The following is a 144,179-nucleotide window of genomic DNA, read 5'->3' as shown; positions in this document are numbered from 1 at the left end:
TAAAGATCCCTTATATAAAACTCATCATCAGATAATAATTCACTCAGATCGTAACATTCAAATTCTTATCACAATAATGGTCCATTAGACCGAAATTTCTATCTGAACAGTCCATGGAAATTTTCAATTATACAGATTTTTAATTTGACATCCCTTAACTTGATCCACTGGGTCAAGTGTTAACAGTAGCAATCTGCCAGCACAATCCACTAATCTCATAGTGATTTGCTGAAGTCATTAACGTCATTCTAGCTAGGGCATCATCACACAGGGACTCGTCCCATTGATCCTCATTGTGGTTTTGCTTAGTTTATTACATTTCAACCAAAATTCAGGAATCTTTATTTTTTAATCAGAATCCAAATCAACTCATCACTTCTTAACCAGAATTTAAAATCATATCAACCACATTCGAATTCATGATCTAGATAATATTAATGCTTATAATTTCAAGTCTTAGATTTACTCGTATATACTGCCAGTAAAGAGCTGCAGTTATACTCCCGGTATATATGGGTAGTCATGGTCCTTGGAACTATAAGGTAAATACCATCATGTCTAGGCCTTAAGCAAGTCAGGGATTCCATACAACTGCGGTACTTCCATCTGAAGACCTAATTACTAATTTATGAATTTCAGTTTGAATATCAATTTGTATGAGTTTCATCACACAATTCCAACCTTTTACTGCTACTTCATAAATTTATGACATTCTTGGCTTCTCGGTTGATCCACTTTAGCCAAATGGCTCTAATACCAGTCGTAAGATCCCTGACCCCACTGCGCAACGAATTTGGGGGTGCTAGCAGAGCGGAAGTAGCACTTCTTGCACGGGATAGGGTCGCACACTCGGGGCCTCACCCACGGATATCCAGACAAGAGACTAATCCATCAGTTCTTCCAAAACCGAACTTGGAAAAACTTCCCTTGCCCGGAAAGCACGAGTGATTCCTCTAGGATAACTTTTCTCTAACGTAGTCAAAAGCCTTAACTAGCTGAATTGATCTGACCAAACCCGTAGGTCCCATAGTCAGATCAAGGGAAAGATTGCACTTGGATCATAGAGACCAACGCTTTTTTCCTCATTGAGAGGCACAGTCGTTGATTCTTTTCCATAAAACAATTTTTATCTAGGATTTACTTCATCTATCGTACCAACAGAAATTTAGTCTCATTTTAGGGATCCATCAGTCCTGCCTAACCCCATCCACTCCCATGGGTTAGCCAACCGCCCAACCACTGTAGTGATGGGATCCAATTAGGAATTTGGTTAGGTTTTGTCTCGGGTACCAAGGAAAAGAGTTCCGAGGCCCCCTAGCTAGAAATTCATGCAAATTTAAAACTAGTCACACCACTTACACACCCCCAATATGAAATTGCCTTTTTCACAGAATCAGCATCTTCTAAAAACAATCTTTTAATGAAACCATTGTGTCACTGATCATAATTGTCAAAATCTCTGGTTGAATCCTTATTTCCAATCATTTCTTCATCGGTGTACCTATGGCATCATTGGCAACCAGAACGCTCACCACCTGTCCACTCAAGGGCCTTTTCGATAGTTCCTAGCTCATAGTAAGCGGCAATATATTCACATATCAAAATGGAATCTCCATTGAAGATCAGCAAGATCAACCAACGGATCCATATAAAAGAGCCATGGACTCATCCCCCGTTGAGGACCAGCAAGGTCAATCAACCAGATCTATGCCCGAATTCAGAAAACAACTCTTACTCCTTGTTCCAATATCTTCCCCGACGTACTTGTGGGTATCTTTGGTGACCCAGGGCCTGAGCACCGTATGGTTAGCACCCTCTAGGATCCTTCGCAGGTCACCTAGCGCTTCACTCATACGCCGCTTCCTTGGTCCCTCATCCACCGTACTCGAAGCTCACCATTTAAATCGAACCGAGGCTGGTCCTCGGCGGCCAACAACCTTGCTACACAAGACGTCCTCCGTTGACTCTCCGTCCAGCAGTTGCAACTTTAACAGATAGGTCTCCACGACCTCATTCACAAGACGGTCAAAATGCTTCCCCAGCATTCTTGACATAAAACAATCATTTAAAAAAACAGATTTCACATACAAATACAGTTCCAACAATCTTTCCATCTTTTCTCATCACTCCACATCCTTTCACATAAGTCCCCATCTTTTCTCATCTTTCCACAAATTTTTTTTTCAACGATACCTATCACATCACATCATTCCCACATCAAATCACATCCAATCGCATCATCCACACATCAATCCACATCATCCATCCACATTATCCATACATCAATCCACATCATCCATACATCCATTTACGTCAATCCACATTATCCACACATCAACCCACATCATCCATACATCCATTCACGTCAATCCACATTACCCGCACATCAATCCACATCATCCATACATCCATCCACATCCATCCACATTATCCACACATCAATCCACATCATCCATACATCCATCCAAATCCATCCACATTATCCACACATCAATCCACATCATCCATACATCCATTCACGTCAATCCACATTACCCACACATCAATCCACATCATCCATACATCCATCCACACACTCATCAATCCACATCATCCATACATCTATTCACATCAATCCACATCATCCATACATCCATCCAGATCATCCACATCAATCCACATTATCCACTCATCAATCCACATCACCCATACATCCATTCACGTCAATCCACATTACCCACACATCAATCCACATCATCCATACATCCATCCACATCAATCCACATTATCCACTCATCAATCCACATCATCCATACATCCATTCACGTCAATCCACACTACCCACACATCAATCCACATCTTTTCATAAGTATTCCGGTTCTCATCTAATCACATCTTTTTCTATATTATCACTTATTTCCTCATTTATCCTCATCAAATCTCATCCACTTGCATCTACCCATACATCTCATCACTTCACATACATTAATATCTATCCAGTTTACATTGCATCTTATGACATCCATTTCACATCATATCTTATTCATTCACATCTCGATTCTCATGCTAACACATTCATTCACGTCCCTTATCGTTCATTCACATCCAATCACATCCATTCACATCCCTTATCATTCATTCACATCCCGATTCACATGCTATCACATTCATTCACATCCTATATCATTCACATCCTATATCATTCATTCACATCCCGATTCACATGCTGACATATTCATTCACATCCTATATCATTCATTCACATCCTGATTCACATGACATCACATCTCATCTATTCATTCACATTTATCTAATTTACATTACATCTCATCACATCTATTTACCTCTCATTCTCATCACATCTATCCATCCATTCTTTCCCATCTATCTGATTCACATCCCATCTCATCACTTCTATTTACCTCTCATTCTCATCACTTCTATTCTCATCACATCCATTCTCTATTCATTCTCATCTATCTGATTCATATCACACCTTATCACATCTATTTATAGAATTTAAGAGAATTCTGATTTTTGATATAAAGATTCTTTACGCATCTATTTATGCATAAGAATAACTTCAATGAGAAATAACACTTTTATAAAAATTAGTTTATGCATCTAATTATGCATAAATTCAATTTTAAGGAGAATAACACTTTTCAAATAAAAATAAATCTTTTATGCATCTTTCTATGCATAAATTCAATTTTAATGAGAATAACTCTTTGAAATAAAAATAAATTTCTTTATGCATCTTTCTATGCATAAAATCAAAATTAATGAGAATAACTCTTTTGAATTAAAAATAAATTTCTTTATGCATCTTTCTATGCATAAAATCAAAATTGATGAGAATAACTCTTTTGAAATAAGAATAAATTTCTTTATGCATCTTTCTATTTATAAAATCAAAATTGATGAGAATAACTCTTTTGAAATAAAAATAAATTTCTTTATGCATCTTTCTATGCATAAAATCAAAATTTGATGAAAATAACACTTTTGAAATAAAAATAAATTTCTTTATGCATCTTTCTATGCATAAAATCAAAATTGATGAGAATAACTCTTTTGAAATAAAAAATAAATTTCTTTATGCATCTTTCTATGCATAAAATCAAAATTTGATGAAAGTAACGCTTTTATAATTTAAAAAAATCTTTTATGCATAAATTCAATTTTGATGAAAGTAACACTTTTATAATAAAAAAATTCTTTTATGCATCTATTTATGCATAAAAATTAATTTTGATGAAAGTAACACTTTATAATCAAAATGTTTCCAATATGCATCTTTCTATGTATAGAAATTAATTCTAATGAAAATAACACTTTTATAATAAAAATATTTTTGATAAGCATTTTTCTATGCATAGAATAAAAATAACACTTTTAGAATACACAAATGGTGGGGATTACTCTTTTTAAATAATAAAAGATAAAACTTATTTCACAAAACTTAAGAAAATTTTGCCATAACCTCCTTTGTATGGCTAACCATTTTTTAATTTTTTCTATCCTTAAGTTACTTAAAAAATATCCCAAATTGTTTAAAGCATTCTAAACTAATCAAATTTCACTTTTAAAAGAGAAACAATATGAAAAGTTTAATTCTAACAATTTGATTACTTCTCTAGGATAAAGAAAGGCTGAATTTAAGAATGACGAGAGGGGGAATGCCTTTCCAACAAGGCATAACATCATTTTTAAAGAAAACAAAAATTAGAAAACCATTAAAAGGAATAAAGAAAAAGTAGGATTTCTAGCTTACATGAATTTCTGTGAGCTTTCCTTTGGCTTGATGGTTTGAGGGATCTACTCTTATTTGCAACAAGAGTGGCCACCAATTCTTTTGAAGAGGAAAAGGTCAAAAACTAATGAATCAATAAATTCACTGTTTTTGGCTCTTGGGTGGTGGAGTAGAGTAACAGTGCATAAAACACTATTAACCATTTACAAAGGGGGAGGCTTCATCTATAGGAAAAAGTGAGCCTCTAACCAAGCAAACTGATTCTAGAATTTTCCAGATCAGTTTGGTCAAATTTTGACCATTTTTAGGTCAGTTTAGCTTACTTTTTGGATCTAGTTGAAGCAAGAGAGAGGAGAGATGAAAATATCCCATTATTTGTGAGTTTAAAACTCAACCACACATGTGAAATAGGCGCCTCCTTCATGAGGGGAATTCCCCCACACTGAGGTGTCAAAAATGCATCATTTCCTCTAAATATCTCTTCTTTTTTAACTAATAACCTTGTCCTTAGTCAACTCTTCATCTTATATGAGTATTTACTCATTTTTGGGAGGATTTTCTTTATGTCTTCAATTTATCTCCTTCCTACATTTGGATTAATCTAATTGGTTCCTCAGAACCTTAATCTTAAATTTTCAGAAAATTTGGACCCTTAGGCTAAGGCCTTTTGAACAGATGATAATTTATTTCTAATGCACCTTCTGAATTTCTTTTTGAACTTCTGTTTCGGGGGAATTTATTTTAATAAGAAGAGATATTTTTCCATCCAAAAATATCTAAAAATTGAATAACCTCTCTTTAGAACATTTTCTCTCTCTAGGCCAAAATAGGGTAAAACAGGATCTTTCTTTTATTTCAGAGAGGGGAATAATTATAAGATCAGAAGGGGAGGTTCTTACACTTGCACACCTCAAAAGCCGGAGGGAGGAATCTTACATGCAAGATCACATACACATCAAACTGTTGAGATATCGAGCTCAACTAGTGCTACAAGCAAACATTAATGACCCGCCTGGGTGATAGTTTCCGCACTTATACCACTGTTATGGTTGGTATGGTTATGGTTGATATGCCGCCAGTGGATGACAGGTTGTGTGACAGCCACTTTGGAGTACTAGAGTTATGGCATAGCTATAGCGCCACTATAATGGCATCCAGAATATATCGTCCCTTGATGAAACCTTTTTGCTCAGGTCTTATCCAGTCCTACAGGTGCCCAGAGAGTAAATCTTTAGCATAGATTTTGTAAGTTGCGAAAAGCATAGTTATTGGATGCTAGTTAGATATTTCATCTTTGGAGCCTCTCTTATGGATGAGTTTAATGACCCCTTCATTTATGGAGAAAGGGAGGGCACCAAACCTTCTGGACTCTTTCCATACCTCCAGAAGGGGATTAAGCAGGAAGTTCTTAAAGGATTTGAAGAACTTTCCACGAAGGCCATCAAGGCTAGGGTTTTTGCCATTTTTCATTGCCATGATTGCTTCCTCAATCTCTCCACAAGTGAGATCATCATCTAGAATACCTGCTAGACTTTGAGAAACCATTTTTTTCCTGCATTTTGTAATAGCTTGGTTTATTCTCTATCCTAGAGGCTGAAGCTCTCAGAATTTTTGAAGCCTTCTCTCGGCTTTAATTTTTCTAACTTCTTTTTTAATGTTTATCATCATTTTTTGGGAGTCTCTCATTGCATGGCTCCATGCCTTGGAAGGGGATGACAATGCATTGAAGTGATTAGTCCATATTAATTCAAGATTATTACGTATTATTGGAAGTTGGAATAGTTTGGGGTCCATATGGAACCATCCTGACGTGACTTTTTGAGTTCCTTTTTGGGAGAAAGAACACGTAATTGGATAGTGATTTGAGAGAGCTATGCTATGTTGCACTTTCTCTTTGGTCTTTAAGAGACTATTACATATGGTTGATGAAAAGTAGTAGCGATCTAGTCCGGCCTTTATCAGCTGATTACCTTGTCTACTGTTGCCCCAAGTGAAGTCGTGGTCACAAGCCATATCATGCAAGGTATGAACCCCCTTCAGGACCAACCGACTTGTCCTTTCTGTACCTCTAACAGTTTGACCCAAATTTGAGAGTCTATCCTATGGGGATTGTCTTCTTTTCAAGACTAGCGGATCTATTAGGATGGCCAGCATTCCTAATATTCTGTTTTACCATAGACAAAGAAGTGGACTTTTATTTCCTAGTGGAAGGGATTCTTCTTTAGCTTGGGAGGGTCTTGGATCAAGATTGATTCTAGACACATCTTGAAAGTCCATTTCTTCAACTTCGTTTTCCAAATCACTATCCTAGATTTGGGTGTTGGGGACTTCCTCGTCCTTTTCCTCGCTTCTTGGGGAGTCCTTACCGGTTTGCGTGGGGTCGCTGATGTCAACAAGTAGAGGAGAAAACCTATTAGGGTTGTTTCTTCTTGGTTGGTTCCAGAAGGGTTGAGGGTGACCCTGTCCTTTACCTCCTACCCACGGGATGAAACCCTTGGCTATCCTTTTTTTGGAATGCATGCTGGGCTGAAGCTTGAGACAGTGGTGGAAATTTGATCAGGAAATTTCTAATGAAATGGTCTTTCGAGCCACAATCAAAACAAGCATTAGGCACATTCTTGAAACAAGAGGTTGGTCTAAGACTACATCTAAGCCAATGTTAATGGCAATAGAGTCTGGGAGCTTCTTACTCAGATAAATCTCTACCAGGGCTTGAGGGTGCCATCTGGGGTTTAGCTCAGCCATTAGGAACTCAATGGAGTCTTTTTGGGCCCTTTAATTTGCCATTGCCTAATGGAGGTGATTAAGAAATAGACAAATAGGGAGATTACAAGTGGATTGAAACCAATGGTTTGTAAGAGCCTAGAAGGTAGTGGTCAAACTTAGAATAATAGGCTAAATAGGCTCTTTTTAAATTTTCAAAATCAACTAAAACTTAAAAAATTTAAAACGTATATGAATTTTTTCCCTATTTTTTATAGAAAAGGATAGCTGCAGCCTGCAGCCATCATTAAGTAAGGTCTCTAAAGTGATAGAGGCCCAAAAACGAGTTCCCATGCATTCAATGCACATTCCCCTTCACTTTCCACTATCCCTCTCTCCCACGTTCCCTCCAAAACGCTCTCTCTTCCCCATTTCTCATAGCAGGGCATTTTTCACTCTCTAGACTACTTCTTTTAGCTATCTACCTCTCTCTTCACTCACAAACCTAGATCTATAGCTATGGAAGCTTGATCTGCAACCTCCTCTTAGAAGCTATGGAAGTTTGATCCTCACTTACATTTCCTTCCTTCATCCTTCTTCCTTGTCCAACCTCCTTTTACAGAGTGTAACAACAGAGCTTAGCTATGGAAGCTTGATCTGCAACCTCCTCTCAGAAGCTATGGAAGTTTGATCCTCACTTACATTTCCTTACTTCATCCTTCTTCCTTGTCCAACCTCCTTTTACAGAGTGTAACAGCAGAGCTTAGCTATGGAAGCTTGATCTGCAACCTCCTCTCAGAAGCTATGGAAGTTTGATCATCACTTACATTTCCTTACTTCATCCTTCTACCTTGTCCAACCTCCTTTTACAGAGTGTAACAGTGGAGCCAAGCTATGGAAGCTTGAGTTGCAAATGCTTTGGCTCTCATAATCTTACTCATTGTCTCCTCTCACCCCCTCCAATATCCTCTTTCAAAGTGCGGTAATAGCACAGCCAAGCCCTTGGAACTTGCTCTACAACTCCTTCTCTTTTGTACATCTCCCTAGTCTAAGCTTTTTTCTCACCATTCTATTTTCCTTTGCCATCAAGGTTTATAATCTCTCTAATATATACATCTGATGTCTTCTTCTAGAGCTCGAAGGCCTCCGATCAGTATTCAATCTCTCTCTTGTAGCAGTGATCAAGATGAGGATGGGCACTGGAACATCAAACAGGTACGAGAAGTGGAATTGGATTACGATGCAGCCTAGTACAAGAGGAAACCACAAGGTGTCAAAGCGATACGTTGATATACAAAGTCACCATTAGAAAGGGCGGATATTGGAGCTCAAACAAGATTGTGATGGAAAAAAGCTAGCCAAGGTCCAACATGTTTACAAGGCAACAGAGCTGAAACTAGCAGACCATGACCAACGTCAACGATTTCCTGCAAATTGTAAGTTATTTCACCACTTTATATTCTTGTTTTTAAATCAATTGTGTGCTAATAATGGTATATTGAGCACTGCTTTGATTGTTCTTGGGTTCCTGTGCGTAGATATTTTTCCCTCAAACTATAGTGAGTGGGATCCTATGGAGGCAATTTCAGGAACCTTTGAAGCATACCATGTGGAGCTTGGTAGTTTAATCTTTGGAGGGTGTCCAGCTACACAACTTCTTGCACGAAACATCTTCTTCTATGAGGATACATATGTGGTTCCCACGACAGCAAATGGTACTGGAAAATTAGTTCCAAAACCTACGCCAACTCTCACATCTATTGAATGGCCAATTCCAGACAATGCTTCAGTGGCCATGGCTTGTTTGCAGATCGAAAGCAAGGTGCAAAATGCTATGAAGTGCACATATGGATCTCACAAAGCAACCATAACCTGCTTCATACCTCTACACCTCTTTGTGTACCTTTTTCGTACAAGTGACACACATCGTACCCCAACTTTATGGATTGCAAAGGGGGAGAGAGCTCTGACTTGTTTCTTATCACCTGCATGGGATAAAAAAGTTGTTCAACACAATGGAGACACCATCAGCAGATGCAGAGTAATAGTTGAGAAGGGAGAATGGGAGGCATTAGACTCCGACACAACCTCTACAGAACAGGGTGTGCTACATATATCCATGCAAGGTGGGGATGTAGAAGATGTTACTGTGAATGATGACTGGTCCCTTGCCAACTTACGTGACTACTTAGTTCTTCGATTCTCACTGAGTGGTGATTTTGCTTTGATAATCAATGGTAGAGTAGTGCGCAAAAGGCAGGAACGATCTTTTCTTTGTAGAGAAATTACTTTCCCTGGCTGTGTAGCTATCAGATAACCACTGGATATGTAATCTTGAATTGAAGTAAATACAATTTCAATTTTTTTGCCTCATTGTCTTATTAAGGTTTTTCAATTGTCTTGTGCAAGTTTTATTTTTTTGTGATAGTGCAAGGTTGGTCACACAAGCATCTGTGGCTTGAGCCACTAGTAAATTGGAAATGACCTTGCGATGGAAGGATACGTTCTTGCTTTCGCATACCATTTTTTTAAAATTTTTTGGTACTTAAAAATTTTAAAAGTTTTTAAAAATTTTATAACAAGGTCGCCCATTTATAAACGATACTTTACTCATTTTCATCAATTGACAATTATCGTTCTCTCCTAACACTTGCTCTCAATTTCGCACACCTTTCTGTATCACACACTCTCTATTTCTTGCAATCACTTATAGTCATGACACCTCTACTTGACGCACTTATTGCACAGCTAGGAAAGCTTGAGTTACTTCATAGGGTTGATGAGATCATCCCTATATTTGAGGGAGCAATTGATGTGCGTGCAACAATGCATCTACACGCGGATGCTTTTACAGATGTCATTCAGTATATGGATGAACACATCAGCATGTACTCCATCATGTTTGAGGGTGATGAGGGCCTATGGGTTCCAGTTGACCTCATCAGGGAAGACAAGAATTTTAGATTTCGCCTATCCAGGTTTTTAAAATCCCTCACAAAAAAGGACTACAGAAATGAGGAGGAAGACTCTCTTGGATCTACAAATGGGCAACATCGGCACTTCTTTCCTGAGCTGGGACATGGTTTTGGTCCTTCTGTTACAAGAGGGTGTGGCGAAAGAAAGTGGCAAGGAAAAAGAAAAGGGCAAAGTAAAGCTAATGGAGCAGGTCCAAGAGGCCCATGCTGAGGAAGAGAATGTTACAGAACAATGGGAGGCCTCAATGGCATTGGTGGCTCTACAAGAGAATGTCCCCGAGGAGGTTCCGGACCTAGTTCTAGAGGGCGATGAAGTACTTGAGGAGGTCCCAGACCTTGTTATCATGTCTTTGCATCCAATCATTATTGATGGGAAAGAGTTTTTGTTTTTGGATGACATTGCCAAGACACTCGGGTTTCGCGAGGATGAGGCACTTTCTATTATTGCCGTGAATGCTGGGGGTCAAGACAAAGGAAAAGTGAAAATCTCTTTTGAAGATGACAACCTCACAAAAGCGCTTGCATACGATATTGGTAGCAGTACCTTGGAAGTTGTAGTGGCCAAAGCGCTCGTTGAAATAAAGCAAGATGTGCAATTCTATGAGAGCGTAGCTGCCTTTGAACCACACATGCCCTTGGTTGCTGGCGATGCTCAAGACCAAGGAAGCATAAACTTGACAAATGAGCAACTAGTTGCAAGTGACGATGCAACTGAGGTATGTCCTAACTTCTTAGTTGTAAAGCAAATTATTTTTAGTTGTATCATTTCACGCTTCCTAACTTCTATATTGACATGTTGACAGACTGCTTTTGAAGTGGACAAGTTTGCTAGGAACGCGGCCAAAGTCAGAGGGTCGAGATGCATCTCTTTGGCACTACATACCTGCCCTCAGAGCCGACATAGTGCGGGTTTTTCATTTAGACTATGCAGAGATCGCCTATGCCGAGCTCCTAAAATGTAAAGCACTTAGTGCAGTCTTATCGAAGAACCTCTTAGCCTCGAACATAAATAAATGTATTTTGGTAGCTAGGGAAGCTGCCTTGTATTGCTTTACGGGCAACCATCCCGGCTCAGTTTTAGGCCATTGTGCCCTTTCTCAGGCTCAAGGAATCAATGAGTCGAGTGATATATTCCAAAGCTTAGGCCAGAAACCAGCCTCTAGAACTCTCTCTCCTGAGCTCTTCCAAGAGCTTATTAAAAAGATGTAATGCAAACTTCTCTTCCAAGTTTAATAAAAAAATTTTGTTGTGCATTGTAAGTTGTGATTTTTCCTGGCGTACTTGTGATATACCATTTCAAGCCTCGCAATTTTAAGATTTTGTTCATGTGTTCATAGAAAATATTTTTTAGGATTCATTTTAAATGAGATTGTGATTAAAAAAAGTAATCGAGATTGGGTTAGAGCGGTATGAAAAAATATTGTATTTATAGATGTATACACACTCACATATATGTGTATATATATGTACATATATGTATATATATACATATATATGTGTGTGTGTGTGTGTGTGTGTGTACCTATATATATATATAAGATTCTGGGGCTATTGAAAGATATATATATATATAAGATATATAGGATATATATATATATATAAGACATAAGATATTATAAGATTTTAAGGCTATTATAAGATATATATAAATATATATAATATCTTATATAAATATATAAGATTTTGGGGCTGTTAGGGCACCTAAAGGGTCTTATGAGCCTCACGAGACCAAAGATATCAAAAAAAATAAAAAAAATGCCATGTGCGCTACGACGCGTAAATCGACATTTTGACCTGGTCAAACTAGCGATTAACGCGCCGTAGCGCACATGGCATGTTTTTTTATTTTTTTTTATTTTTTTGGCCTTGAGGCTCATAAGGCACTCTATAAGGGTCTCTAGGTGACTTTATAGGATCTACCTTTTTTGTATATATATATATATATATATATATATATATATATATATGTGTGTGTGTGTGTGTGTGTGTGTATACATACATATATATATATATATATATATATGTATATGTATATATATTTGTATATGTATATATATGTGTGTATATATGTTTGTGTGTGTTTTTTCCTGTGTGTATAGTGCTTTTATATTTTTTAAATGAAATGTTCATTGGCACTGAGCATACAAAAAAAAATGGACTCAACAAAGAATGTAACACAACTCAAAAAGCTTTCATTAATGTGTGAAAATGCTACAAAGGAATTTGGGAACATTACAAAATTTTGTAGGGAGAATTACAAAGTGGGTTCGCCTATTGAGGTAGAAGGCTACGCTCTAAACGTAGACGTAGGGCTAGGGACATATCTACAGGCTTCAAAGTAACTCTCTTGGCATGTACCATAGCCAGCACTGAGTCTTCAAAAACAGAAACTACAATATCTTCAGCAGCTTCTTGAAGAGCTTCAAGAGCTGTGCTCTGTATGCGGTCAACCCTGTCAGAATATTTTTCCATTGTTTCTCTCACTAGTCGAGAGAATGGTGCCTTGGGGATGAGAAGATCTGTGCTTTTCTGATATTTCCTAATCTCTCGTAGTGCAACTGTCCCTGGCCTCCATTTTCTCTTCTTCTTTGTAACTGGTGGAGGCGGTGGTGGTCTTTGATTCTCCCACGGTGGTCGTTCAGACCTGAACTTCTTTTTCTTTTGTGCATGCTCTTCCTCTTCTTGTTGGTCCCGAAACTTGCCCTCCATTCTTTTACCACACTTCTTGATTGGACGTCTAGATGTTGTGGTTGCTTGTGGTTGTGCTTGGCTTGCCCTCCTTGCGTCCTCTTTGGGCTGCTATCTCTTTTGCATTTCTGTCTCCCAAGCTGCCCTCACAAGAGCAAACTCTTTGTCAATGGTATCTTTAGTGATGCCATATGACAAGAGCTCGACCTCCCTGTTCTGTAAGATAACCTCTAGCTGTTCTAGGGTGTCGGCCTCAATAACAATCTCCGGTGGTTGCCCTTGACCTTCCTCGGCTTCTTTTCGACGCCGCTCTTCTTCTGCTTCTCTACTAGGCTCTGCTTCTTCAGCTTCCTTCCTGCGTTGCGCTTCTTCGGCCTCCTTCCTGCGCTCTTCTTCTCTCATCTCCTTTGCCTCTTGCTCTATTACGATAGGTAGACTTGTCCTTTTTGCTGTAGTAGGTAGTGGGCCGAGTTGATCGAAAAACCGCAAGTCTTGCTCCTGTTCTTCTGGCATGGCCTAGGTATGTACGAGTGCAAGAGATAGTGGGAGGGCAAGACAGAGTAGAGCACAAAGAAGAAATTGAAATGTGGTGTCTATAAATGAAAAATGACTTAAATATGTCTATAAATATAATTTTTTAAAACTTTTAGAAAATTTAAAAGCACAAAAAGATTATAATCAGAGAGTTTAAGCCCATGAGGAACCACACCGACGCTTGCTTGCTACCCACTGCCGTAGTCTCTCCCTAGCATTTGATCTGTTGTATCCTTCAGTTCTTGCTCCATTAATAGTTTTCATTATTTGATGCCTAAGAGACAAATTACGGCGAGTTTTCTGCCTTTTTTTGCCAGCCAGAATGCGATAGAACCAGTTGAACATTTCATGGAGTGCATTACTCTTGACTTTGCCACCATCATGGCGAGTGTCCTTAAAATACACGGCCTTTGCTTGGTAATGTGATTTCTCCATGCCTTGATTGCTCCAAAGTGCTAAAGAGCCATATCTATCGAGAAAGTATGGCCCATGTGCATACAATATATGCTGCATAGAAAATTACAAAAAGTCAACAAACAGTATGAAGAATGTATACTACAAGGACACAAGAAATACAACATTGCCATGTAGTGAGTAATGTGTGTTTCTCCCCATGCCTCGACCATTTCTTCTGTAAATCTACAAGTGGCTTGTTTAAGTGCCTCAATACCATGGTCATCCAGCTGAGGTCGCTCTAGAAGATTGACCATTTTATTACACACCTCCCATACATGTGCACGTTTTAGGCCAAGCCTGGCATCATTTCCTCGATATGTTGTGACATCGCATATCTTCTTCCAAATTTCAAAGTCAATGTAGCTATGAGAACCCAAGTGGTTTGATAGCAAGTGTCTTGCCTTTGATCCACCCATGCAAATTTTATTAGGGTTGTCTTGTGTAGGGTTTGATTTTCTGTCCTTTGTCAAGACCACTGCTCCAGCATGTAATCCCATAGAGGAAAGTACACCCTCTAGTGCACATATTGACTCTTCTCGTCGATCTTCAGGCTCCATGTTCCAGACATAGTTTATGTGGAGCATCAATAGCTTATCCAAAATCTTGAGTCTTGCATGTAATGTGCACACATGCACTTGACATAGTGGAATTTCCAAGATTGGGTTCCAAGCATTGTCCTCCTGGTCACGACTAGGTGGCTTGCTCTGGTCACAACTTAATATGCCATTATGCCATACCTTTGATCCTTTCCTCTGTTCAGCATAAAAAACGATTGCTTTTTTTGCACCCACCTGTTTTTGACTTTTGCCTTTGCTAGGTTGTTTCCCTTTTACTCTTGAGTCTACTGCTGTCTTGGAATGACAACAGTAAACACATGAGAATATAGTATTCGCACCTGTTTTACAACCCAACATACACTTTAAGGTTTTTAGATCGCCACCCAAGTGCCATTCAACGTTAAAGCAGCCTATTCCGGGAACATCAAGCTTTTGACCATTGACCTGACAAGAGACGACATGTTGAATGCCAGACCGTTCAAAATACCACCTCAAGGTATCATGGTTCTCTTTTGGGAGGACCCATGCTGCTTGCCACCAGATGTTCTTCTCTGATCGAATGCCGTAGTGGTCTTGCTTATGCCCTTGACCCCTATTGTTGCTGTCTTCAGTTGCATCCAACTCTTGGGTCTCTAAAGGCTTTCCTCTAAGTGCTCGGCTCATCAAGGTTAAACTAACACGCTCCAGTCTTTGACCTTTAACCACTTGACATTCATCCAGCTTCAAGACAAACACGGCATTTCCACCTGTCTCTTCAAGTGTGAGGCCATAGTACTGAATCATTGCTTTTTGTAGCACTTCCATGTCAATGTAGACATTGTTATATGCATTGTATTCAAAGGGTTTGATTGTTGGCATTGGCATAATATCCTCCACCCACTTGTACCCACCCTCGAACATGGATGCAATATCACCATTAGCACACTTCTTTGCCATCTGTAAGCTATAAAGTGTTGGAAGCAAGGATTGTATAACTCCCTTTGCTCGCAACCCTAAAGTGATTGACCTGTACATTGCTCTGTAACCTTTCTGGCTAATACCTGCTGAGTCACATATATCAAGCATCTCTTTGGGTGTGACAATTTCTTTGATTTCCTTCAAGAAATGTTGACGAAGGGTCTCCCGCAGCTTATCATTACCAGAACCTGTTATCATTTCCATGATATCCTTCTCCTGAAGGACATGCTGAAGAAGGGAGGCATTAACATTGTCCTCAGCGTTGTTACATCCTAGTATACCTGTTGCACAAGCCCTACAATCGCAAGAGTCACCCATGAGAGATGCTTTATTCATTAATTGTTTCTCAAAGCTGCTATAATTCCTACAAAAATTTTTACCTAGTTGTTTGTTTACGCCTCTTGCATGCGCCTGCTGTCTTAGAAAGTAACCCAACAGCTTTACGTTTTCTTTGCCTTGCGTGATATCCAATGGGAAGGTGAGTGAAATGGTGAACACGACGCCGAAGATTACGAGTGGAGTGTTGAAGACGAACATAATTATCGGTAAATTGATTTATTGTGCGCAGACGATCCACTAGATTATTCTTCTGCACCTCAGGCTCCTCTGAGAGCTCTTTAATCCTCTGCATCAAACTATTGATCTGCTTAGTCGATGCCGTTTGTGAAGCTGGTCGAAGGCAAATTGTGTTTGCCTCTTTTCAGCTGCCTCATCTAGCCACAACATGTGTAATCTCCTACAATAGCCAAGAAGCCCATTGAAACCATCACCAACAAACTTAAGAAAACTTGTAATGCTTTTGAATGGTGGAGGGGCACCAGATATTGGATCTGGTGGATAAAGATTTCCATCAATCCAAAGATCAATGGCCTTTGCTCCTTGCATTCGAAGCTAATCGTATGAAATATTGGGTGCAACATGCCTACTGTGTAGGGTTGCGTATTCTGTCTCCAAATCAACCTGAAGGCGGATCTTAGAAGGCTTATTGGTGATGTCTTGTAGTGCCATCTACAAGAAAGTAGGCTTGTAAGCTTGGGTTGACTAGGAGTGGAAGGAGCAGGATATGGTATCAAAAAATAATGGGAAGAATGGAGATGAGGGTTGCTTCTCTAGAGCTGCATTGTGGATAGAGAAAGAAGCCAGAAAGGGAGCCAAAGAAACATAGAGAGGGTTGGCAATGGTGAGACGAAAATGCAAAGGAGACAATGCATCATGGGAAGCTTCTTTAGTGCAAGCTATGGCTGCTAAGCAATATAGAGAGAGAATACATCATGAAAAGGTTCTTCTGTGCAAGTCATGGCTACTACTTTGGGTTTGGAGAGAGAACCAAGTATTGTAGAAAGAATGCTCCTGGTAAGCTTCTTCCTTGCAAGCCATGGCTACTACTGTGGGTTTGGAGAGAGAACCAAGTATTGTAGAAAGAATGCTCTCATTTACGAGTACAGACCTACTAGCTATGGAGAGAGGACCAAGTACTGTAGAGAGAATGCTCATGGTAAGCTTCTTCCGTGCAAGCCATGGCTACTACTGTGGGTTTGGAGAGAGAAGGCTCATTTAGGAGTACAGATCTGCTAGCTATGGCTTCTGGAGTAGAGAAAGACGCTTTTTTCCATGGAGAAGGAGTGCAGGGCGTTTTAGAGAGAAGATTTAGAGAGAGAAAGAGATCTGGTGTACACACAAAAAAGGGGAAAAGAAAGTGACGAATTTTTGGAATGTTTGGAGTTCGAAAAGGTTGCTGCAGGCTATGATAACTGACTGACAGCCCATTACAAAGCTTTAAAGTCACCTAGGTGGCCAGATCTAAGAATATCTCATTTTTTTATTTTTTTTTGTTTTTGTGAAAAATCAAATATATGCTTTTAGGACTAGGCCTCTAGGCTTGGTCAAAGATGGATTAGCATTTTAAGCATTTCACTAAACGTCCAAATTAAAGGGCCCAAGAAGACTCCATTGAGTTCCTAATGATTCGCTCTAACCCCTAGGAGCCTAACAACCGATTCAAGAAGCAATTTGATTAGCAGATGTACGTGTAATGGCAGTTGGGAAGCTCAACCCAAATAGGGCACATAGTTGGTTTGGGGCCAATAGGTGAAAAGTCAGGGGACCACAGGAAGAGGGGAATTTCTAAGACATAACTTCTTCTCAGAACAAAAAATAGTCATTTGGCAAATACTGTGTGTGGTCAACAATGAGCTCTCGGGAGGACCTGGATTATTTCTAATCCAGGACTTTAAGACTTCAACTGGGGGTCTTGGTCCATAGCACAGACCAATAAGAGCTCTAGACTAGTAAGTTCACTGCCACTCTTAAACAAGATTTGCAGGAAGAGTGATGAGACGAGCTTACCGTTTCGGTTTGATGAAGCTTCTACTGCTCTAGAAGTCCTAGCGCCTCCGGTCTAGTAATGTTGGGGTTCACGTCAATGCGGGATCCGCCAGGCTTCTTCGTGAGGGCTCCCTTCACTTGTAGCATTTCCCTCTCCATCAGGTAAAAAAAGTGGCAAGTCTCCAAGGTTTTCTTCTTTTTGGAGCTCTTACTGGGGCCATCCTGCTGCATGCATGCGCTGGAGCTCTGACGACGGAGGAGTTGAATGGAGATAACCGATGAGAATGGAAAGGGGGAGAGAAGAGGCTATTCTCATGCAGTGAGATATGCGCGAAGTGGTTGAGCCCCGAAGAGTTACCAAAAGGGACGGGTGATTGCATGTTAACCGTGTGGTTCACATGCGGGAAGAGGAATCTCGAGGTCTGACACATGAGCCTTTCTCCCTTATGATGAGCGGGGAGTTGGCTGGTGTAGTCTAAGTGATGGGTCAGGTTGTGACCTCCCGTTGTGACTGGTGTGTTACACGACATTGCTTTGAGTTTGTGCAGCTTTCCCAAAAGCTAGTTATACGAACCAGGGTTCGTTTTCGGGGCTCCCACACTGAACTCGATTCGGGTCCCTCTGGCCGATCGGCCAAGGGAAAACCCTTCCCCGCTTTATCAGCTTGTAACAAGAGAAAAAGATCCAGATGAGCAGCAGAAAGAGTGGCTAGAGACATGTCGCACATTCACAAATTTACGAGTAACCTCTACCAAAAAAAACTAAGTCGTTACGTGTTCTTTTCAAATAAGAAGGAAGGTATGTAAATTAATTTAGGACACTGGACGAAAAAAAAAACATGTACAAGAACTATAACGCGCAAGCTTTGTGATATAAAAACCCTCTCTCCCGCCCTTCGTTATCCCTCGCCCTCACTAGGAGTTCCCATCGCTCTCAGGTATTTTGCTTGCCCTCATCATCGCCTTTCTTGCTTTTGCTTTCATCGCTCTTAGGTATTTTTCTTGCCCTCATTGCCGCCTTTCTTGCTTGTTTTCATAGCCATACCTCATCATTGCCACCTTTCTTGCTTGCTTTCATAGCCATACCTCCCTCATCGCCACGCCCTCTCTTGCAAGCGCCCATGGCAGTTGCCCTTCATCATCGCTCGCCCTCGCCAAGAGTTTCGATCGCTCTCAGGTATTTTCCATACTTCCCACTATCTCCCTCTCTGGTCACAGTGCGTCCGTCGCTCGTAACCTCGGCGCCCTCCTGTGAGATGGCACCAAACTCTTCTACTTGGGCTAAACGGATGGCACAATCAGAGTATGGGACCTTAGTGTATGGGTCATTGCTTTGCAGGCGCTTCAAAGCCACGAGGGGCCTCTCACCAAACTCCTTGCTTGGGATCAATATGTGATTTCTACCTCTCTGGATGGCATCCTTAAGGTATGGGGCCTTAACACATCCTCCTCCACCCACACACCAGTCTTGCAGCTCCAATACACCTATCCACTCCAATCTGCAAAAGAAAGATGCTCGTCTGTGCTGGCTCTCTGCGGGGTTTTCAACCAACAAGGCAAACCCATACTTTTCTATGCATACACAGACAGCACCGTCCACATCTTGGAATTTCTCTCATTCACAGAGAGGGGCGTCTTGTTCACTGCGGATCCCATCCGGGTGATGGACAGGTTCTGCGGGCTTGCTCTTCTTGGGTGTGGTAGTGATGGGGGAATCACTGTTTGGAGTTGGCAGCCAGCTCACTGAACTAACAGTACGGCACCCTTTTTCTCATGTACAGTAGCCAAGTATGGGTAGAAAGCAGCACCCAAGAGAGGAAATAAACACTGGTTGAAAGAGAAAACCTCCCCAGGAAAAAGAGAAGAAAAGAATAACTCTTTTGAATGAAAATAAAAAAACGGGAGAGCTACTCCAAAATCTTGTATAACAAAGCCAAATTGAGGCAAAAGAACTCTTTTGGATGAAAAGAAAAAAGGGGAGAGCTTCTTCAAAATCTTGTAACAAAGTCAGATTGAGGCTCATATTAATATACCAGAAACATGTTATGCATTTCTTTCATTATTGTTTTTTCCTTGCAATTTCTGTGAGTAGAAAGGACAAAGAAGTTATAATATAGGAGATTTGTTTGTATGCAGATTGTTTGTTCAAGTGTCCCAAACATGGCGTGTTCATGTCCTTTGTGAAGGGAATGTGTGTGTGTGCTCGCACACACACACACACACATGTTGAGATATCGAGCTCGTCTAGTGAGGCGGTGGCCACTGATGACCCGCCTGGGGGATAGGCCCCACACTTACACCACTGGCATGGTTGGTGAGATCTTGGGTGATATGCGGCCAGTGGGATGACAGGCTGTGTGACAGCCATTCTAGAGACTGGCATAGTTATAGCACCAGCTCATTTAGTCGGGTTCACACTATAGAGAACCCGTGTATGTATTGGTTGAGTACCTTTCATATTGTGAGTACTCTTATTCTTGTATATGGTGTGTTGAGTGTTGAGTAGAGAAGAAGAAGATTTTCAGCCTCTCACCTTGTGTGTTCTCTATTAGGGTTTTGTGAGTGTGTGTGTGTGTGTGCTTGCAAGAGCTCAAGCTCTCTTCCCCCCTGCATCTTTTCATGGTATCAGAGCTTGGTACGTGCTAAGGGCTGAGCTGCAAGCAAGAGAACCACAGGAAGCGGTACGAGGGTAAGAGCTTCAACTACTCTTCCCTATTGTGTTGGTGACTACACCCTTGTCGGAAGCTCTACGGGAGGCACCGGCAAACGGTCTCTGATTGAGGAGCTTTCTTCGCGGGAGTAAAGCTATAGGGCAACTATACAGTCCTATCGGACTGATATTTTTCGGAGTCCTATCGGACTGATATTTTCTGGTCGAAAACGCATTTCGGGCACGTCTGGACCTCCGTTTTTCAAAAAGCAGGCGATTTCGAGCACTGCAGGTAAGTCATCGATTCTCTGCAGAACTCTTTCAAGAATTGCAGGAAGACAGATTGACTGTGCAGACACTGTGGGTGCTGCAAAGAGGTCTACAGTTGCCATAGGGTCTATGTATGCACATTGAAGTCACTGGTTGTGAGATTTGAGAGTACTACAGTACTGCTGCAGAAAATACAGCATTTGTGCAGGAAAAACCAGAGTGCAGTTTCTGGTAAAATTGTGTGTTTGGCAAGATGTCTAATGATGGCATAACACAGATTGTGGCTGAGAAGCTGGATAAGAATAACTTCCATGCTTGGAGGTTCAGGTTGACGAATTTCCTGATGGGAAAAGGCTATTGGGACTACATAGAAGGTGAGCATGAAGAGGCACCGGAGATACCGGATATAAATCTGCCGACTACTGCAGATGTGAAAGAGTTTAAAGACTGGAACCAAGGAGCCAGGAAGGTTATGTATTGGCTCTCCATTAGTATACACAGGACACCATGATTGGGCACATTCAGGATGCCAAGTCCCCTAAGGAGGCGTGGGACACCTTGGTAAAGCTTTATGAAACAAATACCAAGGCACGCAAGATAAAGTTGAAGAATGAACTTCATACTGTGGAGAAAAAGAGCATGTCTGTGAATGACTATGCGTTGAAGATAAAGGGTATTGTGGAATCCCTTGCATCTATTGGTGTGTCAGTAGATGATGATGACAAGGTGGAAGTCTGTCTATGTGGTCTCGGGCCACAATACAAGGCGTTTAAGACGTCTATTCAAACTCGGAAAAACATTCCCAACTTTACAGATTTGGTGTCTATGCTGATTATCGAAGAGAAGAACTTGGGTGAAGACCAACAGTCTTCACAAAGCAAAAACAGTTCAGAGCAACAGGCCTTCTACACGAGTTCAGGAAGAGGACGAGGTAGAGGAGGCCGTGGATGCGGTCAAGGAGGTGGCCGAACACGTAATCAGAATTATGGCCAGCAGCAGCAGCAGAGCAGCAACAACAGTCCCAAAATCAACAACAACAACAACAACAACACGCAGGTGGAAGAGGCAAATTCAGAGGCAAGGGGAGTCTAAGAGGCCGTGGAAATTGGCAAAGGCAATATAATGATGCATGTGAATGCTATTATTGTGGTAAGCCTGGACATGTGCAGGCAGAATGTTACAAGAAGCAGGCTAACATGCAAAATGGGAAAGTGCAGCAAAACAACTATGCATCCTCAAGCAGAAATAATGAGGATAATGAAAGGTTGTTTGTTATGCAGCATGTCGTGAATGCCATGTCTGAAAATGTTGATACAGCACAAAAAGACAATGTATGGTATGTGGATTCAGGCGCTTCAAACCACATGACGAGGGGAGTGGTTCAAGGAGATGAAAAACCCGGAAAGACCAGGTTTTGTGGAAACAAGGGATGACACTGCTCATCCAATTGCCACATTGGAGATGTGCCATTGTCTATGCAGGATGGCAAAGTGAAGTACCTTGCAAATGTACTTCACGTTCCGAACATAACAAAGAATCTGGTTTCAGTTGGCCAGATGATTGAGCAGGGTTTCCAGGTTCGGTTTAACCCTAATGGGTGTTATGTTGAAGATTTTAAAGACATGTGCAGGTTGGTTGCAAAAGGCAACAGAGTGGGCAGAATGTTTACATTGAATGTAGACATGCCTGAGATGAGTGCTGCGATGTTTGCAAATGGTTCAGGAGTTGTTGCAGACACAGACATATGGCATAAAAGAATTGGACATGTAAATGTGCAGAGATTGAAGTCTGTGCAAACAAAAAGAATTGGACATGTAAATGTGCAGAGATTGAAGTCTATGCAAACAAAAGGAATTGTGATAGGGCTGCCAAAATTTAAAGTGAAAGGTATGCAGAAAATATGTGAAGCATGCCAATTTGGGAAGCAAACAAAGCATGTGTTTCCACGTAACAGATATGTGAGCAGAAATGCACTAGATGTTGTGCATTCAGATGTATGGGGTCCTACGAAGACCATATCTATGGGAGGCTGCAGGTATTATGTGACTTTCATTGATGACCACACAAGGAAAGTGTGGGTATATTTCATGAAAGAGAAGAGTGAGGTGTTCACTCACTTTCAGAATTTTAGAGTTTTGGTTGAAAAGCAAACAGGAAAATATGTCAAGTGCCTAAGGTCAGATGGAGGGGGAGAATACTTCTCCAATGAGTTCTCTGAATTCTTGAAGAAGAATGGTATTCGGAGACAGTTTACATGCAGATACACTCCGCAGCAAAATGGAGTTGCTGAGCGGAAAAACAGGCACATTGCTGAGATTGCACGAGCATTGATGGAAGAGAAGAATATGCCACATTCCTATTGGGCTAAGGCTGTTTCTACAGCAGTATACATAATGAACAGGACTCGAACTACAGCCATACATGATGTAACTCCAGAGGAGAGGTTTACTGGCAGAAAACCAGATTTGTCTCATCTGAAAGTCTTTGGATGCATTGCATATGTGCATGTGCCAGATGAGCTGAGAACTAAGCTGGATCCAAAAGCTGAAAAAATGTGTGTTTATTGGATACTCCCTTGAGCAAAAGGGATACAGGTGTTATAACCCTGCTACACCTGAGTTGAGGGTAAGCAGGGATGTTGTCTTTGATGAGATGAGCAACTGGTATGCTGCTGAAAAAGAAGCTGTTGGGGCTGATGTGAGTGGAAGTGTGGTTGCACAGAATGCAGGTCAGCAATCACAGTCTTTGAGTGGACCAGGAGAGTCCTCATCTAGTGGGTCTGTTGATAGACCATGGAGTGGCAGGCTCCGTCATAATACCAGTCCTGCAAACGTGATTACTACATCACGTAAAGGAAAAGAGAAAGTGGTTGAGTCCCTTGGTATGCTTGACATTTCTGCAGGGCATTCTCATGATGGAGAGTCTAGTGGCTCAGATATGAGCCTTGATGAGGAGCTTGGGATCCCAGCTATGAGAACACCTGGTGTAAAGAAGGCTATGGAAGCCATGAATGAAAAGCTGCGAAGATCTGGGAGAATGAGAAATCCTGTGCAGAGATTTACCTATGATGGTTATGTGGCACATCACTATGCATATATGGCAAAGGTTGTGCAGGTTGTTGAGCCCACATGCATTGATGAGGCTATTGGAAATATGTGTTGGGAGAAAGCTATGGATGAGGAGATGGATGCACTATATGGAAATGAGACTTGGGATTTAGTGCAATTGCCTGAAGGCAAGAAAGCCATTGGATGCAAGTGGGTGTACAAAGTTAAACATAACAGTAATGGAAGCATAAACAGGTACAAGGCTAGATTGGTAGCCAAAGGATATGCGCAGACATATGGGATTGATTATGAGGAAACTTTCAGCCCAGTTGCCAAGATGGCAACGGTGAGAGTTGTGATAGCAGTGGCTACGTCAAAGCAATGGTCTTTACATCAGATGGATGTAAAGAATGCATTCTTGCATGGGGATTTGCAAGAAGAGGTGTATATGTTGCAGCCACCTGGTTATGAGGATGTAGGTCACCCCGAGCATGTGTGCAGGTTGAAGAAAGCCTTGTATGTCTTAAAGCAAGCACCAAGAGCATGGTCTGACAAGATTTCTGAATATCTTGTCACTATTGGCTTTCATGTAGCCAATGCAGATTTCTCATTGTATGTGAGACATGGTGACAGAGGAGTTGTGCTTGTTGTCATCTATGTAGATGACTTGATCATTACGGGGGACCATGATGCAGAGATCTTTGATGTAAAGATCTTGCTTAGACAGAAGTTCGAGAGATGAAGGATCTGGGGGAGCTCAGATATTTCTTGGGCATTGAGGTGATTAGGTCACCACATGGTATTAGATTACTACAGAGACAGTATGGCTTGGACATGTTGTCCAAGTATGGTATGACAGGCTGTAAGCCTATTTCCGTGCCATTGGATCAGAATGGCAAGTTGAGTGCAGATTCAGGAGAGATCTTGGAGGATCCTACTATGTACAGACGCATAGTAGGAAGTTTGATCTACATGACGATCACCAGACCAGATTTGAGCTATGCTGTTGGGTTGGTGAGTCAGTTTATGCAGGTTCCACGGAAACCGCATTTGGATGCAGTGAGACGCATACTGAGGTATGTGAAGTCTACTTTGCATTGTGGACTATTCTATGAGACTGGGACAGAGATATGTGTACATGGGTACACAGATGCTGATTGGGCTGGTAGTATCTCAGATAGAAGATCTACCAGTGGATTCATGTTTTCTTTGGGGAGTGCTGCTGTGACTTGGAGCAGCAAGAAGCAGCCTACGGTTGCTCTATCGAGTACAGAGGCCGAGTACAGAGGAGCTGCTATGGCAGCATGTGAGGTAGCTTGGTTGAGAAAGCTACTTGCAGATTTGGGTCTATCAGTGGATAGACAAGTTGTCATTTTCTGTGACAACATTAGCAGTATACAGTTGGCCAGGAACCCAGTCTTTCATGCTCGTACGAAGCACATAGAGGTTACTACCACTTCGTCAGAGAGAAGATCTTGGCAGGAGACCTTGATCTTGTTTATGTCAGCACAGAGGATCAGGTAGCTGACATCTTCACCAAAGCATTGGGTACAGAGAAGCTCCACAGATTCAGGGCTTCGCTTGTTGTACATGAGATAGAGTTGAGCTCGAGGGGGAGTGTTGAGATATCGAGCTCGTCTAGTGAGGCGGTGGCCACTGATGACCCGCCTCGGGGATAGGCCCCACACTTACACCACTGGCATGGTTGGTGAGATCTTGGGTGATATGCGGCCAGTGGGATGACAGGCTGTGTGACAGCCATTCTAGAGACTGGCATAGTTATAGCGCCAGCTCATTTAGTCGGGTTCACACTATAGAGAACCCGTGTATGTATTGGTTGAGTACCTTTCATATTGTGAGTACTCTTATTCTTGTATATGGTGTGTTGAGTGTTGAGTAGAGAAGAAGAAGATTTTCAGCCTCTCACCTTGTGTGTTCTCTATTAGGGTTTTGTGAGTGTGTGTGTGTGCTTGCAAGAGCTCAAGCTCTCTTCCCCCCTGCATCTTTTCAACACACACATAGTGGAGAAGCTCAAGGGAGAACACAATGAGATGATAGATAGATAATGAATGTGTACCATGCAAAGATAATAAGTATACCCCAAGATGGGTGTATACTAGCATGGGGTAAAAATCCTCCTAAAGAGGAAAAAAGTGCCCCAACAGGTCCTAGTGTATTGATGTGTGTTCACACACATCACTACCAAATATGGCTACAAATCCCCCCTCAGAGTGATGATGTGAACAAGGGGTGAGCTGGCACTAGAAGTACAAAGATGTGCCAAGCTCTTTGGACTGTGATAGGGAGCCTAGACTAGTCCTCATAAAGGACTATAACTGTAAACATTGCCTTGTACTGAGCTTCACAGCTAGAAGTGGGCACGGTGGATTTCTTCTTGTTGAGCCATTATATACATGAATCACGAAGGTGAAATAAAAAACCACTCGGACACTTCTGTGTCATATTATCAAGCCCAGTCTCAGTCTATAAATGCATGTAGCTGTGGTTTACCTTCCATGGGGGATAAAATAACCCAAAGTGTTTAGTGCCCTTTAGGTCATGGAACACCCGTTTGTTGACAGACTGCCAATGCTTTGTGCCTGGGCTATGATAAATCTACTCAAAATTGAGACCACATACGGAATGTCAAGCTTGGTGTTACACACAAAGATAAGGTATCCAATAGCTTCTTAATAGGGCCAACATCAAAAGAATCACTTGCATCTTCAAGACTTAGTTGTAAATCTGGCTCCATAGGTGTACAGTCTTCAAGATTGAACCTCTTCAACAATACATCTGTGTATTTCCTCTGTAGCATAACAATGCTATCATTACGCTGCTAAAACTCAATGCCCAAATAATAGTGCAATGGTCCAAGATCTAACATCTCAAAAGACTTCTCTAGATCAGCTATATAAAAGACTTCTCTAGATCAGCTATATAAAAGCTAAAATATGATCATCATCAAGGCCTGTGAGCAGCATGTCATCAATGTATAACACGATGACTAATAAAACATCCTTAGTTCCCTTAATATAGAGGGTACTATTAGTTGGGCTATTGCAAAAACCATATGCAACCAAGTATGCATGTATGTTAATTTGGGAGCTTTCTTAAGACGATATGAAGCTTTCTTCAATCTGCATACTTTTGATTCCAGACTTTTCTGAACAAACAACGAGGATGAGATGACAGTCCGTCCGCATGGTAGTCATATGATGTGGGTGCAAAGGTTTCACAATAGTCAATGCAGTTCTCTTGTGCATAACCCTTTGCAACAAGACTAACTTTTTATCACTCAACACTGCCATCCACTCTACATTTGAGAGCCTTTTAAACCCATTTTGAGAGCCTTGTAAACCCATTTTGAGAGCCTTGTAAACCCATTTTGTACCAATGGCCTTCTTGCCAAGAGGCAAGTCTGCCATTTTTTAGTATCGAATCATACTCAGATTGCATAGCACTCATCCAATTTTCAGATTCCTTTGTTTCATCAAAGGAGACAGGTTCCTCTTCATCACATAAACTCGCAATTATAGCATAACGTGCATCAACATGAGATGCATGATGAGAGCCTGTACGTGTTCTACTAGGCAAAGGAGTGGCCAATTTGTTGTCATGTAGTGTTTGCACCACCAGGCATTGTGGCATACTTTTTGACTCCAGAGTTTTCCTTCTTTCCTGATCAAATGCATCATCCACATTTTCCTCATCAATAGGATGATCTGTGGGCTGAAAAACATGCTGATTTGTAACTTGTGTAGGATAATTTTTAGCATTCCTTGGGCTACCCAAATGCTCTATATCAATGTAACCTGCATCGAACAATGGAAGGAGAGTGTCAAATATATCCTACAAACATACATTTTGCTATTTATTACATGAAAGCAAGGGCTGAGTTGCATCTTCCACAAACACAACATCTCTACTCACAAGAAACCACTTGGTAGTAGGATGATAGAGCTGGTAACCCTTACTTTCCAGGCTGTATCCCACAAAAATATTTTAACAGCCATAAGTGATCCACAGAGGGCTTTTTGCAATTCCAAGCTTCAAAAAGCGTAGTTGTATGCAAAGGCTTTTTTGGACACCTGTTCAAAACATATGTTATAAGCCAGAAACCATAAGGTAACTTCTAACTTTTGACCATGCGTGTGTTATCTCTATGAGAGACTTGTTTTTACATTTAGCTACACCATTTTGATAAGGTGTATAGGGCATAGTACATTGGTGTTTTATCCCATGATCAGCCATGTATGCATGAAAATCCTTAGACATTTATTCACCCCCCCTCAATCAGTACATGGTACCAATCTTACATGTAGAAGCATTTGAATCAGTACATGGTACCAATCTTACATGTAGAAGCATTTGAACTATAGTAGCAAAGTACATAAAGCACATAAAAACCTCTAATTTTTGTTTCAATGGATATATCCAGGTATGTATGGAATAATCATCAATGAATGTGATAAAATAGAGGTATCCCCCAATAGATGATGTCCTCATAGGACCACCGTTGCACCCCTGTGTACAAGCTGCACTTTTTGGAGAGCTCTAACTAAACCATCTTTGGAAAATGATGCATGCTGCATTTTTCCAAGAATACAACTCTCACAAACATGTTTGATAGGGGCTTCAAGATGTGGCAGCTCAGACACCATGTCATGTGTATGTAAACACAGCAAAGTTTCAAAGTTCAAGTGACCAAAGTGTGCATGCCACAACTTAGCATCACCCATTGCCTTTGTGGAGCAAAAACTGTACATATAGCATGTCTTTGTCTTTCATATGCATCTAGCCTACACACAATGGCCATGAGACAAAGTACCAGAAGTAATAATTGTCTTGTCGTCACTGTGATCATGAACAATACATCTGTCATCCTCAAACTGAAACACTAAGCTAGCCTTAATAATGGCAGAGATAGCTAACAAGTTCTTCTTGATCCCTAGTACATATAATACATTTGAAAGTGTGATTGTTCCACCATTTGCAAGACAGTGATAACAATTTTACCAACTCCTTTTACAAGATATGAGAAGTTTTTTGCACATGTTACAGTGTTTCCATGTGGAGAAAATTCAAGTGATGAGAACAAACTACGATGAGAAGTAATGTGCAGATAGGGGGTCTTTGTGGAAGTGGGTTTGGCCATCTACAAGGAGGTGATGCTACTATAAGGACTGAAAGGAGATAAAGAGCCTAAGTTTAAGAGTTTTCACCTAGCTAGCTTCAGTTTTCACCTAGCTAGCTTGAGTTTTCACATAGCTAGCTTGAGTGTGTGGCGGTTATCATCTTTCCATCATAGTCTTTAAACCTCACTCTTCTGCAAACCTTGATTCCATCATTCTATTGAGATTGCACTGAGAGAGGAGTGTGTGAGAGAGGGTGAGAACACAACCATGAACACCAACGTGCATCAAGAAGAGAAATCAGAAGAAAATTCTGGCTAGGCATTTGAATGCCTTGCTCTCAATTAGTTCTCTTCGCACAAGGCAAGCTCCATTGTGTTGCAAGTGGCCTACCTTAAGGTTTTTTTGAGGATTTTCCAAGATGGTAATAAATGAAAGCTCAGAAGTTAAAAGAAGGTGAAGCTATCTCAAGGTTTTTATAGCTATCTATAGTTGTGTGTTGTTTTAAGATAGGAAATACTTCTTTTCTTGTCTATATTCTACCACTTTGGATAACCCATCATACTTGTGAAAGAGGAGTAATATGCTAAATCTTGTCAAAATAATGGCAAGTCAACAAGTCTGATCCGAAGCTTTGTGTCACTTTTTCTTGTGTTGTGAACATTATGTGGTGTTGTTTTGTCATAATCAGTTCTTCTTAGAGAGTTTGTGAGATTTAACATCCCCATGCCACAATCATTGTATAACGTTTTTATCACTTTGTAAGATCATTGTACCCTTGTAAGTGAGTGAGTCAAGGAAAGTGTGAGTTGGTTTTGTTGGAGAATTGGGCCTATGTTACCCCAATTTTGAGTGAGTTTAAAAATAGTTCTACTTTAATTGTATGGTTTGGGTGGGTTTGAGATCAGTTAGAAGACAACACAAACATTACATAATTCATTTTGTTCCTAATGCTGGTTTGTTTGGAGATCAAGACGACTACCACGTGTCTGAAATATTGTTTGCATTGAATTCATTGTGGAGGTGATTGGTTCCTTGAGGGGACTGAATGTGAATGGTTTGTAATGCTAAAGCTCCCCGAATGAATGGGAAACCTTCACCTATCCCCACATCTACCTAAGGAGATCTTTCATGCAAAGTTTTGTGAAGAAAAAGATCTCATTTGATCCAATTGTAATCACAAAGTGTGGCTTGGTAGACATTGTAACTTCAAAATATATACAATGTCAACTTCAAATTAAATAGTTTGCTTTCTCAGTGTTGTACAGATGCAATTCAAAACTCTCTAACTTTCTCCCACCAACACAAGGTTTCACTTGTACAGATATCATTGAATGTCAGTTTTTAGATTGAGGAGAGAAAGAATTGTGCTGGTCTTAATGGTTGTCTAGTCTTGTTCCACTTGTGATCTTGACTATGATGAATCTTGGCTAGCTATAGAGGCATTTAAGTTTAAAGGGCAAGTCTCACATGTTTTGGTGCCCCATTGAGGATAGAGAAGCTTTGTGTTAGAGGTTTGATCATCAGGTTAGAAACCACTTTGCAGGTCACCTTAAGACCTATGGTGGCTGGTGCAAGGTATGAGTTGTTCAAAGGAGAGAAGGGTCAGGATGTGGATAGATTTCTAAGAAGGATAGAGTTAGGATCTCTTAGCAAACAATAGGGATGATGACGCCTACAATTTATGAATGGTAGGGTTACTCTTGAAAGGAGCACCTGGGGAATGGTATGAGGATGAGGACAAGGGTGATTGGAGCAACTAACAAATGATTTGAGAAGGAAGTATGGGAAAGTTGATAACCTAGAAGACCTTTCGAGAGAGCTTAGTATGTTGTATTAAGGGGAAGAGGAAGAGATATTAGCCTTTGTAAGTAGATTTGAAGGGGTATATGGAGAAGATTTTAAGGGTGTTGGGAGAAAATCAAGTGCCACCAGACTTCTTGAAAAAATATAAATTTATAGGATTGTTACATGGCGTTATTAAGGAAAAGGTGGAGCTTAAGGATCCTGAAACTTATGTAGAGGTAGTCAGGTTATCCACGGAGCAGTCGAAGAAGATGGTGAGAAAACAAGAGATAGTTCAAATGGAAATAGAAACATGCATGAAGGTTAAATATGACCATGTAGAAAGGGAGCTTCGTGTAGAGGCTCCAAGGATTGTGGAGCCAAATAGAGGACAAGATGGTCTGCATCAAGAGATTCAAAGATTGGCTGAGCAAATTGGAAATCTTAATCTTGCTATGTAGATCATTCGAAACCAAGTGAGAACCCCAAAGCAGAAAGGCCACTGAGGAATTGAATGGAGCATTTCCAATGCTACAACTATGGAGAGAGGGCCCATATAGCTCCTCAATGTCCTTAATTGAGGAGAGAGCCGAGAGGTGTGTATCCTATCATTTAAAGGCCAGAAGGTAATAGGGATGTTGGCAATAGGGATGCAGGTAATTAAAATCAGGTGTCAATGCAAGGATAAGCATAGCCTCAAGGTCCTTTCGGTAATGTGAATGTACTTGAAGCCATTGAGGAAGAAGAAGATGAGGCTGATGTGTTGGCCAATACGACGAAAAGGATGTAGGGGTCCGAATATAAAGATACAGGTAAAGAAACAAGAACCAAGAAGAAGAGAGAGAAGAGTAAGACAACCATGGAGCAACCAAAAATCTAGCAAGTAGGGAAAGGCTAGAGCTAGAAGAAGAAAGATTGGCATGGATGATTTCCAGTTGGGTGAGGGGGTCCCCTTATATTCTCTTCGCTGATGTGAAGAGAATATAAGGGGGTCCCCTTATATTCTCTTCGCTGATGTGAAGTACAAAAAGGCTGATATCACCTATGTTCAGCTTTTACAATTGGACTCCAGTATAAGAAGACAATGGCACAAGCTTGCAAAAGTTAGACAAGTGAAATTTAAGGTGCCATAGGCTAATGTGGTTCAATTGAGTAGGGTTTCTGACATTTTGCCTATTTTTGATGTTTGGGTTCATGGTAGGAAGGTGAGTAGAGTTTATCGGGACGGTGGATCCCAGGTATGTGTCATGACTAAAGAAATTGTGCATGATCTTGGATTGGGAGTGATAGGCAAGTCTATCTTCAGTGTAAAGATGGCCAATAGTTCAAAGGTGACATGTCTTGGCGTGATTGAGGGAATGGAATTAAAAGTTCTTGGACATAGTGGTCATTGATATGCATGTCATGCCAATAGGGGTTGGAGCATACCCCATCATTTTGGGGAGGCCTTGGTTAATTACTATGAAGTCTAGAAAGGATTGGTATAGAGGTTGCATTTGTTTGTTGATAGGACTAAGGAGAAAAGGATAAGATATGATTTGAAGACTGGTAAGATTCTGGAAGCTAGAGAGAAGTTGGAGTCAGATGTAGGAGTTGATTCAACCTCCCTTGATAATTATGATGCTTATTCTCCAAGGTCCTCAAATGAAATTGATGATGATTCAAGATTGGATCAAAGTCTTTTGTAGCTTGAAGTAGACATGTGTGAAATGCAAATAGCTAATCATACGATTGAACAAGCTTATGCTCAAGTGAGAAGCCCAACATTCCAAAAGCTAAACTAGTGGAGATGCTTGCTAGTGGTCTAACTAGTGAGGAAAGAGAGTAGTATGGAGTATTGCTTGACAAGTATCCCAAGATTTTTCTGAAGGATTACGGTCAAACGAGAGGTACGTCTAGTGTGGTTCATGAGATTAAGTTGAAAGAGGGAGAAAATCCAGTAGCTCAGAAGTTGAGAAGATTGTGGACTATTCAAAAACAAGTTTTAGAGGTAGAATTCACTAAGTTGTTTGCAGGCTGGTTTCATATACCCTGTTGATGATGCAAAATGGGTTTCCCTTATATTCATTGTGCCTAAAAAGGGTAACAAGTGGAGAGTTTGTGTGTGTATTACAAACCTCTCAATGTAGTTACGAAGAGACATCATTATCCCCTTTATTTCTAGGGTGAGATATTGGACGACATGAGAGATACTCAGCCTGTAATGGGTTTACTGGCTATTTTCAAATTAGGATAGCCCCAGAAGATCAGAAGAAGACTAGTTTTATCACTCCATGGGGGGTATTTTTTTATAGGGTTATGCCTTTTGTGCTTCTTAATGCATATGCCAGTTTTCAAAGATGGGTAGACAAGATCCATGTGCCAGTTTACCTTGGATCTTTTGTTAGAATTTTTATGGATGACTTTTGTGTTTACAGTGACAGGTGGAAAGGCTTGACTCAGTGTTTAAACGACTTGATGAAGATGGATCCCAACTCAATCCAGCTAAATGTAAGTTAGTAAGAGATGAAGTTGTACTCTTGGGTCATGAAGTGAGTGAAAATGGCATGGCCCCAAATCATGAAAAATGGGAGAGCTTACTACAAATGGAGAGTCCAAGGTCAACCAAAAGGATCTTAAGAGTTTTGTTCAAAAACTCAAGTATTTGTCTAGATCCTTTTGTATGTTTGTAGAATATGTTTACCCCTTGCAAAAAGTCCAGTCACACAATGGGATTCATTTATGTGGAGTTAGGTGGAAGAGGATGCCTTTTAGAATCTTAGTGACCTACCCAATCTTCTTTGGGCTTCTAGGTGATCTTTAGAAGGCTTATACAAGGAGAATTGAAAGAAGAGGTGGAGCTACTATTTAACGTTTTTTTGAAGCTTTTCCAAGCTGGTAAATGAGAGCTCAGAAGTCAAAAGAAGGTGAACCTATCTCAAGGTATTATTGCTATCTATAGTTGTGTGTTGGTTTAAGAGAGGAAATACTTCTTTTCTTGTCTGTATTCTACCACTTTGGAGAACCCATCAAACTATTGAAGAGGAGTAATATTCTAACCTTGTCACGGTAATGGCAAGTCAACAAGTCTGATCCCAATCTTTGTGTCACTTTGTTGTGTGTTATGGACATTCTGTGGTGTTGTTTTGTTATCATCAGTTTTTTTTTAGAGAGTTCGTAAGATGTAACATCCCCATGCCACCATCATTATATAACTTTTTATCACTTTATAAAATCATTTTGTGTGTGAGTCAAGGTGGTTTTCTTGGAGAGTTGGCATGTGTTGCCCAAAGTTTGAGTGAGTTAAAAAATAGTTCTACTTTGATTGTATGGCTTGGGTGGGTTTGAGATTGGTCAGAAGACAACACAAACATCACATACTTCATCTTGTTCTTGGTGCTGGTTTCTTTGGAGATCAAGATGACTACCATGATTTTTTCTTTGGTTCTTGAACCACACATGTCCAAAATATTATTTGCATTGGATTCATCGTGTAGGTGCTTGGCTCCTTGAGAACTGAATATGAATGGTTTGTAATGCTAAATCTCCCCAAATGGATGGGAAACCTTCACCTATCCCCACATTTACTTGAGGAGATCCTACATGCTGAGTTTTGTGAAGAAGAAGATCTCAATTGATCCGGTTGCAATGACAAAGTGTGGCTTGGTAGACATTGTAACTTTGAAATATATATAATGTAAATTTAAAATTATATAGTTTTCTAACAAAGTTGTATGAGATGCAATTGAAAACTCTCTTTCTTTCTCCCAACATCCTAAGGTTTCACTTGTACAATTATCATTGAATGTCAAAGGAAGTTTCTTTCAAATTGAGGAGAGAGAGAATTGTGATGGTGTTGATGGTTGTCTAGTCGTGTTCCACTTGTGGTTTATGGGGTGAATCTTGGCTAGATATAGATGCATTTCATTTTAAAGGCCAAGTCTCACAATGCTTAAGTTCTATTCTAGTACATTTTCATGAAGTTCTGGTGGTATTGGGCGAGTTTTCCTCATTCAATATCCACTCTTCTCCATTTAAATTTCCCTCCATTTGAATCTCAAATCTCTTAAGGAATTTTCAACTAAATCTCCTCTTTCATCACATACAATTTATGCATGGACAACAAAGAAGAGAGATTTGACTTTCTAGTGCCTTCATGTGGAACCAAAAAGTCATATTTACCTTCATTGATTTTTTGTACTCAATTCTTTTACTACCACATGAAGTGTAATTGCACCAAGAAGGACATCAAGAAGTGTTGCTACAATGCTCAATGGAGGTATGGATATGTTTAAAGGGTATTAAGTTTTATGTTATTTGAAATGAAAGTGTTTGAAATTAATGATAATGTTTTACTGCACCGATATTTTTGCAAAGAAATGAGTTAATTACAATTTAAGTATTGTTTATGCTCTGTAGAACAGTAGAAACAATTCTAAGAAGCGATTTCTACATGAGGACCTCGATGATGAGTATGCTCCTTTCTATATGAGCACAAAGGCTTCTAAAGGCGACTCTTATGTAATGCAACATGCCAGGGAATTAGGGAGAAAGCATGTTGATATATGGGTGGAAGGATCAATTTATCCACATGATCCCTAGACCCAACAAGCACCTAAATTTTCAGGCCTAACTTCTTTGATCAAATATGTTTGTGAGGGAAATGTTGGCTTTCATGGTTACACAACAAGGCTTGCTAGTCCGATGCAAAGCATTTGGATATCGTCATCACAAAGGATGTTGATGATGAAGGAAGCTTAGATTAAGTAGTTAAATGCTCCATTATCTAACAAGGAGAATGAATACAATGAATTGGTAGAAGTTGTTCATACTCATCTTTTGTAGAACCATGAATTGGAACAAAAAGAAAAGGATCTCGAGGCCAAGAACAACAAATTAGAAGGGCTATTAGAGAAAACATTCAAACATGGGCCCACCTCTAATTTGGATGCAAGTGAACAAGTAAGAGAACAAAGGCCACTTACTGCATTATCAAAAAGTAGTGGACACAACAAACACCGTATACATGCTGAGAGTGATAATCTGAAGAACCTTAAACAAGATGACAGAGAACTCTCACAAGTCTTGTCAAGATAGATGGTGAATTCTTCACTTTCTCATTCAAAGTTCAAAACAAATAGTGATGATCTCATGCATGCACGATTGCAAGATGTGAAGAATGCATTTACTGCAACTCAAGGTATGTGTGACAAAGTTGGTTTAAGTAGAGAATCCTATGCAATGGTCTATAGACAAATGGATTAAAGTTTAAGTGCATGTTACAAAACAAAAGGGAAACTCCGCTACCATCGTGACCTTTTAGTGTCAGAAAAGCAAGGCAACAATTGAATAACAGTGTCCTTGAATTCATTGGTGAGCCTAAACACAAAGTTCACTCGTATATATTCAAACATTGTGCCAAAGAAGTGACCTTGAATCTGAATCCAAACAACAATTATGTCTTGGATGTGTGAAAATTGCAAGCTGCGACAACGACGAAGTTCTATGATATATCTGTTCAAGAATGTGGTGGCACATTGAAATTTATATAAAACTTGATGAGAGTGAAATTATGAAGAATCAAAAGATAGAAAGAGTATGTTTGACATTGATGATGAACAAGGCATTGGATCTTTCCATAAAGCCAAGTGATCCTTAGTACTTCAGTGTTAAATCTGAAAATAAAATTTGGTGGCTTGCAAACATTTGAGGTTCCAAAAGAGGACCATGAGATCCTAAAGATGTTTTTCAATCTAACAGAGATTCCTATTATGGTTCAACATCAAAAAGTAGGTGAAATTCTACGTGGATGGTTTTGGAGACTACTCAGTGGAACGACATCCTGCAGGCAGGTGATCTGAAGACACTATAGTGCATGTAGAATTGCCCTCTGTAGAATTGTGAAAAAATTAGTTTATGAAATATATTTTTTGCATATAAGATGCAACCCATTCAATGAAGAGGATGCAAATGACTTTATACCACGTTTTACAAGTACATGGTGGAAGCATGGACATCAAGTATCATAACACATTATATGGTAAGATCCCCAATTTTGTATATTCCTATGTTGTATAGTGATTCTTATTGAAAATAACCAATGTGCATATGTTGTTGTCATTTTTACTCTAGCACATTTTGGAGGCTCATGGTCCCTACTTTACAAATCATGGAAGCTTAGCTATCTAGTCTACCCAAGGTATGGAGCACTCTGGTGGTATAGGAGGATTGCAGTTAGGATAGAGAAGAAAGAAGCCAAAGCCAATAGATTACATTGAATTCACGGGGATTAATGCTTTGGATATTGAAAATTTGATTCTTCAATAAACTTCACAATTATAAATCAGTGACTTGCATAAAAATTTGATTCGTTTCAATTTAGGCTTCACTATATTCACCACCTCCTCCCATGGATACTTTCAACCTTTTAGAAATTAAAAACATGGATATAACAATAGAGCCAAATCAAAAAGCCCATACTCTAGAAGTCTCATTATGTTACATTAAAAAAACCAAATTTTTACAAGGGGTGGAAGTCTACTACTACTCCTAATCATGCCGAGTAACATCCTATGGTGCATGAAGCTTTGCCCTCTTAGAAGACGGCTCGGTATCCTGCAACTGTAAAATCAGTAGAACTCTTGGTCTTTTGAATATGAGAAGCTCCCTTTTTCCATATTCACTTAGCATCTTGGGATCCCTGATCCCACATGCTAATCCATATGTGGTAAGTACCACAATGGTTATGGCACAAAAGGGGAAATATTATGACACTCATTAACTTTGTCCTCTTGTGTATCCCCACTATCTTAACCATTAAACCACTTAATGTTATTTCATTTACTCCGTTGCCATAATTACGTGACCTTGTTTAGCACAATGGTGATCCCTTTTACTATTTGGATCTACCTCTCCTAGGCTTTTCATCGCCCCAATTCCAGTTGTCTATCCTTCTACTCATGCTTATTTTAGCAACCTTTATTCGTATACACTTCCATTTTCATTTATAAAACTCCACTTCCTTTCTTCATGTTCAAACATCATCCTTATTAAGTGTTATTTCCCTCTAAAATACACATAATGATTCTTGTTTTTCTCTCTCAAGCTGATGATGAGTAACTACATGTTCCTTATCCCTAAGTTGGCATATAAGTTACTCGCGCTCTTCTATGATCAATATTTTCTCTTCTAATGATGAAATTTCCTGCGTATGATAAACATCAAGTATACTTATTAGGTATTTACTTTGATGTACCTCCCACAAAGCTTTCTCCTTATATCTATTTCTAAACCCAAGATTACTACTCTTGCTTCCGACAAAGCTTGTGCCTTATATCTATTTCCAGACACACTAGTCTTTCTTCCCTTTTAGTGCTACTTTAGCTATTAACTTCTCTTGTTCTACCTCATTACACACCTCTGTCAATACCTCCCAATGTTCCCATTTATGATCCATCAGTAGCATTCACTATTTCTTCTATGGTTTTGAGTCTTTGATTATGTTCATTTATGTACCATGTTGTAGGGCTTTCACTACATTCTCTCTTCACTACTATGGAGTCATTTCTCTCTAGTGTTTTGATTTCCAATTTTGACTTCTATAGTTTCACTATGCCCACCACAACTATCAAATTGAATCCTAACATCCCTTGTACACATTAACACTTCCTTTTCCTATTCCTTATATTCTCTAACTAACTCTCTATCACCGAATCCTAAATCTTCTATGTCACTCTCACTATTCTCATCTATGATTTCTATCAGAATATAATTAGTCGTTCATTCTTCGAATGTGGCTAGCCAATTAGTGATATCACTATCTGAGTCATCCTTCCCAAAGAATAGTGCACTTCATATTTAGACCCCTTTGTTTTGCATAATTTGGTTGGTGTAACATCACGTTACTTCTAGTTTGTCTTCCAAATGACATACACTCCGTTGTAAGGCTATAATTAACCATGAGACATCCCCTCCATAATCTAATGATTTCCTTCAGATAAACTCCATTCATAATGCTATAATTAACCATGAGACATCCCCTCCATAATCTAATGATCTCCTTGAGCCATTCCTTAGGCGCTACCCTTATCTCAACTCGATCATCCCGGTTACAATTGGTTCCGGATCATCCTGAGAACCATTTGTAATCAACTCCTTATGCCACCTTAAGTTATGAATAGGTTTGTAAAAGCCATGGTTTCCCCAATAAAATAAGATATGACATGATATGAGAAGTAGAACGCACCACTAAAAATTTGATTTTGAAGTCTAAGCTCGCAATAATGGTATTTATGTCTCTCAACACCCCTAAGGGTTTGACTTTACCTTGATTAGATAACCAAAAAGCTAAATTAGCTAGCGCTAACCCTTTTAATTGTAATTCTTCCATGGTTTGTTCTATCATTAACTTCACAATCACTCCGCCATCCAATTGTGTCCCAAGAATCGACATACTATGTTCACATCTATCATAGAGGCCCCTAGATCTAGAAAAAGGTCAACTATACGTACATCTTTTACTTCTCTTGTCTTAGATTTTAATCTATCAACTCTCACTTTAACTCTCTGTGCCCTTTTTCTTTCACCAATTTTCCTACAACTTGGGAAATTTGTTAATAGTTGTCTAAAGTCTACATTCAATAAAACCTTCTCTAATTTTTTCCACAAATCAAACACTCTATTATCCATGAATCTACCAACTTTCTCTCCATCTTCCTTCTTGTTTGAACAACTAGTCATTATTAGGAAAGGGTGCCACTCCCACCTGGACTTATGGGTTAAGGGGATATGTAAGATAGGGTAATTCAAATATTGTCCTTGGGATTTACACTCTACTGGCTCAATTTCATGGCCTCCATTTTCCCCCGCACTTACTTTCTTAGGATCAAGTGTCACTTAGAGTTAAATTCTTTTCCAAGTCCCACCACCATGATCCCTTTCAATATACAAAACACATGTTATATCATATAATTATATTAAAACGCATGAAAGATTATTGACTCTCGCTTACCTCATCTGTAATCTCAGGTTGTGCTTGCAGAAGTAATATAAACTTATGCCATTGATAAAGATCTATTTCTTTACCTAGAGATAAAATCTTTTCCATGTCCAACCACCATGGTCACTGATCCCTCTAAATACTAGTAATATATTGTACATAGACTTAACAAACATAAGAATTAATAGTAGACACTGGTATAATGAGACATTGAAAAACAAATCATTCCCTAATGGAGATTTTAGGAAAAGTGTTGGCAAAGGAGGTGTGCTGATTTTTTTTAATAGACAGGGATAAGAGTTGTGGTTTGCTAGTCAAGAAATACAGGTGAAAAGCAACAATGAGGCTAAATATTTTAGCTTCTATTTGGGTCTTGAAGAATGCAAAAAATGAAAGCTTAAGAGGTTGATTATAAAAGGTGATGTCATGCTTATCATAAGATAGGTACACAAGGCACTTGGAAAGTCAATAAGGATGAAATGAAGGGCTGTTTTTCTAAATTAAGGAAGCTTCTTAACTGTTTTCATGCTTTTCAAACATGGCATGTGTCCAGGGATGACAACAAAAGGGCTCATGAATTGGCAGAGCAAGTTTCTACCAAAGATGTGCATGCAATGGTGTGATCGAGAAGCCTTTATATCAAGGTAGAGAGTCTCTTTATGAGGAAGAGAATGTTCTTCTTTTACATGTTTTGCAAGAAAAAGTTTGGATTCTTCAAAGAGGAAAGAAATTGTGAAGAAATCCATGAGGTATGTGTTAATTGGTAATCATCTTTATCACAAAGGAACTGATGGTATTATGAGGAAAGTTTTATGTCAAGATAAGATCTAGGATTGCTTAAAAGCTTGCCATGAAGAGGGATGTGGAGGGCATTATGGAACTAACACCACAAAGAGGAAAATCTTGACATCCAAGCTTATGTGGCCTAGCATGAACAAGGACATTAATTATTGGTGCAAGACTTGTCACATGAGTGCTAGACCTTTCAAAAACTAATGCTAGTTCCAGAGCCTATTCACCATATTTTGAGCTATGGAGGTTTTGAGAAGTGGGTTATAGATGTTATTGGACCTCTTTGAGGGACTCAAAACAAGCATTACATTATCACTGCAATAAATTACCTAACTAGGTGGCTAAAAGCCAGAGTGACAAGCAATGCCATAGCATAACAGGTGTGTAAATTTATTTATAAGATGATTTGTTGTCGTTTTGGTGCTCCTTTGGAGGTTGTTAGTGATCCAGGAAGAGAGTTTAGGGTGGATGTAGTAAAATATCTTGCCAAGAAATTAGATATAAAACATAGGTTTACTACTCCCTATTAACTCCAATGCAGTGGACTTGTGGAAAGTTTTAATGGTGTCCTATAGAAGTTATTGTTTGAATTCATGGAGGACTATCCAAATGATTAGGACATATATTTGGCTAGGTAAAAAATATCATTTGAAATCAAACTACATGACAAGTTACATAAAGATAATGATAACTTGATGAACATAAAGATAATTGAAATTAAATATGTACATATCAGAGTTCATGCTCCACATCAAGTTTCTCTCTAAGGTTCAACTCTTTAACTTGATCACTATGAATTGAGAGTGAATTTTTTGGTGAAGAGCAGCATACAAATGTAGTTAGGATAAGATATGTCCCCCGTGTTACACATTTTTTAAGAATTAAAATAAATTATTATTAGCATTATATGTAATAAGATAGATTACCTTTGTTGACGTTAATCCCTTTTTCCTTCCCACAAGTGGTGTACACTCCACAACTTGGTGATGCATTATTACAAAACCGTGCATTGAGGCATAATGCTCAACCTTTGTAGCATCCTCCATCTTGTATAGCCATGTAAAGAAATGAGCAACATCAAAAAGAAAAAAATTGTCCAATTTAAAGGCCGAGACATATATATTATCATTAAGTTTATTCCAATAAGGAATCTTACTTATGGAGGAACAACCCTCTATTACAATGTCCTATGTGAATTTAAAGGCCGAGACATATATATTATCATTAAGTTTATTCTAATAAGGAATCTTACTTATGGAGGAACAACCCTCTACTACAATGTCCTATGCGAAGTCACCAAAAATCAGCTCAACACAATGATCCATCATCTTCCCTTTCACCTTGCCTTTAGTATAAATTATGCTTAAAGCTTCCATAACTCCACTCATGATGGCAGACAGTTGTTTCAAAATTTGAACATCCAATGCAAGGTCTATAATTCTTACATTAAAGGAAAATATAGTTCATTTCAAATTCTAGAATGGCTACATCTTGTGCAGATATCCATTATGATTGTTATGGCTCACCCTAACCCTCCTTGAAACACATCCAAAAAGAGATTACGTGGTGAACAGCAACTATTGTGAGGATCTTTCCAATGGTCGAGCTCGTAACCCTTGAGGTCTCCAAGCTCTACAACTCCTTGAGAAGCAATTCCACCATGTCTCCCGTCATCGCGAGCATTGTCACACCACCAGTGTTGCACTACGGGTGAGTTCGTCCCTCCACTCACCTCACTTCACTCACACACACTCACTAGCATGCAATAGGGAGAGAGATTAGCAAGAGGATTAGCAAGAGCAAGACTCAATTGCACAATGGAAGAGTTTATTGTATTATGAGAGAAATTCACTTATATACGTGGCCATAAGTGTTCACACCCACTTAAACTATGGCCGACCGAGCACTTTAGGCTCATAAGAGGCCTAATGCTATTACGATGACTACTCTCATAATATATCCATGAAGTACATCACTTAAGACTTCATCCTATCTTACTACCACACGCTCTTAAAGCAAGAATCGCCATAAATACTCCATCACACCATTACGGGCGCTCCTCCAAGTTGTAGCTTTGGACACTATTGCTTTATATCTTGAATGTATGACCCCTCCTTGATGTAAGATAATGGCACTAGCTCTTGTTAATCCTAGAATTGGATTAACATTCCCTCCTTCCTGATGGCGATCGTGTCCACGTGATCGTGTTGAAGACCTTTGTGTGGGGAGAATGAACAAGCTTGTCGATGGCTTTGATGTTGAATGACGTTCAATGGTCTTTGTTCCTCTAGAGGAAATAAGAAAAGCCAGTTAATGAATGAAGAGGTTAGTTGTGTATTGGGAATTCCTAATGGGGTGGGGGGTTTTTGTGAATGATTGCATTTTTATATTTGTGTGAACCCTTTTTTTTGGCCCACTTTGTTTTTGGCAATCATCGACAAAGTTACATGTGATTTTTGTTAGTGGGACACTAAGAGATGTTAATAATGGGGGAGAAGAGAAGGATCCGGAGGAACGTAGACTTAATCATCAAAATGAGATGGTGATTCTCAGTTCCTCATTTGATTTATTGAAGCAACATTCATCATTTGAAGTAATTAGCTTGTGATGATGTCCCTTTGTGTGGTAGGATTCTTGTCAAATGTTGAGTAGGACCTGATCCTGTCTTCTTCTGCCCATGTGCTTTTTATGTTTTTATCCCTTTGTGTGGCAGGATTCTTGTCAAATGTTGTTGAGTAGGACCTGATCCTGTCTTCTTCTACCCATGTGCTTTTTATGTTTTTATGCATAATTAAGTCCTCTTAGAAGCATATTTACGTTAAGTACAAGAATTGAGTTATATAGACTCTTATTGAACAATTTTGTGTTGAAGTAGCTACTTGTTGGTGAGGATTGAAATAATTATGTTGACTTGCGAGGCTAATATAGATATCTTCACTAAGGATTGAAGATCATTGATTTGTGAAGATGGTGGCATCATTTGGAGAGGTTTGTAATTTGAAGAAAAATTCAAGGTGATGGGTTGTACCATTGACCAGGCTTTCGCCCACCATGGCCCCCCTATCCAAAGATGTACCTAGAAGTTGTTGATGGTGGTGAGGCTTTGGTGCAAATGTTCTCCAGTGCATGAGTATGGGTATTTACTCATGGAGTAGCTGCTACATTAATTTAGCCAAAAGAATAATAAGCAATAAGCTAACAGATATATAATGGCTATTGAAGATTATTGGAAAAGGTTAACGCGTGAGATGTCTTAATCCGTGAGTGATGAGGCTTAAATTGTGAAGTGAAGGTTCTTAAGTCATGAGATGGAATTCTGTGAATTGTAATTCTGTGAGATGGAATTTCGTAAATTTATAGATTTTGACCCCCTTTTTTTAAAAAAAATTATAGGTAATCTATGTCATGATTTGCAAGCAACGGCTTCTTATGCGCTCGTTTCTTACTTCCAGAGGGGTGACAAGAGCATTGTTATTCTGTTCTTGATGTGCTCCTAAGTCTCCGTATTGCTTCTTGAATTTGTTATTGAAATGATATCAAGGCAGTAGGGAAGACTACACGAAAGTGGTTGAGTGATTTGCTTGATGTTTCTTGGGTCTCCATTCTTGTCGAACTTTAGGTGAAGTTGTTGGGGTTGAAGTTGATGGTGAGGTTTTCTTCACATTGTTCAATTTTGGAAACCATATGATGGAATTACCATCATAGTATCCTTGTTGTTGAAGTACATGCACAGGCACCCATCTTTGATGAACACCATAACTTGCTGGTGGATGTGCTTGGTGTTGAGGCTTTCTTCTTTGAGCAAGCTTAGGGGACTTTGTTATGCACTTGGGGACCCAAGCTTTGTTATTTCTTTGGTAGTACCCTTGTGCTTGCAGCAGTGTTTTTGGTACCCACACTTGTTGCATTGTTGGAGTTCTTTGAGGAACTTGCATAGGCTTTTGTGGACGGTGTTGTGGAGTACTTTTCTTTTTCCTAGACTTTCGAGTGCTACGTTGAGGAAGAGGTTTTGATTGTTGAGGCACCCAAATTTGATTGGCACCTTCATAGTAGCCTTGAGCTACAAGTAGCTACTTCTCCACCCACATTTTGATACTATTAAGATACCTTGATTGTGGTTGTCGTGGTGGAGTTTTTGTTTGGGTTAATGTGGAAGGTTTGGGGCCCTCCTTGACTTTGGTTGGCGCTGAGGTTGCAAGTTTGAAACTCATGGGCATTGTTGATGATGATGAGGTTAGAGTCTCTTGTGGAGTGGCTATGGATGAGGAGGCCTTTGAACATGTGGTTGTCTCCTTTGGTGAGGTTTGTCGATGAAGATGCATAGGCTCCGGGGTCTTTCCTTTGAGTTCCTTGTTAGAGATAGATGGTTGGCTGGGGGAACTTCTTCAGGAATAGATGTGGATTACAAGGTTTTGGCATTCAACTTTGTAGGTGAGGATGGGGTTGAAGGAGTAGAGGCTTTATCGGAGTTGGTTGTTAATGCAGATGGTAGATCATTGTGTAGAGGGGCTTTTGTGGAAGAGGCTTGTATCCTTTTGCGTTCAGCATCATAGATATCCATTAAAGTTGGATCCTCTTCTTGCCAGTATGTTATTGTCAACTTTTTATCGTTGACCATCATGATGACTCTATCGCTAGCAAAGCACAGTGGTGCTTGGGCAGCAGAAGCAGTCCATTTATGCCCCAAGATTAAATCTGCTTATAACACATACTCAACCACAAAAAACTTGCAAGTGAGGGAGTTAGTTTCAATATACATTGTATGTTCAAAGTACCCTAGACATGGCATGTTCAAGTCTTGTGTAAAGGTAATCCTTTCAGGATGTGCCGTGAGTGTTGGTTGACCTTAAAAATCCCATAGCTCGAGGGCCATGAGATTGTGTTCTCGTGTTGGATAAAGCTGTGCTTGAGCTGTGGTGATTTTATTTGCAATTTCCAATCCAACCAAAATCCTAGGGATCTTTTCAATAAGATGTGTTGGAAGTTCTAGCTCCTGCAAGGTTTCTTGCTCCTGTAGCAATTGTACATTGCCTTGCAGGAGTGTTTAAGGTGACTATTTGCATGGATTCATCTAGTGAATACAATGATTCACGTATCCAAGGTCCACCAAAGTGGACATCATACTCAAGGGATTCTAGGGTAACATGGAATGTAAATTCCATATTGCCCCATCGAATTGTTTGAGTAGTGTATCTAAAAGAACCTGAAACTTCAATGTTTTGTCCATTGGCTCCTCTTGGTTGCAAGACTATTGCTTGTAGGGATGAGTTTAGGTTGTCCCAATGACACCCAAGTGTCTATTGTCACAATGTTATGACTAGCTCGAGGCTAATCAATGCGCGTTACGTTGAACATCATTGCCTGTAGGGAAATCCAACCATACCATGATAGAATCTTCCAAAGGAACCATGGGTGTTTTGGTTATTGTTTCAGATTCAGATCATGTTTCTGTTTCATATTCCCATTCACTTTCATCCTCTATTTGGGTCTCAGCTTTTTCAAGAGTACCCAATGCGTACACTTGGCCTTTGACAATTCTTAATGAAGGCTGTTTGGAAACTTGCGAATCCTCACAGTCCTATTTTATGGAGTTCATTATGTCCTTGTATAACTCAGGTTGAGCCATTAAAGGTGCAAGTGTTGATGTGATGTTGGCTTTATTATGAAAGAAGAGCATTCCTCCGAATGAGGTTTTGAGAGACTGTTTTAATCTTGTAAGGGAATTATCGAATTCCTCACGTGCTTTCTCAAGCCTATAGTTCGTACAGTCTGTTTCAAATGACTCTTCTATAGAGAGTATGTCTTCCTCTTCTTGAAAGGGAAAGCGTTACTCCTCTAGGCTTTGTATTTTGGTTGCTGTTTTAGGTTTGGCAAAAATCAGCTCAACACAATGATCCACCATCTTCCCTTTCACCTTGCCTTTAGTATAAATTATGCTTAAAGCTTCCATAACTCCACTCATGATGGTAGACAGTTGTTTCAAACTTTGAACATCCAATGTAAGGTCTATAATGCTTACATTAAAGGAATTTAATATAGTTCATATCAAATGCGAGAATGGCTACATCCTATGTAGATATCCATTATGATATTTGTGGAGATTCTACTCACCTTTTGGTTGCAAAATGTCTATTAGAGGATCTCCCAATGCTCTCAGTATCCTCTCCATCGATGCTACTATTCCTTGCTTGTATTTCTTGCCTGCAAAGCCTGTTCTCTACAAGTTGTCATTCTAGGTTCACAGGTGGCATCAGGAGTGTGGTTGCCGATACAATAAACTAGGCATGGGATGCAATGGGAGTATTCTAAACAAAAGACACATATACAAAACACATGTTACATCATATAATTATATTAAAATGTATGAAAGATTATTGACTCTCACTTACCTCATCTGTAATCTCAGATTGTGCTCACATAAGTAATATAGACTTATGTCATTGATCTATCTCTTTACCTAGATCTAAATTCTTTTCCATGTCCAACCACCATCGGCAATGATCCCTCTCAATATACACAACACATGTTACATCATATAAATATATTAAAACGCATGAAAGATTATTGACTCTCGCTTACCTCATCTGTAATCTCAGGTTGTGCTCGTAGAAGTAATATAAACTTCTGCCATTGATAAAGATCTATCTCTTTACCTAGAGCTAGATTCTTTTCCATGTCCAACCACCATGGGAAATGATCCCTCTCAATACTAGAAATTTCTTTTATATAAACTTATGTCACCCTACTCCTAAATATAAGCCATGGTGATTGGACCTTTCTTGCTTTTTATTTATTTATTTATTTATTTATTGTGTAAAGAGCAGAAGATTAAAGAGAATTATTATTTTTAGCTTGATAAAGAGGAAGGTTCCATCCCAATGAGACCCAAGCAATGGCCAAGAGACCTCCGCCAAGAGAATCTGCTCTTCAGTTAATAAGAGGAATTCCATGAGAGTTTTCCATCTCTCACAAAGATAAGTGTGTCAGATAGAAGCATAAGAGGCATTCTCCACCAATGTGAAGAGGAGGGGGCATGGAGGTCACTTATGTCCCTTTTGCAAAAAAGGGAAAAAAGATTCCCTTTTGCGAGTGGGTGCATGCAAAAAAAGGAAAAAACAAGATTCCCTTTTGGGTACATGCAAAAAACCAAGAAAAAGATTCCGTATATATTTTTTTATGAATACACTTTGGACGGGAAGTCATAGATGATAGTGAGCAAGCTCCAATGTCACAAGAGGAGGAAACCTTGCATAGAGAGGCAACCACCCCTTTGTATGAGGGATGTTTGTCCTCCACAGTGCAAGCAAACTTGGAGCTATTGAACTTGCAAACAACTTATGGATGAGTGATGCAAGTGTCACAAGTCTTCTTCGGGTAAGACCGCCTCATTCTATTGAAAATATTTCATGTTCTATATACTCTCCTTGCTAATATTTTAACATATGATTTCTTACCCTATGTTGTAGGCTTCTCAAAAATATTCTTCCCCCTCAAAATCTATTACCGACTTTGATACTATTTTAAGATTAGAATTTAGGGGCATGTAATAGGCATTGTAATTTGGGCATGTGTTGGTCATTTAACATAAAAGTGAGAAGATTTGAAGTTTTAACCCAAGCCTTCCAATTTTGAGACTGAAGTGTTCTTCCATCAATTCCCCCCATAGCTTACCCCTAGCCACTTAGCTCACGTGCCCATGCTCCAGTACCTAGTGCTCATTACCATGTGCATCTCACACAAGAAGCCTTGAGTCTTATTGTTCAATAGTCAAGTCTCTCCTCTTATTGAGCCAATCCCATTACTCAACACAACTACACTTCCTTGCTAATCTCAACAGCTGCAGCAGCTGCCTTCAACACATTGAATTTTGGAATACAGTTTTCCATCATTGTATATGCTAGTGTTGCCTTATGCTAACACATTTTCAAAGTTCAATTGAAGGCGGAGGTTTTACCGGAGGAAGAGATCAACTAGGAAAAGAGTCTCATCGAAGGAAAAAGGCTAGGTTGTCATGGAGTGAAAGTGAATTTCATTGGTTGGATTTTGATAGAGAGAAAGCACAAATGTATTGCAAGGTTTGTATAGAAGATCCAAACTACAAGAGTGAGTTTACAACAATAGGGGCTCAAAATGTTTAGCATAATCCATTGAGCACACATGCAAGATCACATACACATCGAATTGTTGAGATATCGAGCTTAACTAGTGCTACAAGCAAACATTGATGACCCACCTAGGTGATTGCTTCCACACTTATACCACTATCATGGTTGGTGTGGTTGATTGATATGCCACCAGTGGATGACAGGCTGTGTGATAGCCACTTTGGAGTACTAGAGTTATGGCATAGATATAGCGCACTATAATGGCATCCAGAATATACCTTCCCTTGATGAAACCTTTTTTCTTAGGTCTTATCCAGTCCTACAGGTGCCCAGAGAGTCGTTTGGCTAAAGCTTTAGCATAGATTTTGTAAGTTGCGGAAAGCATAATTATTGGACACTACTTAGATATTTCCTCTTTGGAGCCTCTCTTATGGATGAGTTTAATGATACCTTCATTTATGGAGAAAGGGAGGGCACCAAACCTTATGGACTCTTTCTATACCTCCAGAAGGGGATTAAGCAGGAAGTTCTTAAAGGATTTGAAGAACTTTGCAGGAAGGCCATCAAGGCTATGGATTTTACCATTTTTCATTGCCCCCATGATTGCTTCCTTAATCTCTCCACAAGATCATCATCTAGAATACCTACCAGACTCTGAGAAACCATTTTTTTCCTGCATTTTGTAATAGCTTGCATAGCTTTATGTCTATCATCTGTCAGAGTTTTTTTAACAGTGAAACTATTAGAAAAATGCTTCTTTATTATCTAGGTTCTTAGCTACTAAATTCTACACAAATTCCATTCTTATTTCTCAACATGGGGATGTGATCTACCGCTGGCTTCTTTTTCAGAATGGTGAACATCTCGTTTGAGGGCATATCTATCTTACCTGCCCACCATTCTGTAAAGAAAAGTTTAATGTGTTGGCATTGAATTTTATCTTCTTTTTTTAGCTGTTCTTTTACTAAAATCAAATTGTCTTGGAGATGGACCTGACCTTGGTTTATTCTCTGTTCTAGAGGCTGAAGCTCTCAGAATTTCTGAAGCCTTCTCTCGGCTCTAATTTTTCTAACTTCTTTTTTAATGTTTATCATCATTTTTTTAGAGTCTCTCATTGCATGGCTCCATGCCTTGGAAGGGGATGACAATGCATTGAAGTGATTAGTCCATATTAATTCAAGATTATTATGTATTGTTGGAAGTTGGAATAGTTTGGGATTCATATGGAACCATCCTGACTTGACTTTTTGAGTTCCTTGGGAGAAAGAACACGTAATTGGATAGTGGTTTGAGAGAGCTATGCTATGTTGCATTTTCTCTTTGTTGTTTAAGAAGCTATTACATATGGTTGATGAAAAGTAGTAGGGATCTAGTTTGGCCTTTATCAGCTGATTTCCTTATCTACCGTTGCCCCAAGTGAAGTCGTGGTCACAAGCCATATCATGCAAGGTATGAACCCCCTTTAGGTCCCCAACCGGCTTGTCCTTTCTGTACCTCTAACAATTTGGCCCAAATTTGAGAGTCTATCCTATGGGGATTGTCTTCTTTTCAAGACTAGCGGATCTATTTTAAGCTGGCCAACATTCCTAATATTCTGTTTTACCATAGACAAAGAAGGGGACTTTTTATTTCCTAGTGGAAGAGATTCTTCTTTAGCTTGGGAGGGTCATGGATCAAGATTGACTCTAGACGCATATTGAAAGTCCATTTCTTCAACTTCCTTTTCCAGATCACTATCCTAGATTTAAGTGTTAGGGACTTCCTCGTCCTCTTCCTCGCTTGAGGAGTCCTTACTGGCTTGCGTGGGGTCGATGATGTCGACAAGCAGAGGAGAAAACCTATTAGGGTTGTTTCTTCTTGGTTGGTTTTGGAAGGGTTGAGGATGACCCCATCATTTCTCCCTCCCACGGGATGAAACCCTTGGCTATCCTCTTTTTGGAATGCATGCTGGGTTGGAGCTTGTTGAGGCAGTGGTGGAAATTTGATCGGGCAATTTCTAATGAAATTGTCTTTCGAGCCATAATGAAAACAAGTATTAAGCACATTCTTAAAAACAAGAGGTTGGTCTAAGACTACATCTGAGCCAACATTAATGGCAATAGAGTCTGGGAGCTCCTTACTCAGATCAATCTCTACCAGGGCTTGAGGGTGCCATCTAGGGCTTAGCTCAGCATTCACTCTAACGCCTAGGAGCCTACCAATCGTTTCAAGAAGCAATTTGATTAGCAGATGTACGTGTAATGGCAGGTTGGGAAGCTCAACCCAAACAGGGCACAGAGTTGGTTTAGGGCCAATATTAGGGGACCACGAGAAGAGCAGAATTTCTGAGCCATAACTTCTTCACATAACAAAAAATAGATATAGTTATTTTGGCAAATACTGTGTGTGCTCGACAATGAGCTCTCGGGAGGACTTGGATTATTTCTAATCCAAGACTTTAAGACTTCAATTGGGGGTCTTGGATTATTTCTAATCCAAGACTTTAAGACTTCAGTTGGGGGTCTTGGTCCATAGCACATACCAATAAGGGCTCTAGACTGGTAAGTTGTTCGCTGCCACTCTTAAACAAGATTTGCAGGAAGAGTGATGAGACGAGCTTACCGTTTGGTTTAATGAAGCTTCTCCTCTAGAAGTTCTAGCACCTTCGGTTTGGTAATGTTGGGGTCCACGTCAACACGGGCTCCTCCAGGCTTCTTTGTGAGGGCTCCCTTCAGTTGTAGCATTTCCCTCTCTGTCAGGTAAAAAAAGGGGGCAAGTCTCCAAGTTTTTCTTCTTTTTGGAGCTCTTACTAGGGCCATCCTACTGCATGCATGCGCTCGAGCTCTAACGGACGAGTTGGATGGAGGTGACCGACAAACGAGAATGGCAAGGGAGAGAAGAGGCTATTCTCATGCAGTGAGATAGGGTTGGGCCAGAGAGTTACCAAAAGGGGGGCTGATTGCATGTTAACCATGTGGTTCACATGCGGGAAGAGGAATCCCGAGGTCTGCCACATGAGCCTCTCTCCCTCATGAGTGATGGGCGGGGAGTGGGTCGGCGTAGTCTGAGTGATGGGTTAGGTTGTGACCTTTCGTTGTGATGACAAGACTGCTGTGTTGCACCACATTGTTTTGAGTTTGTGCGGCTTTCCCAAAAGCTAGTTGCAAACCAGCGTTCGTTTTTGGGGCTCCCACTGAACTTGATTCGGGTCCCTCTGGCCGAGCGGCCAAGGGAAAACCCTTCCCCGCTTTATCAGCTTGTAACAAGAGCAGAAGAACCAGATGAGCAGTAGAAGGAGTGGCCAGAGACATGTCGTACATTCACAAATATGCGAGTAACCTCTACCAAAAAAACTGAGTCGTTACGTGTTCTTTTGAAATAAGAAGGAAGGTCTGTAAATTAATTTAGGACACCGGACGCGCAAAAACAAAGCGTGTATGAAAACAAAGCATGTACAAAAACTGTAACGTGCAAGCTTTGTGATATAAAACCCCTGTCTCCCACCCTTCGTCATCGCTCGCCCTCGCCAGGAGTTTCCATTGCTCTCGGGAGGACCTGGATTATTTCTAATCCAAGACTTTAAGACTTCAGCTGGGGGTCTTGGTCCATAGCACATACCAATAAGGGCTCTAGACTGGTAAGTTCACTGCCACTCTTAAACAAGATTTGCAGGAAGAGTGACGAGATGAGCTTACCGTTTCGGTTTGATAAAGCTTCTCCTCTAGAAGTTCTAGCGCCTCCGATCTGGTAATGTTGGGGTCCAAGTCAACGCGGGCTCCTCCAGGCTTCTTCGTGAGGGCTCCCTTCAGTTGTAGCATTTCCCTCTCCATCAGGTAAAAAAAGGGGCAAGTCTCCAAGGTTTTCTTCTTTTTGGAGCTCTGACCGGGGCCATCCTGCTGCATGTATGCGTGGAGCTCTGACGGAGGAGTTGGATGGAGATGACCGACAATGAGAATGGCAAGGGAGAGAAGAGGCTATTCTCATGCAATGAGATATGCGCGAAGTGTGTGGGTTGAGCCGGAGAGTTACCAAAAGGGGGGGCTGATTGCATGTTAATCGTGTGGTTCACATGCGAGAAGAGGAATCCCGAGGTCTGACGCATGAGCCTTTCTCCCTCATGATGGTCGGGGAGCGGGTCGGCGTAGGCTGAGTGATGGGTCAGGTTGTGACCTTCCGTTGTGATGACAGGACTAGTGTGTTGCACCACATTGCTTTAAGTTTGTGCGGCTTTCCCAAAAGCTGGTTGTGAACCAGCGTTCGTTTTCAGGGCTCCCACTGAACTCGATTCGGGTCCCCCTAGCCGAGCGGCCAAAGGAAAACCCTTCCCCGCTTATCAGCTTGAAATAAGAGCAGAAGAACCATATGAGCGGTAGAAGGAGTGGCTAGCGACATGTCGTACATTCACAAATTTATGAGTAACCTATACCAAAAAAACTCAGTCGTTACATGTTCTTTTCAAATAAGGAGGAAGGTAATAAATTAATTTAGGACACTGGACGCGCAATAAAAAGCGTGTACAAAAACTATAACATGCAAGCTTTGTTATATAAAACCCCTCTCTCCTGCCCTTCGTCATCCCTCGCCGTGCTCTTCATCATACCACTAAGGGCTCTAGATTGGTAAGTTCGCTGCCACTCTTAAACAAGATTTGTAGGAAGAGTGACGAGACGAGCTTACCGTTTCGGTTTGACGAAGCTTCTCCTCTAGAAGTTCTAGCGCCTCCGGTCTGGTAATGTTGGGGTCCAGGTCAGCGCGGGCTCCTCCAGGCTTCTTCGTGAGGGCTCCCTTCAGTTGTAGCATTTCCCTCTCTGTCAGGTAAAAAAAGGGGCAAGTCTCCAAGGTTTTCTTCTTTTTGGAGCTTTGACTGGGGCCATCCTACTGCATGTATGTGTTGGAGCTCTGAGACGGAGGAGTTGGATGGAGATGACCGACAACGAGAATGGCAAGGGAGAGAAGAGGCTATTCTCATGCAGTGAGATATGCACGAAGTGTGTGGGTTGAGTCGGAGAGTTACCAAAAGAGGGGGCTGATTGCATGTTAACCGTGTGGTTCACATGCGGGAAGAGGAATCCCGAGGTGTGACGCATGAGCCTTTCTCCCTCATGATGGGCGGGGACTGGGTCGGCGTAGTCTGAGTGATGGGTCAGGTTGTGACATTTTGTTGTGATGACAAGACTGGTGTGTTGCACCACATTGCTTTGAGTTTGTGCGGCTTTCCCAAAAGTTGGTCGGCGTAGTCTGAGTGATGGGTCAGGTTGTGACATTTTGTTGTGATGACAAGACTGGTGTGTTGCACCACATTGCTTTGAGTTTGTGCGGCTTTCCCAAAAGTTGGTTGTGAACTAGCGTTCGTTTTCGGGGCTCCCACTGAACTCGATTCGGGTCCCTCTGGCTGAGCCTCCAAGGGAAAACCCTTCCCCGCTTATCAGCTTGTAACAAGAGCAGAAGAACAATATGAGTAATAGAAGGAGTGGCTAGAGACATATCGTACAATCACAAATTTACGAGTAACCTCTACCCAAAAAAACTGAGTCGTTACGTGTTCTTTTCAAATAAGAAGGAAGGTATCTATACAAGATAAAGGAAGAGTCCCCACCCCTTTACATGGAGAAAGGAGAGGGAGAATTTTTTAAAAGAAGAAAGGAGAAGAGAAGACAAGTGTTTGGGGGTTTCTTTCCCACATGCCTAGATGCATTGGGGCTCATAATTAGTTGTCACCATCAAACCATTTACTCATTGAGTTTCTTATATATATATATATATATATATATATATATAATACATTAGAAAGCAAATTGGCCACCCCTCCTCCCTCCTCCACACACACACACACATACATATCTTCTAATATTGTATTATGCACGTGTAAGAGAGAGAATATACATACACACATATATATTATGTGCATATGTAAGAGAGAGAATATACATACACACACGTATATATATTATGTATGTATGTGTATCTATAGGTATATAAGCATGTATATATAAATAGATTTATATGTATGTCGACGCACACATGTATGTTCATGCACACACAGACACAAGCACATGATACGTGCACACATGTATACAAACAAACACGCATGCACACACTCGCACGCATGGACACACGTGCAACACATAGAGATATGCACATTTGCACACATACTCAAGCTTGCATATACACACATATGTATACATGCACACAAGCACATAAATACACTCACATACACAAGTACATGTGCACACACATGGACATGCACACACACACACACATATGCACCTGCACATGCACACACATAGATGTACACACGAGTAAATTCACATGCTCACACACACGTACATGTAGACACTCGCTATGGATATACATAAAAAAAACATACACACCATGTATACACACACAACAAATACACACTAACACATACACACAATCAAGACACTTGCACGACACATGCAAAAATCTAATATTAATTAAAAATATATGTGTATATGTGTTTATTTATTTTATAAATGCATATGTATATATAGGTATACGTCTCTTAATATAATAAAACATAATATTATAGATAATATATATTTACATGTGGGTGCGTGAGAGAGTGTATGTGTGTGTGTGCGTGTGCACATGTGCATGAGAAAGAAGTATGTGTGTGTGTGCACACACACACACATGCTATCTCTCTTCTCACACACACTCTCTCACATATAGAAACTCTCTCTCTCACACACGCTCTCTCTTCTCTCACACACTCTCCCACATATAAAAACTCTCTCTAACACATAGAGAGAGACGACAGAGACATGGAAGTCTATGTGTGAGAGTGTGTGGGGAGAAAGAGTGTGTGTTTGCATTAGCACATGTACATGTGTGTGTGTGTGTGTAAGAGAGAGAGAGAGAGAGAGTTTCAACATTTGAGAGTGTGTGCATGTGTATGTGAGAGAAAGAGGGTGTGCATGTGTATGTGTGTGTGTGTGTGTGTGTGTGAGAGAGAGAGAGAGAGAGAGAGAATTTCAATGTAGGAGATAGTTTGTCTGGGAGGAGAGAGTGTGCGTTTGCATTAGCGTATGTACGGTGTGTACATACGCTAATGCAAACGCATTAGCGTATGTACGGTGTGTGTGAGAGAGAGAGAGAGGGAGAGGGCCATGTGCATGTGTGTGCGCGAGAGAGATGGTTCTAGTGAGGGAATAGTTCTTTTCTGGAACCTTGGTCGACGGCAGCTATGCGCGGGTACGATACTAGTGTAAATTAATTTAGGACACTGGACGCGCAAAAAAAAAGCGTGTACAACGCGCAAGCTTTGTGATATAAAAACCCTCTCTCCCGCTTTGGCTCTCTTTGTCATCCCTCGCCCTCGCTCTCGCTCATCGCCGCGCCCTTCGTCATCGCTCTCAGGTATTTTGCTTGCTTTCATAGCCATACCTCCCTCATCTCCCGCCCTTCGTCATCGCTCGCCCTTGCCAGGAGTTTCTTGCCCTCATCGCCGCCTTTCATCGCTCTCAGGTATTTTGCTTGCCCTCATCGCCGCCTTTCTTGCTTTTGCTTTCATAGCCATACCTCCCTCATCGCCGCGCCCACTCTTGCTGGGTTCCATGGCTGTCGCCGTTAGGCATCACCACCACCAGCAGCATCCTCATCCCTTTGCGCCGCGATCGGCACCAGCAGCACCGAGAAGGTACCACCCACGCGACGTTCCTGTCTGCACTTTCTGGTTGCAAGGTCGCTGCACTAGGTCACCTTGCAAGTTCGCTCACACTCTGCCCGCCGTTTCCTCTCCACCCGCAGCAGCAGCAGCAGCAGCAGCAGAGGAGGTGGCTGCTACACAGCAACAGCAACAGCTCGGCCCTCGAGTCTGGCGCAGGCCCACACCTACACCAGCAGCGGAAGAGGTCGACCTCGGGAAGATGCCCGCCGTTTCCTCTCCACCCGCAGCAGCAGCAGCAGAGGAGGTGGCTGCTACACAGCAACAGCAACAGCTCGGCCCTCGAGTCAGGCGCAGGCCCACTCCTACACCAGCAGCGGAAGAGGTCGACCTCGGGAAGAAGCAGAGGCAGAAGACGCTGGATTTCACCAGCACCACGAAAGACGCAGTTTTCCTCACCCGCCTCGCCGGCCACCAGCACTGCGTGACGGGGATCGCCCTCCCGCAGGGTTCCACAAAGCTCTACACAGCGGGGCAAGACGCCACGCTGCGTGGATGGGATTGCACCACAGGAGAATGCACAGAGGTGCTCCCCGTGAGCGGCACTGTGGGTTGCCTCTTCAACAGTGACTCTGACCCTGACTGGCTTTTCCTGGGCCTCCCCGACGAGGTGAGGGCCTGTAACCTCCGCAGAAATACCCATCAGAGCCTCGAAGCCGCCCACGCCGGCCAAGTCCTCTCCCTGGCTTCTTCCGGTGACATGCTTATGGCGGGCCTGGAGAAGGGCGCCATCTTGGTCTGGAGGTTCGATCCTGCCACGGCCTCCTTCCTTCCCACTGCCTCCCTCTCCGGTCACAGTGCGTCCGTCGTAACCTTGGAGCCCTCCTGTGACAGCACCAAACTCTTCTACTCGGGCTCTACGGATGGCACAATCAGAGTATGGGACCTCAGTACGGGTCAGTGCTTGCAGGCGCTTCAAAGCCACGAGGGTCCTGTAACCAAACTCCTCGCTTGGGATCAGTATCTGATTTCTACCTCTCTGGATGGCATCCTTAAGGTATGGGGCCTCAACACATCCTCCTCCACCCACACACCAGTCTTGCAGCTCCAGTACACCTATCCACTCCAATCTGCAAAAGAAAGATGCTCGTCTGTGCTGGCTCTCTGCGGGGTTTTCGACCAACAAGGCAAACCCATACTGTTCTGTGCCTACAGTGACAGCACTGTCCGCATCTTGGAATTGCCCTCATTCACAGAGAGGGGCGTCTTGTTCACTGCCGATCCCATCCGGGCGATGGACACAGGTTCTGCGGGCTTGCTCTTCTTGGGTGGCAGTGATGGGGGAATCACCGTCTGGAGATGGCAGCCAGCCCACTGAACTGACAGTGCGGCACCCATTTTCTCATGTACAGCAACCAAGCATGGGTAGAAAGCAGCACCCAAGAGAGGAAAGAAACACTGGTTGAAAGAGAAAACCTCCCCAGGAAAAGAGAAGAAAAAAACAACTCTTTTGAATGAAAATAAAAAACGGGAGAGCTGCTCCAAAATCTTGTATAACAAAGCCAAATTGAGGCAAAAGAACTCTTTTGGATGAAAAGAAAAAAGGGGAGAGCTTCTCCAAAATCTTGTAACAAAGCCAGATTGAGGCTGATATTAATATACCAAAAACATGTTCTGCATTTCTTTCATTATTGTTTTTTCCTTGCAATTTCTGTGATGGTAGAAAGGGCCGTGTGTGTGTGCATGTGCGCACACATGTGTGAGAGAGAGGGAGTAGAATGTTATGCACCGCAGGTCATCATCTTGCTAGGCTGTCACTCTTGCCTATGAGTCATTCAAAATGATTACTTTATTTGACCACCAACTTCTTGACACACCTTATTTTGTACTGTATTTTATTGCAACTTAAGTAACAAGACATAGGGAAATTAAAGTTTTTCCATCCAGAAACAGGCCAATGGAATATGAGAGAGATGTGTGCAATGGTAGTTGGACAATTTACTTGGTTCACTACTTCAAGCAATGGAGGACTCTGCCAGGTAAGGCTGGTTGTTTTTTCGCTTGTGATCCGATGAATGGAGAAGTGGTAATTATGGGGCTTCCATCAATTTCTCGAGGAGCTCAAGACTGTGCTACCTGGAGGTTCTGTCAAGAGGTGGCTGTCATGTGCCAAGTTTTTGGCATGGCACTTCTGTGTGGTGTGTAGTATAAAATGCATCATAACAGCCTTGTTTTACTGGTTTAATATGTTAGTCCCCCACGATGAATTCTCTTCTGTCATGATGGTCCAGTTATTCAAACAAGAACTGGCAATAGCCATACACTGAGCCAGGCCCAGTCAGGTTGCACAAGCCCTGAAGATGTTCTTTAAGGATTTCCAGCAGAATGTCAAGGGACATGACCTTGAACTGCTTGTAGTTATCTGGCGTGATAACAACAGTACTCTATATGGTGAGTGGCACATAACAGCACGTGATTAAGATAATGCCGCACATGATTGTGGGTCAAAACGAGGGCCTTTACAAACACGATGGACTTGAGTTGCAGAAAGAGATCTGGATGTTGGCACTATGCTGCTTGATATGTATGCCAAATTTGGCTCACTTGCAAAAGTAAACAGAGTGTTTGATGAGCATTGAGTTCAACATGTACTCTTATGGAATACTTTAATTGCAGGATATGACCAATACAGGCAGGTGTGGTACGGAGGCCTTGAACTGTTTTGAATCAATGTGCAAATTGAGTGTCTCATTAGATGCTGTCACCTTTGTTTGTAGCTTGAAAGCTTGTGCCACCATAGGAGCCACAGGCAAGGGCCAAGAAATACATGTGAAGATTTCTAAGAAAGGATTGGAAAGAGACCTTGTTGGCAAATGGTTGATATGTATTCCAAATTCTGCTTTCTTGCAACAGCACAAGTGTTTGACGTGTGTTCAGTCAAGATGCAGATAGATGCTTATTGCAAGATATGCTTAGCATGGGCATGGTAATGAAGCACTCATTCGTTATGCCACTGCAGGGTCTGTCCAAATGCTTTCGCTGCTTGAGCGCTTGAGGCAGCATAGGAGCCACAGAAAAGGGCCAGTAAATATAAGTTGGGTTTCCAGAAAAAAGTTGGAAATAGAGCTTGTTGGAAATGCGTTGGTAGATATTTATGCCAAATGTGCCTGACTTGGAGGTTATTAACTGGTTTAACGGGTTATTATTAACTATTGAAATGGGTGTTCTTATCATAGGTGACTTGCAATGTGGAAAGTCACAACACCCAGAGCTGTGGTCCTGCTTCCTTGCAGTTGTGGCAGCGTGGGAGTCACAAGGCTTAAGGAATGCATGATGCGATTACCAAAAAATTGTGCTGGGAAAGGATTCCTTTCAGTTGGCAACACCAAAGCTCTGAGATAGCCATATCCAAAGCTGTACCAATCTAGGTTAACACATCCATATCCATTAATACTTCATATCCATATCCACATGAACATCCATGGCCATAGCCATAGCCATAGCCATAGCCATAGCCATACTTCTAGCCATATTCATATCCATAGCCAAACATAGACAAAGCTTCCCTTGGTAGCCATGGTTAAAGCCATAGCTCGTAGCCATGGGAAACCACCCCAGCATCAAAAACAAGCCTTCACACCACAAAATCCCTATGTTGTTGAACATAACCGTTCCAAACCTCTGTTGTTGAACCCTTGCAAGCTTGAGCTGTCATCGTCTGCGGCTAGATACTTTCATCACCACATAGTCCAACCATACATCATCACATGCCCCTGCCCCGAAGCAGAATGTGGGGCCTGGGCAACATACTTAATTGGCCAATGGAAGATGTACCTACTCTCTTGGAAGTTAACATGGCTGCGGCTAGCCTGGTGTCACCACACGCCTTTGCATGAGCAACGAAACGAAGGCTACAACAAAGCTCATTGCCTGCTACGAGTGCGTGTCTTGACCCACAGAGGTGCAAATCATATATTACTCACTGGGCACCCAACGTTGTGGAGATCAAGGATGCGGTGCTTTGGCAGAATAATAACCGACACCAAATGGGTATTAGCAGGCAGGCATGTGCAAGATGCCAAGATCATTTTCTAAACTTTCCTTTCTCTTGGGGCCATACATAGATTTCAAAACCACCAATGGAATGGACTGCCTTGAAGTGATGTGCTTTCACTATGATGACATGGGAGGGCCCAGCCCCCTTCTTTTGTAGGTGCTGGAGGGCGGCTGGCAGACCTGTGAGGCTGACCAGTTATGCCTTAAATTAGCCCCTAGTCGAGCCCTCTCATGGGCACCTTTCCTTGGGCATCTGGCCAGGCACATGGATGTCTGTTTGGGTTGCCCACAGCTCCCCTCAAACCTCCCCTTGTTACTATGATTGATGAGTGGCTTTACTAGAACTGCTTCACTCACTTGAAGTAGAGAAAGCATCCAAGAAGATGATAATGCTCCTCAACCTTGATCTCACAATTACTGGGAGCACTCACTTCGTGATTGTGGATCCTTATCACCGGAAGTTTTAGGCTTAATTCTACCTCAAAAGCTTTTTAACACCTCCAATGTGTGAGAATCTTTCCTACTTTTTGTTTTTAGCTCCCATGGTTTTATTCCTTCTTGTTGGTGTGAATGTTGCAATTCTCACATTATGAGAATGAAAAATCGGTTTTGACACGTGTGAAAGTTCTTGTTGTTTTTCACACAGTAAAATCTCCAACCACTTACATTTTCACACGTTGGAAAACATTTCCTGTGTCTGACAATATACACTTTTATCCACATTGCAATCATCAAAAGTATCAATACATTAGTTGAGCACCTGCTAAACTTAATACGTGATAATGTGTCTTATCCTAAGTTCCTCCCCTTAATACTGTTGTTATAAGATGAATCATAAGTGTATTTTTCAAAATACTAAAATGTATTCTCGTGAAGAAATATAGTTTAAGTCACAACAATAATCCAAGAATTCTCGTGTTTGACTTGAAATAAGAATAACTTCTTTTGTGGATTAATATTATTTGACAACAATGTGTGTCACATGTTGTGATTCATGTCCTCATGTAGAGGAGATTTATGGAAGGAAGCTAGTCGTCTTTTGCATTGAGCATCATAGAGATCATTCAGTGTTGGATATTCATTGTTACAAAATGGTACCACTCACCGACTCTATGATGTTAATCTTCAAATTTAATGTATTACTAAAGTGAAGCATAGCTTGGGTGGCAACAATCCATTCACATCCTAGAATTAAATATCCCCCCCAACACATAGTCAAGCACAAAGAAGTTATAATATAGGGGATTTGTTTGTATGCAGATTGTTTGTTCAAGTGTCCCAAACATGGCGTGTTCATGTCCTTTGTGAAGGGAATCCTGTTGGAAATAGGGTTAATGCACGAATGTGTGCGTGCGCGCGCGCGCACGCACACACACACAGTGGAGAAGCTCAAGAGAGAACACAATGAGATGATAGATAGATAATGAATGTGTACTACTGTACAAAGATGATAAGTATACCCCAAGATAGGTGTATACTAGCATGGGGTAAAAATCCTCCTAAAGAGGGAAAAAGTGCCCCAACAAGTCCTAGTGTGTTGATGTGTGTTCACACACATCACTACCAAATATGGCTACAAATCCCCCCTCAGAGTGATGATGTGAACAAGGGGTGAGCTGGCACTAGAAGTACAGAGATGTGCCAAGCTCTTTGGACTGTGATAGGGAGCCTAGACTAGTCCCCAAAGGGAAGTAAGTTTAAAGCTTTGCGAAAAGCTTCAAACTTCTCTCAAACTATAGCTGTAAACATTGCCCTGTACTCAGCTTCACAGCTAGAACTGGGCATGGTGGATTTCTTCTTGTTGAGCCATTATATACATGAATCACGAAGGTGAAATAAAAAACCACTCGTGGACACTTCTGTGTCATAACATCAAGCCTAGTCTCAGTATGTAAATGCATGTAGCTGTGATTTACCCCCCTGTGGGATAAAATAACCCAAAGTGCTTAGTGCCCTTTAGGTAATGGAACACCCATTTGACAGACTGCCAATGCTTTGTGCCTGGGCTATGTGATAAATCTACTCAAAATTGAGACCACATACAGAATGTCAAGCTTGATGTTACACACAAAGATAAGGTATCCAATAGCTTCTTAATAGGGGCCAACATCAAAAAAATCACCTGCATCTTCAAGACTTAGTTGTAAACCTGGCTCCATAGGTGTAGCCATAGGTGTACAGTCTTTAAGATTGAACCTCTTCAACAATACATCTATGTATTTCCTCTGTAGCATAACAATGCCATCATTACGCTGCCAAAACTCAATGCCCAAATAATAGTGCAATGGTCCAAGATCTGACATCTCAAAAGACTTCTCTAGATCAGCTATAAAAGCTAAAATATGATCATGATCAGGGTATGTGAGTGGCATGTCATCAACGTATAACACGATGACTAATAAAACATCCTTAGTTCCCTTAATATAGAGGGTACTATTAGTTGGGCTATTGCAAAAACCCTATGCAACCAAGTATGCATGTATCTTAATTTGGGAGCTTTCTTAAGACGATATGAAGCTTTCTTCAATCTGCATACTTTTGATTCTAGACTTTTCTGAACAAACAATGAGGGTGAGATACATAGACCTCCTCATGCAAATATCCATTCAAGAAAGTGTTAAAATTTACATGGATACTATCACTAATGCAATGAAATGATCTATGGTGGGTCAAATATTAACCACTTCATAATGGCATAAGTGAGGATTAATACAAGATTAAAGAGCAATTAAAGATGGTGATTAGAAGCAAAATGTGGACATGAGATTGACACAATAACCAGCTAGATCTTCATTAGCACAAGCTCAATTTATACAATTTTGTCCATGATCTGCTCCTTGATTTGTGCCACCTCCCCCTACATCTGGGGGTACACCTCATCCTCCTTGATTCTCTCCACCTCTTCACTTTTTCCAAAATATCTCCACACCTCCTAAATCTCCTCATGCTACCCTTTATTCTCTCCCAGTAGATTACATTTACAGATTCTCTTTTACAGCCTCTTGCTAAGGGCTTGTTCCCGCACACACCCTATTCACTTGTATATTTCAACACCTCCCCTCAAGTGAATACTCCTAGCACACCTGGACCCTATACAAAGTTTCCCTCTTACTTGATAGTCCGCGGCCAGTGCCTAGCACACCTCCCCTCAAGTGAACAATCCTAGCACACTTGGACCCTATACCAAGTTTCCTTCTTACTTGATAGTCCGCGACTAGTGCCTCAAGTCCCTAAACTCATAGTCCTTGACACTCTCTCTCTCTATGTGTCCAAGGCTACTATAAGTGCCCGTGACCTTGACTAAAGTGCTCACACATACATCTACCACATGGCCTACATCATCGGTGGCTCAGAGGTGGTTTTACTTTGTTGGGGCAGGTTACATTGGGTTGTGGGGTCTCTCTCTCTCTCTCTCTCTCTCTCTCTCTCTCTCTCTCTCAGAGATTTTCACGTGGCTCCTCACTCTTTGGAGCCTCACATCTTCTCTTGTCTTCAGTCTTTAGTCTTCTCTTGTCTTCAGTCTTCTTGTCGTGGCAACTTCTCTTCACACGTCCATGTCTTCCTCTTCTTTCAGTCTTCTTGTTGTGGCAGCTTCTCTTCACGTGTCCATGTCTTCCTTCAATGCTTCCTCTAGCTTTTCTTCTCGGTGTTGATCCTCCTCTTGAAAAGAGATGTTCTTCTTCTTTCATAGAGCTGGGGCCATGAGCTTGACCTTCAGCTCTTGCTCCATGTGAGCAACATATTTTAATGTATTGTTGATAGATCTTTTGTGCTTTTGATGTTTATCTTGTGTAAATTGCGTCATTTTTTTAATTATGCAATGCAAACCCAAATCTATGTGGGAGGTCTTACCTCTTGCCTTATTCTAGACAAGGGTAGTGTCTGATCCCATATTTACAATGATGTAATCACCCATGTGTGCCCAATACATAATGCATATAGCATTCATTTCTTATGCACATTCCCAAATGGAACACTCGCTGGTGAAATAACTTGAATTTAAGTGTGATTTGCAGGCATTAACCAAGGGGAAAATGCAAGATGATGATTTTTAGAGTTATATCAACACCCAAATATAATTTTTAAACCCTGTATGATCTAAAATGATGAGATTTATAACCAATTAATGACCAAATTACTTGGATCAATTTTTTGCTCACAGTGCAGAAAATAGAGCAACTTGATGAAGCTCAATCGGGCTCCGAATGAGGAATCTTTTGTGATTTGATGGTACACAAGGTTGTAGCAAGTCCCCAATGGCACTAATGAACCACCAATGCTTCCAATTGATGGAGATTAGACCCAATTAATTTGTGTTTAGCAGAGGTTTATCTCTGCTCTCACTGTGTAGAAATTGGTGTGCTTGGAGCACTCAATTGATCAATTTGCACTTATCCAACTTCAAGGGGCTCTTGGGGAAAGATTTAGTAGTGAGTTAGCATTACCTTAAGCACCATAAACTCAAGATTAGAAATAATAGTTAGTGCTTAATCTCAAAATTACCACAACTGCTTTCTGTGAGTACTAAGCACTGAAATCGGTTGTGCTGGCGATGATTGTTCGTGATTCTGACCACACAGGCGTGTTCGTAGCGTTGGAAAACCCTTGGGAACTCTCTCTTGAGGTCTAATTTGGTCAGAGTAGCATGTATTTGATGTTTGAAGTGATTCTGACAAGCTTTGGGGAAAACTCAGAATGCGTCGACCTGCGTGCGATGCAGACTTTGTGAGCTGGAGATGGAGGTCGTCCTGACCTGATGATGAGCCCCCTCAAATGATTTGATGAATGGTGAAGGGGTTTAGGAGCATTGACTGCTTCTTCAAAGGGCTGTACAGAGGCAGCTATGGTGAAATGAAGGCAATAGTGATTAAATCACTAAATGATGGATTAAGAAATTAATGATAAGCTAAAGCAAGGATGGGCATGGATCTTTGGCTCTGATACCATGTTAAAATTTACATGGATACCATCACTAATGCAATGAAATGATCTATGGTGGGTCAAATATTAACCACTTCATAATGGCATAAGTGAGGATTAATACAAGATTAAAGAGCAATTAAAGATGGTGATTAGAAGCAAAATGTGGACATGAGATTGACATAATAACTAGCTAGATCTTCATTAGCACAAGCTCAATTTATACAAATTTGTCCATGATCTGCTCCTTGATTTGTGCCACCTCCCCTACCTCTTGGGGGACACCTCATCCTTGATTCTCTCTACCTCTTTTGCTTGATTCTCTCCACCTCTTCACTTTTCCCAGAATATCTCCACACCTCCTAAATCTCCTCATGCTACCCTTTATTCTCTCCCAGTAGATTCTTATCACCTTTTCATAGGTTCTCTCACATTTACAGATTCTCTTTTACAGCCTCTTGCTAAGGGCTTGTTCCCGCACACACCCTTTTCACTTGTATATTTCAACAGAAAGCAGTTTTTTTATCCAATTGATGTACATTCCAACTTTATGTGTTGTAAATGTAATGACAGTCCGTCCGCATGGTATTCATATGATGTGGGTGCAAAGGTTTCACCATAGTCAATGCATTTATCTTGTGCATAACCTTTTGCAACAAGACTAACTTTGTATCACTCAACATTTCCATCTCTACATTTGAGAGCTTTGTAAACCCATTTTGTACCAATGCCCTTCTTACCAAGAGGTAAGTCTACCATTTTTGAGTATCGAATCATACTCAGATTGCATAGCACTCATCCAATTTTCAGATTCCTTTGCTTCATCAAAGGAGACAGGTTCCCCTTCATCACATAAACTGGCAATTATAGCATAACCTGCATCAACATGAGATGCATGATGAGAGCCTGTACTTGTTCTACTAGGCAAAGGAGTGGCCAATTTGTTATCACGTAGTGTTTGCACCACCAGGCATTTTGTCATACTTTTTGACTCCACATTTTTCCTTCTTTCCTCATGAAATGCATCATCCACATTTGCCTCATCAATAGGATGATCTATGGGCTGAAAAACATGCTGATTTGTAGCTTGTGTGGGATAATTTTCAGCATTCCTTGGGTTACCCAAATGCTCTATATCAATGTGTCTTGCATTGAACAATGGAAGGAGAGTGTCGAATAAATCCTACGAACATACATTTTGCTATTTATTACATGAAAGCAAGGGCTGAGTTGCATCTTCCACAAACACAACATCTCTACTCACAAGAAACCGCTTGGTAGCAGGATGATAGAGCTGGTAACCCTTACTTTCCAGGCTGTATCCCACAAAAAATTTAACAGCCTTATCATCAAGCTTGCTGCGAAATTGCTCAGGCACAAGTGCATAAGCAAGACAACCAAAATTGCATAAGTGATCCATAGCAGAGGGCTTTCTGCCATTCCAAGCTTCAAAAGGCGTAGTTGTATGCAAAGGCTTTTTTGGACACCTATTCAAAACATATGTAAAATTATCCATGGAGTCTCCATCATCCATATGCTCTAACTCCAATTGCTTGTGTATATAGGCAACACATGCTTCATACACGTACCTAGTACAATGACACAAGTGCATCCCAAGCATGTTTAGCAATCGTGCATGACTAAATGTGAGGAATGATACTCCTCTTAACTGACAAAGCACGCAACGCATGTGCTTGCACATCTCTTCCATCCCACTTTGTTTGTTCCTATGTAGGAGGTATGCTATCTTGTGGTAATGCACCATCTGAAACTGAGTCCATGTTTGCAGATGTGCCTTTTGTATCATAGGAAATATGAAAGTTTTATCTGCAGACAAAATTTTCCTACATAGGAAATATATATAGTAAATTTTCCTAATTGACTATATAGTAGTTTATGTCGATTAGATAATAAAGTTCTATATAGTAAATTTTCCTAATTGGCATAGTAGTTTATGTAGATCACATAATAAAATACTATATAGTAAATTTTTCTAATTTTCTATATAGTAGTTTAACTACTTTACATAATAAACTACTATATAGTAATTTTGTCTATATAGAAAAGCCAAGCATTGTCTATAGAGTATTTTATCAACATTAGATCGTTTAGTATATAGCAAATCTATCTAGTGAGTTTATCTATATAGAAAAACAATAACCCTTTTCTATATAGTGATTTACATAAATATAAGAATAATAAATAAAAATTAAAAATTATCATGAAAATGTAACTCAAATAGAATATACTTAATCTAACTCAATATACTCTTAAAGAGTTAATAAGACATCTTAAACACTTTTATAACATTTATTAAACAAAAAACACAACCAGAGCTAATAATGTAAAGACGTACTTAAAGTAATAAAAATGAAAATTTTAAAAACATAATTAAAAATTTATAATTGTGATTTATCCATATTTCAAAGAGCATTGTTGAAATTGTACATGAATCATTCCAACACATGTATATCGTCAAGGATGATTGCCATTCTTCTTTACATGAACTTTTCTTTCATAGATCAACAACCTACAATAGATTTATCCATAATTAAAAATTTATAATTGTGATTTATCCATATTTCAAAGAGCATTGTTGAAATTGTACATGAATCATTCCAACACATGTATATCGTCAAGGATGATTGCCATTCTTCTTTACATGAACTTTTCTTTCATAGATCAACAACCTACAATAGATTTTATTATTGTAGATAAGTTATCTTGGTGCTCCCTCCAATAAAAGTTGGATCTCTCTTAATAATGTTGTAGTTAGACTTCAAGGATGGCAAACCGATCCATTTATATCCTACAATAGATTCATAGATCAACAAACATAATTAAAAATTTATAATTGTGATTTATCCATATTTCAAAGAGCATTGTTGAAATTGTACATGAATCATTCCAACACATGTATATCGTCAAGGATGATTGCCATTCTTCTTTACATGAACTTTTCTTTCATAGATCAACAACCTACAATAGATTTTATTATTGTAGATAAGTTATCTTGGTGCTCCCTCCAATAAAAGTTGGATCTCTCTTAATAATGTTGTAGTTAGACTTCAAGGATGGCAAACCGATCCATTTATATCCTAGAATTAAATATGCCTCCAACACATACTCAAGCACAAAGAACTTGTAATTCAGGGGGTTTGTTTGCATATGGATTTTTTTATTCAAGTGTCCTAAACATGGCATGCTCATGGTCTTTGTAAAAGGAATCCGCTAAAAGGATAATATTATACTGGAGGTTGGCCTAACAAATCAAAGGTCATGATATTGTCTTCACACCATGAGTAAAGTTGAGCTTGTATCATTTTGATTGAAATGGACACTTTAATCCCAACCTCTAAACTCTAGGAAGATTAAGGTCAAGTTCAAGTACGAGGTTTTGTATTTCTTATGACGCCTCTTCCTCCTCTTGCAAAAGTATTGCTATGAGCTTCAAAGCCCAATGCTCATTGATGCTAGGTAGAAACCAATGTTTGTGTGAACAATTAGTGGATCAATATATAGGCATTTAACTTGTAAGGGAAAAAGGTTGATTTGAATTTAAGCATGGGAGCCAATATTCAAAGAAAATCGGGGGGAAAAAGTTAAAGGCCTTTTTCACCTGGAGAATTATGGTGGTGATGGGTGTCAACTTACGATCCTTTGAGAGTTATGGCAGTTTTGCAGGCAACCCCAGCTGGGAATAGAAGCAGGATGATTGCTTGAGCTCGCAACAGGGTCATGGTGCATAATCATCACTAGAAGAATCAAGAAGTGAGGATAGAAAGGCAAGTACGAAAAAGTCAGAATCAACGCTATGTAAGGACTGAAAGGAGATAAAGAGCATGAGTTTAAGAGTTTTCACCTAGCTAGCTAGCTTGAGTCTATGGCGGTTATCATCCTTCCCATCATAGTCTTTAAACCTCACTCTTCTGCAAACCTTGATTCCATCATTCTATTGAGACTGCGTTGAGAGAGGAGCGTGTGAGAGAGGGTGAGAGCACAACCATGAACACCAACGTGCATCAAGAAGAGAAATCAGAAGAAAATTTTGGCTAGACATTTGCAGGCCTTGCTCTCAATCAGTTTTCTTCGCACAAGGCAATCTCCTTTGTTGCAAGTGGCCTACCCAATCTTCTTTGGGCTTTTAGGTGATCTTTATAAAGCTTATTTTAGGATGATTTAAAGAAGAGGTGGAGCTGCTATCTAAGGTTTTTTTGAGGATTTTCCAAGATGGTAATAAATGAAAGCTTAGAAGTTAAAAGAAGGTGAAGCTATCTCAAGGTTTTTACAGCTATCTAAAGTTGTGTGTTGTTTTAAGATAGGAAATACTTCTTTTCTTCTACCACTTTGGAGAACCCATCATACTTGTGAAAGAGGAGTAATATGCTAAACCTTGTTAAAATAATGGCAAGTCAACAAATTTGATCCGAAGCTTTGTGTCACTTTTTCTTGTGTTGTTGTGGACATTATGCGGTGTTGTTTTGTCATAATCAGTTCTTTTTAGAGAGTTTGTGAGATTTGACATCCCCATGCCACAATCATTGTATAATGTTTTTATCACTTTGTAAGATCATTGTACCCTTGTAAGTGAGTGAGTCAAGGAAAGTGTGAGTTGGTTTTGTTGGAGAGTTGGGCCTATGCTACCCCAATTTTGAGTGAGTTTAAAAATAGTTCTACTTTGATTGTATGGTTTGGGTGGGTTTGAGATCGGTTAGAAGACAACACAAACATTACATATTTAATTTTGTTCCTCATGTTGGTTTGTTTGGAGATCAAGATGACTACCATTATTTTATCTTTGGTTCTTGAACCACGTGTCTAAAATATTGTTTGCATTGAATTCATCGTGGAGGTGATTGGTTCCTTGAGGACTGAATGTGAATGGTTTGTAATGCTAAGCTCCCCGAATGGATGGGAAACCTTCACCTATCACATCTACCTGAGGAGATCTTGCATGCTGAGTTTTGTGAAGAAGAAGATCTCATTTGATCCAATTGTAATCACAAAGTGTGGCTTGGTAGACATTGTAACTTCAAAATATATATAATGTCAACTTCAAATTAGATAGTTTGCTTTTAGTATTGTGCAAGATGTAATTAAAAACTCTCTGACTTTCTCCCACCAACACAAGGTTTCACTTGTACAGATATCATTGAATGTCAAAGGTAGTTCCTTTTAGATTGAGGAGAGAAAGAATTGTGCTGGTCTGAATGGTTGTCTAGTCTTGTTCCACTTGTGACTATGAGATAAATCTTGGCTAGCTATAGAGGCATTTAAGTTTAAAGGGCAAGTCCCACATGTTTTGGTGCCTCATTGAGGATAGAGAAGGTTTGTGTTAGAGGTTTGATCATCAGGTTAGAAACCACTTTACAGGTCACCTTAAGACCAATGGTGGCTGGTGTAGGGTATGAGTTGTTCAAAGGAGAGGGGTGAGGATGTGGATAGATTTCTAAGAAGGATAGAGTTAGGATCTCTTAGCAAACAATAGGGATGATGACGCCTACAATTTATGAATGGTAGGGTTACTCTTGAAAGGAGAACCTAGGGAATGGTATGAGGATGTGCTAGCAGAAGAGGACAAGGGTGATCGGAGCAACTAACAAATGATTTGAGAAGGAAGTATGGGAAAGTTGATAACCTAGAAGACCTTTCGAGAGAGCTTAGTATGGGAAAGTTGATAACCTAGAAGACCTTTCGAGAGAGCTTAGTATGTTGTATTAAGGGGAAGAGGAAGAGATATTAGCCTTTGTAAGTAGATTTGAAGGGGTATCGAGAAGATTTTATGGGTTTTGGGAAAAAATCAAGTGCCACCAGACTTCATGAAAAAAGATAAATTTATAGGATTGTTACATGGAGCTATTAAGGAAAAGGTGGAGCGTAAGGATCCTGAAACTTATGTAGAGGTAGTCAGGTTGTCCATGGAGCAATGGAAGAAGATGGTGAGAAAAAAAGAGCTAGTTCAAAAGGAAATAGAAACATGCAAGAAGGTTCAATACGACCATGTAGAAAGAGAGCTTCGTGTAGAGGCTCCAAGGATTGTGGAGCCAAATAGAGGACAAGATGGTCTGCATCAAGAGATTCAAAGATTGACTGAGCAAATTGAGAATCTTAATCTTGCTATGTAGATCATTCAAAACCAAGTGAGAATCCCACAAGGAGAGAGGCCACTGAGGAATTGAATGGAGCACTTCCAATGCTACAACTATGGAGAGAGGGCCCATATAGCTCCTCAATGTCCTTAATTGAGGAGAGAGCCGAGAGGTGTGTATCCTATCATTTAGAAGGTAATAGGGATGTTGGCAATAGGGATGCAGGTAATTGAAATTAGGTGTCAATGCAAGGATAAGCACAGCCTCAAGTTCCTTGTTACACCGTCGCGTTGCACTACGGGTCCTCATCCCTCCTCTCACCTCACTTCACTCACAAACACTCACTATCATGAAATAGGGAGAGGGATTAGCAAGAGGATTAGTAAGAGCAAAACTCAATTGCACAATGGGAGAGTATATTGTATTATGAGAGAATTTCACTTATATACATGGCCATAAGTGTTCACACTCACTTAAACTATGGCCAACCGGGCACTTTAGGCTCATAAGAGGCCTAATGCTATTACAATGACTACTCTCATAATATATCCATGAAGTACATCACTTAGGACTTCATCCTATTTTACTATCACACGCACTTGAAGCAGGAATCACCATTAATACTCCGTCACACCATTACGGGCGCTCATCCAAGTTGTAGCTTTGGACACTATTCCTTTATATCTTGAATGTATGACGATGTAAGATAATGGCGCTAGCTCTTGTTAATCCTAGAATTGGATTAGCATTCCCCTCTTCCTGATGGCGATCATGTCCGCATGATCACGTTGAAGACCTTTGTGTGGGGAGAATGAGCAAGCTTGTTGATGGCTTTGATATTGAATGACATTCAATGGTCTTTGTTCCTCTGGAGGAAAAAAGAAAAGCTATTTAATGAATGAAGAGGTTAGTTGTGTATTTGGAATTCCTAACGGGGTGGGGGGTTTTGCGAATGATTGCATTTTTATTTTTGTGTGAGCCCTTTTTTTTGGCCCACTTTGTTTTCGGGAATCATCGGCAAAGTTACATGTGATTTTTGTTAGTGGGGACACTAAGAGATGTTAATAATGGGAGAGAAGAGAGAGAAGGATCCGGAGGAACATAGACTTAATCATCTGAGAACGAGATGGTGATTCTCAATTCCTCATTTGATTCATTGAAGCGACATTCTTCATTTGAAGTAATTGGCTTGTGAGATGATGTCCCTTTGTATGGCAAGATTCTTGTCAAATGTTGTTGAGTAGGACTTGATCCTATCTTCTTCTGCCCATGTGTTTGTTATGTTTTTATGCATAATTAAGTGCTCTTAGAAGGAGATTTACATGAAGTACAAGAATTGAGTAGCTACTTGTTGGGGTGAGGATTGAACAGCTTTGTGTTGAAGTAGCTACTTGTTGGGGTGAGGATTGAAATAATTATGTTAACTTGCGAGGCTAATATAGATATCTTCACTAAGGATTGAAGATCATTGATTTGTGAAGATGGTGGCGTCATTTAGAGAGGTTTATAATTTGAAGAAAAATTCTAGGTGATGGGTTGTATCATTGACCAGACTTTCGCCCACCATGGCCCCCCCATCCAGAGATGTACCTAGAAGTTGTTGATGGTGAGGCTTTGGTGCAAATGTTCTCCAGTGCATGAGTATGGGTATTTACTTATGGAGCAGCTGCTACATTAATTTAGCCAAAAGAATAATAAGCAATAAGCTATAATGGCTATTGAAGATTATTGAAAAAGGTTAATGTGTGAGATGTCTTAATCGAGGCTTAAATTGTGAAAGTGAAGGTTCTTAAGCCGTGAGATTATTTCGTAAATTTGTAGATTTTGACCCCTTTTATTTTTTATTTTATAGGTCATCTATGTCATGATTTGCAAGCAACAGCTTCTTATGCGCTCATTTATTACTTCCAGAGGGGTGATAAGAGCATTGTTATACTGTTCTTGATGTGCTCCTAAGTCTCCGTATTGCTTCTTAAATTTGTTGTTGAAATGATATCGAGGCAGTACGGAAGACTGAAAAGATGCAGGGGGGAAGAGAGCTTGAGCTCTTGCAAAGCACACACACACTCACAAAACCCTAATAGAGAACACACAAGGTGAGAGGCTGAAAATCTTCTTCTTCTTCACTCAACACTCAACACACCATATACAAGATAAGAGTACACACAATATGAAAGGTACTCAACCAATACATACATGGGTTCTCTATAGTGTGAACCCAACTAAATGAGCTGGTGCTATAACTATGCCAGTCTCTAGAATGGCTGTCACACAGCCTGTCATCCCACTGGCCGCATATCACCCATGATCTCACCAACCATGCCAGTGGTGTAAGTGTGGGGCCCCCCCAGGCGGGTCATCAGTGTCCACTGCCTCACTAGACGAGCTCGATATCTCAACACTCCCCCTCGAGCTCAACTCCATCTCATGTACACCAAACGAAGCCCTGAATCTGCGGAGCTTCTCTGTACCCAACGCTTTGGTGAAGATGTCAGCTACCTGATCCTCTGTGTTGACATAAACAAGGTCAAGGTCTCCTGCCAAGACCTTCTCTCTGACGAAGTGGTAGTGGACCTCTATATGCTTTGTACGAGCATGAAGGATTGGGTTCCTGGCCAACTGTATACTGCTAATGTTGTCACAGAAAATGACAACTTGTCTATCCACTGATAGACCCAAATCTGCAAGTAGCTTTCTCAACCAAGCTACCTCACATACTGCCATAGCAGCTCCTCTGTACTCGGCCTCTGTACTGGATAGAGCAACCGTAGGCTGCTTGTTGCTGCTCCAAGTCACACAGCAGCACTCCCCAAAGAAAACATGAATCCACTGGTAGATCTTCTATCTGAGATACTACCAGCCCAATCAGCATCTGTGTATCCATGTACACATATCTCTGTCCCAGTCTCATAGAATAGTCCACAATGCAAAGTAGACCTCACATACCTCAGTATGCGTCTCAATGCATCCAAATGCAATTTCCGTGGAACCTGCATAAACTGACTCACCAACCCAACAGCATAGCTCAAATCTGGCCTGGTGATCGTCATGTATATCAAGCTTCCTACTATGCATCTATACATAGTAGGATCCTCCATAATCTCTCCTGAATCTGCACTCAACTTGCCATTCTGATATCCAATGGCAATGAGATAGGCTTACAGCCTGTGTCATACCATACTTGGACAACATGTCCAAGCCATACTGTCTCTGCAGTAATCCAATACCATGTGGTGACCTAATCACCTCAATGCCCAAGAAATATCTGAGCTCCCCCAGATCCTTCATCTCAAACTTCTGTCTGAGCAAGATCTTTACGTCAAAGATCTCTGCATCATGGTCCCCCGTAATGATCAAGTCATCTACATAGATGACAATAAGCACAACCCCTCTATCACCATGTCTCACATACAGCGAGAAATCTGCATTGGCTACATGAAAGCCAATAGTGACAAGATATTCAGAAATCTTGTCAGACCATGCTCTTGTTGCTTGCTTTAAGCCATACAAGGCTTTCTTCAACCTGCAAACATGCTCGGGGTGACCCACATCCTCATAACCAGGTGGCTGTAACATATACACCTCTTCTTGCAAATCCCCATGCAAGAATGCATTCTTTACATCCATCTGATGTAAAGACCATTGCTTTGACACAGTCACTGCTATCACAACTCTCACTGTTGCCATCTTGGCAACAGTGATTGAAAGTTTCCTCATAATCAATGCCATATGTCTGCGCATATCCTTTGGCTACCAATCTAGCCTTGTACTTGTTTATGCTTCCATCACTGTTATGTTTTACTTTGTACACCCACTTGCATCCAATGGCTTTCTTTCCTTCAGGCAATTGCACTAAGTCCCAAGTTTCATTTTCATATAGTACATTCATCTCCTCATCCATAGCTTTCTCCCAACACACATTTCCAACAACCTCATCAATGCATGTGGGCTCAACAACCTGCACAACCTTTGCCATATATGCATAGTGATGTGCCACATAACCATCATAGGTAAATCTATGCACAGGATTTTTCACTCTCCCAGATCTTCGCAGCTTTTCATTCATGGCTTCCATAGCCTTCTTTACACCAGGAGTTCTCATATAGCTGGGATCCCAAGCTCCTCATCAAGGCTCATATCTGAGCCACTAGACTCTCCATTAACATGAGAATGCCCTGCAAAAATGTCAGGCATACCAAGGAGCTCAACCACTTTCTCTTTTCCTTTACGTGATGTACTAATCACATTTGCAGGACTGGTATTATGACGCAACCTGCCACTCCATGGTCTATCAACAGACCCACTAGATGAGGACTCTCCTGGTCCACTCAAAGACTGTGATTGCTAATCTGCATTCTGTGCAACCACACTTCCACTCACATCAGCCCCAAAACAGGTTCTTTTTCAGCAGCATACCAACTGCTCATCTCATCAAAGACAACATCCTTGCTTACCCTCAACTCACGTGTAACAGGGTTATAACACCTGTATCCCTTTTGCTCTCAAGGGAATATTCAATAAACACACATTTTTCAGCTTTTGGATCCAGCTTAGTTCTCAGCTCATCTGGCACATGCACATATGCAATGCATCCAAAAACTTTCAGATGAGACAAATCAGGTTTTCTGCCAGTAAACCTCTCCTCTGGAGTTACATCATGTATGGCTGCAGTTGGAGTCCTGTTCATGATGTATACTGCTGTAGAAACAGCCTCAGCCCAATAGCTATGTGGCATATTTTTCTCTTCCATCAATGCTCGCGCAATCTCAGCAATGTGCCTGTTTTTTCAATCAGCAACTCTATTTTGCTGCGGAGTGTATCTGCATGTAAACTGTCTCCGAATACCATTCTTCTTCAAAAATTCAGAGAACTCATTGGAGAAGTACTCTCCCCTCCATCTGACCTTAGGCACTTTACATATTTTCCTGTTTGCTTTTCAACCAAAACTCTAAAATTTTGAAAGTGAGTGAACACCTCACTCTTCTCCTTCATGAAATATACCAACACTTTCCTTGTGTGGTCATCAATGAATGTCACATAATACCTGCAGCCTCCCATAGACATGGTCTTCGTAGGACCCCATACATCTGAATGCACAACATCTAGTGCATTTCTGCTCACATATCTGTTACGTGGAAATACATGCTTAATTTGCTTTCCAAATTGGCATGCTTCACATATTCTCTGCATACCTTCCACTTTAAATTTTGGCAGCCTTGTCACAATTCCTTTGGTCTGCATAGACTTCATTCTCTGCACATTCACATGTCCAATTCTTTTATGCCAAATGTTTGTGTCTGCAACAATTCCTGAACCATTTGCAAACATCGCAGCACTCATTTCAGGCATGTCTACATTCAACGTAAACATTCTGCCCACTCTGTTGCCTTTTGCAACCAACCTGCACTTGTCTTTAAAGTCCAACATAACAACCATCAGGGTTAAACCGAACTTGCAAACCCTGCTCAATCATCTGGCCAACTGACACCAGATTCTTTGTTATGTTCAGAACGTGAAGTACATCTGCAAGGTACTTCACTTTGCCATCCTGCATAGACAATGGCACATCTCCAACATGGGCAATTGGATGAGCAGTGTCATCCCCTGTTTCCACAAAACCTAGTCTTTCAAGGTTTTTCATCTCCTTGAACCACTCCCCATGACTTGTCATGTGGTTCGAAGCATGTGAATCCACATACCATACATTATCTTTTTGTGCTGCTTCAACGTTTTCAGACATAGCATTCACGACATGCTGCATAACAAACAACCTTTCATTATCCTCATTGTTTCTGCTTGAGGATGCATAGTTGTTCTGCTACACTTTTCCATTTTGCATGTCAGCCTGCTTCTTATAACATTCTGCCTGCACATGTCCAGGCTTACCACAATAATAGCATTCACGTGCATCATTATACTGCCTTTGCCAATTTCCACGGCCTCTTTGACTCCCCCTGCCTCTGAATCTACCTCTTCTACCTGCGTGTTGTTGTTGTTGTTGTTGTGTATTCTGGGACTGTTGTTGTTGTTGCTGCTGGCCATAATTCTGATTACCTGTTCGGCCACCTCCTTGACTGCGTCCACGGCCTCCTCTACCTCGTCCTCTTCATGAACTTGTGTAGAAGGCCTGTTGCTCTGAACTATTTTTGCTTTGTGAAGACTGTTGGTCTTCACCCAAGCTCTTCTCTTCTATAATCAGCATAGACACCAAATTTGTAAGTAAAGTTGGGAATGTTTTCCGGAGTCTGAATAGACGTCTTGAACGCCTTGTATTGTGGCCTAAGACCACGTAGACAGACTTCCACCTTATCATCATCATCTACTGACACACCAATAGATGCAAGGGATTCCACAATACCCTTTATCTTCAATGCATAGTCATTCACAGACATGCTCTTTTTTTCCACAGTATGAAGTTCATACTTCAACTGTATCTTACGTGCCTTGGTATTTGTTTCATAGAGCTTTACCAAGGTGTCCCACGCCTCCTTGGGGGACTTGGCATCCTGAATGTGCCCAATCATGGTGTCCTGTATACTAATGGTGGAGAGCTAATACATAACTTTCCTGGCTCCTTGGTTCCAGTCTTTAAACTCTTTCATATCTGCAGCAGTCGGATTTATGTCCGGTATCTATAGTGCCTCTTTATGCTCACCTTCTATGTAGTCCCAATAGCCCTTTCCCATCAGGAAATTCGTCAACCTGAACCTCCAAGCATGGAAGTTATTCTTATCAAGCTTCTCAGCCACAATCTGGGTTATCCCATCATTTGACATCTTGCCAAACACACAATTTTACCAGAAACAGCACTCTGGTTTGTCCTGCATAAACTGCTGTATTTTCTGCAGCGGTATTGTAATACTCTCAAATGTCACAACCAGTGACTTCAATGTACCCAATGGCAACTGTTGACCTCTTTGCAGCACCCACAGTGTCTACACAGTCAATCTGTCTTCCTGCAGTTCTTAAAACAGAGTTCTGCAGAGCAGGGAATCGATGACTTACCTGTAGTGCTCGAAATCGCCTGCTTTCTGAAAAACGGAGGTCCAGACGCGCCCGAAACGCGTTTTCGTCCACGAAAAATCAAGCCTGATAGGACAGTATAGTTGCCTTATAGCTTTATTCCCGCGAAGAAAGCTCCTCAATCAGAGATCATTGCCAGCGCCTCCCGTAGAGCTCCCGACAAGGGTGTAGTCACCAACACAAATAGGGAATAGTAGTTGAAGCTCTTACCCTCGTACCGCTTCCTTGTTGAAATATACAAGTGAATAGGGTGTGTGTGGGAACAAGCTCTTGGATAGAGGCTGTAAAAGAGGAGATGTAATTGTGAAAGAACCTGTGAAAAGGTGAGAAGAATCTATTGGGAGAGAATAATGGGTAGCATGAGGGAATTTAGGAGTGTGGAGTTATTCTGGGAGATAATCAGGGAAAAGAGAAGAGGTGGAGAGAATCAGGCAAGAGGTGGAGATATTCAGGGAGTGAATCATGGAGAAATCAAGGGGATTTGATGCTTGATGTAAACTCTATAAATTGAGGCATAGCCCTAATGAGAATTTGCTGGTTTTTGAGTATCCATGCCTACATTAATCTATCTGCTAATTATTCACTAATTACGTCTTAATCATTTCTTAATCACTTTGTTAATCATGTTGATTCTAGTGTATGATCCACCCTAGCTCATCATTATGCTCAAATTTCAACATGGTATCAGAGCCATGCCTAGAATCAACCAGATTTATGAGCCCATTAGTGAATTAATTAGGATTAGTAAAATAATTAGCAAAAAATCAAATTTTTAGTAAGCTTTCACTCTTCCCCTTCACCCCCAGCCAGTGGAGGACTCTATTCTCCATGCACAGTCAACATTAGGTCACAAGCTTCTAGATTAAGCTAGCTAATACTCTTAGCTTCATGCTCAGCAAGACGGCGCATCAAACCGCGTAGAAACGAAGGAGAAATCACGAAAATCGCTGGCGCCTATTTTTTTGAGTGAATTGGACATTGCTACTTGCTCCAATCAAATTGCTTCAATTCCTCCTAGCCCAAGGGGTTTTCAAGCATGCTCTACAAGCTGGTGAAGACAGAAATCAATTTCATCAAGTCTACAGAGAGATCCAAGCTCTTCATCAAATCTGCAGGTGACTTTGGTAAAACAGAGATTAAGCTTTCATTATTTGGTCAAATCTTGTGTTTCTTGGCTTAATCCTCTACTAGACTCATTGCTATTGATGCCTTTGAAAGCATTTGAGCTCATTTGAAGTGGAAGGCATCAGATCTGGGCTCCCCGCATACTCTGTTTCCTGCACACAAACCAGAGCATTAATTTGCTAATCAGTGATTAATCAATGCTAATCACTGTACTTTGGTGCAATTGAGGGTTCAAATTAACCATTAGGTATCTGATACAGATCCCTATAACTTCAGATTTCAAATCGGAGTTGGTTTGATACTCCAACCATCCCGTACAAATTGGTTACCCTTAATTTAGTGTAATTTCTGGAAAATTGTGCTGATAAAAATTGTGAAAATCATCATTTTGCATTCAACCCTTGGTTAATGCCTGTAAATCTCACTCAAATTCAAGATTATTCACAGCCAGAATTGCATTTGGAATGTGCATGAGAATGAATGCTATACGCATTATGTATTGGGCACATTTTATCAGTGTAAAAATGGGAACAGACACTGCCCTTGTCCAGATTAAGGCAAGAGGTAAGACCTCCCGCATAAATTTGGGTTTGCATTGCATAATGATACAAAATAAACATAAAAAGCCCAAAGGAACTGTCAGCAAAACATTGAAACATGTTGCTCACATGGAGCAAAATGACCTGACGGACGAGCTCATGGCCCCAGCCATGAAAGAAGAAGAATATCTCTTCCCAAGAAGAGGATCCACACCAAGAAGATCTGAAGGAAGACATGGACACGAGAAGAGAAGCTGCCACAAGAAGAGAAGCTGCCCCGAGAAGACTGAAAGAAGAGACGGACGCGTGGAGAGAAGCTGCCACGACCAGAAGACTGAAGACAAGAGAAGATGTGAGGCTCCAAAGAGTGAGGAGCCATGTGAAAATCTCTGAGAGAGAGAGAGAGAGAGAGAGAGAGCCCACAACCCAATGTAACCTGCCCCAATAAAGTAAAACCACCTCTGAGCCACCGCCGATGATGTAGGCCACGTGGTAGATGTATGTGTGAGCACTTTAGTCAAGGTCGCGGGCACTTATAGTAGCCTTGGACACATTGAGAGAGAGAGTGTCAAGGACTATGGAGTTTAGGGACTTGAGGCACTGGTCGCGGACTGTCAAGTAAGAGAGAAACTTGATACAGGGTCCAGGTGTGCTGAGATAACTTGAGGGGAGGAGTAGACACTGGTCGCGGACTACCAAGTAAGGGGAGGCAAACTTGGTATAGGGTCTAGGTGTACTAGGAGTATTCACTTGAGGGGAGGTGTTGAAATATACAAGTGAATAGGGTGTGTGTGGGAACAAGCTCTTGGATAGAGGCTGTAAAAGAGGAGATGTAATTGTGAAAGAACCTGTGAAAAGGTGAGAAGAATCTACTGGGAGAGAATAATGGGTAGCATGAGGGAATTTAGGAGTGTGGAGTTATTCTGGGAGATAATCAGGGAAAAGAGAAGAGGTGGAGAGAATCAGGCAAGAGGTGGAGATATTCAGGGAGTGAATCATGGAGAAATCAAGGGGATTTGATGCTTGATGTAAACTCTATAAATTGAGGCATAGCCCTAATGAGAATTTGCTGGTTTTTGAGTATCCATGCCTACATTAATCTATCTGCTAATTATTCACTAATTACGTCTTAATCATTTCTTAATCACTTTGTTAATCATGTTGATTCTAGTGTATGATCCACCCTAGCTCATCATTATGCTCAAATTTCAACATTCCTGTGGTTCTCTTGCTTGCAGCTCAGCCCTTAGCACGAACCAGGCTCTGATACCATGAAAAGATGCAGGGGGGAAGAGAGCTTGAGCTCTTGCAAAGCACACACACACTCACAAAACCCTAATAGAGAACACACAAGGTGAGAGGCTGAAAATCTTCTTCTTCTTCACTCAACACTTAACACACCATATACAAGATAAGAGTACACACAATATGAAATTGTGTTGGTGCTGAATGTACGAAAGTGGTTGAGTGATTTGCTTGCTGTTTCTTGGGCGTCCAGTCTTGTCGAACTTTAGGTGAAGTTATTAGGGTTGAAGTCGGTGGTGAGGTTTTCTTCACATTGTTCGATTTTGGCAACCATATGATGGAATTACCATCATAGTATCCTTGTTATTGAAGTACATGCACAGGCACCCATCTTTGACGAACACCGTAACTTGGTGGCCGATTTTCTTGGTGTTGAGGCTTTCTTCTTTGAGCAATCTTAGGGAACTTTGTTATGCACTTGGGGACCCAAGCTTTGTTATTTCTTTGGTAGTACCCTTGTGCTTGCAGCAGTATTTTTGGTACCCACACTTGTTGCATTGGTGGAGTTCTTTGAGGAACTTGCATAGGCTTTTAGGGACGGTGTTGTGGAGTACTTTTCTTTTTCCTCGACTTTCGAGTGCTGCGATGAGGAAGAGGTTTTGACTGTCAAGGCACCCAAATTTGATTGGCACCTTCATAATAGCCTTGAGCTACAACTAGCTGCTTCTCCACCCACATGTTGATACTATTAAGATACCTTGATTGTGGTTGTCGTGGTGGAGTTTTCGTTTGGGTTGATGTGGAAGGTTTGGGGCCCTCCTTGACTTTGGTTGGCGCTGAGGCTGCGGGTTTGAGACTCATGGACATTTTTAATGATGAGGAGGTTAAAGTCTCTTGTGGAGTGGCTCTCGATGAGACGAGGCCTTTGAGCATGACACAAGTGAAGAGGACAATGATGATTATCACTTGAAATCCGATGAGATTTTCAGTTAGATATCTCTTCATTGTAAAAACTTTATGTATATATGGCCAAAGGCCTAACACTTTCTTAAATATAATAACATTTTGGGCTTAATTGCATTCTCCCCAATGTATGTGTTTCTTATATTTGTGTTTGTGTTATAAATCTAAAATTGTGACTCTGTTTTTAATATAAAACGAGTTAGGGCAGACTGGGGACTCCTATGTAGACTCCCCAGTTTGGCCCAGGTCTTATTTTTCTATACTGTAGAGCTGCGGTTTGTCGGATGAAGACTTAAATGTGGCACTTATGATGTGTGACCGGCCTCCAATGTTGATGAAGAAGAGCCTCCTTAATGTAAATGACCTCCTCCTTTGATGGTTAAGACCACCTTAGTGTTAAGCAACACTTTGGTTGATGATTAATATCACCATTAATGTGTATAAAACACAATTAGTGCTAAAAAGCACATTTTTAGTATAAAATAACACTCATTTTGGTGATTAGTTCACCATTAGTGTTTAATAACACTATTAGTGTTTAAGAACACTTTTCCTTTGCTAGATTAACAGAGTAATTAGTGTTAAACAACATAATTAGTGCTTAAAAGCACATTTTGAATCACTTTGAGAGCTTAAAAGTTGATGTTGATGTTGAAGCTTGTTGAGCATGAGGGTTATGGCTACCTCATGTGGATGGGAGCTCTTTAAAATCAAGTGAAAGATCAGCTACAAGAATTCACAAGCTCTCATGAGTGATTAAAGCAAGGGGGTGATGATATGAGCAAGAAAAATCACCAAAAATCAAGCTTTAATGGAAGCTTGAGGGGAAGAAAAAATGGCGCATGGTCTTTTGCTTCCAGCCGACGCTACAGTGGATGAAATGCTCTCATATTTGAGCTGTAGACCCTCCACTCATTGGGCTACAATAGCCCAACGCTACAGTGGATGAAATGCTCTCATATTTGAGCTGTAGACCCTCCACTCATTGGGCTACAATAGCCCTAAGAGCCCATCCCTAATGGTGGCTCATAGGCAAGGAATGGCTGTACGACCAGCTTGCGTAGCAGAAAACGGCACCGGCGGACTGCAAAGAAAATGCCGACGCGTAGAGATGAAATTTCTAGCAATTAGTCAACTAGTGTGTCTGGAAAGAGATATAAGGCACAAGCTTTGTGGGAAGCAAGAGTAGTAATCTTGGGTTTAGAAATAGATATAAGAAGCAAGCTTTGTGGGAGGTACATCAAAGTAAATACCTAATAAGTATACCTGATGTTTATCATAGTAGGCAGGAATTTTCATCATTAGAAGAGAAAATATTGATCATAGAAGAGAGCGAGTAACTTATATTCCAACTTAGGGATAAGGAACATGCAGTTACTCATCAGCTCGAGAGAGAAAAACAAGAATCATTATGCGTATTTTAGAGGGAAATAACACTTAATAAGGATGATGTTTGAACATTAAGAAAGGAAGTGTAAACAACGTTTTACAAGTTCATGGTGGAAGCATGGACATCAAGTATCATAACACAATATATGGTAAGATCCCCAATTTTCTATCATAACACTTTATATGGTAAGATCCCCAATTTTGTATATTCCTATGTTGTATAGTGATTCTTATTGAAAATAACCAATGTGCATATGTTGTTGTCATTTTTACTCCAGCACATTTTGGAGGCTCATGGTCCCTACTTTACAAATCATGGAAGCTTAGCTATCTAGTCTACCCAGGGTATGGAGCACTCACATTGGATGTTTGTGGGTTTCAGAAGGCCACCTTGCATGGTGGTGGAATCCATGAAGTTAGTGCATTGAGGCAATTACTCATGTGGTGGTATAGGAGGATTGCAGTTAGGATAGAGGAGAAAGAAGCCAAAGCCAATAGATTACATTGAATTCAAGGGGCTTAATGCTTTGGATATTGAAAATTTGATTCTTCAACAAACTTCACAACAATTATAAATCAGTGACTTGCATAAAAATTTGATTCATTTCAATTTAGGCTTCACTATATTCACCACCTCCCATGGATACTTTCGAACTTTTAGAAATTAAAAACATGGATATAACAATAGAGCCAAATCAAAAAGCCCATACTCTAGAAGTCTCATTATGTTACATTAAAAAAACTAATTTTTTACAATGGGTGAAAGTCTACTACTACTCCTAATCATGCCGAGTAACATCCTATGGTGCATGAAGCTTTTCCCTCTTGGAAGATGGCTCGGTATCTTGCAACTGTAAAATCAGCGGAACTCTCGGTCTTTTGAATTTGAGAAGCTTCCTTTTTCCATATTCACTTAGCATCTTGTGATCCCTGATCCCACATGTTAATCCATATGTGGTAAGTACCACAATGGTTATGGCACAAAAGGGAAAATAGTATGACACTCATTAACTTTGTCCTCTTGTGTATCCCCACTATCTTAACCATTAAACCACTCATTACTCCGTTGCCATAATTACGTGACCTTGTTTAGCACAATGGTGATCCCTTTTACTATTTGGATCTACCTCTCCTAGGCTTTTCATCGCCCCAGTGCCAGTTGTCCATCCTTCTACTCGTGCTTATTTTAGCAACCTTTATTCGTATACACTTCCATTTTTATTTTATAGTCATTGGCATCTTCTTCATTGAATGTCATTTTCTGTAAGTGTATCAATCTTATCAAAGGCAATCCATACATTAGCCTTTGCAATTCTAGTCTTGCCATTATTACTACGATCTAGGACAACCATGTGTAACTTCCTCCATGCCTCATACTTCCATGGTTGAAGAACTAATAAATGGTCTTCATTGTTATTTGGTGTGACTAAAATTTTCTAGCCTTGGCTCCACCAATACTAGGTTTGCATGGCACATTTCCACTTGTACCTGACCTCTTCTCATCTTTCTTGATTTTCACTTTCCCTTTGTGTAGAGCCACGAATGAAAGAACCTCCTCCACTCTCTTACACACTACTTGGGCCTTTGACATCGGTTGCATCTTATATGAAAAAAATATATATTCATAAACTAATTTTTTCACAATTCTATAGACGGCATGTAGTGTACAAGGATGGACTCATGTTAAAGGAATTTCAAGTATAGGGTCTCACTTTGGATCTACTCTAACCATTGTTCTACCATCCCATATGAATTGATCCCAAGTCAATGCACCATCCTTCCCAGTATTTATATTCCATGCCTTTTTTCCATGCTTACCCTTTTTCCTTGAGCGCATGCAGTACAAGCAAGCAAACTTTGCATTTACAACATTTGAGACACTAAACATATATATGTTTTGCATCTTATATGCAAAACATATATAGTCATAAACTAATTTTTCCACAATTCTACAGACGGCATGTAGTGTACAAGGATGGATTCATGTTAAAGGAATGTCAAGTATAGGGTCCCACTTTGAATCCACTCTAACCATTGTTCTGCCATCCCATATGAATTGATCCCGAGTCAGTACACCATCCTTCCCAATATTCATATTCCATGCCTTTTTTCCATTCTTACCCTTTTTCCTTGAGCGCATGCAATACAAGTAAGCAAACTCTGCATTTGCAGCATTTGCAGCATTTGAGATACTAAACATGCACTATGGTGTCTTTAGATCACCTGCCTGCAAGATGTCGTTCCACTGAGTAGTCTCCAAAACCATCCACATGTAGAATTTCACCTACTTTTTGATGTTGAACCACAATAGGAATCTCTGTTAGATTGAAAAACATCTTTAGGATCTCATGGTTCTCTTTTGGAACCTTAAATGTTTGCGAGCCACCAAATTTTGTTTTCAAATTTAACACTAAAGTACTAAGGATCACTTGGCTTTACGGAAGGATCCAATGCCTTGTTCATCTCATCAATGTCATACTCTTTCTATCTTTTGATTCTTCATAATTTCACTCTCATCAAGTTTTAGTACAAATTTCAGTGTGCCACCACATTCTTGAACAGATATATCATAGAACTTTGCCATCTCGCAGCTTGCAATTTTCACACATTCAAGACATAGATGTTGTTTGGATTCAGATTCAAGGTCACTTCTTTGGCACAATGTTTGAATATACATGAGTGAACTTTGTGTTTGGGCTCACCAATGAATTCAAAGACATTGTTATTCAATTGTTGCCTTGCTTTTCTGACACTAAAAGGTCACGATGGTAGCGGAGTTTCCCTTTTGTTTTGTAACATGGACTTAAGACTTTCATCCATTTGTCTGTAGACCATTGCATAGGACTCTCTACTTAAACCAGCTTTGTCACACATCCCTTGAGCTGTAGTAAATGCATTCTTCACATCTTGCCATCGTGCATGCATGAGATCATCACTATTTGTTTCGAACTTTGAATGAGAAAGTGTAGAATTTACCATCTATCTTGACAAGACTTGTGAGAGTTCTTTGTCATCTTGTTTAAGGTTCTTCATATTATCAGTCTCGGCATGTATACGACGTTTGTTGTGTCCACTATTTTTTGATAATGCAGTAAGTGGCCTTTGTTCTCTTACTCGTTCACTTGCATCCAAATTAGAGGTGGGCCCATGTTTGAATGTATGCCACCATTAGTTCCAGTAAACATGATAGGTGTTATGCACTTGACTTCTGATGGCAAGAAAGTGGCAAACTCCCTTGACACTGAAAGTAGCGAAGACTCTGACCAATGTGACTCCGAGTCTGAATCTCAAGAAGAAACTGCTCTGAGCCTGACAGGGGGTATGAATTGAATATTCACCGAAGTGTGGAAGCCATGTGCTCAAGGCCTAGGACAGTAACCTCTTGCAGTTCATCCGAGAGTGAGGGGGGCACAAGTGAAGATCGATCAAGTGAGTCTGAATCTGATATAAACAAAAATCAGAAACTAGGTAAGAAGAAGACGAGACATAAGAGACAACGCTATTGAGCTAATGTACGAGCTAGAATAAACAAAGAGAGATCCACTGCAGAATGGCTTAGTTATGTAGGAGCATATGATGCTCATCGACGAAAGTTAGTGGATAATTGGGGAGAATGCCTCCAAAGTGTCATGTGGTGTAGTCCGCAACCTCATGACATTGCCCAATTAGAAATCGAAGAGAAGCCAAAACTAAGTCATACTGCGAGAAGGCGTCAAAACCGAGAGTTAGCTCAGCAACAAAAGGAAGCAAAAATTAAAGAAAAAAGCATGGCACAACAAGAACCAATAGACTTACACCCCGCACCCGAGCATTTCAAATCTTTTACCATGGGGGAACATAAAGTCGTCTACATAAAAGCCCAGAGAATAAGGTTATGTAGAAGGGTGAGAGAAGGGTGTGAGTGTGAATGGACTTGAGGTCCACTTGTTCACCTATTTAAAGGTGAGGCTATGAGGCATTTTGTATGTGAGCAAAGCCTAGTTGTATTCATAAACAACTTAATAAGCAAGAGTTTGTTCTTGTACTTTTTGAGTCTCTCCTCTCCACACACTTGATCTATCATGAGCACCATGTTTTCTCATCATGGTATCAGAGCCAGGTTATTTGAACCACTTGTGGTGTAGATTAGGTTAAAAATATCCATTTTTTGCTTATCTTCTTTGTGTGGAGCTCAACCCCCAGCCATTGGAGGCCTTCCACAAGCTGGTAGAGGCAAAATCTCTCAAAGCTTTCAACATGGGAGATGTAGACTTACAACTTGGGAAATCCTTTAATAGTTGTCTTAAGTCTACATTGAATAAAACCTTCTCTAATGTTTTCCACAAATCAAACACTCCATTATCCATGAGTCTACCAACTTTCTCTCCATCTTCCTTCTTGTTTGAACAACTAGTCATTCAGGAAAGGGTGCCACTCCCACCTGGATTTATGGGTTAAGGGGATATGTAAGATAGGGTAATTCAAATATTGTCCTTGGGATTTACACTCTACTGGCTCAATTTCATGGCCTGCATTTTCCCCCACACTTACTTTCTTAAGGATCAAGTGTCACTTTCTTGGCTAGCTGAGATGTGTCCCTCTCTACTCCTTCTTGGTTCAATTATGAACAAATCACTACATTAATCATTGTCTCTCTTGTAAATACTACTTTGTGAGGCATGAATTTCAATTTACTAGTTTCCTTGGGATTCTCACTTACTTTTTTTTACAAGATTGGATGAAGAACTAGTCCCTTCACTCTGATCACTTGTTTACCTTTATCATCGGCCGATCACCAGCACCCAAAGACTTGGTTTGCTATGGAAAATCTTGTTACAGACGTTGACCTTGTCATTGGTAGCTAATGATTACACTTAATATATAACATTGATTTATGTATGATTGCTTCTCAGACAATAGGCACAAAACAAAGTTCAAGGTTGGTTTGGATCTATCCTAGAGGTTGTGGGTCATTCAGTTTGCCAAATTGCCATATCCATGACATTTTCCACACTAGACATTTGACCTAGGTGGGTTCTATTTATTAGCCACATTTTATGGTGCTACAGTATACACTCCTTTTCTTTGTCAACGTAGCGTGTCTAGAATTTCTTCCTTCAACTTTCCAAATGAGTTTTCCACTATTTCTGTGACCTTAGCCTCACTTACGGGTATTTGAGGAGTACCCATTTGAACTATGTATGGTGGTGTTGATACATAAGGATTATATGGAATGTAACTAGATGGGTTAGGACCCATTAGCTTGACCTTGCACGCTTTTTTGAGGCTGTGGAGGGCCTAGGATCTTGTAGCAATTCTCATCCATCTCATTATTGACTCAATTGGTCTTCCTCCCAATCTAGCCTCTTGTGACCTTGGCAAAGTAGGGTTCGAGTAAGCACTCATAAATATTCTTATCCTTCTTTAACAGTATTACATTGCTATCCATATACATTGTCACAACACCAAGTGTCCCAATCCCAAAGAACAAATCCACAATTGTATCTCTAAGCTTGCTGACTAATGAAACAATACACTTGTATAACTTTGAGCCTCCTTGGCTGGCCATTTTTTTAACAATTCTTCAAGGGGAACTCCGATGATTCAAAAAAATATCATTTGAAATCAAACTACATGACAAGTTACGTAAAGATAATGATAACTTGATGAATATAAAGATAATTGAAATTAAATACATACATATCAGAGTTCATGCTCCACCTCAAGTTTCTCTCTAAGGTTCAACTCTTTAACTTGATAACTATGAATTGAGAGTGCATTTTTTGGTAAAGACAAGCATACAAATGTAGTTAGGATAAGACATGTCCCCTGTGGTACACATTTTTTAAGAATTAAAATAAAGTATTATTACCATTATATGTAATAAGATAGATTACCTTTGTTGACGTTAATCCCTTTTTCTTCCCACAAGTGGTGTACAATCCACAACTTGGTGATGCACCATTACAAAACCGTGCATTGAGGCATAATGCTCAACCTTTGTAGCATCCTCCATCCTGTATAGGCATGTAAAGAAGTGAGCAACATCAAAGAGACAAAAGTGGTCAAATGTAAAGACCGAGACATATATATTATCATTAACTTTATTCCAATAAGGAATATTACTTATGGAAGAACCCTCTACTACAATATCTTATGCGAAGTCACCAAAAATCAGCTCAACACAATGATCCACCATCTTCCCTTTCACCTTACCTTTAGTATAAATTATGCTTAAAGCTTCCATAACACCACTTATGATGGCAAACGGTTGTTTCAAACTTTGAACATCCAATGCAAGGTCTGTAATGCTTACATTCAAGGAAAATATAGTTCATGTCAAATGCTAGAATGGCTACATCCTGTGCAGATATCCATTATGATATATGTGGAGATTCTACTCACCATTTGGTTGCAAAATGTCTATTATAGGATCTCCCAATGCTCTCAGTCTCCTCTCCATCGATGCTACTATTCCTTGTTTCTTGCCTACAAAGTCTATTCTCTACAAGTTGTCATTCTAGGTTCACAGGTGGCATGAGTAGTGTGGCTACCGCGATAACAATAGACTGGGCATGGGATGCAATGGGAGTATTCTAAACAAAAGACACATATACAAAACACATGTTACATCATATAATTATATTAAAATGTATGAAAGATTATTGCCTCTCACTTACTCATCTGTAATCTCAGGTTGTTCTCATAGAAATAATATAGACTTCTGTCATTGTTGATAAAGATCTATCTCTTTACCTAGAGCTAAATTCTTTTCCATGTCCAACCACCATGATCCCTCTCAATATACAAAACACATGTTACATCATATAATTATATTAAAATGTATGAAAGTTTATTGACTCTCACTTACCTCATCTGTAATCTCAGGTTGTGCTCGCAGAAGTAATATAAACTTATGCCATTGATAAAGATCTATTTCTTTACCTAGAGATAAAATCTTTTCCATGTCCAACCACCATGGTCAATGATCCCTCTCATCAATACTAGTAATATATTGTACATAGACTTAACAAACATAAGAATAAATAGTAGACTCTGGTATAATGAGACATTAAAAAACAAATTGTCTAATGGAGATTTTAGGAAAAGTGTTGGCAAAGGAGGTGCTGAGTTTTTTTTGTTAATAGATAGGGATAAGAGTTGTGGTTTACAGGTCAAGAAATACAGTTGTGGTTTTGTTAATAGATAGGGATAAGAGTTTTTTTTGTTAATAGATAGGGATAAGAGTTGTGGTTTACTAGTCAAGAAATACAAGTGAAAAGCAACAATGAGGCTAAATATTTTAGCTTCTATTTGGGTCTTGAAGAATGCAAAAAATGAAAGCTTAAGAGGCTGATTATAAAAGGTGATGCCACGCTTATCATAAGACAGGTACACAAGGCACTTGGAAAGTAAATAAGGATGAAATGAAGGGCTGTTTTTCTAAATTAAGGAAGCTTCTTAACTATTTTCATGCTTCTCAAACATGGTATGTGTCCAGGGATGACAGCAAAAGGGCTCATGAATTGGCAGAGCAAGTTTTTACCAAAGATGTGCATGCAATGGTGATCGAGAAGCCTTTATATCAAGGTAGAGAGTCTCTTTATGAGGAAGAGAATGTTCTTCTTTTACATGTTTTGCAAGAAAAAGTTTGGATTCTTCAAAGAGGAAAGAAATTGCCAAGAAAGCCAAGAGGTATCTGTTAATTGGTAATCATCTTTATCACAAAGGAACTGATGGTATTATGAGGAGAGTTTTATGTCAAGATAAGTTCTAGGATTGCTTAAAAGCATGCCATGAAGAGGGATGTGGAGGGAATTATGGAACTAACATCACAAAGAGGAAAATCTTGACATCCAAGCTTATGTGGCCTAGCATGAACAAGGACATTAATCATTGGTGTAGGACTTGTCACATGAGTGCTAGACCTTTCAAAAACTAATGCTAGTTCTAGAGCCTATGCACCATATTTTGAGCTATGGAGGTTTTGAGAAGTGGGGTATAGATGTTATTGGACCTCTTCGAGGGACTCAAAACAAGAAGCATTACATTATCACTACAATAAATTACCTAGCGAGGTGGCCAAAAGCCAGAGTGACAAGCAATGCCACAGCACAATAGGTGCGTAAATTTATTTATAAGATGATTTGTTGTCGTTTTGGTGCTCCTTTGGAGGTTGTTAGTGGGTGGATGTAGTAAAATATCTTGCCAAGAAATTAGATATAAAACATAGGTTTACTACTCCCTATTAACCCCAATGCAATGGACTTGTGAAAAGTTTTAATGGTGTCCTATAGAAATTATTGTTTGAATTCATGGAGGACTATCCAAATGATTGGGACATATATTTGGCCAGGTAAAAAATATCATTTGAAATCAAACTACATGACAAGTTACGTAAAGATAATGATAACTTGATGAATATAAAGATAATAGAAATTAAATACATACATATCAGAGTTCATGCTCCACATCAAGTTTCTCTCCAAGGTTCAACTCTTTAACTTGATCACTATGAATTAAGAGTGAATTTTTTGGTGAAGAGAGACGAGCATACAAATGTAGTTAGGATAAGACATGTCCCCTGTGTTACACATTTTTTAAGAATTAAAATAAAGCCTTATTACCATTATATGTAATAAGATAGATTACCTTTGTTGATGTTAATTCCTTTTTCCTTCCCACAAGTGGTGTACACTCCACAACTTGGTGATACACCATTACAAAACCGTGCATTGAGGCATAATGCTCAACCTTTGTAGCATCCTCCATCCTATATAGCCATGTAAAGAAATGAGCAACATCAAAGAGAAAAAAGTGGTCGAATTTAAAGGCCGAGACATATATATTATCATCATTAACTTTATTCCAATAAGGAATCTTACTTATGGAACAACCCTCTACTACAATGTCCTATGCGAAGTCACCAAAAATCAGCTCAACACAATGATCCACCATCTTCCCTTTCACCTTGCCTTTAGTATAAATTATGCTTAAAGCTTCCATAACTCCACTCATGATGGCAGATAGTTGTTTCAAACTTTGAACATCCAATGCACGGTCTATAATGCTTACATTAAAGGAAAATATAGTTCATTTCAAAGGCTACATCTTGTGTAGATATCCATTATGATTGTTATGGCTCACCTTAATCCTCCTTGAAACACATCCAAAAAGAGATAACCTGGTGAACCGCAACTATCATGAGGATCTTTCCAATGGCCGAGCTCGTAACCCTTGAGGTCTCCAAGCTCTACAACTCCTTGAGAAGCAATTCCACCATGTCTCCCGTCGCGTTGCACTACGGGTGAGGTCGTCCCTCCTCTCACCTCACTTCACTCACACACACTCACTAGCATGAAATAGGGAGAGAGATTAGCAAGAGGATTAGCAAGAGCAAGACTCAATTGCACAATGGGAGAGTTTATTGTATTATGAGAGAAATTCACTTATATACATGGAAATAAGTGCACACTCACTTAAACTATGTCCGCCGGTCGGGCACTTTAGGCTCATAAGAGGCCTAATGCTATTATGATGACTACTCTCATAATATATCCATAAAGTACATCACTTAGGACTTCATCCTATCTTACTACCACACGCTCTTAAAGCGAGAATCACCATAAATACTCTGTCACACCATTATGGGCGCTCATCCAAGTTGTAGCTTTGGACACTATTGCTTTATAACTTCAATGTATGACCCCTCCTTGATGTAAGATAATGGCTCTAGCTCTTGTTAATCCTAGAATTGGATTAACATTCCCCCCTTCCTGATGGCGATCATGTCCGTGTGATCACGTTGGTGAAGACCTTTGTGTGGGGAGAATGAACAAGCTTGTCGATGGCTTTAATGTTGAATGACGTTCAATGGTCTTTGTTCCTCCGGAGGAAAAAAGAAAAGCTATTTAATGAATGAAGAGGTTCTAAGTTGTGTATTTGGAATTCCTAACGGGGTGAGGGGTTTGAATGATTGCATTTTTATATTTGTGTGCGCCCTTTTTTTGGCCCACTTTGTTTTTGGGAATCATCGAGCAAAGTTACATGTGATTTTTGTTAGTGGGGACACTAAGAGATGTTAATAATGGGAGAGAAGAGAGAGAAGGATCCAGAGGAACGTAGACTTAATCATTAGAACGAGATGGTGATTCTCAATTCCTCATTTGATTCATTGAAGCGACATTCATCATTTGAAGTAATTGGCTTGTGATGATGTCCCTTTGTATGGCAGGATTCTTATCAAATGCTGTTGAGTAGGACTTGATCCTGTGTTCTTCTTCCCATGTGTGTTTTATGTTTTTATGCATAATTAAGTGCTCTTAGAAGCAGATTTACATGAAGTACAAGAATTGAGTTATATAGACTCTTATTGAATAGCTTTGTGTTGAAGTAGCTACTTGTTGGGGTGAGGATTGAAATAATTATGTTGACTTGCGATTCTAATATAGATATTCACTAAGGATTGAAGATCATTGATTTGTGAAGATGGTGGAATCATTTGGAGAGGTTTGTAATTTGAAGAAAAATTCAAGGTGATGGGTTGTACCATTGACCAGGCTTTCGCCCACCACCATGGCCCCCCCATCCACCAGAGATGTACCTAGAAGTTATTGATGGTGAGGCTTTGGTGCAAATGTTATCCAGTGCATGAGTATGGGTATTTACTTATGGAGCAGCTGCTACATTAATTTAGCCAAAAGAATAACAAGCAATAAGCTAACAGATATATAATGGCTATTAAAGATTATTGGAAAAGGTTAATCCGTGAGATGTCTTAATCCGTGATGAGGCTTGAATTATGAAAGTGAAGGTTCTTAAGCCGTGAGATGGAATTTCGTAAATTTGTAGATTTTGACCCCTTTTATTTTTAATTTTATAGGTCATATATGTCATGATTTGCAAGCAACAACTTCTTATGCGCTCATTTATTACTTCCAGAGGGGTGACAAGAGCATTGTTATTCTGTTCTTGATGTGCTCCTAAGTCTCCGTATTGCTTCTTAAATTTGTTGTTAAAATAATATCGAGGCAGTAGGGAAGACTGTTGATTGTTTGGTTGAACAGACAAGCTCTTGTGTTGGTGCTGCATTGGGGTTGAAGTCGGTGGTGAGGTTTTCTTCACATTGTTCGATTTTGGCAACCATATGATGGAATTGCCATCATAGTATCCTTGTTGTTGAAGTACATGCACAGACACCCATCTTTGACGAACACCGTAACTTGGTGGCCAATTTTCTTGGTGTTGAGGCTTTCTTCTTTGAGCAAGCTTAGGGAACTTTGTTATGCGCTTGGGGACCCAAGCGTTGTTATTTCTTTGGTAGTACCCTTGTGCTTGCAGCAGTGTTTTTGGTACCCACATTTGTTGCATTGGTGGAGTTCTGAGGAACTTGCATAGGCTTTTGTGGACGGTGTTGTGGAGTACTTTTCTTTTTCCTCGACTTTCAAGTGCTGTGGTGATGAGGAAGAGGTTTTGATTGTCAAGGCACCCAAATTCGATTGGCACCTTCATAGTAGCCTTCAGCTACAAGTAGTTTCTTAATTCATTATTAAATATTAATTATATTTTTTTAATAAAATTAGTTTAAATTTTGGTTATTTCTTTAATAATGTCTCTTTGTATTCCAGATGGTTTTTGTACAATCTACTTTACTTGGTTTTGTGGCTAATAAAAAGAAGAGAGGGCGAAAGTCAAGTAAATTAAAGAATCAATAAATTTTAGAAGAGGAAATGAATGAAACTGAGATTAATATGAGTATAGAGGAGATCTTGGAAAAGATTCTCATCGAAGGAAAAATGCTAGGTTGTCATGGAGTGAAAGTGAATTTCATTGGTTGGATTTTGATAGAGAGAAAGCACGGATGTATTGCAAGGTTTGTATGGAAGATCCAAACTACAAGAGTGAGTTTACAAACAATAGGGGCTCAAAATGTTTAGCGTAATCCATTGAGCACACATGCAATGTAAGATCCCCACTGCGCAACGAATTTGGGGGTGCTAGCAGTGCGCAAGTAGCACTTCTTGCGCGGGACACGGTCGCACACTCGGGGCCTCGCCCACGGATATCCAGACAAGAGACTAATCCATCGGTTCTTCCAAAACCAAACTCGAAAAAACTTCCCTTGCCCGGAAAGCACGGGCGATTCCTCTAGGATAACTTTTCTCTATCGTAGTCAAAAGCCCATAAGTCCCATAGTCAGATCAAGGGAAAGATTGCACTTGGATCATAGAGACCAACGCTTTTTTCCTCATTGAGAGGCACAACCGTTGATTTTTTTCCATAGAACAATTTTTATCTGGGATTTACTTCATCTATCGTACCAACAGAAATTTAGTCTCATTTTAGGGATCCATCAGTCCAGCCTAACCCCATCCAGTCCCATGGGTTAGCCAACCGCCCAACCACTGTAGTGATGGGATCCAATTAGGAATTTGGTTAGGTTTTGTCCCGAGTACCAGGGAAAAGAGTTCTGAGGCCCCCTAGCCAGAAATTCATGCAAACTTAAAACTAGTCACACCACTTACACACCCAATATGAAATTGCCTTTTTCACATAATCAGCATCTTCTAAAAACAATCTTTTAATGAAACCATTGTGTAATCGTCAAAATCTCTGGTTAAATCCTTATTTTCAATCATTCCTTCATCGGTGTACCTATGGCATCATTGGCAACCAGAACGCTCACCACCTGTCCACTGAGGGGCCTTTTCGATAGTTCCAAGCTCATAGTAACTGGCAATATATTCACATATCAAAATGGAATCTCCGTTGACGATTAGCAAGATCAACCAACGAATCCATATAAAAGAGCCATGGACTCATCCGTTGAGGACTAGCAAGGTCAATCAACCACATCCATGCCCGAATTCAGAAAACAACTCTTACTCCTTGTTCCAATAACTTCCCTAACGTACTTGTGGGTATCTTCGGTGACCCAAAGCCCGAGCACCGTATGGTCAACACCCTCTAGGATCCCTCGCAGGTCACCTAGCACTTCACTCATAGGCCGCTTCCTTAGTCCGTGATCCACCGTACCAAAAGCTCACCATTTAAATCGAACCGAGGCTGGTCAAGACCTCGGCCGACCTTGCTACGCGAGACGTCCTCCGTTGACTCTCCGTCTCAGCAGTTGCAACTTTAACAGATAGGTCTCCACGACCTCATTCACAAGACGGTCAAAATACTTCCCCAGCATTCTTGACATAAAACACTCATTTAAAAAAACAGATTTCACATACAAATACAGTTCCAACAATATTTCCATCTTTTCTCATCACTCCACATCCTTTCACATTAGTCCCCATCTTTTCTCATCTTCCCATATTTTTTTTTGAACGATCCCTATCACATCACATCATTCCCACATCAAATCACATCCAATCGCATCATCCACATCATCCATATATCCATCCATATCATCCACATTATCCACACATCAATCCACATCATCCATACATCCATTCACGTCAATCCACATTATCCACACATCAACCCACATCATCCATACATCCATTCAGGTCAATTCACATTACCCACACATCAATCCACATCATCCATACGTCCATCCACATCAATCCACATTATCCGCACATCAATCCACATCATCCATACATCCATCCACATCAATCCACATTATCCACACATGAATCCACATCATCCATACATCCATTCACGTCAATCCACATTACCCACACATCAATCCATATTATCCATACATCCATCCACATCAATCCACATTATCCACTCATCAATCCACATCATCCATACATCCATTCACGTCAATCCACATTACCCACACATCAATCCACATCATCCATACATCCATCCACATCAATCCACATTATCCACTCATCAATCCCCCATACATCCATTCACGTCAATCCACATTACCCACACATCAATCCACATCATTCTCCATACATCAATCCACATTATCCACTCATCAATCCACATCATCCATACATCCATTCACGTTAATCCACATTACCCACACATCAATCCACATCATTTTATCACATCTATTTATAGAATGTAAGAGAATTCTTATTTTTGATATAAAGATTCTTTACCCATCTATCTGATTCACATCCCATCTCATCACATCTATTTACCTCTCATTCTCATCACATCTATTCTCATCACATCCATCTCATCTATTCATTCACATTTATCTAATTCACATTACATCTCATCACATCTATTTACCTCTCATTCTCATCACATCTATTCTCATCACATCCATCCATCCATTCTTTCCCATCTATTTGATTCACATCCCATCTCATCACATCTATTTACCTCTCATTCTCATCACTTCTATTCTCATCACATCCATTCTCTATTCATTCTCATCTATCTGATTCATATCACATCTTATCACATCTATTTATAGAATGTAAGAGAATTTGTATTTTTGATATAAAGATTCTTTACGCATCTATTTATGCATAGGAACAACTTCAGTGGGAAATAACACTTTTATAAAAATCTGTCTATGCATCTATTTATGCATAAATTCAATTTTAAGGAGAATAACACTTTCGAAATAAAAATAAATCTTTTATGCATCTTTCTATGCATAAATTCAATTTTAATGAGAATAACTCTTTTGAAATAAAAATAAATTTCTTTATGTATCTTTCTATGCATAAAATCAAAATTGATGAGAATAACTCTTTTGAAATAAAAATAAATTTCATTATGCATCTTTCTATGCATAAAATCAAAATTGATGAGAATAACTCTTTTGAAATAAAAATAAATTTCTTTATGCATCTTTCTATGCATAAAATCAAAATTGATGAGAATAACTCTTTTGAAATAAAAATAAATTTCATTATGCATCTTTCTATGCATAAAATCAAAATTGATGAGAATAACTCTTTTGAAATAAAAATAAATTTCTTTATGCATCTTTCTATGCATAAAATCAAAATTTGATGAAAATAACACTTTTGGAATAAAAATAAATTTCTTTATGCATCTTTCTGAAATAAAAATAAATTTCTTTATGCATCTTCCTATGGATAAAATCAAAATTGATGAGAATAACTCTTTTGAAATAAAAATAAATTTATTTATGCATCTTTCTATGCATAAAATCAAGATTTGATGAAAGTAACGCTTTTATAATTAAAAAAATCTTTTATGCATCTATTTATGCATAAATTCAGTTTTAATGAATGTAACACTTTTAAAATAAAAAAATCTTTTATGCATCTATTTATGCATAAAAATCAATTTTGATGAAAGTAACACTTTTATAATCAAAATATTCCCAATATGCATCTTTCTATGCATAGAAATTAATTCTAATAAAAATAATACTTTTATAATAGAAATATTTCTAATATGCATTTTTCTATGCATAGAATAAAAATAACACTTTTAGAATACACAAACGGTGGGGATTACTCTTTTTTAATAATAAAAGATAAAACTTATTTCACAAAATTTAAGAAAATTTTGCCATAACCTCCTTTGTATGGCTGAACATTTTTCAATTTTTTCTATCCTCAAGTTATTTAGAAATTATCCCAAATGGTTTAAAGCATTCTAAACTAATCAAATTTCACTTTTAAAAGAGCAACAATATGAAAAGTTTAATTTTAACAATTAAACAAAAATTAGAAAACCATTAAAAGGAATAAAGAAAAAGTAAGATTTCTAGCTTACATGAATTTGTGTGAGCTTTCCTTTGGCTTGATGGTTTGAGGGATCTACTCTTGTTTGCAACAAGAGTGGCCACCAATTCTTTTGAAGAGGAAAAGGTCAAAAACTAATGAATTATCAATAAATTCACTGTTTTTGGCTCTGGGATGGTGGAGTAGAGTAACAGTGCATAAAACACTATTAACCATTTACAAAGGGGGAGGCTTCATCTATAGGAAAAAGTGAGCCTCTAACCAAGCAAACTGATTCTAGAATTTTCCAGATCAGTTTGGTCAATTTTTGACCATTTTTAGGTCAGTTTAGCTTACTTTTTGGATCTAGTTGAAGCAGGAGAGAGGAGAGATGAAAATATTCCATTATTTGTGAGTTTAAAACTCAACCACACATGTGAAATAGGTGCCTCCTTCATGAGGGGAATTCCCCCACACTGAGGTGTCAAAAATGCATCATTTCCTCTAAATATCTCTTGTTTTTTAACTAATAACCTTGTCCTTAGTCAACTCTTCATCTTATGTGAGTATTTACTCATTTTTGGGGGATTTTCTTTATTTCTTCAATTTATCTCTTCCCTACATTTAGATTAATCTAATTGGTCCCTCAGAACCTTAATCTAAAAATTTTCAGAAAATTTAGACCCTTAGGCTTAGGCCTTTTGAACAGATTATAATTTATTTCTAATGCACCTTCTGAATTTCTTTTTGAACTTCTGTTTCGGGGGAATTTATTTTAATAAGAAGAGATATTTTTCCATCCAAAAATATCTAAAAATTGAATAATCTCTCTCTAGAATATTTTCTCTCTCTAGGCCAGGGTAAAACAAGATCTTTCTTTTATTTCAGAGAGGGGAATAATTATAAGATCAGAAGGGGAGGCCTGCACACCTCAAAAGCCAGAGAGAGGAATCTTACATCCTACCCTACTTAAACGCGAGATGTCCTTATCTCACAAAGTTAAAGGAGAACTCTTTTCCTTAAGATCCAACTGATTCTAGGGTTTCCTATAGTCTGGTGAACCCAATAGAATCGTGGGATAAAGATCCCGAGAGGGGAATAATTATAAGATCAGAAGGGGAGGTTCTTACACCTGCACACCTCAAAAGCCGGAGGGAAGAATCTTACATGCAAGATCACATACACATCAAACTGTTGAGATATCGAGCTCAATTAGTGCTACAAGCAAACATTAATGACCCGCCTGGGTAATAGTTTCCGCACTTATACCGCTGTCATGGTTGGTATGGTTATGGTTGATGTGCTGCCAGTGGATGACAGGTTGTGTGACAGCCACTTTGGAGTACTAGAGTTATGGCATAGTAATAGCGCCACTATAGCGCCACTATAATGGCATCCAGAATATATCTTCCCTTGATGAAACCTTTTTACTCAGGTCTTATCAAGTCCTACAGGTGCCCAGAGAGTAAATCTTTAGCATAGATTTTGTAAGTTGCGAAAAGCATAGTTATTGGATGCTAGTTAGATATTTCATCTTTGGAGCCTCTCTTATGGATGAGTTTAATGACCCCTTCATTTATGGAGAAAGGGAGGGCACCAAACCTTATGGACTCTTTCCATACCTCCAGAAGGGGATTAAGCAGGAAGTTCTTAAAGGATTTGAAGAACTTTCCACGAAGGCTTTTGCCATTTTTCATTGCCATGATTGCTTCCTCAATCTCTCCACAAGTGAGATCATCATCTAGAATACCTGCTAGACTTTGAAAAACCATTTTTTTCCTGCATTTTGTAATAGCTTGGTTTATTCTCTGTCCTAGAGGCTGAAGCTCTCAGAATTTTTGAAGCCTTCTCTCGGCTTTAATTTTTCTAACTTCTTTTTTAATGTTTATCATCATTTTTTGGGAGTCTCTCATTGCATGGCTCCATGCCTTGGAAGGGGTTGACAATGCATTGAAGTGATTAGTCCATATTAATTCAAGATTATTACGTATTATTGGAAGTTGGAATAGTTTGGGGTCCATATGGAACCATCCTGACGTGACTTTTTGAGTTCCTTTTTGGGAGAAAGAACACGTAATTGGATAGTAATTTGAGAGAGCTATGCTATGTTGCACTTTCTCTTTGGTGTTTAAGAGGCTATTACATATGGTTGATGAAAAGTAGTAGCGATCTAGTCTGGCCTTTATCAGCTGATTGCCTTGTCTACCGTTGCCCCAAGTGAAGTCGTGGTCACAAGCCATATCATGCAAGGTATGAACCCCCTTCAGGTCCAACCGGCTTGTCCTTTCGGTACCTCTAACAGTTTGACCCAAATTTGAGAGTCTATCCTATGGGGATTGTCTTCTTTTCAAGACTAGCGGATCTATTAGGATGGCCAGCATTCCTAATATTCTGTTTTACCATAGACAAAGAAGTGGACTTTTATTTCCTAGTGGAAGGGATTCTTCTTTAGCTTGGGAGGGTCTTGGATCAAGATTGATTCTAGACACATCTTGAAAGTCCATTTCTTCGACTTCGTTTTCCAAATCACTATCCTAGATCTGGGTGTTGGGGACTTCCTCGTCCTTTTCATCGCTTCTTGGGAAGTCCTTACCGGTTTGCGTGGGGTCGCTGATGTCAACAAGTAGAGGAGACAACCTATTAGGGTTGTTTCTTCTTGGTTGGTTCCAGAAGGGTTGAGGGTGACCCTGTCCTTTACCTCCTACCCACGGGATGAAACCCTTGGCTATCCTCTTTTTGGAATGCATGCTGGGCCGAAGCTTGAGGCGGTGGTGGAAATTTGATCGGGAAATTTCTAATGAAATGGACTTTCGAGCCACAATCAAAACAAGTATTAGGCACATTCTTAAAACAAGAGGTTGGTCTAAGACTACATCTAAGCCAATGTTAATGGCAATAGAGTCTGGGAGCTCCTTACTCATATCAATCTCTACCAGGGCTTGAGGGTGCCATCTGGGGTTTAGCTCAGCATTCGCTCTAACCCCTAGGAGCCTAACAACTGATTCAAGAAGCAATTTGATTAGCAGATGTACATGTAATGGCAGTTGGGAAGCTCAACCCAAATAGGGCACATAGTTGGTTTGGGGCCAATAGGTGAAAAGTCAGGGGACCACAGGAAGAGGGGAATTTCTAAGACATAACTTCTTCTCAGAACAAAAAATAGTAATAGTTATTTGGCAAATACTGTGTGTGCTCAACAATGAGCTCTCGGGAGGACCTGGATTATTTCTAATCTAGGACTTTAAGACTTCAACTGGGGGTCTTGGTCCATAGCACAGACCAATAAGGGCTCTAGACTAGTAAGTTCACTGCCACTCTTAAACAAGATTTGCAGGAAGAGTGATGAGACGAGCTTACCGTTTCGGTTTGATGAAGCTTCTACTCCTCTAGAAGTCCTAGCGCCTCCGGTCTGGTAATGTTGGGGTCCACGTCAACGCGGGATCCGCCAGGCTTCTTCGTGAGGGCTCCCTTCACTTGTAGCATTTCCCTCTCCATCAGGTAAAAAAAGTGGCAAGTCTTCAAGGTTTTCTTCTTTTTGGAGCTCTTACTGGGGCCATCCTGCTGCATGCATGCGCTGGAGCTCTGACGACGGAGGAGTTGGATGGAGATAACCGACGAGAATGGCAAGGGGGAGAGAAGAGGCTATTCTCATGCAGTGAGATATGCGCGAAGTGTGCGGGTTGAGCCCCGAAGAGTTACCAAAAGGGAGGGGTGATTGCATGTTAACCGTGTGGTTCACATGCGGGAAGAGGAATCTCGAGGTCTGACACATGAGCCTTTCTCCCTTATGATGGGCGGGGAGTTGGTTGGTGTAGTCTGAGTGATGGGTCAGGTTGTGACCTTCCGTTGTGATGACAGGACTGGTGTGTTACACGACATTGCTTTGAGTTTGTGCAGCTTTCCCAAAAGCTAGTTACGAACCAGGGTTCGTTTTCGGGGCTCCCACACTGAACTCGATTCGCGTCCCTCTGGCCGATCGGCCAAGGGAAAACCCTTCCCCGCTTTATCAGCTTGTAACAAGAGAAAAAGAACCAGATGAGCAGCAGAAGGAGTGGCTAGAGACATGTCGTACATTCACAAATTTACGAGTAACCTCTACCAAAAAAACTAAGTCGTTGCGTGTTCTTTTCAAATAAGAAGGAAGGTATGTAAATTAATTTAGGACACTTGACGCAAAAAAAAAAAACATGTACAAGAACTATAACGCGCAAGCTTTGTGATATAAAAACCCTCTCTCCCGCCCTTCGTTATCCCTCGCCCTCACTAGGAGTTCCCATCGCTCTCAGGTATTTTGCTTGCCCTCCTTTCTTGCTTTTGCTTTCATCGCTCTTAGGTAATTTTCTTGCCCTCATTGCCGCCTTTCTTGCTTGTTTTCATAGCCATACCTCCCTCATTGCCACCTTTCTTGCTTGCTTTCATAGCCATACCTCCCTCATCGCCACGCCCTCTCTTGCAAGCGCCCATGGCAGTTGCCCTCTCATCGCTCCCTCGCCAAGAGTTTCGATCGCTCTCAGGTATTCATACTTCCCACTATCTCCCTCTCCAGTCACAGTGCGTCCGTCGCTCGTAAACTCGGCGCCCTCCTGTGATGGCACCAAACTCTTCTACTTGGGCACAATCAGAGTATGGGACCTTAGTGTATGGGTCATTGCTTTGCAGGCGCTTCAAAGCCACGAGGGGCCTCTCACCAAACTCCTTGCTTGGGATCAGTATCTGATTTCTACCTCTCTGGATGGCATCCTTAAGGTATGGGGCCTTAACACATCCTCCTCCACCCACACACCAGTCTTGCAGCTCCAATACACCTATCCACTCCAATCTGCAAAAGAAAGATGCTCGTCTGTGCTGGCTCTCTGCGGGGTTTTCAACCAACAAGGCAAACCCATACTTTTCTATGCGTACACAGTGACAGCACCGTCCACATCTTGGAATTTCTCTCATTCACAGAGAGGGGCGTCTTGTTCACTGCGGATCCCATCCGGGTGATGGACACAGGTTCTGCGGGCTTGCTCTTCTTGGGTGTGGTAGTGATGGGGGAATAGAAAGCAGCACCCAAGAGAGGAAATAAACACTGGTTGAAAGAGAAAACCTCCCCAGAAAAAAGAGAAGAAAAGAATAACTCTTTTGAATGAAAAAAAAAAAACGGGAGAGCTGCTCCAAAATCTTGTATAACAAAACCAAATTGAGGCAAAAGAACTCTTTTGGATGAAAAGAAAAAAGGGGAGAGCTTCTGCAAAATCTTGTAACAAAGTTAGATTGAGGCTGATATGAATATACCAGAAACATGTTATGCATTTCTTTCATTGTTGTTTTTTCCTTGCAATTTCTGTGATGGTAGAAAGGACAAAGAAGTTATAATATAGGGGATTTGTTTGGAGATTGTTTGTTCAAATGTCCCAAACATGGCGTGTTCATGTCCTTTGTGAAGGAAATCTGTGTGTGCACGCGCGCGCACACACACACATATAGTGGAGAAGCTCAAGGGAGAATACAATGAGATGATAGATAGATAATGAATGTGTACCGTGCAAAGATGATAAGTATACCCCAAGATGGGTGTATACTAGCATGGGGTAAAAATCCTCCTAAAGAGGAAAAAAGTGCCCCAACAGGTCCTAGTGTATTGATGTGTGTTCACGCACATCACTACCAAATATGGCTACAAATCCTCCCTCACAGTGATGATGTGAACAAGGAGTGAGCTGGTACTAGAAGTACAGAGATGTGCCAAGCTCTTTGGACTGTGATAGGGAGCCTAGACTAGTCTCCATAAAGGACTATAGCTGTAAACATTGCCTTGTACTGAGCTTCACATCTAGAAGTGGGCATGGTGGATTTCTTCTTGTTGAGCCATTATATACATGAATCACGAAGGTGAAATAAAAAACCACTCGTGGATACTTCTGTGTCATATTATCAAGCCCAGTCTCAGTCTGTAAATGCATGTAGTTGTGGTTTACCTCCCATGGGGGATAAAATAACCCAAAGTGTTTAGTGTCCTTTAGGTCATGGAACACCCGTTTGTTGACAGACTGCCAATGCTTTGTGCCTAGGCTATGATAAATCTACTCAAAATTGAGACCCCACACAGAATGTCAAGCTTGGTGTTACACACAAAGATAAGGTATCCAATAGCTTCTTAATAGGGCCAACATCAAAAGAATCACTTGCATCTTCAAGACTTAGTTGTAAATCTGGCTCCATAGGTGTACAGTCTTCAAGATTGAACCTCTTCAACAATACATCTGTGTATTTCCTCTATAGCATAACAATGCTATCATTACGCTGCCAAAACTCAATGCCCAAATAATAGTGCAATGGTCCAAGATCTAACATCTCAAAAGACTTCTCTAGATCAGCTATAAAAGCTAAAATATGATCATCATCAGGGCCTGTGAGCAGCATGTCATCAATGTATAACACGATGACTAATAAAACATCCTTAGTTCCCTTAATATAGAGGGTACTATTAGTTGGGCTATTGCAAAAACCATATGCAACCAAGTATGCATGTATCTTAATTTGAGAGCTTTCTTAAGATGATATGAAGCTTTCTTCAATCTGCATACTTTTAATTCCAGACTTTTCTGAACAAACAACGAGGATGAGATACATAGATCTCCTCATGCAAATATCCATTCAAGAAAGCAGTTTTTTTATCCAATTGATGTACATTCCAACTTTATGTGTTGCAAATGTAATGACAGTCCGTCCGCATGGTAGTCATATGATGTGGGTGCAAAGGTTTCACAATAGTCAATGCATTTCTCTTGTGCATAACCCTTTGCAACAAGACTAACTTTGTATCACTCAACACTGCCATCCACTCTACATTTGAGAGCCTTTTAAACCCATTTTGAGAGCCTTGTAAACCCATTTTGTACCAATGGCCTTCTTGCCAAGAGGCAAGTCTACCATTTTTGAGTATCGAATCATACTTAGATTGCATAGCACTCATCCAATTTTCAGATTCCTTTGCTTCATCAAAGGAGACAGGTTTCTCTTCATCACATAAACTCGCAATTATAGCATAACGTGCATCAACATGAGATGCATGATGAGAGCCTGTACGTGTTCTACTAGGCAAAGGAGTGGCCAATTTGTTGTCATGTAGTGTTTGCACCACCAAGCATTTTGGCATACTTTTTGACTCCACAGTTTTCCTTCTTTCCTGATCAAATGCATCATCCACATTTTCCTCATCAATAGGATGATCTGTGGGCTGAAAAACATACTGATTTGTAACTTGTGTAGGATAATTTTTAGCATTCCTTGGGCTACCCAAATGCTCTATATCAATGTGTCCTGCATCGAACAATGGAAGGAGAGTGTCAAATATATCCTACAAACATACATTTTGCTATTTATTACATGAAAGCAAGGGCTGAGTTGCATCTTCCACAAACACAACATCTCTACTTACAAGAAACCGCTTGGTAGCAGGATGATAGAGCTGGTAACCCTTACTTTCCAGGCTATATCCCACAAAAATATTTTAACAGCCATAAGTGATCCACAGAGGGCTTTCTGCAATTCCAAGCTTCAAAAAGCGTAGTTGTATGCAAAGGCTTTTTTGGACACCTATTCAAAACATATGTTACACAGCCAGAAACCATAAGGTAACTTCTAACTTTTGACCATGCGTGTGTTATCTCTATGAGAGACTTGTTTTTACATTCAGCTACACCATTTTGCTAAGGTGTATAGGGCATAGTACATTGGGGTTTTATCCCATGATCAACCATGTATGCATGAAAATCCTTAGACATTTATTCGCCCCCCCTCAATCAGTACATGGTACCAATCTTACATGTAGAAGCATTTGAATCAGTACATGGTACCAATCTTACATGTAGAAGCATTTGAACTATAGTAGCAAAGTACATAAAGCACATAAAAACCTCTGATTTTTGTTTCAATGGATATATCCATGTATGTATGGAATAATCATCAATGAATGTGATAAAATAGAGGTATCCCCTAATAGATGATGTCCTCATAGGACCACCGTTGCACCCCTATGTACAAGCTGCACTTTTTGGAGAGCTCTAACTAAACCATCTTTGGAAAATGATGCATGCTACATTTTTCCAAGAATACAACCCTCACAAACATGTTTGATAGGGGCTTCAAGATGTGGCAGCTCAGACACCATGTCATGTTTATGTAAACACAGCAAAGTTTCAAAGTTCAAGTGACCAAAGTGTGCATGCCACAGCTTAGCATCACCCATTGCCTTTCTGGGGCAAAAACTGTACATATAGCATGTCTTTATCTTTCATATGCATCTAGCCTACACACAATGGCCATGAGACAAAGTACCAGAAGTAATAATTGTCTTGCCGTCACTGTGATCATGAACAATACATCTGTCATCCTCAAACTGAAACACTAAGCTAGCCTTAATAATGGCAGAGATAGCTAATAAGTTCTTCTTGATCCCTAGTACATATAATACATTTGAAAGTGTGATTGTTCCACCATTTGCAAGACAGTGATAACAATTTTACCAACTCCTTTTACAAGATATGAGAAGTTTTTTGCACATGTTACAGTGTTTCCATGTGGAGCAAATTCAAGTGATGAGAACAAACTACGATGACAAGTAATGTGCTTACTAGCACCACTGTCAAAATACCATACATGTACATATGTAAAATAGCTATGCATACATCCTTATGCGAAAGGTCATAATTGCATTGCACAATGAAAGCCCAATCATCATGTGCATAGTTTCCAGATTCTTTATTTTCTACATTGGATGTTGATGTATCAACTATAGCCATACCCGAGTCTTTCTTTTTCTCCTTCTCCTACCATTTCTTACACTCATTAATGTAGACTAAGTGACCAAGTTTCCTGAAATACTTGCATTTTCCCTTTTTCTTTGGCTTGTCACCTTCCTTGTCTGTAGGCTTTCCCAATGACTCTGATTTTGGTTTGTAACTACCTTGAGGAAAGGATTTACCTTTGCCTCTTCTTTGTCGGACAGCAAAAGCCTGAGCTATTGTACACATGACACATCTATTTACTCTGAAACCAACTCCTCAAACTTCAAGGCATTTGGATTGCCTTTCATCATGAGTCTTATGGTAGAAGCAAAACCTTAATACAAGTCCGGAAACACATTCAAGACAGTACGAAAACCAATGAGCTGTCAGAATATATTTCATCAACATTGGCCAACTGCTCCTTAAAATCCTTGATTTTGGTAAGGAAATTATCCATGAAGTCTCCCTCATCCATATGCTCTAACTCTAATTGCTTGTGTATATAGGCAACATGTGCTTCATACGTACCTGGTACAATGACGCAAGTGCATCCCAAGCATGTTTAGCAGTCTTGTATGACTAAATGTGAGGAATGATACTCCTCTTAAAACTGACAAAGCAATCAATGCATGTGCTTGCACATCTCTTCCATCCCACTTTGTTTGTTCCTGTGTAGGAGGTATGCTATCTTATGGTAATTCACCATGTGAAACTGAGTCCATGTTTGCAGATGTACCTTCTGCATCATAGGAAATATGAAAGTTTTATATGCAGACAGAATTTTCCTACATAGGAATTATATATAGTAAATTTTCCTAATTATCTATATAGTAGTTTATGTCGATTACATAATAAAGTTCTATATAGTAAATTTTACTAATTGGCATAGTAGTTTATGTAGATTACATAATAAAATACTATATAGTAAATTTTTCTAATTTTCTATATAGTAGTTTAATTACTTTACATAATAAACTACTATATAGTAATTTTGTCTATATAGAAAAGCCAAGCATTGTCTATAGAGTATTTTATCAACATTAGATCATTTAGTATATAGCAAATCTATCTAGTGAGTTTATCTATATAGAAAAACAATAAACCTTTTCTATATAGTGATTTGCATAAATATAAGAATAATAAATAAAATTTAAAAATTCATGAAAATGTAACTCAAATAGAATGTACTTAATCTAACTCAATATACTCTTAAAGAGTTAATAAGACATCTTAAACACTTTTATATTTATTAAACAAAAAAATCGCAACCAGAGTTAAGAATGTAAAGACGTACTTAAAGTAATAAAAATAAAAATTTTAAAAACATAATTGAAAATTTACAATCGTGATTTATCCATATTTCAAAGAGAATTGTTGAAATTGTACATGAATCATTTTGATACATGTATATCGTCAAGGCTGAAAAGGTGATTGCCATTCTTCTTTACATGAACTTTTCTTTCATAGATCAACAATCTTCTTATTATAGATAAGTTATCTTGGTGCTCCCTCCAATAAAAGTTGGATCTCTCTTAATAATGTTGTAGTTGGACTTCAAGGACAGCAAACCGATCCATTTATATCCTAGAATTAAATATGTCTCCAACACATACTCAAGCACAAAGAACTTGTAATTCAGGGGGTTTGTTTGCATATGGATTTTTTTATTCAAGTGCCCTAAACATGTCATGCTCATGGCCTTTGTAAAAGGAATCCGCTGAAAGGATAATATTATACTGGAGGTTGGCCTAACAGATCAAAGGTCATGAGATTGTCTTCACACCATGAGTAAAGTTGAGTTTGTATCATTTTGATTGAAATGGACACTTTAATCCCAACCTCTAAACTCTAGGAAGATTAAGGTCAAGTTCAAGTACGAGGTTTTGTAGTTCTTGTGATGCCTCTTCCTCCTCTTGCAAAAGTATTGCTATGAGCTTCAAAGCCCAATGCTCATTTATGCTAGGTAGAAACCAATGTTTAAGTGAACAATTAGTGGATCAATATATAGGCATTTAACTTGTAAGGGAAAAAGGTTGATTTGAATTTAAGCATGGGAGCCAATATTCGAAGAAAATCCAGGGAAAAAAAGTTAAAGGCTTTTTCACCTAGAGAATTATGGTGGTGATGGGTGTCAACTTATGATCCTTTGAGAGTTATGGCAGTTTGCAGGCAACCCTGGTTGGGAATAGAAGCAAGATGATTGCTTGAGCTCGCAACAATAGGGTCATGGTGCATAATCATCGCTAGAAGAATCAAGAAGTGAGGATAGAAAGGCAAGTACAAAAAAGTCAGAATCAGTGCTATGTAGAAGCTAGCTTGGAAGCCTATAAAAAAAGATAGGGGGTCTTTGTGGAAGTGGGTTTGGCCATCTACAAGGAGGTGATGCTACTATAAGGACTGAAAGGAGATAAAGAGCCTGAGTTTAAGAGTTTTCACCTACCTAGCTTGAGTTTTCACATAGCTAGCTTGAGTTTTCACCTAGCTAGCTTGAGTTTTCACATAGCTAGCTTGAGTGTGTGGCGGTTATCATCTTTCCATCATAGTCTTTAAACCTCACTCTTCTGCAAACCTTGATTCCATCATTCTATTGAGACTGCACTGAGAGAGGAGTGTGTGAGAGAGGGTGAGAACACAACCATGAACACCAACGTGCATCAAGAAGAGAAATCAGAAGAAAATTCTGGCTAGGCATTTGAATGCCTTGCTCTCAATTAGTTCTCTTCGCACAAGGCAAGCTCCATTGTGTTGCAAGTGGCCTACCCAATCTTCTTTGGGCTTCTAGGTGATCTTTATAAAGCTTATAGAAGGAGGATTTAAAGAAGAGGTGGAGCTGCTATCTAAGGTTTTTTTGAGGATTTTCCAAGATGGTAATAAATGAAAGCTCAAAAGTTAAAAGAAGGTGAAGCTATCTCAAGGTTTTTATAGCTATCTATAGTTGTGTGTTGTTTTAAGATAGGAAATACTTCTTTTCTTGTCTATATTCTACCACTTTGGATAACCCATCATACTTGTGAAAGAGGAGTAATATGCTAAATCTTGTCAAAATAATGGCAAGTCAACAAGTCTGATCCGAAGCTTTGTGTCACTTTTTCTTGTGTTGTTGTGGACATTATGTGGTGTTGTTTTGTCATAATCAGTTCTTTTTAGAGACTTTGTGAGATTTAACATCCCCATGCCACAATAATTGTATAACGTTTTTATCACTTTGTAAGATCATTGTACCCTTGTAAGTGAGTGAGTCAAGGAAAGTGTGAGTTGGCTTTGTTGGAGAATTGGGCCTATGTTACCCCAATTTTGAGTGAGTTTAAAAATAGTTCTACTTTAATTGTATGGTTTGGGTGGGTTTGAGATCAGTCAGAAGACCACAAACATTACATAATTCATTTTGTTCCTAATGCTGGTTTGTTTGGAGATCAAGACGACTACCACGTGTCTGAAATATTGTTTGCATTGAATTCATTGCGGAGGTGATTGGTTCCTTGAGGGGACTGAATGTGAATGGTTTGTAATGCTAAAGCTCCCCGAATGAATGGGAAACCTTCACCTATCCCCACATCTACCTAAGGAGATCTTGCATGCAAAGTTTTGTGAAGAAAAAGATCTCATTTGATCCAATTGTAATCACAAAGTGTGGCTTGGTAGACATTGTAACTTCAAAATATATATAATGTCAACTTCAAATTAAATAGTTTGCTTTCAGTGTTGTACAGATGCAATTCAAAACTCTCTAACTTTCTCCCACCAACACAAGGTTTCACTTGTACAGATATCATTGAATGTCAAAGTTTTTAGATTGAGGAGAGAAAGAATTGTGCTAGTCTTAATGGTTGTCTAGTCTTGTTCCACTTGTGATCTTGACTATGATGAATCTTGGCTAGCTATAGAGGCATTTAAGTTTAAAGGGCAAGTCTCACATGTTTTGGTGCCCCATTGAGGATAGAGAAGCTTTGTGTTAGAGGTTTGATCATCAGGTTAGAAACCACTTTGCAGGTCACCTTAAGACCTATGGTGGCTGGTGCAAGGTATGAGTTGTTCAAAGGAGAGAAGGGTCAGGATGTGGATAGATTTCTAAGAAGGATAGAGTTAGGATCTCTTAGCAAACAATAGGGATGATGACGCCTACAATTTATGAATGGTAGGGTTACTCTTGAAAGGAGCACCTGGGGAATGGTATGAGGATGAGGACAAGGGTGATTGGAGCAACTAACAAATGATTTGAGAAGGAAGTATGGGAAAGTTGATAACCTAGAAGACCTTTCGAGAGAGCTTAGTATGTTGTATTAAGGGGAAGAGGAAGAGATATTAGCCTTTGTAAGTAGATTTGAAGGGGTATATGGAGAAGATTTTAAGGGTGTTGGGAGAAAATAAAGTGCCACCAGACTTCTTGAAAAAATATAAATTTATAGGATTGTTACATGGCGTTATTAAGGAAAAGGTGGAGCTTAAGGATCCTTAAACTTATGTAGAGGTAGTCAGGTTATCCACGGAGCAGTCGAAGAAGACGGTGAGAAAACAAGAGATAGTTCAAATGGAAATAGAAACATGCATGAAGGTTAAATATGACTATGTAGAAAGGGAGCTTCGTGTAGAGGCTCCAAGGATTATGGAGCCAAATAGAGGACAAGATGGTTTGCATCAAGAGATTCAAAGATTGGCTGAGCAAATTGGAAATATTAATCTTGCTATGTAGATCATTCGAAACCAAGTGAGAACCCCAAAGGAGAAAGGCCACTAAGGAATTGAATGGAGCACTTCCGATGCTACAACTATGGAGAGAGGGCCCGTATAGCTCCTCAATGTCCTTAATTGAGGAGAGAGCCGAGAGGTGTGTATCCTATCATTTAAAGGCCAGAAGGTAATAGGGATGTTGGCAATAGGGATGCAGGTAATTGAAATCAGGTATCAATGCAAGGATAAGCATAGCCTCAAGGTCCTTTGGGTAATGTGAATGTACTTGAAGCCATTGAGGAAGAAGAAGATGAGGCTGATGTGTTGGCCAATACGACGAAAAGGATGTAGGGGTCCGAATATAAAGATACAGGTAAAGAAACAAGAACCAAGAAGAAGAGAGAGAAGAGTAAGACAACCATGGAGCAACCAAAAATCTAGCAAGTAGGAAAAGGCTAGAGCTAGAAGAAGAAAGATTGGCATGGATGATTTCCAGTTGGGTGATGGGGAGTCCCCTTATATTCTCTTCGCTGATGTGAAGTACAAAAAGGCTGATATCACCTATGTTCAGCTTTTACAATTGGACTCCAGTATAAGAAGACAACGGCACAAGCTTGCAAAAGTTAGACAAGTGAAATTTAAGGTGCCATAGGCTAATGTGGTTCAATTGAGTAGGGTTTCTGACATTTTGCCTATTTTTGATGTTTGGGTTCATGGTAGGAAGGTGAGTAGAGTTTATCAGGACGGTGGATCCCAGGTATGTGTCATGACTAAAGAAATTGTGCATGATCTTGGATTGGGAGTGATAGGCAAGTCTATCTTCAGTGTAAAGATGGCCAATAGTTCAAAGGTGACATGTCTTGGCGTGATTGAGGGAATGGAATTAAATGTTCTTGGACATAGTGGTCATTGATATGCATCTCATGCCAATAGGGGTTGGAGCATACCCCATCATTTTGGGGAGGCCTTGGTTAATTACTATGAAGTCTAGAAAGGATTGGTATAGAGGTTGCATTTGTTTGTTGATAGGACTAAGGAGAAAAGGATAAGATATGATTTGAAGACTGGTAAGATTCTGGAAGCTGGAGAGAAGTTGGAGTCAGATGTAGGAGTTGATTCAACCTCCCTTGATAATTATGATGCTTATTCTCCAAGGTCCTCAAATGAAATTGATGATGATTCAAGATTGGATCAAAGTCTTTTGTAGCTTGAAGTAGACATCCGTGAAATGCAAATAGCTAATCATACGACTGAACAAGCTTATGCTCAAGGTGAGAAGCCCAACATTCCAAAAGCTGAACTAGTGGAGATGCTTGCTAGTGGTCTAACTAGTGAGGAAAGAGAGTAGTATGGAGTATTGCTTGACAAGTATCCCAAGATTTTTCCCAAGGATTACGGTCAAACGAGAGGTACGTCTAGTGTGATTCATGAGATTAAGTTGAAAGAGGGAGAAAATCCAGTAGCTCAGAAGTTGAGAAGATTGTGGACTATTCAAAAATAGGTTTTAGAGGTAGAATTGCAGGCTGGTTTCATATACCCTGTTGATGATGCAAAATGGGTTTCCCTTGTATTCATTGTGCCTAAAAAGGGTAACAAGTGGAGAGATTATGTGTGGATTACAAACCTCTCAATGTAGTTACGAAGAGACATCATTATCCCCTTTATTTCTAGGGTGAGATATTGGACGACATGAGAGATACTCAGCCTGTAATGGGTTTACTAGCTATTTTCAAATTAGGATAGCCCCAGAAGATCAGAAGAAGACCAGTTTTATCACTCCATTGGGGGTATTTTTTTATAGGGTTATGCCTTTTGTGCTTCTTAATGCATATGCCAGTTTTCAAAGATGGGTAGACAAGATCCATGTGCCAGTTTACCTTGGATCTTTTGTTAAAATTTTTATGGATGACTTTTGTGTTTACAGTGAGGTGGAAAGGCTTGACTCAGTGTTTAAACGACTTGATGAAGATGGATCCCAACTTAATCCAGCTAAATGTAAGTTAGTAAGAGATGAAGTTGTACTCTTGGGTCATGAAGTGAGTGAAAATGGCATAGCCCCAAATCATGAAAAATGGGAGAGCTTACTACAACTGGAGAGTCCAAGGTCAACCAAAAGGATCTTAAGAGTTTTGTTCAAAAACTCAGGTATTTGTCTAGATCCTTTTGTATGCTTGTAGAATATGTTTACCCCTTGCAAAAAGGCCAGTCACACAATGTGATTCATTTATGTGGAGTTAGGTGGAAGAGGATGCCTCAGTTTAGAATCTTAGTGACCTACCCAATCTTCTTTGGGCTTCTAGTTGATCTTTAGAAGGCTTATACAAGGAGAATTGAAAGAAGAGGTGGAGCTACTATCTAATGTTTTTTTGAAGCTTTTCCAAGCTGGTAAATGAGAGCTCAGAAGTCAAAAGAAGGTGAACTTATCTCAAGGTATTATTGCTATCTATAGTTGTGTGTTGGTTTAAGAGAGGAAATACTTCTTTTCTTGTCTGTATTCTACCACTTTGGAGAACCCATCAAACTATTGAAGAGGAGTAATATTCTAACCTTGTCACAGTAATGGCAAGTCAACAAGTCTGATCCCAATCTTTGTGTCACTTTGTTGTGTGTTATGGACATTCTGTGGTGTTGTTTTGTCATCATCGGTTTTTTTTGAGAGAGTTCGTAAGATGTAACATCCCCATGCCACCATCATTATATAACTTTTTATCACTATAAAATCATTTTGTGTGTGAGTCAAGGTGGTTTTCTTGGAGAGTTGGCATGTGTTGCCCAAAGTTTGAGTGAGTTAAAAAATAGTTCTACTTTGATTGTATGGGTTGGGTGGGTTTGAGATTGGTCAGAAGACAACACAAACATCACATACTTCATCTTGTTCTTGGTGCTGGTTTCTTTGGAGATCAAGATGACTACCATGATTTTTCTTTGGTTCTTGAACCACACATGTCCAAAATATTATTTGCATTGGATTCATCGTGTAGGTGCTTGGCTCCTTGAGAACTGAATATGAATGGTTTGTAATGCTAAATCTCCCCAAATGGATGGGAAACCTTCACCTATCCCCACATTTACTTGAGGAGATCCTACATGCTGAGTTTTGTGAAGAAGAAGATCTCAATTGATCCGGTTGCAATGACAAAGTGTGGCTTGGTAGACATTGTAACTTTGAAATATATATAATGTAAATTTAAAATTATATAGTTTTCTAACAAAGTGGTATGAGATGCAATTGAAAACTCTCTTTCTTTCTCCCAACATCCTAAGGTTTCACTTGTACAATTATCATTGAATGTCAAAGGAAGTTTCTTTCAAATTGAGGAGAGAGAGAATTGTGATGGTGTTGATGGTTGTCTAGTCGTGTTCCACTTGTGGTTTATGGGGTGAATCTTGGCTAGCTATAGATGCATTTCATTTTAAAGGCCAAGTCTCACAACGCTTAAGTTCTATTCTAGTACATTTTCATGAAGTTCTGGTGGTATTGGGCGAGTTTTCCTCATTCAATATCCACTCTTCTCCATTTGAATTTCCCTCCATTTGAATCTCAAATCTCTTAAGGAAGCCTCTAATATCCACTCTTCTCCATTTGAATTTCCCTCCATTTGAATCTCAAATCTCTTAAGGAAGCCTCTAATATTTCAACTAAATCTCCTCTTTCATCACATACAATTTATGCATGGATTACAAAGAAGAGAGATTTGACTTTCTAGTGCCTTCATGTGGAACCAAAAAGTCATATTTACCTTCATTGATTTTTTGTACTCAATTCTTTTACTACCACATGAAGTGTTATTGCACCAAGAAGGACATCAAGAAGTGTTGCTACAATGCTCAATGGAGGTATGGATATGTTTAGAGGGTATTAAGTTTTATGTTATTTGAAATGAAAGTGTTTGAAATTAATGATAATGTTTTACTGCACCGATATTTTTGCAAAGAAATGAGTTAATTACAATTTAAGTATTGTTTATGCTCTGTAGAACAGTAGAAACAATTCTAAGAAGCGATTTCTACATGAGGACCTCGATGATGAGTATGCTCCTTTCTATACGAGCACAAAGGCTTCTAAAGGCGACTCTTATGTAATGCAACATTCCAGGGAATTAGGGAGAAAGCATGTTGATATATGGGTGGAAGGATCAATTTATCCACATGATCCCTAGACACAACAAGCACCTAAATTTTTAGGCCTAACTTCTTTGATCAAATATGTTTGTGAGGGAAATGTTGGCTTTCATGGTTACACAACAAGGCTTGCTAGTCCCCGATGCAAAGCATTTGGATATCGTCACAAAGGATGTTGATGATGAAGGAAGCTTAGATTAAGTAGTTAAATGCTCCATTGTCTAACAAGGAGAATGAATACAATGAATTGGTAGAAGTTGTTCATACTCATCTTTTGTAGAACCATGAATTGGAACAAAAAGAAAAGGATCTCGAGGCCAAGAACAACAAATTAGAAGGGCTATTAGAGAAAACATTTAAACATGGGCCCACGTCTAATTTGGATGCAAGTGAACGAGTAAGAGAACAAAGGCCACTTACTGCATTATCAAAAAGTAGTGGACACAACAAACGCCGTATACATGCTGAGAGTGATAATCTGAAGAACCTTAAACAAGATGACAGAGAACTCTCACAAGTCTTGTCAAGATAGATGGTGAATTCTTCACTTTCTCATTCAAAGTTCAAAACAAATAGTGATGATCTCATGCATGCACGATTGCAAGATGTGAAGAATGCATTTACTGTAACTCAAGGTATGTGTGACAAAGTTGGTTTAAGTAGAGACTCCTATGCAATGGTCTATAGACAAATGGATTAAAGTTTTAAGTCCATGTTACAAAACAAAAGGGAAACTCCAGTACCATCGTGACCTTTTAGTGTCAGAAAAGCAAGGCAATAATTGAATAACAGTGTCCTTGAATTCATTGGTGAGCCTAAACACAAAGTTCACTCGTATATATTCAAACATTGTGCCAAAGAAGTGACCTTGAATCTGAATCCAAACAACAATTATGTCTTGGATGTGTGAAAATTGCAAGCTGCGACGACGAAGTTCTATGATATATCTGTTCAAGAATGTGGTACTAAAACTTGATGAGAGTGAAATTATGAAGAATCAAAAGATAGAAAGAGTATGTTTGAAATTAATGAACAAGGCATTGGATCTTTCCATAAAGCCAAGTGATCCTTAGTACTTCAGTGTTAAATCTGAAAATAAAATTTGGTGGCTCGCAAACATTGAGGTTCCAAAAGAGGACCATGAGATCCTAAAGATGTTTTTCAGTCTAACAGAGATTCCTATTATGGTTCAACATCAAAAAGTAGGTGAAATTCTACATGTGGATGGTTTTGGAGACTACTCAGTGGAACGACATCCTGGAGGCAGGTGATCTGAAGACACTATAGTGCATGTAGAATTGCCCTCTGTAGAATTGTGAAAAAATTAGTTTATGAAATATATTTTTTGCATATAAGATGCAACCGCCGATGTCAAAGGCCCAAGTAGTGTGTAAGAGAGTGGAGGAGGTTCTTTCATGTGTGGCTCTACACAAAGGGAAAGTGAAAATCAAGAAAGATGAGAAGAGGTCAGGTGGTGCAAGTGGAAATGTGCCATGCAAACCTAGTATTGGTGGAGCCAAGGAGGCTAGAAAATTTTAATCACCACAAAATAACCATGAAGACCATTTATTAGTTCTTCAACCATGGAAGTATGAGGCATGGAGGAAGTTACACATGGTTGTCCTAGATCGTAGTAATAATGGCAAGACTAGAATTGCAAAGGCTAATGTATGGATTGCCTTTGATAAGGTTGATACACTTACAGAAAATGACATTCAATGAAGAGGATGCAAATGACTTTATACCATGTTTTACAAGTACATGGTGGAAGCATGGACATCAAGTATCATAACACATTATATGGTAAGATCCCCAATTTTGTATATTCCTATGTTGTATAGTGATTCTTATTGAAAATAACCAATGTGCATATGTTGTTGTCATTTTTACTCTAGCACATTCTGGAGGCTCATGGTCCCTACTTTACAAATCATGGAAGCTTAGCTATCTAGTCTACCCAAGGTATGGAGCACTCATATTGGATTTTTGTGGGTTTCAGAAGGCCACCTCACATGGTGGTGGAATCCATGAAGTTAGTGCATTGAGGCAATTACTCGTGTGGTGGTATAGGAGGATTGCAGTTAGGATAGAGAAGAAAGAAGCCAAAGCCAATAGATTACATTGAATTCACGGGGATTAATGCTTTGGATATTGAAAATTTGATTCTTCAATAAACTTCACAATTATAAATCAGTGACTTGCATAAAAATTTGATTCGTTTCAATTTAGGCTTCACTATATTCACCACCTCCTCCCATGGATACTTTCAACCTTTTAGAAATTAAAAACATGGATATAACAATAGAGCCAAATCAAAAAGCCCATACTCTAGAAGTCTCATTATGTTACATTAAAAAAACCAAATTTTTACAAGGGGTGGAAGTCTACTACTACTCCTAATCATGCCGAGTAACATCCTATGGTGCATGAAGCTTTGCCCTCTTAGAAGATGGCTCGGTATCCTGCAACTGTAAAATCAGCAGAACTCTTGGTCTTTTGAATATGAGAAGCTCCCTTTTTCCATATTCACTTAGCATCTTGGGATCCCTGATCCCACATGTTAATCCATATGTGGTAAGTACCACAATGGTTATGGCACAAAAGGGGAAATATTATGACACTCATTAACTTTGTCCTCTTGTGTATCCCCACTATCTTAACCATTAAACCACTTAATGTTATTTCATTTACTCCGTTGCCATAATTACGTGACCTTGTTTAGCAAAATGGTGATCCCTTTTACTATTTGGATCTACCTCTCCTAGGCTTTTCATCGCCCCAATTCCAGTTGTCTATCCTTCTACTCGTGCTTATTTTAGCAACCTTTATTCGTATACACTTCCATTTTCATTTATAAAACTCCACTTCCTTTCTTAATGTTCAAACATCATCCTTATTAAGTGTTATTTCTCTCTAAAATACACATAATGATTCTTGTTTTTCTCTCTCGAGCTGATGATGAGTAACTACATGTTCCTTATCCCTAAGTTGGCATATAAGTTACTCGCGCTCTTCTATGATCAATATTTTCTCTTCTAATGATGAAATTTCCTGCGTATGATAAACATCAGGTATACTTATTAGGTATTTACTTTGATGTACCTCCCACAAAGCTTTCTCCTTATATCTATTTCTAAACCCAAGATTACTACTCTTGCTTCCCACAAAGCTTGTGCCTTATATCTATTTCCAGACACACTAGTCTTTCTTCCCTTAGTGCTACTTTAGCTATTAAGCACACACATAGAAGTACACACGAGTAAATTCACATGCTCACACACACGTACATGTAGACACTCGCTATGGATATACATAAATAAAAACATACACACCATGTATACACACACAACAAATACACACTAACACATACACACAATCAAGACACTTGCACGACACATGCAAAAATCTAATATTAATTAAAAATATATGTGTATATGTGTTTATTTATTTTATAAATGCATATGTATATATAGGTATACGTCTCTAAATATAATAAAACATAATATTATAGATAATATATATTTACATGTGGGTGCGTGCGAGAGTGTATGTGTGCGTGTGCGTGTGGACATGTGCATGAGAAAGAAGTATGTTTGTGTGTGTGCACACACACACACACGCTATCTCTCTTCTCACACACACTCTCCCACATATAGAAACTCTCTCTCTCACACACACGCTCTCTCTTCTCACACACACTCTCCCACATATAAACTCTCTCTCTCTCTCTCTCTCTCTCTCTCTCTCTCTCTCTCTTTTACATACATTCATGTGGAGGGGAGAGAGAGAGAGAGAGAGAGAGAGAGAGAGAGAGAGATGACAGAGACATGGAAGTCTATGTGTGAGAGTGTGTGGGGAGAAAGAGTGTGTGTTTGCATTAGCACATGTGCAAGTGTGTGTGTGTGTGTGTGTAAGAGAGAGAGAGAGAGAGAGAGAGAGAGAGAGAGTTTCGACATTTGAGAGTGTGTGCATGTGTATGTGAGAGAAGAGGGTGTGCATGTGCATGTGTGTGTGTGTGTGTGTGTGTGTGAGAGAGAGAGAGAGAGAGAGAGAGAGAGAGAGACATTACATGTAAGATGCATTTATTTGAGAGTGAGCACATCCCTACCATTAAAATTTAATTAATTAAAATTATATATATGTGTGTAAATCTATTTAAGTGTGTGTGTGTGTGTGTGTGTGTGTGTGTGTGTGAGAGAGAGAGAGAGAGAGAGAGAGAGAGAGAGAGAGAGAGTTTCTATGTGAGAGAGTGTGCGTGAAGAGAGAGGGAGTGTGTGTGCGCATGTGAGAGAGAGAGAGAGAGAGAGAGAGAGAGAGAGGCAGAGAATTTCTATGTAGGAGAGAGTTTGTGTGGGAGGAGAGAGTGTGCGTTTGCATTAGTATATGTGCGGTGTGTACATGTGTGTGTGTGTGTGTGTGAGAGAGAGAGAGAGAGAGAGAGAGAGAGAGAGAGAGGCAAAGAATTTCTACGTAGGAGATAGTTTGTATGGGAGGAGAGAGTGTGTGTTTGCATTAGTGTATTTGTGGTATGTACATGTGTGTGTGTGTGTGTGTTGTGTACATCTGCATCTATGTGTAGAATGTGCTTGAGAGAGAGTGAGATGGGGCAAACCTGGAGAGAAAGAGAGAGAGAGAGAGAGAGAGAGAGAGAGGTAATGAGGGAAAGGGTGAAAAGAGAGAGAGAGATAGAGAATAAAAAGTAACTTTTAATAAAATATAAATATAAATATAAATTAAAAAAATATAAATAGAAATATAAATTAAATAAAAAACATATATGTATATATGTGTATAGATGTGTGTGTGTTTTTATTTACATTTATACATACATATATGCATACATACATACATATGTATGTATGTATGTATATGTATATACACATATATATATGTATATATGTATATATATACATATACATATACATATATGTATATATACATATATACATATACATATATGTTTATATGTATATATGTGTGTGTGTGTGTGTGTGTGTGTGTATACGTGTATATATTTAAAAGTGACCAGAGCTTATCACCCATCTCTGTACATTAAAATTTAATCAAAATTTATTAAATTATGTTGATGTTTGTATTTATATTTTTAAATACATGTATATATGTATAAGTATATGTGTCTATGTATAGGTATATGTATCTAAAACATAATATTGTATATACTATATATTTACATATGTGTATGTGTGCGTAAGAGAGAGAGTGTGTGTGTGTATGTGTGCATACGTGCGCGTGCACGCGCGCGTGTGTGTGTGTGTGTGTGTGAGAGAGAGAGAGAGAGAGAGAGAGAGAGAGCACTTCTATGTGTGGGAGAGTGTAAGAAGAGAGAGGTGTTTGTGTGTGTGTGTGAGAGAGAGAGAGAGAGAGAGAGAGCAGGTGTGTATATGTGTGTGCATGTGAGAGAGAGAGAGAGAGTTTCAACATTTGAGAGTGTGTACGTGACAGAGAGAGGGAGAGGGCCGTGTGCATGTGTGTGTGTGTGAGAGAGAGAGAGAGAGAGAGAGAGAGATGGATGGTTGTAGAGAGGGAATAGTTCCTTTCTGGAACCTGCAGCAATACGCGGGTACAATACTATGCAGCTCCCATGGGTCACGCATCCCTATGCATCCTTTGAAGTGTTATCACTAGATTTCTTTCGCTTATTGTATTGCTTCCGACGTTCCTCCTGTTGCATGGGGGTGAGATCTTCATTTACCTAAAAATCTGTTCCCTTGAGATATACTCGACTAGTGTCTAAAAGTATAGCTCTCTTACATGCATCGAATAGAGTGCATGTAAGAGATGGTTGCAGACAGGGAATAGTTCCTTTCTGGAACCCGCGGGTACAATACTAGTGTAAATTAATTTAGGACACTGGACGCGCAAAAAAAAGCGTGTACAAAAACTGTAACGCGCAAGCTTTGTGATATAAAAACCCTCTCTCCCGCCCTTCGTTATCCCTCGCCCTCGCTCATCGCCGCGCCCTTCGTCATCGCTCTCAGGTATTTTGCTTGCTTTCATAGCCATACCTCCCTCATCTCCCGCCCTTCGTCATCGCTCGCCCTTGCCAGGAGTTTCTTGCCCTCATCGCCGCCTTTCATCGCTCTCAGGTATTTGCTTGCCCTCATCGCCGCCTTTCTTGCTTTTGCTTTCATAGCCATACCTCCCTCATCGCCGCGCCCACTCTTGCTGGGTTCCATGGCTGTCGCCGTTAGGCATCACCACCACCAGCAGCATCCTCATCCCTTTGCGCCGCGATCGGCACCAGCAGCACCGAGAAGGTACCACCCACGCGACGTTCCTGTCTGCACTTTCTGGTTGCAAGGTCGCTGCACTAGGTCACCTTGCAAGTTCGCTCACACTCTGCCCGCCGTTTCCTATCCACCCGCAGCAGCAGCAGCAGCAGAGGAGGTGGCTGCTACACAGCAACAGCAACAGCAACAGCAACAGCAACAGCAACAGCAACAGCAACAGCTCGGCCCTCGAGTCTGGCGCAGGCCCACACCTACACCAGCAGCGGAAGAGGTCGACCTCGGGAAGATGCCCGCCGTTTCCTCTCCACCCGCAGCAGCAGCAGCAGCAGAGGAGGTGGCTGCTACACAGCAACAGCAACAGCTCGGCCCTCGAGTCAGGCGCAGGCCCACACCTACACCAGCAGCGGAAGAGGTCGACCTCGGGAAGAAGCAGAGGCAGAAGACGCTGGATTTCACCAGCACCACGAAAGACGCAGTTTTCCTCACCCGCCTCGCCGGCCACCAGCACTGCGTGACGGGGATTGCCCTCCCGCAGGGTTCCACAAAGCTCTACACAGCGGGGCAAGACGCCACGCTGCGTGGATGGGATTGCAGCACAGGAGAATGCACAGAGGTGCTCCCCATGAGCGGCACTGTGGGTTGCCTCTTCAACAGTGACTCTGACCCTGACTGGCTTTTCCTGGGCCTCCCTGACGAGGTGAGGGCCTGTAACCTCCGCAGAAATACCCATCAGAGCCTCGAAGCCGCCCACGCCGGCCAAGTCCTCTCCCTGGTTTCTTCCGGTGACATGCTTATGGCGGGCCTGGAGAAGGGCGCCATCTTGGTCTGGAGGTTCGATCCTGCCACGGCCTCCTTCCTTCCCACTGCCTCCCTTTCCGGTCACAGTGCGTCCGTCGTAACCTTGGAGCCCTCCTGTGACGGCACCAAACTCTTCTACTCGGGCTCTACGGATGGCACAATCAGAGTATGGGACCTCAGTACGGGTCAGTGCTTGCAGGCGCTTCAAAGCCACGAGGGTCCTGTAACCAAACTCCTCGCTTGGAATCAGTATCTGATTTCTACCTCTCTGGATGGCATCCTTAAGGTATGGGGCCTCAACACATCCTCCTCCACCCACACACCAGTCTTGCAGCTCCAGTACACCTATCCACTCCAATCTGCAAAAGAAAGATGCTCGTCTGTGCTGGCTCTCTGCAGGGTTTTCGACCAACAAGGCAAACCCATACTGTTCTGTGCCTACAGTGACAGCACTGTCCGCATCTTGGAATTGCCCTCATTCACAGAGAGGGGCATCTTGTTCACTGCCGATCCCATCCGGGCGATGGACACAGGTTCTGCGGGCTTGCTCTTCTTGGGTGGCAGTGATGGGGGAATCACCGTCTGGAGATGGCAGCCAGCCCACTGAACTGACAGTGCGGCACCCATTTTCTCATGTACAGCAACCAAGTATGGGTAGAAAGCAGCACCCAAGAGAGGAAAGAAACACTGGTTGAAAGAGAACCTCCCCAGGAAAAGAGAAGAAAAAAACAACTCTTTTGAATGAAAATAAAAAACGGGAGAGCTGCTCCAAAATCTTGTATAACAAAGCCAAATTGAGGCAAAAGAACTCTTTTGGATGAAAAGAAAAAAGGGGAGAGCTTCTCCAAAATCTTGTAACAAAGCCAGATTGAGGCTGTTATTAATATACCAAAAACATGTTCTGCATTTCTTTCATTATTGTTTTTTCCTTGCAATTTCTGTGATGGTAGAAAGGGCCGTGTGTGTGTGCACGTGCGGGCACATGTGTGAGAGAGAGAGGGAGTAGAATGTTATGCACCACAGGTCATCATCTTGCTAGGCTGTCACTCTTGCCTATGAGTCATTCAAAATGATTACTTTATTTGACCACCAACTTCTTGACACACCTTATTTTGTACTGTATTTTATTGCAACTTAAGTAACAAGACATAGGGAAATTAAAGTTTTTCCATCCAGAAACAGGCCAATGGAATATGAGAGAGACGTGTGCAATGGTAGTTGGACAATTTACTTGGTTCACTACTTCAAGCAATGGAGGACTCTGCCAGGTAAGGCTGGTTGTTTTTTCCCTTGTGATCCGATGAATGGAGAAGTGGTAATTATGGGGCTTCCATCAATTTCTCGAGGAGCTCAAGACTGTGCTACCTGGAGGTTCTGTCAAGAGGTGGCTGTCATGTGCCAAGTTTTTGGCATGGCACTTCTGTGTGGTGTGTAGTATAAAATGCATCATAACAGCCTTGTTTTACTGGTTTAATATGTTAGTCCCCCACGATGAATTCTCTTCTGTCATGATGGTCCAGTTATTCAAACAAGAACTGGCAATAGCCATACACTCAGCCAGGCCCAGTCAGGTTGCACAAGCCCTGAAGATGTTCTTTAAGGATTTCCAGCAGAATGTCAAGGGACATGACCTTGAACTGCTTGTAGTTATCTGGCGTGATAACAACAGTACTCTATATGGTGAGTGGCACATAACAGCACGTGATTAAGATAATGCCGCACATGATTGTGGGTCAAAACGAGGGCCTTTACAAACATGATGGACTTGAGTTGCAGAAAGAGATCTGGATGTTGGCACTATGCTGCTTGATATGTATGCCAAATCTGGCTCACTTGCAAAAGTAAACAAAGCATTTGACAAGCATTGAGTTCAACATGTACTCTTATGGAATACTTTAATTGCAGGATATGACCAATATAGGCAGGTGTGGTAAGGAGGCCTTGAACTGTTTTGAATCAATGTGCAAATTGAGTGTCTCATTAGATGCTGTCACCTTTGTTTGTAGCTTGAAAGCTTGTGCCACCATAGGAGTCACAGGCAAGGGCCAAGAAATACATGTGAAGATTTCAAAGGATGGAAAGAGACCTTGTTGGCAACTGGTTGATATGTATTCCAAATTCTGCTTTCTTGCAACAGCACAAGTGTTTGACGTGTGTTCAGTCAAGATGCAGATAGATGCTTATTGCAAGATATGCCTAGCATGGGCATGGTAATGAAGCACTCATTCGTTATGCCACTGCAGGGTGTCTGTCCAAATGCTTTCAATTTTGCTTGCTGCTTGAGCGCTTGAGGCAGCACAGGAGCCACAGAAAAGGGCCACTGAATATAAGTTGGGTTTCCAGAAAAAAGTTGGAAATAGAGCTTGTTGGAAATGCGTTGGTAGATATTTAAGCCAAATGTGCCTGACTTGGAGGTTATTAACTGGTTTAACGGGTTATTATTAACTATTGAAATGGGTGTTCTTATCATAGGTGACTTGCAATGTGGAAAGTCACAACAATCGTCTCACCCAGAGCTGTGGTCGTAGTTGTGGCAGCGTGGGAGTCACAAGGTTTAAGGAATGCATGATGCGATTACCAAAAAATTGTGCTTGGAAAGGATTCCTTTCAGTTGGCAACACCAAAGTTCTGAGATAGCCATATCCAAAGCTGTACCAATCTAGGTTAACACATTCATATCCATTAATACTTCATATCCATATCCACATGAACATCCATGGCCATAGCCATACTTCTACCCATATTCATATCCATAGCCAAACATAGACAAAGCTTCCCTTGGTAGCCATGGTTAAAGCCATAGCTCGTAGCCATGGGAAACCACCCCAGCATCAAAAACAAGCCTTCACACCACAAAATCCCTATGTTGTTGAACATAACCGTTCCAAACCTCTGTTGTTGAACCCTTGCAAGCTTGAGCTGTCATCGTCTGCGGCTAGATACTTTCATCACCACATAGTCCAACCATACACATGCCCCTGCCCCGAAGCAGAATGTGGGGCCTGGGCAACATACTTAATTGGCCAATGGAAGATGTACCTACTCTCTTGGAAGTTAACATGGCTGCGGCTAGCCTGGTGTCACCACACGCCTTTGCATGAGCAACGAAACGAAGGCTACAACAAAGCTCATTGCCTGCTACGAGTGCGTCTTGACCCACAGAGGTGCAAATCATATATTACTCACTGGGCACCCAACGTTGTGGAGATCAAGGATGCGTATGACTACCAGAATGCGGTGCTTTGGCAGAATAATAACCGACACCAAATGGGTATTAGCAGGCAGGCATGTGCAAGATGCCAAGATCATTTTCTAAACTTTCCTTTCTCTTGGGGCCATACATAGATTTCAAAACCACCAATGGAATGGACTGCCTTGAAGTGATGTGCTTTCACTATGATGACATGGGAATGGGTGAGGCCCAGCCCCCTTCTTTTATAGGTGCTGGAGGGCGGCTGGCAGACCTGTGAGGCTGACCAGTTATGCCTTAAATTAGCCCCTAGTCGAGCCCTCTCATGGGCACCTTTCCTTGGGCATCTGGCCAGGCACATGGATGTCTGTTTGGGTTGCCCACAGCTCCCCTCAAACCTCCCCTTGTTACTATGATTGATGAGTGGCTTTACTAGAACTGCTTCACTCACTTGAAGTAGAGAAAGCATCCAAGAAGATGATAATGCTCCTCAACCTTGATCTCACAATTACTGGGAGCACTCACTTCGTGATTGTGGATCCTTATCACTGGAAGTTTTAGGCTTAATACTACCTCAAAAGCTTTTTAACACCTCCAATGTGTGAGAATCTTTCCTACTTTTTGTTTTTAGCTCCCATGGTTTTATTCCTTCTTGTTGGTGTGAATGTTGCAATTCTCACATTATGAGAATGAAAAATCGGTTTTGACACGTGTGAAAGTTCTTGTTGTTTTTCACACATAGTAAAATCTCCACCCACTTACATTTTCACACGTTGGAAAACATTTCCTGTGTCTGACAATATACACTTTTATCCACATTGCAATCATCAAAGTATCAATACATTAGTTGAGCACCTGCTAAACTTAATACGTGATAATGTGTCTTATCCTAAGTTCCTCCCCTTAATACTGTTGTTATAAGATGAATCATAAGTGTATTTTTCAAAATACTAAAATGTATTCTCGTGAAGAAATATAGTTTAAGTCACAACAATAATCCAAGAATTCTCGTGTTTGACTTGAAATAAGAATAACTTCTTTTGTGGATTAACATTATTTGACAACAATGTGTGTCACATGTCGTGATTCATGTCCTCATGTAGAGGAGATTTATGGAAGGAAGCTAGTCGTCTTTTGCATTGAGCATCATAGAGATCATTCAGTGTTGGATATTCATTGTCACAAACTGGTACCGCTCACCGACTATATGATGTTAATCTTCAAATTTAATGTATTACTAAAGTGAAGCATAGCTTGGGTGGTGGCAACGATCCATTCACATCCTAGACTTAAATATCCTCCCCAACACATAGTCAAGCACAAAGAAGTTATAATATAGGGGATTTGTTTGTATGCAGATTGTTTGTTCAAGTGTCCCAAACATGGCGTGTTCATGTCCTTTGTGAAGGAAATCCTATTGGAAATAGGGTTAATGCAAGAATGTGTGCGTGTGCGCACACACACACATACACACACATAGTGGAGAAGCTCAAGAGAGAACACAATGAGATGATAGATAGATAATGAATGTGTACTACTGTACAAAGATGATAAGCATACCCCAAGATGGGTGTATACTAGCATGGGGTAAAAATCCTCCTAAAGAGGAAAAAAGTGCCCCAAACAACAGGTCCTAGTGTGTTGATGTGTGTTCACACACATCACTACTAAATATGGCTACAAATCCCCCCTGAGAGTGATGATGTGAACAAGGGGTGAGCTGGCACTAGAAGTATAGAGATGTGCCAAGCTCTTTGGACTGTGATAGGGAGCCTAGACTAGTCCCCAAAGGGAAGTAAGTTTAAAGCTTTGCGAAAAGCTTCAAACTTCTCTCAAACTATAGCTGTAAACATTGCCCTGTACTCAGCTTCACAGCTAGAAGTGGGCATGGTGGATTTCTTCTTGTTGAGCCATTATATACATGAATCACGAAGGTGAAATAAAAAACCACTTGTGGACACTTCTGTGTCATAACATCAAGCCCAGTCTCAGTCTGTAAATGCATGTAGCTGTGATTTACCCCCCTGTGGGATAAAATAACCCAAAGTGCTTAGTGCCCTTTAGGTAATGGAACACCCGTTTGACAGATTGTCAATGCTTTGTGCCTGGGCTATGATAAATCTACTCAAAATTGAGACCACATACAGAATGTCAAGCTGGATGTTACACACAAAGATAAGGTATCCAATAGCTTCTTAATAGGGGCCAACATAAAAAAAATCACCTGCATCTTCAGGAGTTAGTTGTAAACCTGGCTCCATAGGTGTAGCCATAGGTGTACAGTCTTCAAGATTGAACTTCTTCAACAATACATCTATGTATTTCCTTTGTAGCATAACAATGCCATCATTACGCTGCCAAAACTCAATGCCCAAATAATAGTGCAATGGTCCAAGATCTAACATCTCAAAAGACTTCTCTAGATCAGCAATAAAAGCTAAAATATGATCATCATCAAGGTATGTGAGTAGCATGTCATCAACGTATAACACGATGACTAATAAAACATCCTTAATTCCCTTAATATAGAGGGTACTATTAGTTGGGCTATTGCAAAAACCCTATGCAACCAAGTATGCATGTATCTTAATTTGGGAGCTTTCTTAAGACGATATGAAGCTTTCTTCAATCTGCATACTTTTGATTCTAGACTTTTCTGAACAAACAAGGAGGGTGAGATACATAGACCTCCTCATGTAAATATCCATTCAAGAAAGTGTTAAAATTTACATGGATACCATCACTAATGCAATGAAATGATATATGGTGGGTCAAATATTAACCACTTCATAATGGCATAAGTGAGGATTAATACAAGATTAAAGAGCAATTAAAGATGGTGATTAGAAGCAAAATGTGGACATGAGATTGACACAATAACCAGCTAGATCTTCATTAGCACAAGCTCAATTTATACAATTTTGTCCATGATTTGCTCCTTGATTTGTGCCACCTGGGGGGACACCTCATCCTTGATTCTCTCCACCTCTTTTGCTTGATTCTCTCCACCTCTTTTGATTGATTCTCTCCACCTCTTCACTTTTCCCAGAATATCTCCACACCTCCTAAATCTCCTCATGCTACCCTTTATTCTGTCCCAATAGATTCTTCTCACCTTTTCACAAGTTCTCTCACATTTACAGATTCTCTTTTATAGCCTCTTGCTAAGGGCTTGTTCCCGCACACACCCTATTCACTTGTTTATTTCAACAGAAAGCAGTTTTTTAATCCAATTGATGTACATTCCAACTTTATGTGTTGTAAATGTAATGACAGTCCGTCCGCATGGTATTCATATGATGTGGGTGCAAAGGTTTCACAATAGTCAATGCATTTCTCTTGATCATAACCCTTTGCAACAAGACTAACATTGTATCACTCAACATTGCCATCCACTCTACATTTGAGAGCCTTGTAAACCCATTTTGTACCAATGCCCTTCTTACCAAGAGGCAAGTCTACCATTTTTGAGTATCGAATCATACTCGAATTGTATAGCACTCATCCAATTTTCAGATTCCTTTGCTTCATCAAAGGAGACAGGTTCCTCTTCATCACATAAACTGGCAATTATAGCATAACCTGCATCAACATGAGATGCATGATGAGAGCCTGTACGTGTTCTACTGGGCAAAGGAGTGGCCAATTTATTGTCATGTAGTGTTTGCACCACCAGGCATTTTGGCATACTTTTCGACTCTACACTTTTCCTTCTTTCCTCTCATCAAATGCATCATCCACATTTGCCTCATCAATAGGATGATCTATGGGCTGAAAAACATACTGATTTGTAACTTGTGTAGGATAATTTTTCGCATTCCTTGGGTTACCCAAATGCTTTATATCAATGTGTCCTGCATCGAATAATGGAAGGAGAGTGTCGAATATATCTTACAAACATACATTTTGCTATTTATTGCATGAAAGCAAGGGCTGAGTTGCATCTTCCACAAACACATCTCTACTCACAAGAAACCGCTTGGTAGCAGGATGATAGAGCTGGTAACCCTTACTTTCCAGACTGTATCCCACAAAAAAATTTTAACAGCCTTATCATCAAGCTTACTGCAAAATTGCTCATGCACACAAGTGCATAAGCAAGACAACCAAAAATGCATAAGTGATCCACAGAAGGCTTTTTACCATTCCAAGCTTCAAAAAACGTAGTTGTATGCAAAGGCTTTTTTGGACACCTGTTCAAAATATATGTTACACACATGAATGCTTCTAGCCAGAAACCATAAGGTAACTTCTGACTTTTGACCATGCCTGTGTTATCTCCATGAGAGACTTGTTTTTACATTCAGCTACACCATTTTGCTAAGGTGTATAGGGCATAGTACATTGGTGTTTTATCCCATGATTAGCCATGTATACATGAAAATCCTTAGACATTTATTCACCCCCTCAATCAGTACATGGTACCAATCTTACATGTAGAAGCATTTGAACCATAGTAGCAGAGTACATAAAGCACATAAAAACCTCTGATTTTTGTTTCAATGGATATATCCAGGTATGTATGGAATAATCATCAATGAATGTGATAAAATAGAGGTATCCCCAAATAGATGATGTCCTCATAGGACCACATGCACCCCTGTGTACAAGCTGCACTTTTTGGAGAGCTCTAACTAAACCATCTTTGGAGAATGATGCCTGCTGCATTTTTCCAAGAATACAACCCTCACAAACATGTTTGATAGGGGCTTCAAGATGATGATGTGGCAGCTTAGACACCATGTCATGTTTATGTAAACACAGCAAATTTCCAAAGTTCAAGTGACCAAAGTGTGCATGCCACAACTTAGCATCACCCATTGCCTTTGTGGGAAAAAAATTGTACATATAGCATGTCTTTGTCTTTCATATGCATCTAGCCTATAATGGCCATGAGAATAAGTACCAAAAGTAACAATTGTCTGGCTGTCACTGTGGTCATGAACAATACATCTGTCATCCTCAAACTGAACCACTAAGCTAGACTTAATAATGGCAGAGATAGCTAACAAGTTCTTCCTTGATCCCTAGTACATATGATGCATTTGAAAGTGTGATTGTTCCACCATTTGCGAGACAATGATAACAATTTTACCAAATCCTTTTACAAGATATGAGAAGTTTTTTGCACATGTTATAGTATTTCCCTGTGGAGCAGATTCAAGTGATGAGAACAAACTATGATGAGAAGTAATGTGCTTACTAGCACCACTGTCAAAATACTAAACATGTACATATGTAAAATAGCTATGCATACATCCTTATACAAAGGGTCATAATTGCATTGCGAAGGGTCATAATTGCATTGCACAATGAAAGCCCAATCATCATGTGCATGGTTTCCAGATTCTTTATTTTTTACATTGGATGTTGATGCATCAACTACTTCCATACTTGAGTCTTTCTTTTTCTCCTTCTCCTGCCATTTCTTACACTCACTAATGTAGACTGAGTGACCAAGTTTCCTGAAATACTTGCATTTTTCCTTTTTCTTTGGCTTGTCACCTTCCTTGTCTGTAGGCTTTCCCAATGACTTTGATTTTGGTTTGTAACTACCTTGAGGAAAGGATTTACCTTTGCCTCTTCTTTGTCTGACAGCAAAAGCCTGAGCTATTGTACACATGACAGATCTATTTACTCTGAAACCAACTCCTCAAACTTCAAGGCATTTGGATTTCCTTTCATCATGAGTCTCATGGTAGAAGCAAAACCTTGATACGAGTCCGGAACATTCAAGACAATAGGAACCAATGAACTGTCAGGATATATTTCATCAACATTGGCAACTAATCCTTAAAATCCTTGATTTTTGTAAGGAAATTATCCATGGAGTCTCCATCATCATATGCTCTAACTCTAATTGCTTGTGTATATAGGCAACACGTGCTTCATACGTACCTAGTACAATGACACAAGTGCATCCCAAGCATGTTTAGCAATCATGCATGACTAAATGTGAGGAATGATACTCCTCTTAACTGACAAAGCAAGCAACGCATGTGCTTGCACATCTCTTCCATCCCACTTTGTTTGTTCCTATGTAGGAGGTATGCTATCTTGTGGTAATGCACCATCTGAAACTGAGTCCATGTTTGCAGATGTGCCTTCTGCATCATAGGAAATATGAAAGTTTTATATGCATACAAAATTTTTCTACATAGGAAATATATATAGTAAATTTTCCTAATTGTCTATATATATATAAGTTTATGTCGATTACATAATAAAGTTCTATATAGTAAATTTTCCTAATTGGCATAGTAGTTTATGTAGATTACATAATAAAATACTATATAGTAAATTTTCTTAATTTTCTATATAGTAGTTTAACTACTTTACATAATAAACTACTATATAGTAATTTTGTCTATAGAGAAAAGCCAAGCATTGTCTGTAGAGTATTTTATCAACATTAGATCATTTAGTATATAGCAAATCTATCTAGTGAGTTTATCTATATAGAAAAACAATAACCCTTTTCTATATAGTGATTTACATAAATATAAGAATAATAAATAAAAATTAAAAATTATCATGAAAATGTAACTCAAATAGAATATACTTAATCTAACTCAATATACTCTTAAAGAGTTAATAAGACATCTTAAACACTTTTATAACATTTATTAAACAAAAAAAATCGCAGCCACAATTAAGAATGTAAAGACGTAAGTAAAAAAATAAAAATTTTAAAAACATAATTAAAAATTTATAATTTATCCATATTTCAAAGAGCATTGTTGAAATTGCACATGAATCATTCCAATACATGTATATCGGCAAGGCTGAAAAGGTGATTGCCATTCTTCTTTACATGAACTTTTCTTTCATAGATCAACAACCTACAATAGATTTTCTTATTGTAGATAAGTTTTCTTGGTGCTCCCTCCAATAAAAGTTGGATCTCTCTTCATAATGTTGTAGTTAGACTTCAAGGATGGCAAACCGATCCATTTATATCCTAGAATTAAATATGCCTCCAACACATACTCAAGCACAAAGAACTTGTAATTGAGGGGGTTTGTTTGCATATGGATTTTTTTATTCAAGTGCCCTAAACATGGCATGCTTATGGTCTTTGTAAAAGGAATCCGCTTAATATTATACTGGGGAGGTTGGCCTAACAAATCAAAGGTCATGAGATTGTCTTCACACCATGAGTAAAGTTGAGCTTGTATCATTTTGATTGAAATGGACACTTTAATCCCAACCTCTAAACTCTAGGAAGATGGACACTTTAATCCCAACCTCTAAACTCTAGGAAGATTAAGGTCAAGTTCAAGTACGAGGTTTTGTATTTCTTGTGATGCCTCTTCCTCCTCTTGCAAAAGTATTGCTATGAGCTTCAAAGCCCAATGCTCATTAATGCTAGGTAGAAACCAATGTTTGTGTGAACAATTAGTGGATCAATATATAGGCATTTAACCTGTAAGGGAAAAAGGTTGATTTGAATTTAAGCATGGGGGCCAATATTCAAAGAAAATGGAGGGAAAAAAAGTTAAAGGCCTTTTCACCTGGAGAATTATGGTGGTGATGGGTGTCAACTTACGATCCTTTGAGAGTTATGGCAGTTGCAGGCAACCCCGGCTACTGGAAATAGAAGCAAGATGATTGCTTGAGCTCGCAGCAGGGTCATGGTGCATAATCATCACTAGAAGAATCAAGAAGTGAGGATAGAAAGGCAAGTACGAAAAATTCAGAATCAGTGCTATGTAGAAGCTAGCTTGGAAGCCTATAAAAGAAGATAGGGGGTCTTTGTGGAAGTGGGCTTGGCCATCTACAAGGAGGTGATGCTACTGTAAGGATTGAAAGGAGATAAAGAGCATGAGTTTAAGAGTTTGCACCTAGCTAGCTTGAGTCTGTGGCGGTTATCATCCTTCCCATCATAGTCTTTAAACCTCACTCTTTTGCAAACCTTGATTCCATCATTCTATTGAGACTGCGTTGAGAGAGGAGTGTGTGAGAGAGGGTGAGAACACAACCATGAACACCAACGTGCATCAAGAAGAGAAATCAGAAGAAAATTTTGGCTAGACATTTGCAGGCCTTGCTCTCAATCAGTTTTCTTCGCACAAGGCAATCTCCTTTGTTGCAAGTGGCCTACCCAATATTCTTTGCACAAGGCTCTCAATCAGTTTTCTTCGCACAAGGCAATCTCCTTTGTTGCAAGTGGCCTACCCAATATTCTTTGGGCTTTTAGGTGATCTTTATAAAGCTTATAGAAGGAGGACTTAAAGAAGAGGTGGAGCTGCTATCTAAGGTTTTTTTGAGGATTTTCCAAGATGGTAATAAATGAAAGCTCAAAAGTTAAAAGAAGGTGAAGCTATCTCAAGGTTTTTACAGCTATCTAAAGTTGTGTGTTGTTTTAAGATAGGAAATACTTCTTTTCTTGTCTATATTCTACCACTTTGGAGAACCCATCATACTTGTGAAAGAGGAGTAATATGCTAAACCTTGTCAAAATAATGGCAAGTCACAAATCTGATCCGAAGCTTTGTGTCACTTTTTCTTGTGTTGTTGTGGACATTATGCGGTGTTGTTTTGTCATAATCAGTTTTTTTTAGAGAGTTTGTGAGATTTAACGTCCCCATGCCACAATCATTGTATAATGTTTTTATCACTTTGTAAGATCATTGTACCCTTGTAAGTGAGTGAGTCAAGGAAAGTGTGAGTTGGTTTTGTTGGAGAGTTGGGCCTATGTTACCCCAATTTTGAGTGAGTTTAAAAATAGTTCTACTTTGATTGTATGGTTTGGGTGGGTTTGAGATCAGTTAGAAGACAACACAAACATTACATAATTCATTTTGTTCCTAATGCTGGTTTGTTTGGAGATCAAGACGACTACCATTATTTTGTCTTTGGTTCTTGAACCACGTGTCTGAAATATTGTTTGCATTGAATTCATCATGGAGGTGATTGGTTCCTTGAGGACTGCATGTGACTCCACTCTATTCCCCACTCATCACCCCTACCAGTCATCACCCCTACCAATCCCTCTCCCAACACTTGTGCTCATCACCCCTACCAGTCCCTCTCCCAACACTTGTGCTCCCTCTCCACCCTTCTCCCTCTCTGCTTGTGTGAAAGGAAGTTTTTCAAGAAAGTGTGTGTCTTTAAGCAATGTAGGTTCATTTTTTGTGAGATTTCACTTTGTGAGTGTTGAAGCATGTTTCTCCTTGTATTGCTAAGGCTATGTGCTAATTTTCATGCTTGATTTTCAGAGGTTAAGGACAAAAAATAAGATTTGGTGAAAGAAAGAAGACTCACCTCTTCTCTTTTTGGTATTCTCTTCCTCCTCTTTCTCCTTGTTTGTAGGCTTATGCTTGTCTCCTCAATCCAATCCCTTTGAAAAGTTGCTTCTCCAACTCCTCCTCCTCTTATTTTCCACTCTCTTTTTTCCTCTCTTTTTCTCCTCTTTTCATAAGCATATGTATTTGCCTATGCTTATGCTTATGCATGAGCATATGCTCATATGCTCATGCATAAGCACAAGCTTATGCTTTCTCTGTTTTCTCTTATGCTCATATGCTCATGCATAAGCATAAGCATATGCTTTCTTTCTTTTTCTCTTATGCTTATGCTCTTTTTCCCTCTTCCTTCTCTTACGCTTATGCTCTTTTCCTCTCTTCTTTTTCCCCTCTTTCGATCTATTTTCCCCTCTTCCTTCTCTTCTTTTTCCCCTCTTTCAATCTCTTTTCCCCCTCTTTCAATCTCTTTTCCCCTCTTCCTTCTGTTATGCTTATGCTCTTTTCCCCTCTTCCTTTTCCCCTCTTTCAATCTCAGGCTCCAAGGATTGTGGAGCCATTTAATAGAGGACAAGATGGTATGCATCAAGAGATTCAAAGATTGACTGAGCAAATTGGAAATCTTAATCTTGCTATGCAGATCATTCAAAACCAAGTGAGAATCCCACAAGGAGAAAGGCCACTGAGGAATTAAATGGAGCACTTCCAATGCTACAACTATGGAGAGAGGGCCCATATAGCTCCTCAATGTCCTTAATTGAGGAGAGAGCCGAGAGGTGTGTATCCTATCATTTAAAGGCCAGAAGATAATAGGGATGTTGGCAATAGGGATGCAGGTAATTGAAATCCGGTGTCAATGCAATGATAAGCACAGCCTCAAGGTCCTTTGGGTAATGTGAATGTACTTGAAGCCATTGAGGAAGAAGAAGATGAGGCTGATGTGTTGGCCAATACGACGAAAAGGATGTAGGGGTCCAAATATAAAGATACAAGTAAAGAAACAAGAACCAAGAAGAAGAGAGAGAAGAGTAAGACAACCGTGGAGCAACCAAAAATCTAGCAAGTAGGGAAAGGCGAGCTAGAAGAAGAAATATTGGCATGGATGATTTCCAGTTGGGTGAGGGGGAGTCCCCTTATATTCTCTTGGCTGATGTGAAGTACAAAAAGGCTGATATCACCTATGTTCAGCTTTTACAATTGGACTCCAATATAAGAAGACAATGGCACAAGCTTGCAAAAGTTAGACAAGTAAAATTTAAGGTGCCATAGGCTAATGTGGTTCAATTGAGTAGGGTTTTTAACATTTTGCCTATTTTTGATGTTTGGGTTCATGGTAGGAAGGTGAGTAAAGTTTATCAGGATGGTGGATCCGAGGTATGTGTCATGACTAAAGAAATTGTGCATGATCTTGGATTGGGAGTGATAGGCAAGTCTATCTTCAGTGTAAAGATGGCCAATAGTTCAAAGGTGACATGTCTTGGCGTGATTGAGGGAATGGAATTAAATGTTCTTGGACATAGTGGTCATTGATATGCATGCCATGCCAACAGGGGTTGGAGCATACCCCACCATTTTGGGGAGGCCTTGGTTAATTACTATGAAGTCTAGAAAGGATTGGTATAGAGGTTGCATTTGTTTGTTGGTAGGACTAAGGAGAAAAGGATTGGTATAGAGGTTGCATTTGTTTGTTGATAGGACTAAGGAGAAAAGGATAAGATATGATTTGAAGACTGGTAAGATTCTAGAAGCTGGAGAGAAGTTGGAGTTAGATGTAGGAGTTGATTCAACCTCCCTTGATAATTATGATGCTTATTCTCCAAGGTCCCAGATGAAATTGATGATGATTCAGGATTGGATCAAAGTCTTTTGTAGCTTGAAGTAGACATGCATGAAATGCAAATACCTAATCATATGACTGAACAACCTTGTGCTCAAGGTGAGAAGCCCAACATTCCAAAAGCTGAACTAGTGGAGATGCTTGCTAGTGGTCTAACTAGTGAGGAAAGAGAGTAGTATGGAGTATTGCTTGACAAGTATCCCAAGATTTTTCCCAAGGATTACGGTCAAATGAGAGGTAGGTCTAGTGTGGTTCATAGGATTCAGTTTGAAAGAAGGAGAAAATCCAGTAGCTCAGAAGTTGAGAAGATTGTGGACTATTCAAAAACAGGTTTTAGAGGTAGAATTCACTAAGTTGTTGCAAGCTGGTTTCATATACCATGTTGATGATGCAAAATGGGTTTCCCTTGTATTCATTGTGCCTAAAAAGGGTAACAAGTGGAGAGTTTGTGTGTGGATTACAAACCTCTCAATGTAGTTGCGAAGAGACATCATTATCCCCTTTCTTTCGAGGGTGAGATATTGGACGACCTGAGAGATACTCAGCCTATAATGGGTTTACTGGCTATTTTCAAATTAGGATAGCCCCAAAAGATCAAAAGAAGACCAGTTTTATCACTCCATGGGGGTATTTTTTTATAGGGTTATGCCTTTTGGGCTTCTTAATGCATATGCTAGTTTTCAAAGATGGCTAGAGACAAGATCCATGTGCCAGTTTACCTTGGATCTTTTGTTAGAATTTTTATGGATGACTTTTGTGTTTACAGTGACAGGTGGATACATGTGGAAAGGCTTGACTCAGTGTGTTTAAACGACTTGATGAAGATGGATCCCAACTCAATCCAGCTAAATGTAAGTTAGTAAGAGATGAAGTTGTACTCTTGGGTCATGAAGTGAGTGAAAATGGCATAGCCCCAAATCATGAAAAATGGGAGAGCTTACTACAAATGGAGAGTCCAAGGTCAACCAAGGATCTTATGAGTTTTGTTCAAAAACTCAGGTATTTGTCTAGATCCTTTTGTATGCTTGCAGAATATGTTTACCCCTTGCAAAAGGCCAGTCACAACGGGATCCATTTATGTGGAGTCAGGTGGAAGAGGATGCCTTTTAGAATCTCAGTGACCTACCCAATCTTCTTTGGGCTTCTAGTTGATCTTTAGAAGGCTTATACAAGGAGAATTGAAAGAAGAGGTGGAGCTACTATCTAACATTTTTTTGAAGCTTTTCCAAGCTGATAAATGAGATCTCAGAAGTCAAAAGAAGGTGAACCTATCTCAAGGTATTATTGCTATCTATAGTTGTGTGTTGGTTTAAGAGAGGAAATACTTCTTTTCTTGTCTGTATTCTACCACTTTGGAGAACCCATCAAACTATTAAAGAGGAGTAATATTCTAACCTTGTCATAGTAATGGCAAGTCAACAAGTCTAATCCCAATCTTTGTGTCACTTTGTTGTGTGTTATGGACATTCTGTGGTGTTGTTTTGTCATCTCATCAGTTCTTTTTGAGAGAGTTCGTAAGATGTAACATCCCCATGCCACCATCAGTATATAACTTTTTATCACTTTATAAAATCATTTGTGAGTGAGTCAAGGGGAGTGTGAGTTGGTTTTCTTGGAGAGTTGGCATGTGTTGCCCAAAGTTTGAGTGAGTTAAAAAATAGTTCTGCTTTGATTGTATGGCTTGGGTGGGTTTGAGATTGGTCAAAAGACAACACAAACATTACATACTTCATCTTGTTCTTGGTGATGGTTTGTTTGGAGATCAAGATGACTACCATGATTTTTTCTTTGGTTCTTGAACCACATGTCCAAAATATTATTTGCATTGGATTCACCGTGTAGGTGCTTGGCTCCTTGAGAATTGAATATGAATGGTTTGTAATGCTAAATCTCCCCAAATGGATGGGAAACCTTCACCTATCCCCACATTTACTTGAGGAGATCCTACATGCAGAGTTTTGTGAAGAAGAAGATCTCAATTGATCCGGTTGTAATCACAAAGTGTGGCTTGACATTGTAACTTTGAAATATATATAATGTAAACTTAAAATTATGTAGTTTTCTTTCAATGTTGTACGAGATGCAATTGAAAACTCTCTTCCTTTCTTCCAACATCATAAGGTTTCACTTGTACAATTATCATTGAATGTCAAAGGAAGTTTCTTTCAAATTGAGGAGAGAGAGAATTGTGATGGTCTTGATGGTTGTCTAGTCGTGTTCCACTTGTGGTTTATGGTGAATCTTGGTTAGCTATAGATGCATTTCAGTTTAAAGGCCAAGTCTCACAACACTTAAGTTCTATTCTAGTACATTTTCATGAAGTTCTGGTGGTACTAGGCGAGTTTTCCTCATTCAATATCCACTCTTCTCCATTTGAATTTTCCTCCATTCAAATCTCAAATCTCTCAACGAAGCCTCTAAGATTTCAACTAAATCTCCTGTTTCCTCACATACTATTTATGCATGGACAATATAGAAGAGAGATTTGACTTTCTAGTGCCTTTATGTGGAACCAAAAAGTCATATTTACCTTCATTGATTTTTTGTACTCAATTCTTTTACTACCACATGAAGTGTTATTGCACCAAGAAGGACATCAAGAAGTGTTGCTACAATTCTCAATGGAGGTATGGATATGTTTAGAGGGTATTAAGTTTTATGTTATTTGAAATGTAAGTGTTTGAAATTAATGATGATGTTTTACTACACTTATATTTTTGCAAAGAAATGAGTTAATTGCAATTTAAGTATTGTTTATGTTTTGTAGAACATTCGAAACAATTCTAAGAAGCCATTTCTACATGTGGACCTGGATGATGAGTATTCTCCTCTCTATATGAGCACAAGGCCTTCTAAAGGTGACTAATGTAATGCAACATGTCAGGGAATTAGGGAGAAAGCATGTTGATATATGGGTGGAAGGATCAATTTATCCACCTGATCCCTAGACGCAACAAGCACCTAAATTTTCAAGCCTAACTTCTTGGATCAAATATGTTTTTGAGGGAAATGTTGGCTTGCTTGCTTACACAACAAGGCTTGCTAGTCCGATGCAAAGCATTTGGATATCGTCTCACAAAGGATGTTGATGATGAAGGAAGATTTTATCTCTAGGTAAAGAAATAGATCTTTATCAATGGCATAAGTTTATATTACTTCTGCGAGCACAACCTGAGATTACAGATGAGGTAAGCGAGAGTCAATAATCTTTCATGCATTTTAATATAATTATATAATGTAACATGTGTTTTGTATATTGAGAGGGATCATGGTGGGTGGTTGGACATGGAAAAGAATTTAGCTCTAGGTAAAGAGATAGATCTTTATCAATGACATAAGTCTATATTACTTCTATGAGCACAACCTGAGATTAAAGATGAGGTAAGTGAGAGTCAATAATCTTTCATACATTTTAATATTATATGAGGTAAGTGAGAGTCAATAATCTTTCATACATTTTAAAGATGAGGTAAGTGAGAGCCAATAATATTTCATACATTTTAATATTATATGAGGTAAGTGAGAGCCAATAATATATCATACGTTTTAATATAATTATATGATGTAACATGTGTTTTGTATATGTGTCTTTTATTTAGAATACTCCCATTGCATCCCATGCCCAGTCTATTGTTATCGGTAGCCATACTACCCATGCCACCTGTGAACCTAGAATGATAACTTGTAGAGAACAGACTTTGTAGGCAAGAAATACAAACAAGGAATAGTAGCATCGATGGAGAGGAGACTGAGAGCATTGGGAGATACTATAATAGACATTTTGCAACCAAATGTGTGAGTAGAATCTCCACATGTATCATAATGGATATTTGCACAGGATGTAGCCATTCTAGCATTTGACATGAACTACATTTTCCTTTAATGTAAGCATCATCGACCTTGCATTGGATGTTCAAAGTTTGAAACAACCGTTTACCATCATGAGTGGTGTTATGGAAGCTTTCAGCATAATTTATACTAAAGGTAAGGTGAAAGGGAAGATGGTGGATCATTGTGTTGAGCTGATTTTTGGTGACTTCGCATAGGATATTGTAGTAGAGGGTTCTTCCATAAGTAAGATTCCTTATTGGAATAAAGTTAATGATAATATATATGTCTCGGTCTTTACATTTGACCACTTTTGTTTCTTTGATGTTGCTCACTTCTTTACATGCCTATACAGGATGGAGGATGCTACAAAGGTTGAGCATTATGCCTCAATGCACGGTTTTGTAATGGTGCATCACCAAGTTGTGGATTGTACACCACTTGTGGGAAGAAAAAAGGGATTAACGTCAACAAAGGTAATCTATCTTATTACATATAATGGTAATATTACTTTATTTTAATTCTTAAAAAATGTGTAACACAGGGGACATGTCTTATCCTAACTACATTTGTATGCTCATCTTTACCAAAAAATGCACTCTCAATTCATAGTTATCAAGTTAAAGAGTTGAACCTTGGAGAGAAACTTGATGTGGAGCATGAACTCTGATATGTATGTATTTAATTTCAATTATCTTTATATTCATCAAGCTATCATTATCTTTACGTAACTTGTCATGTAGTTTGATTTCAAATGATATTTTTTTGAATCATCGGAGTTCCCTCTGAAGAATTGTAAAAAAAATGGCCAGCCAAGGAGGCTCAAAGTTATACAAGTGTCAGCAAGCTTGGAGACACAATTGTGGATTTGTTCTTTTGGTCTTGTAACAATGTATATGGATAGCAATGTAATACTGTCAAAGAAGGATAAGAATATTTATGAGTGCTTGCCAAGGTCACAAGAGGCTACATTGGGAGGAAGACCAATTGAGTCAATACTGAGACGGATGAGAAATGTTGCAAGACCCTAGGCCCTCCAAAACTCTTGTTTACTACGTAGGTAAAGCTAATGGATCCACTGCAAGCTTATGGGGTGTCCTAAATGCCTCAAAAAAGCATGCAAGGTCAAGCTAATGGGTCCTAACCCATCTAGTTATGAGGTAGAACAAGAGAAGTTAATAGCTAAAGTAGCACTAAGGGAAGAAAGACTAGTGTGTTTGGAAAGAGATATAAGGCACAAGCTTTGTGGAAAGCAAGAGTAGTAATCTTGGGTTTAGAAATAGATATAAGGAGCAAGCTTTGTGGGAGGTACATCAAAGTAAATACCTAATAAGTATACCTGTTATCATAGGTAAGAAATTTCATCATTAGAAGAGAAAATATTGATCATAGAAGAGAGCGAGTAACTTATATGCCAACTTAGGGATAAGGAACATGCAGTTACTCATCAGCTCGAGAGAGAAAAACAAGAATCATTATGCGTATTTTAGAGGGAAATAACACTTAATAAGGATGATGTTTGAACATTAAGAAAGGAAGTGGAGTTTTATGAATGAAAATGGAAGTGTATACGAACAAAGGTTGCTAAAATAAACACGAGTAGAAGGATGGACAATCGGCACTGGGGCGATGAAAAGCCTAGGAAAGGTAGATCTAAATAGCAAAAGGGATCACCATTGTGCTAAACAAGGTCACGTAATTATGGCAACGAAGTAAATGAAATAACATTCAGTGGTTTAATGGTTAAGATAGTGGGGATGCACAAGAGGACAAAGTTAATGAGTGTCATACTATTTCCCCTTTTGTGCCATAACCATTGTGGTACTTATACCACATATGGATTAACATGTGGGATCAGGGATCCCAAAATGCTAAGTGAATATGGAAAAAGGGAGCTTCTCAGATTCAAAAGACCGAGAGTTCCGCTGATTTTACAGTTGCAGGATACCGAGCCATACTCGGCATGATTAGGAGTAGTAGTAGACCTCCACCCCCTGTAAAAAATTAGTTTTTTTAATGTAACATAATGAGACTTCTAGAGTATGGGCTTTTTGATTTGGCTCTATTGTTATATCCATGTTTTTAATTTCTAAAAGTTTGAAAGTATCCATGGGAGGTTGTGAATATAGTGAAGCCTAAATTGAAACGAATCAAATTTTTATGCAAGTCACTAATTTATTATTGTGAAGTTTATTGAAGAATCAAATTTTCAATATCCAAAG

The 144,179-nt window shown here is 39.8% G+C and overlaps 1 protein-coding gene across 1 annotated transcript; it reads left to right on the top strand.

The window, feature by feature from the left end:
• The first annotated feature begins 56,000 nt into the window (after positions 1–56,000).
• LOC147615469 (zinc finger CCCH domain-containing protein 17-like) lies at positions 56,001–124,772 on the top strand. Its single transcript, XM_086779572.1, has 2 exons — positions 56,001–56,603; positions 123,217–124,772. Exons 1-2 carry the CDS (start codon positions 56,247–56,249, stop codon positions 124,462–124,464), a joined length of 1,605 nt encoding a protein of 534 aa, XP_086635698.1. The 5' UTR covers positions 56,001–56,246; the 3' UTR covers positions 124,465–124,772.
• The last annotated feature ends 19,407 nt before the right edge of the window (positions 124,773–144,179 follow it).

The sequence above is a fragment of the Cibotium barometz genome, chromosome 40 (assembly GCF_041138505.1).
Source record: "Cibotium barometz isolate CiBa-2024 chromosome 40, ASM4113850v1, whole genome shotgun sequence".
NCBI classification, from domain to species: Eukaryota; Viridiplantae; Streptophyta; class Polypodiopsida; order Cyatheales; family Cibotiaceae; genus Cibotium; species Cibotium barometz.
The sequence above is the reverse complement of the archived record's forward strand: the minus strand, read 5'-3'. Positions and strand labels throughout refer to the sequence as shown.

Bases quoted from the DNA above. Each gene is read 5' to 3' on its own strand.
- LOC147615469 (XM_086779572.1), top strand. From the start codon at position 56,247: ATGGCTGTCGCCGTTAGGCATCACCACCACCAGCAGCATCCTCATCCC. The intron at 56,604-123,216 runs GTGGCTGCTACA...GCAGCAGAGGAG, and splicing joins CAGCAGCAGCAGCAGAGGAG to GTGGCTGCTACACAGCAACA.